This window comes from Telopea speciosissima, chromosome 1, assembly GCF_018873765.1.
Source record: "Telopea speciosissima isolate NSW1024214 ecotype Mountain lineage chromosome 1, Tspe_v1, whole genome shotgun sequence".
Taxonomy (NCBI): Eukaryota; Viridiplantae; Streptophyta; class Magnoliopsida; order Proteales; family Proteaceae; genus Telopea; species Telopea speciosissima.
Genome location: NC_057916.1, coordinates 10,024,999 through 10,153,368, shown reverse-complemented (window position 1 = coordinate 10,153,368; position 128,370 = coordinate 10,024,999). Strand labels below are relative to the sequence as shown.

Genomic DNA, 128,370 nt, shown 5'->3' with positions numbered 1-128,370 from the left:
CCCAGTTTTTGAATATCTAGAGAATGGATTGGCTTGGCTATATATCAAATTTCAAACTCAAAATCGATCTTACACAATCTCATGTATGTCCATGGATAGCTTTCTTAGTAGTCCTTAATATTTTATCATTTGCTCAACTGCGAACAACTTGAAACATTACATGCGAGTAAGGGGTCTTGTTCCCACCCAAAAAAAAAGAAGAGTAAAGGGTCTTATGATCCAACTAGGGGTGTCAATCGATAAATTCGGTCCAATTTTGATCGGGCTAAATTTGAATCCAAAATCATACTAATAAGGGACTGTTCAGTATCAATAGATTTTGGGTTTGGTCCGATTTGGATTCAGTTTATTTCGATTTCTCTTATCAGTTCATTTTGATACGAGGTTTGATCCGGTATTCCAATTTAATCTTGATTTGTCAATTTTTTTTTTTAATGGTTTTGGGTTGGTTTCGTGTTAATCTGATCCTTGATTCCCAAATCTCAACTGAAATGAAATCGAAATTGGTTTAGAATTGGGATTTGGGAATCAAGCATCAGATTGGTCTATGCCAATTTCGATCCCATTTTAGTTGAGAATAAACCAAAATGATCAAGACCTTTTTGGACTGGGTCTAACTCAATCAAAACATGTATCTAGATTGCTGACGTAGACACTCTCATGTGTCTATCTCTCTCCTCCTCAAAAACATGGGAGCATAGGTGTTTTCATATTAGGAGGGCAGAGATAGACTCATGGGAGTGCTGGTGCAAGCCCCAAACAGAGTTCTTTTTCCCTTTTAAGAATTAGAGTCGATTAGAATCAGGATCTAAACAATGCTTTGATGTTCATATGTATAAAGATATTGTCTTGAAAATTTCTTCTTTGCTACAGAGATATTTAGATGATCCACTTGGCTAAAAGGGCCTCAGGCTTTGATATTAACTGTACTTGGTTGTAAGAATTGCCACCTCCTATTCTTTCCTATCCAACCCCCTCTTCAGCTTGAAGAGGAATTGGTCTTTGTATTTGTTTGCTATTAGGTTATCTGTTTTAAAATTAAATAGGAGAGCTAGAAGGTGATAGATTTCGTAATATATATTATTTACTGGGTTGTTTCACATGGAAGCCTGGTGTGTCAATTCTTACCATTGGATATTTAGGCATTGATGTGGATTGACCATGCGTCAAATTTCAACCTCAAATTCAATCATATACTATCCCATATATGTCCATACTTTATTTTGCTACTTGGAGAACTCCATAGGAGTTGAAACTTGACATGTCAGTGAGGGACCTCAATCTACCCATCCAAAAAATTTCAGCATCATTCAACCTGCCACATGGCAAACATTGCAACCGAAACAGAAAAATTAATCATGTTTTAACAATCAGGAAAACCCAGCCTAAAAGTAAAATGAATGACAAATTCTCCAAGACACTTTCAAAATACCCCTCCTGCAAAGAATATTCCTCTGTTCATTTATAAGAGTTAAATTGTCTATAAAATTCTTGAACTTTTATTCTCTTTTTTTTTTGGGGGGGGGGGGAGAGGGTGGGAAAGGATCTGCACATCGTTTGTGTGCGGATTCTTTAACACAGCAAGACAAATAAATGGGTACCCTACAACACACTCTCTCCTCTAAAATCCCCCCTATTATACAATTCTAAATGGGGTCTCTACATTCGCCAAAATTAGTATTTTGATGTCAGAGGGAAATCGCTCCCTTTTTTTAATGAAAAATACAGGGAAGATTTACAAGTGTTTGGGAGGTACTACTTTTACATTTGGGGAAAAAACACTTTCAACTGTCCCTTTCTCATTACAAATCTCTCTCTATTCACATGGGCAAAGGATCACCACACTGTCCTTGTGGAATGGAATCACCCCATACTAAGCCAATGGGAGCACAAAAAGGGGCATCACACGGTTCATATACAGGGGAACCCATATGCCAGGGTGGGGGGAGAGAGGTGTGAGACAACACATGACACTGACAGCATGGCTATCATTTTCCCTATTTATTTTTGGTCGAATTATCATTTTCCCTATTCACATATAGTCTTTTTGTATATAGTTTGTCTTGTCGTAGCACCCAACAGGGCTTAAAATCGACAAGAGCCATCGGATACACATTTAACCCCACATGGAGCTTACTAAAGATGAAATAAATGGTTTATATGCTGTTGGGATAAAAACAAGATCATATGCAACAATGGCTTAAGAAAGGTGGTGGATAAGAAATAGTAAGACACTTACAAAAGGATATCTGAAATCATATGAATAAATAATGCAAGAACAAAAAAAAAATCCTTACAACTGTTATGAAATCGATTTGAAAGTCAAAATCCAGCAGACTCAAAAAGAGTATCAATGTACATACACCTAATAATAATACAAAGTTGATTTAAAATTTTTTAGGAAATAATCTGTATAAGCTCTGGTGAGTTTCTAGAGATTTGTGAATCAACATCAGCAACAAGACCTTTCTAATTGTATTTCGAGTCCATGATCATATGCTTCAATGAGAAGCAGATCTGATGAGGAGATGGTACTAGTTTGGTTCTTTCACATCAATGGTAGCAGAGTTCTGTGGAGCTTCAAAATCAAGGACTCCAGTGGCTGGCCATCGACGAGGATGATATGAAAAAATTAATTGGCACAAAAGAAATTCAATGAATAAGAAGGCTAAAAAATGACCAAAGGTCAATTTTTGAAACATGTTGCCACCCCCCCCCCCCAAAAAATCCATACGCTGACGGTGTGCAATAGAATCTACATGAATTGCAGATTTTCTCTTTTGATGTGGGTCCCACATCTTACCGGGCCAAAAGAACAGGTATAGCACCACTCCTCTTACCACCTGTTACAGCTGAACTAGTATGCTACCTCAACATGAACTTTGCCAAACACCACTAGGAAGACCAAGAGAGAGCAACTTGAAAGGATTTTTTTACTAGATTTGAGCTCTATAAAAATTAGACCATGTGCTCTTGGTATGGTACAGCAACTCTCCACAGTCCTGGCCTTAACTTGGCCGAGCCCGAAATATCTTCGTTAACTACAAACTTTTAGACATTGAAATAACACAAACTACGTTTACGACTAGATATTTACATATATATAACATGATTCAGTTCAAAGGTAGTTAATTAGTGAAACCTAAAGCTCGATACTTTTACCAAATGGACAATAGTCTTCCTAACACAGACATGAGCTTTGTAAGTGAGGAGGTACTTAAGTTCTATGTTGCATAAATACCTGGGTGATGAGCATAGCAGACCTCCAAGGATAGACCTTTTGAGAAATCATCATAGTCCCAAAAGTTCTCAAATACTTGCATCCTTCAATTCTGGGTAAGAACATAGAAATACTATTTATTAAAATGAAAATTTCTAAAACATATATTCATCAGTACATTCAACTTAGATTCATCTATCAAGAAGTTCTTTTTCCCCCAGTTCAAAAACAATTCAATCTGTAAATAAGCTACACAAAAATTTATTATCAATCTCTACATGTCTTTACAAGATCGAATATAATGTGAATTGAAACCTTAGAGCTTCAGACAAACAAATTATCAGCCTCTGGAACTTATAATAAAGCTGCCATTGTAATAATAGCACTATTGGCTTCTACCTGAACTTGACTTAGCAGACTGAAACTAAGCAAATCAGAAGTTGGATTTAATACACAGAATCAATGACTGATCAACTGATGAGGGTTGGATTTAGAAGATGAGAGACAGTATTGATATTTTCATGTGCTTACTACTTTTTCTGAGATCAAATTCCTAATTTTTTACAAAAAAGAAGTTAAAACCATAGAAAACTGTTGATCACTTCAATGTCACTAGTCACTGGTGAACAATTAATTCCCTCCTGCTGCTACAATCCCTTCTAAGAAACATCTGATTGAGCGGGGACAATGTTGGAGTATGAAAGAGCAGGGGTTAATGCACCATGACCAGAACGGTAGGACAAAATCTCAACGTCTACCGATATTGGTGACCTTTTCCCCTATCTCTACAAGAATAATCACCAATAACACATCAGCAAGAAAGGGGAAGAAAGAGAGTTGGACAGTAAAACAAACCCATACTGGAAAGTGAAGGTTAAAGATCATGAAAAACTGCCAGTGTTTCTCATGAAAAATCTGCAACATTAATGGATAAGTGGTGATCTATGCCACCATGTCTCCAAGAAAAATCACTGGCAAATAGAGGGGGAGAACGGAATTGAAAAGGTGGCGTCGGTTTTCGGTGCATCAGAGGGGAGATGGAAACCACCCAATGCCTTCCGAATTTCAAATTGTGTTCTTTATCAACCTTTTCAGGTTTTTACCTTATCAAAAGGGGCTTTTATTCTTCCAGCCTTCTTATTTTTAGAGTTATTCTCATCTGCAACCTGCTTCCACTTTGACATGTCACATGGTGTGTAACCTCTACCTGATTAAGGGGTGAGTAGGACAATCAGTCCTCTCATTACAAAAGAACCCACCCCCAGTGGATGACACATCAACAACGAAAGAAGACGTAACAGTAACCACCATTGCCACTAACATAAGAACCTATAATAAAATATGATCTTACAACCATGAAAACAAAGCAAATGCAGAACATGAATGAATATATCCGAACGTGTGTCAAACTAAAACAGTTGTCTGCCTCCAAATTTAACCTTGATTTTTGAGAAAAAAAAAAAAGGACCCCCAAAAAAAATTAGAAAACTTAAATGTAAACTGACATAAAATAACCTATACTAACAGGAAAAGATCCTCTCTTCTTTTTTTTTTTAATTCAAGACCATTGTCAATATTGAGCCTTGATTCACTGCAGTAGAGAATTTAGCCTCAAGTACAAATGAATGATTGTAGAAGAGCTAGAACACCAGATGGATTCAGAAAGAAGGAACCACTTAAGATGAAGCTTCTTGAAGACTCCACCTAAATCAGTCAGGTGCTTCTGTCTTGATTAGAGGACCCTTTACAAAGAGGTTGACTAAGTTGAGTGTAAGCTAAGGTTTATTGGATTAAAATATATCTGCCGCTGGTCTGCTTGATCCTAAAAGTTGGTTCTCAAAAAGATGATATGGTTCTTTTAAGCAACAAGAAAAGAAAAGAATAGATCCTTTTGTGCAATAAAACAGAGGTTCCATATTTTTTTCTTTCTAAAAAAGTATCAAAATTGATGGCGTGCATGACAGTGATGTCACATACTCCTTTTCTATCAGGTGGGTGTGGAGCCAATTATTTCTTGGTTAAAGATTTCCCCTTGCCCCAAAAAGAGGCCACTCTTTGGCTGTTGTAGAGCCATCACATACTCCTGACAATAACAAAGCAACATCCATTGAGGTGTAACAAGATAAATAAATGGTTTCTTTCTAGATAAAGTCTATAAGATTACAGTTATACAGCAATTCACCAAACAATTAATACAGTGTCTCAAATGGATGCTTCAGTGATGTTTCAGTTTTGGTTGGAGTAAAAGTAACCACCGATGATCCACATTTAAAATAAGTTAAATACGAACTTCCTTGTCTAACCATCACAAAACAACCACAGCTAAGCCATCTACAGATTATTCAGAACGAACTTTTAACATCATAAATACATAGCATACCACAGAGAAACAAATGTCACGTGAAATAATGAATATACGGAAAAAAGATAATTAGAAAATAAAGCGTCATTCTAGTCCTCACACAACAAAGAGGAGGAATCTGCACACCTAAAGCAAAATCATGGCTGATGGAGCATTTTATGTTTCCAGTTTTCAACAATTGGATGAGAAGAACAAAATGGGGATGATGAAAACCTCAAAACATAATCCCTGGTACAATATTATGTGAAAATCATTGGAATATCAAGTATGAATGTGAGGATAGCGGAATTAAGGTAAGAATCCACCAGTAAATCTTTACCATATGATGTGATCCGATTAGAATGTTCAGGAAAGACCTTGAGTGAATCTGGAAAACAAAGAACTAATTCAGTCTCCAGATCTAAAACATGAGGATTAATCTGGGGTATTTTCACTTCTCACCTTTGAAGAAGAGGAAGAGAGGCAGTGAAGATCTTGTTTAGAGTCTGACCGTTGGAGGACCTCAACTCAAGAGTTGAGAACAATACAAGTTACAGGAGTAAATGAGTTTTGGGTCTAAATGATTTCCTATAATCCTGAATGGAATGCATTGATGCCCTTTGAACATAAAATAGTAGGCCCCATTGTAATTGAGTCCAAACACCCCCTCCCCAACAAGTTCCTTTCAAACAAGCTTTTGGAAGTAAAACATTTTGTCTCATTTATTTTACTTCCACTCATACGACGTTAAAATAAATGGAGCATCAATGAAATTCAAGTTTATCCTTTAATCAAAAGCCATATCCTCTTGAAAGTACAAAAGAAACATGGGAGACTCCAAATTCTAATAGGCAAAATTTGTTTTCTCAGCATTATACACTTTCTGAACTAGTTGAAGATTCTTGGTATGAACAAAAAGTATACTGTCAATCATCAATGAACTGACTGCATTTTTGTTTTGCTACTGTTTAATTTTTTATGTTGAACTAGCCAGAGATCGAATATGAAAGGTGAATTATTATCAATCTCCTTCATTTCCATTCCAGTTTGAAATACCATTTCTAAAAGGCAAAATAAGAATCCTTGGCATTCCCCCCCCCCCCCCCACACACACACACATACCTTTTTTTTGGTAAAACACGAATTCATCTTTAAGAAATATATATTGTTTGGTAGATTTCGACAATTTCCAGTCAAGGGATAACAGCTGCTAAAATGTGCTCTAAAGTCTTTGATGATTTCCAGTCAATTTAACAGCTATTTATCAAATTAAATGTACTTCTCAAAAATTGCATCCACGACTGTATTGTACAAAACAACAAGGGAAATTGTCTAATGTTAGTAACCAAATAAGAACAAATGACACAATACATTGGAGCTGCTAATTCTTGGGTATGTTCCTCCCCACAATCTTCGCCGGCGTAATCCGCAGAAGATTCCCCGGCTTCCCAGGAACCGCTCCCTTAATCATCACAATCCTCAATTCATTATCAATCTTCACAATCTTAAGCTTCCTGATCTTTGTCTTCGTGCCTCCCATCCTCCCAGGCATCTTCTTCCCTTTATAAACATGCCCAGGCGTCGTTCCAGCTCCAATGGACCCCAATGCTCTGTGACTCTTCGAACCGTGAGTCATCGGACCTCGCCGGAAATTGTGTCTTTTGATCCCACCTGCAACAACATGGACCAAAATGGTTTAAGGGTCCTTACTGTGAGAGCTTAAGCAGTGAGAAATTTAAAGAAGTTCAGACCTTGGAAGCCCTTGCCGATGGATGTGCCGGTGACATCAACAAGATCACCTTCTTTGAAAAAATCATCAAAGATAAGTCTCTGATTGGGCTCGAAGCCCTCGATAGAAACGAGACGGAACTCCTGAAGATGCCTCATAGGGATTGCTCCAGCCTTACTGAGATGACCCAGTTCAGGCTTCGTGAGCTTCTTGTCTCTCACGCGTCGGTACCCAACTTGGACTGCATCGTAGCCATCAGTGGCCTCTGTTTTCACTTGAGTCACAATGTTTCCTTCTCTGAAACCAATCACTGTCACTGGAACCACAGTACCTTCTGGTTCGAAGTAGGTCATCATTCCGAGCTTTGTTCCCATGACTCCAATCCCAGCTTCATAGCTCATCATTGTAGTGAAGGATTTATGGCTATGGAGCTGTTTGGATTGTCTCTGTTTGGGGATTGAGGAGAACAGAGAGTGGAGAGAGGGGTAAGAGATTGGTTTTGCTAGGGTTATTCTAAAGACAGGGCTGCTTGTGTGAGTAGTAGTAGTTCCAGTAGAGATGGAGATGGGGCAACGGGCAGTGAAGGAGAGAGCCATTGAAGCTAAAGGAGGTAGTAGCTTTGCAAGCCTGACTGTGCTGCTACAATATCCCTTATCCTTATGCCCAGGGACTCGAGAAGATGGGGTTGGGGAAATAAATAAATAAAGGGAAAATTGCATACCCCTCCCCTGTACTTTGGCCTAATTGTATATTCCTCCCTTATACTTTCCTTAATTATATTTTGACCTCTTCTAGTTGACTCTGCTAACTGTTAACCTGCCGTTAATTAATGGTTGGAAAATACAATATTACCCTTTATTAAAATATTAAAAATACAATGCCAATTCTACCATTTTCATCATCTAGAATGATTAGGGCTTGTTCTTGGTTCATTTCCAGCGACCTTCAAGTAACTCCTCCAACAAACTCAGGCCGGTCGAAACGAAGCAAGCGGAGAAAGATCAACGGAGATGTACTTGCATTTTCCTTTGCATTTTCATATCTCCATCGGCAATGATACCATCCAACCTAATCAATTGGTTCATCAACAACCCAATCAGATTCAAAACATCGGTTTGATGCTCAAACATTGTGGGGTTTTGCGGGATGATGCTCAATCTTGACCGCAAGTCATGAAGGCCAATCTTAAAGATGTTGATACCATCTATCCAACTCTGACCAGCCGCAGGTTCAAGCATACAAAAGAGAGCTCGTACAAGTGTTGATTTACCACTTCCCGTTCACCCAACGATGCCAATCTTCATCCATCCAAGGAAAGTACATGTGAGACCTCGCAAGGCAAGAGGAAGGTGTGGGGCATACCAAACCTGCATACATGTTAAATAATCATGTAAAACCCTAAATTTTGCTTAAAGGGTATTTTTGTCTTTTCACATATTTTAGGGTTAGGGCAAGTTGGAGAATGAGAAATTTGGGCTGATTGGGAGTTGAACATACATAATCTTGGTAAGTCGTGAACCCTAGTGTGCCTCTTTATTTTGAATTATGTTATTATTTTGCCTAGTATGTAATTAAGACTGATTAGGATAAATATTTGATTTTGTATGTTTATACTATAACTTTTAGTTTAGCCTAGTAGTTAGACATTTAATTTAAGTGGTTAGAAGTCTAAGTTTCAATTCTTTAGAGGTGGCGTTTATGAATTTTTTTTAATAATTTTATTGGGCTTAAAAGGGGGCTTCCACGTTCTAGCTTGAGAGGTCTTTGAATTTATAAGAATTTAGTTAGGGAGGTATTATGGATTGATAAGGAAAGGTGAGGTGGCAATCTCCAATTGGTTGGAAACTCAATCTTAAAGAGAAAAAATCCTCATAAAATAAAATCCCCCCCCCCCAAAAAAAGGAATTTAACTAAAATTAAGCTACTTTTTAATTTAAGAATCTTAAGTCAAGATTTATTTTAAAATATTTTCATTAGAGGGCAATTAAAGAGATCTAGTTAGAGACTAAATCAGATTCTTCTCACTTCTTTCTTTCTTGTTAGGATTAAATCCCCAAAACCAAAACCCAAACCCCATTCCCTTTATAAAAAACGTGAGAGAGAGAGAAAAATCATGGAAGAAGAAGGAAGGAGAAGAGGGGGGATTCGAATTGTGCAAGATCAGTCACTTGACGGTCAATTTCGACCCCTTTTTTAGTTGAATTAAGAAAATTCTATTTCCAATAAAACGTATCATCGTCTCTTAACTTCACAGTCCAACTGGAATCACCCTAATCGGATATCGGAGCAGAGAAATATAGCGGATTTACTGAAGGTAGTTTTTTTTGTCAAAAATCTGTGTTTCCCAAATCCGAATTTAAACAATACCTTGAAGTTTATTTCATCATTACCTTACTCCTTGAACTCCATTAAAGCTTATCAATCCTAGAACAGAAAGATCATCACCATTAGAGCACTTAGAAAGCTTGGGATTCCAACAACTTTTGGTATTTTTGTTTAATCGAATTTTATTGAAGAAGTGAGCATTGTACATGATTTTACTTGATATTTTTATATATGTCAAAGCATAATTTTATTTCCGTGCCATTTGTTTAGTTACTTATTTCATGCTCATATCGAATTTTTAAATTGTTTAATAGATGTATGCACTTGAGTGTTTGAGAAGAGTATTTTATTCTTCACTATTTAATGCAAGATAAGTATTGCTGAAATTTTGTTTAAAAGTATGCATGTTCTTAAGATAAAATTTACACATGATTGTGATAGTATGACGAAGTGCTTTGAACGGTGCTTCCTAATTGATAAATTCATACATTTTGTTGTGCATAAAAAAATTATATTTTGTTATTTTGATTTAAAGCTGGTAGTTACGTTCCAAGAGAATTGGATAATTTACTTACCATTTGATTGGAGATTATTGTTTGATCTTCACGATTATAAGTATATGTCTTGGATACTTATTGGTGCTTGAAAAATTCTGTTTTCATATAAAAATTATATTTTCATATATTTAGTTTGTTTTACCGTTCGAACATCGTAGGGTGGTGTTGAGGTGTAGCTTACCTTTATTCCGAAAATTGTTTGTTGGGTATAGGATATTTTATTGATTTACTTTGCCTTACCTGCATGGGCTTAAGTGTGAGGATAAGGTAAGACGACTTTCCTTGTTGGAACATTGTGCTCCGTACCATAGTATTTGAGTTTGAGAAGCGTGCTTGTAAAACCTTCGTTTCTATTTGATTGAGTGGGACGGTAGGATGATGTAGTTCATGATTGTTACATGTGCTGCTATCACAAGGGCCATGATCAATGTATGATTGCAATTGCTCTACTAGTCGATTTTACATGAGAGATAGTAATTATCTTCTGCCATTACTTTCAACATTTTATTATTTACTGTTTTTATTGCTATTTCGATAAGCATTACCATATTAGCTTATTTGTTTGATGGTACGCTATGATTATGGTAATGTACATTTTTCCTGATAGGATACTAGATATCTTACATTATATGTATGTCTTTCGAACTTGTTTGCATGATTGTTTTTAAACATGTGGAATTATGTATTGTACTTGTTAAGCTTTTCCCGAAGCTTAGCCCCGCCACATTTCAGATATGACGGAGTTTGGGGATGACTATGCATATGAGGGCGTTGAGGACTTTGCTCATGATGAGGAGGATGAACCTTTATATTAGCTATCTTTGGCTGCTTTAGACTTTGGATTTAAGATTTTTTATGTTTTAAGACTTGTGTTAATATGAGGTCTTATGTAATTTGGAATTAAATTTGTAATTATGGTTTGAGGACTCAAGGATGTAATTTTCATTTCAGTAACTTTAAAACATTTAATATTAATGGAACATCTTTAGTTTAACCATTGGTTATGCTCCGGTTCATAATGTTTAACTTGAGATCCTGTGGACAGTAAATGTCCCTAAACCGCTAGGGTGGTCTTTGGAAGCGTTACAAATCAAATCATTAAAGCTTAACAGAATTCCATAAGAGCTGGAAGAACTGCCAATAAACATTTAGCTTCAGAGAATGAGAAAATATGTAAGAAGATAAAAACTTAAGAAATATATATTGGACATTACTTGCAGATCAACAATATCAACTTTCCCTTGCGATGACCATTCATAACATAGCCTATTTTCTTCTACCAATAGAGGGGGTTCACTGGGCATGCAAGCGTACTGTAGTATTCTCTCAACAGCTATGATTTTATTCTCAAGATAGTTCAAATTGGGTGCTAAAGTGGTGCTGGAACCAAAATCACATATATTAGATGAATGCAAAGAATTTGAAACATATGGTTGTTCCATAAAATTCGAGGAATGTCCCATACTCCTGTAGTATTACAAAAATATTGATGAACAATGTGGCCAGCAGTTACTATTCCATCACAACATTGATTTTGGTTTAGTATGAACAATGAATAAAGGCCACAAAGAAAGCAGTCATAAACTAAAAATAAAACTCCAAAACATCAAAATATAGAAAACACAATTAGCTTGGAAGTGGACGACCACCTTTAGTTTAGGCTTGACCATGAGGTACAACCTGCTTTTGTGACTCGTGTTGTTGTTGTTTATATTTTTCTAGTATGGCTTGCCTTCTTTTCCTGCTTTCCTCCTTAATTCTGTCAGCATCTTCCTCTTCTTGTTCTGCTAGTTGTAATGAAACCCTATCTTCATAATCTTCTTCTACCTCTTCATCTCTAAAAGCAGAGAGCAGCATATAAGATAAATTTGAAGTAAGTGAGGATACATCCAATAATTAAATGACATTGTATACTTTAGTGGTTTCTTTACACGCCTTTCTAGATCATCATCCATGATGCTGGTCACCTTTATTGGATCTTTTTTTCCTTTCCTGTAGTGGTAATCCTATTCTTCTTTTAAATGCCTGGAATCTTTTGACCTATCTCGACCACCATATGCATCATTCTGACCATCATATAGATGTCTGTCCACCCAACCACTCTCAGTCTCCCTACCTCTATCTTTACCCCGCACTCTTTCCCTCTCCCTTTCCCTCTCCCCCCACCCCTCCCTATGCCTATACCTATCTCTCTCCCTGTCCTTGTCCCTGTCCCTGTCCCGATCCTTCTCCTTCTCCCTCTCTTTTAAAAATAATTATGAAAAATTCAGACTAAGAACTGGACTAAGATTTAAAACCCAAAATCCAAAGCCAAACAAGAAGATTGAGCCCAACATACTAAAATTACATTTTCTGTCACCAAATACAATAATGATAAAAAATAAATAAATGAAAACCTAAACTTATTCACCTTCCATATTTTTCTGTAACCTTCTATTCCATGGAGGTTTCATGCTCTGAAGAAACATTTATTTAGGCCTCAAAAGAAATTGATTCAATCTTATTTTTCTTGCTCCACACAACCTTTTTTAAACAAATCAATCACCTAGTATGCTTCAAAATAGTATGCTAGAGCAAAAAAGTATGTCTTGTAAGGTCAGCTTGTAAAATAATTTTTTTAATTCTCTCTTTAAGATCCCTATGATATTTATGATTACTTCGAAGACAATGGTGTGCTAGCATTTAGGGTGGAAGAAGGAGAAGACAAGAAAGAGATAGAGAGCAGCCACAGTTTTGGTTTTGTGTGTTATGTCTCAAAACAAGAGACTAATATGCTTATATTGAAAAGAATATGAAATTACACACAGGCCTTTGGCCTTATACAAATGACATAAAGAATACACAAAAGAGGGGTTATGTACATATATATCCATGATACAACTATTCTTAACACTCCCCCTCAAGCTGGGTGGTATATGTCATACATACCCAGCTTGTCTAACATAAAACTAAAGTGACGAGAGCTAAGTCCTTTGGTGAAGATATCTGCCACTTGTTCATTGGTCTTCACAAAAGGAGTACAAATAGTCTTAGAGTCTATCTTCTCCTTGATAAAGTATCTGTCAACCTCAACATGCTTTGTCCTGTCATGTTGAACTGGGTTGTGAGCAATACTGATGGCTGCCTTGTTATCGCAATATAGACTCCTTTGGCCTTATACAAATGACATAAAGAATACACAAAAGAGGGGTTATGTACATATATACCCCTGATACAACTATTCTTAACACTCCCCCTCAAGCTGGGTGGTATATGTCATACATACCCAGCTTGTCTAATATAAAACTAAAGTGATGAGAGCTAAGTCCTTTGGTGAAGATATCTGCCACTTGTTTATTGGTCTTCACAAAAGGAGTACAAATAGTCTTAGAGTCTATCTTCTCCTTGATAAAGTGTCTGCCAAGCTCAACATGCTTTGTCCTGTCATGTTGAACTGGGTTGTGAGCAATACTGATGGTTGCCTTGTTATCGCAATATAGACTCATAGGTTCAGTCGTCTCAAATCCCAATTCTTGAACAAGTTTCTTCAACCACAAGATTTCACACACACCATGAGCCATGGCTCGAATTGCCTAAGACTTGACCTAGCTACCACAGTCGCTTCTTACTTCTCCAGGTAACTAAATTTCCCCCAACAAAGGTACAGTATCCAGAGGTGGATCTTCTATCAGAAATAGACCCGGCCCAATCAGCATCTGTATATACTTCAATTCTCAAGTGACCATTCCTAGAGAAGAGAAGACCTTTTCCGGGATATGACTTCAAATACCTGAGGATCCTGTAAACTGCATCAAGATGTCCCATCTTGGGTGCATGCATAAACTGACTCACCACTCCAACAGCATAGGTGATGTCAGGCCGGGTGAGGGAGAGATAGATTAGCTTACCTACTAATCTTTGATACTTTTCAGCATCCACAAGAGGTTCACCACAATCTTCCCCTAGTTTGTGGTTCTGCTCAATAGGGGAGGAGATTGGTTTGCATCCTAAGTAGCCTGTCTTTATAAGTAGATCAATAACAAACTTCCTTTGACAAACATTGATCCCTTGCTTGGATCTTGACACTTCAATCCCCAGAAAATACTTCAATAGACCGAGATCTTTGATCTCAAACTGCCGAGCCAAATAAAGCTTAAGCTTTGAGATTTCAGCTTTACTGTTTCCCGTGACCACAATGTCATCAACATAAACAATGAGAGCTGTAATAGTGCTGCCCTTCCTTTGTATAAACAATGTGTGATCAGCTTGACTTTGAGTATATCCATTTTGTAGGAGGGCTTGTCTGAACCTCTCAAACTAAGCCTTAGGAGACTGTTTGAGTCCATAGAGGGCCTTCCTAAGTCGACACACTTTCCCATTGTCACCTGGATGCTTGAACCCAGGAGGAGAGTGCATATATACTTCTTCTAGGTCACCATGAAAGAATGCATTCTTCATATCAAGTTGGTACAGTGGCCAATCAAGATTTGTAGCCATTGAGAGAAGTACACGAATGGAGTTATGCTTGGCCACCGGAGCAAAGGTTTCCTAATAGTCAATGCCATACACCTGTGTATAACCCTTGGCGACAAGTCTTGCCTTATACCTCTCCACAGTACCATCAAACTTGAACTTGACTGTGAATACCCATCTGCATCCAACATGGATTCTCCCTTTAGGGAGTTCAACAAGGTCCCAAGTGTGATTCTTCTCAAGAGCTAACATCTCTGTGTTCATTGCTTCTCTCCATTTTGGATCTGTCATAGCCTCTGCTACATTCTTGGGAATAGAGATGGATGAGATAGCCACAGTGAAGGCTATGCCTGTAAGGGAGATAGAATCATAGGAAACAAACTTGGCAATGGGATTAGTACATGCTCGAGTTCCCTTGCGGTGAGCAATAGGAAGATCTAAGTCTGGGGATGTAGAAGTAGAGGAAGGAATACTTGTCTCAATGAGTGGAGGCTCAGGATGAGGAGACAAAGAAGGATTTTGGCTGGTCTTCTTTATAGGAAGCCATGAAGAAGGATTTCTCCTATCCTTTGTATACACTAGTAGCTCCTCCTATTCTCTGTTCTCCTGTGCACTAGGAGGCTCCCCCTCAACAACAGTATCTACAGAAGGTTCCCCATCAACAACAGTATCCACAAAATTTTTCTTTTCCTTGTCAATCTGAAAAGGGGAAATAGGGACAAGGGAGGAGAAAGGAAATGAAACAAACTTGGGAACCTCTTCACCCTTAACACCACCACCAACAGAAGAACACTCCCCTTGAAGAGGTGACTGAAAATACGGAATGGTTTCAAAGAAATGAACATCTTTGGAGAGAAGCCACCGACGAATAGGAGGATGATAGCATTTATACCCTTTGGAGGTAGAGGAATACCCAAGAAAGATGCATTTTAGGGCCTTAGGATCCAATTTAGTGCGGACAGATTTACTAATATGTACATAGCAAATCCAACCAAACACCCTTGGAGGAAGAGAAAAGGACGAAGACCATGAGGGTAGGACATAAAGAGGAACCCTGAAGTTTAGGACACTAAATGGCATGTGATTAATAAGAAAGACAACAGTGAGTAGGGCATCAGACCAAAAAGTTTTTGGAACATGTATGGTAAACCAAAGGGATCTAGACACTTCAAGGAGATGGCGATTTTTTCTTTCGGCCACTCCATTTTGTTGGGGGGTATCAACACAGGCCACCTGATGAATAATGTCATGATCAGAAGAAAAAAAGTTTCCAAACCACTATACATATACTCCCCACCTTTGTCAGAGCGGACAATTTGGATCCTAGTGTGAAATTGGGTATACACTAACTCATAAAAATGTTTAAATGCAACATAGACATCACTCTTATGTTCCAAAAGGTAAACCCAAGTAACCCGAGAAAAGTCATCAATAAAAGAAACAAAGTAGCGGAAGCCATGCAAAGAGGTAACAGGGGAAGGCCCCCAAACATCAGTATGGATAAGGTGAAAAGGTGAAGTAGATCTATTACCATTAGATGGATAAACTGTTTTACAACTTTTGGCAAATAGACAAGGTTCACAATAAAAAACATGAGTGACAGGAAAAGAAGTAAATAAACGTGGCAACAGTTTCCTCATAACAGAAAAGGAAGGGTGTCCCAAACGCCGATGCCAGAGCAAAATATCCTCTTGAGTACGGCCACCTTCTTGCCTACAAATATAGGACTGAGCTTGCACAACAGGGGAAGCACCAGTCTCCAAAACATACAAGCCGTTAGCTTCACGACCACTGCCAATCACCTTCCTCATCACCAAATCCTGAAAAAGACAATGGGTAGGAAAGAAGGTGACAAAGCAGTTCAAAGATTTAGTCAATTGACTAACTGAAAGGAGGTTAGTGGCAAAGTTGGGAACATGAAAAATAGACTTCAAGGGTAAAAATGGTGCAACTTAGATATCTCCCTTACCAAAAGTAGAAGAGAAGGAACCATCAGCAGTTTTTACCTTATCTTTCCCAGAATAAACAGAATAGGAATTATACAGCTGAGACCTACCAGTCATATGATCCGTGGCACCTGAGTCAATGACCCAAGGTGTGGTACCGGAGGAGGAAGATGCCTACAATGCGGTGGAAGGAGGGGTAGCAGAGGAATCATCCATATGGGCCACAATCCGGCGAAATGCAGCAATGTCTTCTTTGGATAGAGAGAATGGATCAGATTCAATGACTCCAACATGAGCCTTGGGCCCCTTTTTCCGCTGCCCTTTTAGTCCTCCAGATGAACCAGCAGAGGGCTTCCCATGGAGATCCCAACAAAAGTCCTTCGTATGCCCAGATTTGCCACAATGGCTACATAAGAATCGACCCTTTGCAGCTCCCTTAATAGCCCCCTTATCAGCTCCCTTAGTAGAGTCCTGAGGGGTGGAAGAAACAAGAGCAGAGTGCTCAACAGTGGGAGCAGTCCCCATGGTACCCCTACGGGTCTCCTCACTCTGTAGATATCCACACACCTCCTCCAGTGAGGGAAGACTTGGGCGGCCAAGGATTTGTACCCTAAGAGGCTCAAAGTCAGAATTAAGGCTTCCAAGGAGAAATAAGACCCTCTCTTTCTCAAACAACCAGTACACTTTGACCTCATCATCAGGACACAACTGAAGATCTTTATAGTGATCATACTCCTCCCACAGGCCCACAACAAGACTGTAGTAGTCAGAGATGCTTCTATCACCCTGGCGAAGGCTAACAATCTGTTGGAGAAGTTGGTACACCTTTGTAGAGTCCCCAATTCGATAAAAAATATGGGACACACTGTCCCAAATGTCTTTGGCAGTCTCCTTGCCCATAAATCTTCTTCCAATCTCAAGCTTCATGGAGAAAAGAAGCCAGACCATCACAAGAGAATTCTCAGTGTCCCATTTAGAGTACCCTTGTTCGGTAGGAAGGGGGGCCTTGATGCTACCATTGATGTATCCCATCTTCCCCCTACACCGAAGAATCAATTTCATGGAGCGGGACCAATCCAAATAGTTGTGGTTCTCAAGTTTGGCAATAGGAAGCTGGATATTGGGGCTCTCAAAGGGAGAAGGAAGAGATGGAGCTGTTTCTACAAGGGGCAGGGGTGTTTCAACATTTTTCTCACCCATATTGAAGCTTTAATCAACCACTTAGAATAGGGAAACAGTATTACTTCAAGCAAACAGATATCTCCCAAAAACAGTAGGCACAAAAAAGTGCAAACAATAGCCAAAAAGGCTTAAAAACACTTGCAGATCTTCATAAATTGCTCAAACAGCAGCGGAGTAAGGATGAGTACTGTTCCTTACCAAAAAATGATGCAAATGGACCATAAACAATGGTCAAACAAGGCCCTATTGAAGACCAAGGTGCCAATCTAGACCCTAACTGGCGAAAATTCTGGGCAGAACAGCCACCACGAGATCCCTTGTGGATGAATGGATGCTTGGAAAAAGCTTGAGAGAAGTCAAGGAGATCAAAGAGGATCCCCAAACGAAACTAGAGCACTAAGAAGCACTCCATTTGGATTCCAAATCAAAGAGAAACAACTTGGAGAAGATAACCTAACTAGACCTTCAAACAGCAGGAGCAACCAAGTGAAATAAAACCTTCTTCACACTCCAAACTTCCTTCAAACACTTGCAACCAGTAGAATCAGTTCTGATACCATGTTAGCATTTAGGGTGGAAGAAGGAGAAGAGAAGAAAGAGATAGAGAGCAGACACGGTTTTGGTTTTGTGTGTTATGTCTCAAAACAAGAGACTAACATGCTTAGATTGAAAAGAATATGAAATTACACACAGACCCTTGGTCTTATACAAATGACATAAAGAAAACACAAAAGAGGGGTTATGTATATATATACCCCTGATACAACTATTCTTAATATGGTGTGCCCCCAACACCCCCTCCCCCCCCCCCCCCCTAAAAAAAAAGAAAGAAGAATAATCTAGTCAATAAAGGAATGGGGGAAAATGCTAACCCAATCAATTGCTGAAAGCCATTATCTATATTTCATGTTAGCATTCATTGAAGACACAGAGAGAGGGAAAAGTGAACAATTCAGTCAAAACAAAGGGGGTGTGCCCCCAACACCCCCTCTCTATTCCTGTACCTATCTCTCTCCTTGTCCCAGACCTTCTCCCTATCCCTGTCCCGATCCTTCTTCTTCTCCTTCTCCTTCTCTCTTTCCCTCTCTTCTAAAAATAATTATGAAAAACTCAGACTAAGAACTGGACTAAGATTTAAAACCCAAAATCCAAAGCCAAACAAGAAGATTGAGCCCGACATACTAAAATTACATTTTATACCACCAAATACAATAATAATAAAATATAAATAAATGAAAACCTAAACATATCCACCTTCCATATTTTTCTGTAACCTTTTATCCCATGCAGGTTTCATGCTTTGAAGAAACATTTATTTTGGCCTCAAAAGAAATTGATTCATTCTTATTTTTCCTGCTCCACACAACCTTCTTAAAACAAAACAATCACCTAGTATGCTTTAAAATAGTATGCTAGAGCCAAAATGTATGCCTTGTAAGATCAGCTTGTAAAATAATATTCTTAATTCTCTCTCTAAGAGTCCTCTGATATTTATGATTTCTTCCAAAACAATAGTGTGCCCCCCAACACCCCCTTCCCCCCCCCCCCCCAACCCAAAAAAAAAAGAAAAAAAAGAAAAATCTAGTCAATAAAGGAATGGGGAAAAATGTTAACCCAATCAACTGCTGAAAACCATTATCTATATTTCATGTTAGCGTTCATTGAAGACACAGAGAGAGGGAAAAGTGAATAATTCAGTCAAAACAAAGGGGGAAGTTTATCATCCTCATCTCATTCAAACAAAAAGAAGGCTGCATGGAGTTTGGATTTTGACTTAGAATCTCTTCCAAGGATTTTTTATACTTCGATAAGGCAAAGACGATGTTGTCCTCCTTTCATATACAAGGCTTTAGATGCATGGGGCAACAATTGTTTTCAAGTAATTCCTTCTCATCCTGCATTTTTTACCAGAGCAAAATACAGGAAATTTTATGTTTAGAAAATGTAAACATGACTCTTCATCAAATTATCCAAGGCAATATTTAAAAGAATTAAGTCTTTAAAAGGTAGTAATGTCATATTCCAGCAAATGCCGAATGTGGTTATTCTTTATACTCAATTCAATTACACAATCAATGCCAATAGAAAAGACATACAGTGGACACAATATTCAACCCCCTTGAGGTCTAGGAATGAAATAAAAGAACATAAATAACAGTATATGCAAATAGAAATAATAGTTAATTAGACAATGAGGACAGCCTATACATAAAAGCATATCAATACATATGGTACAAATGCAAGGGAAATGACCAATAATTGATTGGCTTCCACCAGGGAACGATCCTCCAACAAAAATATGATTATAGCCTCCCCATCCATTATTTTCTTAATGATGGCCATAAACCTATACGTCACAATATGTACTCAAAAGAAATCAATTCTATGACAGACATTTGTGTCCGTCATATCTACAAAAATAATTGTGTGATCAACATTACACATTCTATAGGGTCAAATTTTTTGTTCTTTGAAAGAATTGTTGGTTGGTTGAATGGTGAATCTCATCTCTACAAGTGCTTGGGCACAGCTGGTAGAGCCTCTGCATGTGTCTACCTAGGAGTTTTTACACTTCATACATGGCAGATATTGGTAAAAGAGTTGATAAAGCAACAAAGATTTCCTAAAATCAAAGACGGGCACCACCTTATATTACTCACACTTGATACAATAAAGGCCTTCATAATCGGCCCGGTAAATGTTACCATTTGCAAGAACTCAAGTAAAATTCCTTATCGTTTTTTCTTTAAGTCAGTACACATGGCTTTTCCATAGGTCCAATAGACTATGTCAGGTCAAAGAGGTTTTCTTATAGGGTAGCTGAACTAGATACATTGAGTTTACTTTTGATCTACAAAATCACCATACTATAATACCCAACTTTTTTTATTTAAATAAGTTGCAATACCAAGCAACTTTTTAGAAGTTCAGCATAAGTATGCAATTCCCTTTAAAATTAGCATAGTATGTTCATTTGCAATCAAATTTAAGGTTCATCAAGTTGAATTTGCTCGATATGATAGTGCCGGATTATTTAATGGTTTAGATGTTAATTTGGAATCAGATTTAAGTTTCATCCACTTTAATTTGTTATTCATATTAAAGTGCTAAGTTGTCTAAGTGTTAACTGTTGTATTTGACTCCTAAATCCAAAGTTGCACTCAATTTTAACACGATAAAACTCCCAAACTAGACAACTCCCTAAGAGGTCCTTACCTATTTTCTTTCGCTAGTTACTAAAAAATACTATTGCTTTATTGATGGATTTTGTGTACTATCAATATCTTTATGAAGATGTGATCATATTCAACCAACTATAGATAAAGTCCTAGAAGTCTCTAGATATGGTTCACCAGTGAAACCTTTTTAAATCTCACAAAGTCGCAATAAATAACAAATTTATAAGAAAAATAGAGGATAACATTTAAAAGAAATATTCTGTCAATCGTTGGATTACAATACATCGCTATGGAAAGCATCCATGAAGGCCAAAACACATTCTAACCGCAATCGCAGGCCATCACTAAAAACCCATAACGTACTGCTCATGTGGTGCATATACAAATTATAATAAAAAGGAGAGAACATGCAGCAGGTCCAAAGTGGCCTCAGTTGAACATGCTACCTCAGGCAAGACAAACCATATACTTCATTTGGTTATTCAAATCAGTTTTCTATTATACACGATTTTTCAGAAACCCAGTTCAGCTTTCTATTATCTACATTAAATGTTCAACAAACAAAGAATAAAACCAACATTGTGAATGTGAGACTGCAAGAGCTTAATGCAATTAGAGGGGAGAAGAAATAGAACGACATCTACAGTTTTACGAACTCCAGCAGGTCTCTCTCCAAAAATATCATCACAAAACATATCTGCTGATCTCTCTCTCTACACAAATTGGTGAAACTGTGACTATGGAGCAGTGGAAATTAACATCTTAAAGCAATCGCAGTTATTATACCCAGGCTCAAAAAATTAAAAAATAAACCATCCAAGGTCACATAAGTAATCAAAAGAACCATGGTAGACAAGCTTGGAGTTGATTCATGCAAATCATGCCTACCCACGTATGCAAGAAATTTAAAAAAATATCTAATTGTTAATTGGTCATCTACAAACCTTTGGAGACCCATCCCCTAAGCCCCTAATACCAGAATTGCTCTCATGTGCCAAAATTCCATTATGTGAAGGTGATTTCCATACAGAAAATGTAGGCTCGAGGACATTAGCCTCGGGACTATCATTCCTACCCTTAGAAGCCACAGATGTAGAATTAACCGCTTTTGGAGGAAGTATCTGTTTTGCCGCCTTGTTGACATTGAGAGAACCATTCTCTGATCCAAAGCATTTATGGTTTAGTATGAACAATGAATAAAGGCCACAAAGAAAGCAGTCATAAACTAAAAATAAAACTCCGAAACATCAAAATATAGAAAACACAATTAGCTTGGAAGTGGACGACACCTTTACTTGAGGCTTGGCTTGACCATGAGGTACTACCTACTCTTGTGACAGCTGTTGCTGTTGTTTATATTTTCCTAGCATGGCTTGCCTTCTTTTCCTGCTCTCCTCCTTAATTCTGTCAAGATCCTCCTCTTCTTGTTCCGCTAGTTGTAATGAAACCCTATCTTCATAATCTTCTTCTACCTCTTCATCTCTAAAAGCAGAGAGCAGCATATAAGATAAATTTGAAGTAAGCTAGGATACATCCAATGACTAAATGACATTGAATACCTTAGTGGTTTCTTTTCACGCCTTTCCAGATCATCAGCCATGATGCTGGGCACCTTTACTGGATCTTTGTTTCCTTTCCTATAGTGGTAATCTCGTTCATCTTTCAAATGCCTGGAATTTTTCGACCTATCTCGACCACCATATGCATCATTATGACCATCATATAGATGTCTACCCATCCAACCGCTCTAAGTCTCCCTACCTCTATCTTTATCCCGAACTCTTTCTCTCCCTTTCCCTCTCCCGCTCCCCTTCCCTATTCGTGTACCTATCTCTCTCCCTGTCCCAGACCTTCTCCCTGTACCCGTCTCGATCCTTCTCCTTCTCCTTCTTTCTCTCCCTCTCTTCTAAAAATAATTATGAAAAACTCAGACTAAGAACTGGACTATGACTGAAAACCCAAAATCTAAAGCCAAACAAGAAGATTGAGCCCGACATACTAAAATTACATTTCATACCACCAAATACAATAATTATAAAAAATAAAAAAAATGAAAACCTAAACTTATCCACCTTCCATATTTTTCTGTAACCTTCTATTCCATGGAGGTTTCATGCTTTGAAGAAACATTTATTTTGGCCTCAAAAGAAATTGATTCATTCTTATTTTTCCTGCTCCACACAACCTTCTTAAAACAAAACAATCACCTAGTATGCTAGAGCCAAAATGTATGCCTTATAAGATCAGCTTGTAAAATAATATTCTTAATTCTCTCTCTAAGATTCCTCTGATATTTATGATTTCTTCCAAAACAATGGTGTGCCCCCAAACACCCCCTCCCCCCCCCCCCCCCAAAAGAAAAGAAAAGAAAAGAAAAGAAAAGAATAATCTAGTCAATAAAGGAATGGGGAAAAATGTTAACCCAATCAACTGCTGAAAACCGTTATCTATATTTCATGTTAGCATTCATTGAAGACACAGAGAGGGAAAAGTGAACAATTCATCCAAAACAAAGGGGGAAGTTTATCATCCTCACCTCATTCAAACGAAAAGAAGGCTGCACAGAGTTTGGATTTTGACTTAGAATCTCTTCCAACGATTTTTGATACTTCGATAAGGCAAAGAAGAAGTTGTCCTCCTTTCGTATGTAAGGCTTTAGGTGCATGGGGCAACAATTGTTTTCAAGTAATTCCTTCTCATCCAACATTTTTTCCCAGAACAAAATACAAGAAATTTTGTGTTTAGAAAATGTAAACATGACTCTTCATTAAATTATCCAAGGCAATATTTAGAAGAATTAAGTCTTTAAAAGGTAGTAATGTCATATTCCAGCAAATGCCAAAAGTGGTTATTCTTTATACTCAATTCAATCACATAATCAAAGCGAATAGAAAAGACATACAGTGGACACAATATTCAACCCCCCTGAGGTCTAGGAATGAAATAAAAGAACATAAATAACAGTATATGCAAATAGAAATAATAGTTAACAGTTAGACAGCGAGGACAACCTATACATAAAAGCATATCAATACATATGGTACAAATGCAGGGAAAAGGACCAATAATTGATTGGCTTCCACCAGGGAAATTCCTCCACCGAAAATATGATTATAGCCTCCCCTTCCATTATATTCTTAATGATGGCCATAAACCTATACGGCACAATATTTACTCAAAAGAAATCAATTCTATGACAGACACATGTCTGTGATATCTGCAAAAATAATTGTGTGATCAACATTATTCATTTTATAGGGTCAAATTTTTTGTTCTTTGAAAGAATTGCTGGTTGGTTGAATGGTGAATCTCATCTCTACATGTGCTTGGCCACAGCTAGCGGAGCCTCGGCATGTGTCTACCTAGGAGTTTTTACACTTCATACATGCCACATATTGGTAAAAGAGTTGAAAAAGAAACAAAGATTTCCTAAAATCAAAGACGGGTACCATAAAGGCCTTCATAGTCAGCCCGGTAAATGTTACCATATGCAAGAATTCAAGTAAAATTCCTGATCATTTTTTCTTTAATTCAGTACATATGGCTTTTCCATAGGTCCAACAGACTACGTCAGGTCAAAGAGGTTTTCTTATAGGGCAGCTGAACTAGATACATTGAGTTTACTTTTGATCTACAAAATCACCGTACTATAATACCCAACTTTTTTTTTTAAAAATAAGTTGCAATACCAAGCAACTTTTTAGAAGTTCAGCATAAGTATGCAATTCCCTTTAAAATTAGCATAGTATGTTCATTTGCAATCAAATTTAAGTTTCATCAAGTTTAATTTGCTCGATGTGATAGTGTCGGATTGTTTAATGGTTCAGATGTTAATTTGGAATCAGATTTAAGTTTCATCCACTTTAATTTGTTATTCATATTAAAGTGTTGGGTTGTCTAAGTGTTAATTGTTGTATTTGACTCCTACATCCATAGTTGCACTCAAATTTTTAACACGATAAAATTCCCAAACTGGGCAACTCCCTAAGAGGTCTTTACCTATTTTCTTTTGCTAGTTATTAAAAAGTACTAATGCATTATTGATGGATGTTATGTTCTATCAATATCTCCATGAAGATGTGATCACATTCAACCAACTATAGATAAAGTCCTAGAAGTCTCTAGATGTGGTTCACCAGTGAAACCTTTTTCAATCTCACAAAGTCACAATAAATAGCAAATTTATAAGAAAAATAGAGGATAACATATAAAAGAAATATTCGGACAATCGCTGGATTACAATACATTGGTATGGAAAGCATCCATGAATGCCAAAACACATTTCTCTAATCGCAGCCCATCACTAAAAACCCATAACATACTGCACATGTGGTACATGTACAAATTACAGTTCAATTACAACAATCATTAGACTGAGAGCGAAGTATGCCCTATAGAACATGTTAAGTTATGTAACTCGGTTAGGGTACTTTGGGCATTTTCCTTTGTTATTTTGCTTCTTTATTTCTCTCCTTAGCTCACATAGTCGGCTATGGAGGGTATATTTGTAATTCTGTCCTAATTAATGAATTCTATATAGAGGGACTGAGGAGAGACTCAACTCAATCAAGTCATTCTCTCATTCTCTTATTCTCTGTTAGTTAACATGGTATCAGAGCTAAACCTATTCTGATCCAATCTTCCAAACCCACCATCTCTTCTCTTCTCTCCTCCCTTTCTTCTACCTTCGATCCCTTCTCTGCTTCTCTTGGTTCCCATCCTTCACCTTAGGGCAGCACTAATGAGTTGATCTTATGATCTAGTTGCTGCCCTCAATCCCACCTCTTTTCTTTCATATGTTTTGAATCCTTTTCTGTTCGATAGATGCTGCCTCCTTCCCTGCGATATTGAAGCATCCAAGTTCTTGAAGATTTGGCCCTTTTTTTTCTCTTCTAGGCTCTTCTTCTCACTATTGGAGCTTCACCTGCACCTTTTTGCAGCATCTATCCCTCTTTACAACTTCTGTTTTCTGCTCCTTAATCCAATCGATCATTCTTTCAGGTTTTTCCTGAAAACTTGAGACTTATCGACATCTGGTTTTTGGCTGTTTTTTGCTGCTGGTTTGTTTTGGAGGAGGTCACCTTGCATCATCCAGCCTAATTGATCCTTTTTTTCAGGTTTTTCTCAAAACCTCAACTCCAATCGACTTTTCTTGGTTAGGGCTGTTGGGCTACTTGTTGGAGCTGATACTTTCGGGGTTACTTACTACTATCAAGAGCTATCTTCAACCTTAATTTCAGCCTCAGATTCTGGCATTTTCAAGAGTGCCTACCAGGTGTTTGATAAATTGTCTACTCTAGCTCTCCCTGTTTGGCTGCCCCAATGACAGGCTCGGATGCCTCCTCCGCAGCCTTTGGGCAAGATGGCCAGCCCCGGAAAGATGTGCTACCTCTTTCTGCTCCTATCAAGCTTGATAGTTGCAACTATCTCAAGTGGTCTCGGACCACCTATTTGGCCATTGCCGGTCGTGGGCTGATTGGACACATACTTGGGAATGACCCCATGCCTACTACAGCAGGGCCTTCGTAAATGAAGTGGATGTCTAATGATGCCATGTTGATGTCCTACTTGTTGCAATCTATGCAACCCGATCTGTCTGACAATTTCATGCTCTTCTACCAGTTCCTACTCAGGGGGAGCCTCCTTCTCCTGAAGCTCCAGTTTCTGTTTCTAGTGTGCCTCTTATTTAGGGGAAACGAAAACCTATGAGTGAAATTCCTATGGATCAAGTCTTCGGCTGGAAACATAAAAAGCAAGTTGAGATCACCACTCTTGTATCACTTCTCCAACCGTCAGAACCTGATCCAGATCTAGATTCCGCTGCGTTGCTTGGTAAGGATCCCTTTCTTGATTTACCTATTGCTACCCGTAAGGGCGTTAGATCTTGCACCCAACATCCTATCACCAACTTTGTTTCCTATGATGTTTTGTCCCCTTCCTATTATGCATTTGTGTCCTCTCTTTCCTCGGTTTCTATTCCTAAAAAAATGGCAGGAGGCAATAACAGATCCAAAGTGGAAGACAGCCATGTTGGAAGAGATGATGGCCTTATAAAAAAATGAGACATGGGAGCTGGTGACTCTTCCTTCGGGCAAGAAAACAGTGGGTTACAAATGGGTGTTTGTTGTCAAGCAGAAGATTGATGGAACAGTAGATATAAGGCCAGGCTGGTGGCCAAGGGCTTTACCCAGACCTATGGCATCGATTATCAGGAGACATTTGCCCCAGTGGCAAAGTTGAACACCGTTTGAGTTTTGCTATCATATGCTGCCAATCTCGGCTGGGATTTGCAGCAATTGGATGTGAAAAATGCATTTCTTCATGGAGAACTGGAGGAGGAAGTCTATATGGAGGTCCCTCCAGGTTTTTCTTGTGACAAGACTCATGGGAAGGTTTGCAGACTGAAGAGGGCATTATATGGGCTGAAACAATATCCTCGGGCTTGGTTTGGTAGGTTCCATAAAGCAATGATCTCTGTAGGATACAAACAGAGCAATGCTGATCACACCTTGTTCATCAAGCGGAATGGAGATAAGGTTACTCTTCTCATAGTCTATGTTGATGACATAGTGGTGACTAGAAATGATACTGAGGAAGTCTCTCACCTAAAGACATTCTTGGGTTGAGAATTTGAAATCAAGGACCTAAGACAGCTCAAGTACTTTCTTGGGATTGAAGTTGCCCGTTCTCCCAAAGGCATCTTCCTCTCCTAAAGGAAATATGTTCTAGACTTACTTTCAGAGATTGGTTTGTTAGGATGTTACCTATGTGACCCTCCTTTGGAGCCTACTATTCGACTACAACAGAAGGATGGTGATCCAGTTGATAAGGGGCGCTATCAAAGGTTGGTGGGAAAACTGATATATCTTTCCCACACGAGACTAGACATTGCATTTGTTGTTAGTTTGGTCAGTTAGTTTATGCATGATCCCTATGTTACCCATATGGCTGTTGTTCTTCATATTCTCCACTACTTGAAGTCAGCTCCAGGGAAAGGGATTCTCTTATCTCCACATGATCATCTCCGCATTGAGGCCTACACAGATGCTGACTGGGGTGGTAACCCTGACAAGAAATCCACTTCGGGCTATTGTACCTTTGTTGGAGGTAACCTTGTCACATGGCGAAGTAAAAGCAAAATGTGGTGGCTAGGTCCAGTCTTGAAGCAGAATTCCGTGCCATGGCCTAGGGCATATGCGAACTATTATGGCTTCAGAGTTTGCTCCAGGATATTGGTGGTTCTGTTCATCATCCAATGATGTTGTACTGTGACAACAAAGCGGAAATCAACATTGCTCATAATCCAGTGCAACATGATCATACTAAGCATGTAGATATCGATCGACACTTCATCAAGGAAAAGTTAGAAAGTGGGCAGATCTGTATACCCTTTGTGAAGTCAAGAGATCAACTTGCAGATGTCTTCACCAAAGGGCTAAGTAGAAAGTTGTTTCATCATAGTTTAGTCAAGTTGGGCATGCATGATATATATGCACCAACTTGAGTGGGGAGTGTTAAGTTATGTAACCCGATAAGGGTACTTTGGGCATTATCCTTCGTTATTTTGCTTCTTTATTTCTCTCCTTAGCTCTCATAGTCGGCTATGGAGGGTATATTTGTAATTCTGTCCTAATTAATGAAATCTATATAGAGAGACTGAGGAGAGACTCAACTCACTCAAGTCATTCTCTTATTCTCTCATTCTCTGTTTAGCTAACAGAACAAAATGCATACAAGAGAAATATATTTGAGATAATGCTAAAGAACTACCACCTACGGTCTAGCAGCAAAAGAATGAAAACAGACCCCCCCTTCCGGCTACAAAAATAGATACAGTATCAAGAATTTATGGACAAAATCTTTCCCTAAATAAAGTAGTAAGAACAAAAAGGAAAGATAAAAAAAAAATCTTGAAAACTACTCCATAAGTCCAAATGAGGGGAATATTTAAATGACACCAAATCCGGGTCAAGCTAATGAGACTGAATTCACTTCTTGAGTTGCCTTGAGCCAGAAATGGAACTAACAGTAGTTGGAAGTTCTAAGAAAATAGGAAATGAGACTAGTTTCATTAGAACATTAAGTCTTATATAAACTTATTTTCTTTTTCTTTTTTTAATTAAAAAAAAAAGACTGTATTCCACAACTAAAATTAAAGTAAAAAATCAAGAAAGATAAGAGGGGAAAAGAAAACCATTACACTTACATCTGCTCCTTGCATATGCAAAGCAGTTTATGGTATTCCTCTGTGATAATACTGATATATTTGATATGCTCAGACCTCAATTCTTTTGAGCACCTTTGTTCAAGATACTTGGCAATCTACAACCAAGAAAAGGAGACCAAAATAACCTCCAAGTAGAAGCCATTGATACGCAAATAACAAAAGAAGGTTAAATTATGTTGAAAGAAGGGAGTACCTTTGGAATTCGGAGGGGATTCTTGGCAGCATATTCACATAATTTAACAATTTTCCGTTCATTTGGAGCACCCTTCTACGAAATTACACAGCAAGACATCATTATCCTGGATGTTAAAAAGATAAGTAGGATTACTCTGTTTTTATAGCACCATCTAACAAGAAGATAGATGCGTCTATCTCAAACAAGGATACAAGATATCCAACTTGACAACCCTACTAACTAGATAGGAAAACACATCTGTATATGTACTCTCTCTCTCTTTTATCTTGGAAAGTCAGTGTAGTTAGATTTTAGGTTTAGGAGGTAAGAAGAGAGAAGGAAGAAGTTAGAGGAGGAAGAAGACAACAAGAGAAGAGAGAGAAGAGAGAAGAGAACATTTGGGTTGTAATCGATTGTGTTGGAGAGGCTTCTCCATACACCTATATTAATTCAATCATAACAAATAGGAAATTACATCCACCTGCCTAGGGAGGTACAAGGGAAATAAAGAAGAAAAACATAATTACATAATAAGGCAACTAGTAATGGGACTAGTTCCTAAACTACCCCTATTACATGACTTCTAACACTCCCCCTCAAGCTGGAGAATATATATCATGCATTCCCAGGTTGCTTAGGAAAGAACTAAACTGAGGAGAGCCAAGAGCCTTGGTGACGATATCTGCCAACTGATCACAAGTCTTCACAAAAGGAGTACAAATACAGCCAGAGTCTATCGTCTCCTTGATGAAATGCCTATCAACCTCAATGTGCTTAGTCCGGTCATGTTGAACAGGGTTGTGAGCAATACTGATGGCAGCCATGTTGTTACAGTACAGTCTCATAGGTCCTTCAGTGTCGAATCCCAGTTCCTGAACAAGTTTTTTTAGCCAGATGAGCTCACACACTCCATGTGCCATAGCTCTAAATTCTACCTCGGCACTAGATATAGCCACAACATGCTGTTTCTTACTCCTCCAGGTGACTAAGTTACCTCCCACAAAGGTACAATACCCGGAGGTAGATCTCCTGTTTATAATGGAACCAGCCCAATCGGCATCTGTGAAACCTTCCACTCTCAAGTGGTTGTGCCTTGCATACAACAGTCCTTTCCCTAGAGAGGACTTAAAATACCTTAGAATGCGATACACAACATCCAAATGGCCACTCTTGGGAGCATGCATGAATTGGCTGACAACTCCCACTGCATAAGAGATATCTGGCCGAGTCATAGCGAGATAGATAAGCTTCCCTACTAGCCTTTGATACTTCCCCGCATCAATAAGAGAAGGACCACAGTCCTCTCCTAGTTTGTGATTCTGCTCAATAGGAGAGTTTGCTGGTTTGCAGCCTAACATCCCTGTCTCTGTCAACAAGTCAAGGATAAACCTCCTCTGACATATGCTGATTCCTTTCTTGGTCCTTGATACTTCTATTCCTAAGAAGTACTTCAAGGGACCCAGATCTTTGATCTCAAATTGCTGTGCCAAGTAGCTCTTTAATTTACCTATCTCAGCTGTATCATCTCCTGTGACCACGATATCGTCAACATAGACAATGAGAGCTGTGATAGTACCATTACTCTGCTTGGTAAAGAGAGTGTGATCAGCTTGGCTTTGGGAATATCCATCTTTCAGAATAGCCTGTCGGAAGCGCTCAAACCATGCCTTTAGTGACTGTTTGAGACCATATAGAGCCTTCTTAAGGAGGCACACTTTCCCTTCAGCTGAAGGCATCTTGAAGCTTGGAGGAGTTTGCATGTACACTTCCTCTTCCAAATCACCATGAAGGAAGGCATTCTTCACATCCAACTGATATAAAAGCCAATCTTTATTGGCAGCTAAAGATAAAAAAAATTCTTATTGAGTTATGCTTGGCCACAGGGGCAAATGTCTCCTGGTAGTCAATCCCATAGACTTGACTGTACCCCTTGGCCACCAACCTTGTTTGGTATCTCTCAATACTGCCATCAGATTTGTACTTGATTATGTAGACCCATCTGCATCCAACTGGGACACGTCCCTTGGGAAGGTCTACAAGTTGCCAAGTACCATTCTTCTCAAGTGCCATCATCTCCTTAGACATGGCTTGTCTCCACTTTGGGTCAGACATAGCATCAATGACATTCTTGGGAATGGAAACAGTAGAGAGAGCAGTAATAAAGGCAAGGCTTGTAGGAGAAATTGCATCATAGGAAACAAACTGGGATATAGATTAGTATAAATTCTTTTCCCTTTCCTAATAACAATAGGAAGGTCCAAATCAGATGGAGGAGAAGAAATGTCACCTTATTGAGAAGAATGAATCTCAGGATGTGGATCTGGATCTGAAGAGGACTCTTGGTAGGTCTTCTTTCTTGTATTATGCAAACCTTCACCTTTTTTGGATGTAATATGGTAATCCTTCTCCTTACCAGAACCACTTTCAACAACCAAATCTGTATTCCCCCTGGTGGTTGGTCATCAACCTCAACCACATCTACAGTCCTATGTTTCCCAATGTCAAGCATAAAAGGAGATGTAGGTAGAGGAGAAAGAAAGAAATCATCAGTAGCCTATTCACTCCCACAATTCTCCCCCTGAAGAGGATGCTGAGAAGGGACAAAGAAAGGGACTGACTCAAGAAAGGTAACATCTTTGAAAATGATACATCGGTGGGAATAAGGATGATAACACTTGTACCCCTTGGTAGTAGAAGAGTACCCAAGGAAGAGACACTTGAGAGCTTTGGGGTCAAGTTTAGTGCGGGCAGATTTGTTAACATGCACATAACAAACACAACCAAAGACTCTAGGAGGAAGCGAAAAAGCAGAGGCCTTGGGAGATAAGATGTCCAAGGGAGATTTGAAATTAAGAAGCTAGGTAGGCATACGATTGATGAGAAAGGAGGCAGTGAGAAGAGCTGCGGACCAGAAGGTCTTGGGGACATGCATGCCAAACAATAGACTACGGGTGACCTCCAGTAGATGACGATTTTTCCTCTCAGCAACCCCATTTTGTTGGGGCGTGTCAACACACTCTAGCTGATGGATAATGCCATAAGTAGTAAAGAAGGCTTGAAGGTCACCAAACATGTACTCTCCCCCTTTATTAGATCGCACAATTTTGATGCGGGTCTCAAATTGAGTAAGGATCATTTGGTAAAAATTCTGAAAGGCATCACAAACAGCACTCTTATGCTTCAAAAGTACAGTCCATGTGGCATGGGAAAAATCATCAACATATGACACAAAGTAACAAAAGCCAAATAAAGAAGTAGTAGGGGAAGGACCCCAAACATCAGTATGCACAATATGAAAAGGAGTAACAGTTCTATTACCATGATAAGGATATGAAGACCGACAATGTTTGACAAGCATACATCGTTCACATTGAAAAACATGAGAAGAGGCAATAGAAGAAAATAAGTGAGGCAATTGTTTCCTCATTACAACAAAAGATGGATGGCCAAGACGACGATGCCATAACATAACAGAATCCACAGAATTACTATCATTACGGCCACATACATCGGAATGAGCTGTGGGCACAAACGGATAAAAAAAGTAGAGGCCTTGCTCCTCACGTCCACTACCAATAATCCTCTTTGTCACCAAATCCTGAAAAAGACAGTGAGAAGGAAAAAATGTGACACAACAGTTGAGAGATTTAGTCAGATGACTCACAGATAAAAGATTCAGTGTAAGGTTGGGGACATGAAGAACAAAAGAGAGGGAAATAGATGATGTCACAGGGATATTACCCTTACCAGATATGGAGGAAAGGGAGCCATCAGCTACCTTAACCTTGTCCTTACCAGAGCAAATGGTATAGGAATCATAATAATGAGACGTACCAGTCATGTGGTCTGTGGCAACAGAGTCAATGACCCAAGACTGGGCGGCAGTAGAAGCTGAGGTGGGACCTGCAAAGCTGAGGATGATGAGGATCAGCCATACTAGATGTAGAAGATGTGCTTAACTGTTACAAAACTGTCAGAAACCCGGTCAAATTTCCGAATAAATTTGAACTTTTGAAATCTGTGATGTCGGGTTACAGTTCAATATTTGGCCATGCTAACCTCAAGTTGAGGGCCATCTTGACTAAGAAATTCAGACCTATCTCATGACTCGTCTGTAAAGGCATTCCGATCGAGCCAACTACGTGGCCTTAAATGAGTCGGAGGTGTCTAGCGGAAGACAACACATAAGCTTGGCATGCTTGATTGATGGCCTGCGGCCTCTCTCGTCTTAGGCCGAATCCCGTAAGAATCCCATTTTATATGTATGTATGTTGTATTTTTAATTAATTAGTGTATTAGGGCGAATAGTAATTTTGACCTTATGGGACCCCGCACTGAGCTACGTATGCAGTCGCTAGCTGGACAGTGCAGAACCTCCCCTTAATTAAACTCAATGTAAGTATAATTTAAAATATATTTATATAACGTTTTGTACGACCAAATAGGGTTAGAAGGGTACTTTAGTAAAATTATCTTGTGGGACCCGGTTCCCAGTGGGGAATGCTTGTTCGGACAATTACCCGTATTCGGATAACCTTTAATGTCGCCGGCATCAAGTTATGGATAGAATAGACCAACAAATACGAATTCAAGTTTATAAACTATTTTAGAAATTAGTTTACATCTAATTTCTGTCCAAAAGACAGATTTACCCCTTAGTGCTTAAGTTTCTATAAATATAACCCTCTTTACACTATTCATTATTCACCAACAAAGAGAAGAGGAACCAGAATCGTTCCACCCTTGGAGAATAAGAAAGAAAGAAGAAAAAGAGAAGAAGAAGAAGAAGGAAATAAGAAGCATACCTTGGAAATTCATCCCGGACTTGAGTTGGAAGCTTAGAGACCTCCATTAGAGACCTTGGAGCATAAAGGCAAGGCTGCCATCGTCCCTTCTTGCTGCTGATTTCGGGTAAGCTACGAGAATCCTCTGTTTCCATCTCCTCCTCTAAATTTGATCTAATTTCAGCCTAGACTATGCCTAAATAGATTTCTGCCATTAAAGCTTTTAATCCAAGCTTAAACGGTGGAAGTTCCACCTAATTTCTTCTTGTTTAGTGTCTTGTTTAGGTTCAACTATGCCTGAATCTTCATGGCTGTACCTCTCATCACCGATTCTTTGTTTTCTAATGGCAAACCATAAACCCTAAGTCAACTAATTTGGGTTTAAATTATGAAATCCCTAAATTAGGAAGCCAAATATGAAATTAGAAACCCAATTCTCTGTTGATTTACTCAATTAACAAACCCTTGATAATCAATTTGGGTTAATTTGTTAAACCCCTCAAATTGATTTTTCAATTTTGGAATTAATCATGAAATTGGACCCTCAATTAAATGGACCCACCTTAGAATTAGGTAAAACCATGAAATTAAGCCCATGCATGTCAAGATCGACCATTAGGAACAAGATCCCAATTCGCCCTCGAATCCGGTTCAATATTTTTGGACAAATGCCCCTAGACCCTTGGTTAGACCTTAGGTGCCTTCGACCCTAACACTTGATCTTTTCTAATGTTTTAGAATGTGTTGGGTGTATACTCTATTCTTGCTGTATTGTTGGGATCTTTGAAGGGTAAGCTGAATTAGTCTAGTCTCAACTTCGGTAAGGGAATTCCGACTTTAATTTTGGAGTGTTTACCATTTTAATTTGTTATTGTTCGATTGCCATGTCATGCATCATCAAAATTATCCTGTTCATATAGTTTATTAGCTTTTATTTACTTGCATTAGAATCGCATGTGAATTAGGTTGCATTGGCATCTTGCATTTGCACTGATATTTACTTATTCTTGATGATTATTCTTGGAGAAATCTTGTTCTATTTAAATTCAGCTATTCATACATGTGCTATCATGCATAGTTTGCCTTGGGCTAGGTGTTATATCATAACCCAGATTACGCCCCTTACCAACAGGGGGTAAGGTGTTGGACAACCGTGGTACAGCCGAAGGGTATGCTGGGTACCATTCATGTCCCATGTTAGCGTGTGTACTCATTGTGGGAATAAACATGTAGGGTTGGTCATTGAGGTCTCATTGGGTTAGGTGCTGGTGATATGCTTTCTGGCGGGTCCTCACCGTGGTAGAATGGTTTCGCTCGGGTGACCGACGTCCGAGCTGCTGGTGTCATGCTTTCCGATTGGTCATTGGGAGTCATTGGGTTAGGCCTTGTGTCATGCTTTCTGGCGGGTTCTCTTCGAGGTTAGCATCTACCACAGTAGTACTTATACCACATAAGACTTAGTATCCATGTTAGGAGCATGCTAGATTAACACATTCATCATGAATTATTGTGTTGTGTTTTGCATGCATTTCCTTACTGGGCTCAGTTGAGAGCTCACCCCTGTGGATATCCCTATTTTTCAGGTGATTTAATTACTTTTAATGATGGATTTGCGGCGCTGGAGTTGGAAGTGCACGATACTTCGTGCGCATGTGATGATTGCGCAATCTTCCGATCTTGGCCTAACAGTCCAGGCTATCTCCCCACTATTTTATGCTTATAAATATTTCTATATTGATATAATATAGTTTTTGTATAGTTTTACCCTGTAGTACCTTTGAGAACTGTATAGTAGTATCACAAGCTTTGTCCTTTATATAAATGAAATATCACATGAGACTTCTCTTACTACGATGTTACCTTTATTATTTAATTGTTTCCGCGCCCTCGATTCTTGTATTTGTGAGCAATGATTGTAAATAGGGTCTGCACTTGTGATCCTTGGGGATTGGTTGGATGTCGAGATATCCCACCACACTTGGCCCTTATTTACTGGGCCGGGGTGTGACATTTAAGTGGTATCGAGCCTTTGTGCTCTACTCCTATTTACAATCAAGTTCACAGATCTGACTCTTAGACTCATTGATCTGAAGGTGAGTCTACTTAGGATGAATAAAAGCTTCAACTAAAAGCTACAACTAAAGTAACATTTTTTTTTTATTATTTTATTTGATTGTATAACACAAGAGAAAAAAAAAAAAAAAAAAAAAAAACTTTATAAGTAAGCTGTGTCATTAGTACAATGGTTACAACTTTTTACAGACTTTAAGGAAGTACAAATTCCTACAAGGAACAACTGAAGGAAGTAAAGTAAAAGCTAGACTAGGATGCATAAGTCATCACTACTGTGGTGGTGGTGGGCCCATAACCCACCGGTCCCAGGATCTCCACTGCCTGAATACAGCTGTTAACCTGAGTGAAGTCCCTCCTCATGCCAGCAGACCTTGTCTCATGGATCTCTCTAAGCTCTCAAACCGGCTAAAGAGCTGTCCCCAGGGAGTACCATCTGCAGGAACAGCCGCAACAGACGAGGAAGAAGCATACGCATGACCATGTGAAGGGTGTCGAGGAGGAGGAAGTAGATCTCTGCGTGCCTCTGTATGTCCTCTCTCTGTAGCATCCTCAACATCAGTAGTCTGTCCCATGTCGGTGCAGTCAGGATGACCAAGTTCTGGAGAAAAAAGGTTGAAGTTCTATACCCATCTTCACTAGGGTAATCCGGTTGATCTTCGAAGACTTCACCCCCGAAGCCTCCTCATTCAATAGGTTTACACCAAATCAGGGAAATACCTTGGTGAGTAGCCTCCCGATGTGATTTCCACGCCAAGGTTATCATGCGGTGTGCCATGGTACGCATGATGGCATCAAGAAGGCAGATCTGGTATCCTGTATAGAGACAGTATGTGGCAAGGATCTGTATTGTGGACAACTTAGTCCGGTGAGCACTCTTCTGGACTACATTGTATCCACAAATTCTAGATAAGACACGGGCTGATGGAAGCAAGTCCAACTCAGATTTCATCCTCTCATAGAACTTGCCATTAGTGGATATACCCATTCCTGTTCTTCAACATCCAGGAACTCAGATGCATCAGCACTTGGAGGGCAGTACCTCCACTCCCCTTCATAAGATATCTTCTGAATATTAGCTAATCGGGCTGTGCTGAAAGAGATGGGCATGTCTTTCACATAAGAGTTGATGATGAACTCTTTTCCTTCATACCGGTAAGATTGATTGCTCAAAAGAGTCGCACCAGTCGAGGGTAGCAATGTCTCTCCGGTTATAGCATAGATAACCACCCTAGTTTCTCAAATCTTTCCTCAATCTTGAATGGGATATGGTCAACCAAGACTACATTCCTTTCTTCTTCCACTTTCAGGAAGATCCTTGGATTGAATTCAGCTGGAACTGTAGCTGCACCTCTACCTCTCCCTCCACGGCCTTGAGTTGCAGTCATTTATGGTAAATGCTGCAAATTTAAGAAGAAAATTATTTAGGTAAAGTCTAGGACAATAACAAAATTTGAGGTAAGATTGTCAAATATATTAGGTACTAAGGTAAGAAGCCTATCAATATGTCTAGGTAAACTAATTTTGTAGGAATACATTTAGAATATATAAAATCTGTTTAGATTCCAATATAAGTATAAATAGATGCAACCACAAAAAAAAAAAATATAGGGTAGTCTAAGGAGAGAAGGTAATTATATAAGAATCATAGTATATTAATATAGCATTAGATAGAACACGTGCAAAACATAGAGTAAACTTTAAAAACTTAATAAGAAAATATTAAGAACTAGGTAATCTTATGATTAACACTGTACTATGTTTAAAATGAACAAAAATAATACCTAATATTAAGACCTAACACATTCACGATGATAGATAAGAATCAACAATGTACCTTAGCTAAAACCTAAGATGAAAGGAAGAAAATATAAGAAATGCATAAAGTTCAACAAAGAATAAAAGAAATACATGTTAATGGAGTAAAAGAGTAAATACTTACCTAAAATCTAGGAAAAATGCTGAGCCATAGTTAGGTTTTGAGAAGAAGAACAAAAAAATGTATAAAAGTTCTAAGTTTAGAACACTTACTTTAGATGTGGAGGAGTGGATCTTATAATTTAAGCTCTTATTAGTGTTATAGGAACCCTAGAATAACCTTAGGAGAAGTTAGAAAGTGTTAGTGAAGAGAAAGAAATGAAGTTTGATGTGTTTTGAGTGGGTTTTACAAAGCCTGTTTTGCCTGGCGGACGATCCGGCTGGATTGGTGTCTGAATCCGGGATAGTATAGGTCTGAATCCGGGACACCCAAATTCCTTATTGAGCTGCTGACTCCACTCCCGGATGCATCCGACTCATTTTCCTGCGCATCCGCCCCAATTAGACTTTGCATCCGGCCCACCCAAATGGTTTTAAAAATAAAATAAATAAATAGAACCTGTGTTACATCAAAATAATGAAATATATAGAAAATAAAATAAGATTAAACATGCATATTGTATATACATTTGTATATATATATATGTATTAAAAGTATATATATTAATGTACTAAGTGTGAATAGAGAAAGAAACTAAATACATTATGACACTAAGATGTGCATTCTTGTGTTATCATAATTATTAATAATGAATATAGTGTATGATTTGGTTTCTTATGTAATTGTAATATATGTAAAGTACTATATGATGCTAATGTTTCTTTTTAGGAACTCGCCATGATAGCTTGTCATGCCTTTGCATCTCAATAACGAGTTATATATTGAGTATCTAGGGTAAGTAAGCAAAAATAAAAGACCTAGGAATGCTAGTTTAGGCATCCAGTCAAACGCCTTATAGGCATTAAAATAACAAGCCCTTCTTAAAATTTTTGAATTCCTTCACTTTTAAACATAATGCAATAAAAGCCAAGAATAATTGAAAACAAAAAAAAAAAAGTTGGAATTGAAGGATGTGGCAAAACTTTGCTCAACAATAGGTATGAGTGGAGTAATGGGTCCCCGAATGTCCCCTCCGTTATTGGGAGTGAGCAATAGGGATTCCATCAATATTCCAATTCATCCTACAATTGAGTTAGGTATTGCATAACCAGAAGAGAAAGTCTTCATAATGGAAAACCCTATAAGCAAGAATTATATATACCTATACACTACAACCTAAAAATAAAAAAAATAAAAAAATATTGATAAAATATAATAATCGAATTATATGAAAATATAATGAACATTATAGAATTTAGATAAAAGAAGAACAGAAATGAACACTAAAGAATAAGAAGAACAAAAATAATGACGATAATAATAATAATAATAATGAGAATATTTTCCTTGTACTTTTAGGTTTAGGTACTTTGTCGATATGGTGACTGAGCCTTGTGATGAATTGTTCCCAAGTTACCTTAGATACTCTAGGACCCCTCCTCTTGTATATTCTTGTGTGTTTAGGAAAAAATAGGAGAGTTTTGGAAAAGAGGATAATGTCTTTGGTCGGTTTAGAATACTGTCTGACCCGAAACAGGTCAACAAAAGCCATCGACCTGTAGATTGTACGATACCCAAAACAGGAAACGACTTAAGGATGTAAGTCATGATGCTGTTGAAGTAACCTCAACTGTTCGGATTGCTAGGTGCATCAATTTCGAGGACGAAATTCTTATAAGGTTGGGAGAATGTGAAACCCGGTCAAATTTCCGAATAAATTTGAACTTTTGAAATCTGTGATGTCAGGTTCTGGTTCAATATTTGGCCATGCTAACCTCAAGTTGAGGGCCATCTTGACTAAGAAATTCAGACCTATCTCATGACTCGTCTGTAAAGGCATTCCGATCGGCCAACTACGTGGCCTTAAATGAGTCGGAGGTGTCTAGCGGAAGACAACACATAAGCTTGGCATCTTTGGATTGATGGCTGCGAAGCCTCTCTCTGTCTTAGGCGAATCCCGGTAAGAATCCCATTTTATATGTATGTATGTTGTATTTTTAATTAATTAGTGTATTAGGGGCGAATAGTAATTTTGACCTTATGGGACCCGCACTGAGCTACTATGCAGTGCGCTGGCCGGACAGTGCAGAACCTCCCCTTAATTAAACTCAATGTAAGTATAATTTAAAATATATTTATATAACGTTTTGTACGACCAAATAGGGTTAGAAGGGTACTTTAGTAAAATTATCATTGTGGACCCGGTTCCCGATGGGGAATGTTGTTCAGACAATTACCCGTATTCGGATAACCTTTAATGTCGCCGCATCAAGTTATGGATAGAATAGACCAACAAATACGAATTCAAGTTTATAAACTATTTTAGAAATTAGTTTACATCTAATTTCGTCCAAAAGACAGATTTACCCCTTAGTGCTTAAGTTTCTATAAATATAACCCTCTTTACACTATTCATTATTCACCAACAAAGAGAAGAGGAACCAGAATCGTTCCAGCCTTGGAGAATAAGAAAGAAAGAAGAAAAAGAGAAGAAGAAGAAGGGAAATAAGAAGCATACCTTGGAAATTCATCCCAGACTTGAGTTGGAAGCTTAGAGACCTCCATTAGAGACCTTGGAGCATAAAGGCAAGGCTGCCATCGTCCCTTCTTGCTGCTGATTTCGGGTAAGCTCGAGAATCCTCTTGTTTCCATCTCCTCCTCTAAATTTGATCTAATTTCAGCCTAGACTATGCCTAAATAGATTTCGCCATTAAAGCTTTTAATCCAAGCTTAAACAAGGAAGTTCCACCTAATTTCTTCTTGTTTAGTCTTGTTTAGGTTCAGCTATGCACGAATCTTCATGGTTACCCTCTCATCAGCCCGATTCTTTGTTTCTAATGGCAAACCATAAACCCTAAGTCAACTAATTTGGGTTTAAATTATGAAATCCCTAAATTAGGAAGCCAAATATGAAATTAGAAACCCAATTCTCTTGATTTACTCAATTAACAAACCCTTGATAATCAATTTGGGTTAATTTGTTAAACCCCTCAAATTGATTTTTCAATTTTGGAATTAATCATGAAATTGGACCCTCAATTAAATGGACCCACCTTAGAATTAGGTAAAACCATGAAATTAAGCCCATGCATGTCAAGATCGACCATTAGGAACAAGATCCCAATTCCCCCTCTGAATCCGGTTCAATATTTTTGGACAGAAATGCCCCTAGACCCTTGGTTAGACCTTAGGCGCCTTGACCCTAACACTTGATCTTTTCTAATGTTTTAGGACTGTGTTGGGCTGTATACTCTATTCTTGCATATTGCTTGGATCTTTGAAGGGTAGCTCGAATTAGTCCATCTGCAACTTGAGTAAGGGAATTCGACTTTAATTTTGGAGTGTTTACCATTTTAATTTGTTATTGTTCGATTGCCATGTCATGCATCATCAAAATTATCCTGTTCATATAGTTTATTAGCTTTTATTTCTTGCATTAGAATCGCATGTGAATTAGGTTGCATTGGCATCTTGCATTTGCACCGATATTTACTTATTCTGATGATTATTCTTGGAGAAATCTTGTTCTATTTAAATTCAGCTATTCATACATGTGCTATCATGCATAGTTTGCCTTTGAGCTGGGCTGTTATATCATAACCGATTCTACGCCCCTTACCAACAGGGTAAGGTGTTGGACAACCCGTGGTACAGCCGAAGGGTATGCGGGTACCATTCACATCCCATGTTAGCGTGTGTACTCATTGTGGGAATAAGCAGTAGGGTTGGTCATTGAGGGTCTTTGGGTTAGCTGCCGGTGATATGCTTTCTGGCGGGTCCTCACCGTGGTAGAATGGTTTCGCTCGGGTGACCGACGTGCTGGAGCTACTGGTGTCATGCTTTCCGAGTTGGTCATTGGGGGTCTGTTGGGTTAGTTGCCTTGTGTCATGCTTTCTGGCGGGTTCTCTTCGAGGTTAGCATCTACCACGTAGTACTTATACCACATAAGACTTAGTATCCATGTTAGGAGCATGCTAGATTAACACATTCATCATGAATTATTGTGTTGTGTTTTGCATGCATTTCCTTACTGGCTCGATTGAGAGCTCACCCTGTGGATATCCCTATTTTTAGGTGATTTAATTACTTTTAATGATGGATTTGCGGCGGCGTTGGAAGTGCACGATACTTCGTGCGCATGTGATGATTGCGCAATCTTCCGATCTTGGCCTAACGATCCGGGCTATCTCCCCACTATTTTATGCTTATAAATATTTCTATATTGATATAATATAGTTTTTGTATAGTTTTACCTGTAGTACCTTTGAGAAGCGTATAGTAGTATCACAAGCTTTGTCCTTTATATAAATGAAATATCACATAGACTTCTCTTACTACAGATGTTACCTTTATTATTTAATTGTTTCCGCTGCCTCTGATTACTGTATTTGTGAGCAATGATTGTAAATAGGGTACTGCACTTGTGATCCTTGGGGATTGGTTGGATGTCAGAGATATCCCGCCACACTTGGCCCTTATTTACCGGGCCGGGGTGTGACAAAAACCCTGCGAACCATTGCATCCATGAAGGTGGAGTCATCCTGTGGGGCCTCAGCATCAGTCGCCGCCGCGGAATGAGCTCAAGCTCACCCTCTACGACCACCACGACCACGCATACCAGGAGGATGACCATGGAGAGACCAACACCTATCCTTGGTGTGTCCAATGCGTCCACAATGATCACATTTAAATCTGTCTCGCCCAACTCCACTGGCACCAACTGTCTCCACAGTATTGGCTTCCTCACGGTTAGGCCTTGGGCCTCTACCACCTCCACGGGTGTCTCGAATAGAACTAGAGTTGAGGGCTGACCTCTCATATGATCTGATGGTGGGGCCATAGTAAGCCGCTTGGTCTCTTCACTCTGTAAGTAACTATAGACTTCACTAAGAGAGGGAAGGGGAGACCGGCCTAACAACTGGAGTCTAACTGGCTCATAGTCAGGGTTTAGACCACCAAGTAAAGAGAAGACACGCTCCTTTTCAAGAATCAGATACACTTTTGCTTCATCCTCTGGGTTAGTCAAATGAAGGTCCCTGTAGTGATCATACTCCTCCACAAGATTAAGGAACGCACTAAAGTACTCAGAAATAGTGCTGTTACCTTGTTTGAATGAGTGAATTTTTTGATGGAGCTGATAGACCTTGGCAGTGTCACCTACTCTGTTGAAGGCCACAGAGATACTATCCCAAATAGCTTTGGCTGTTTCCTTCCTTATAAACCTTCTCCCAATCTCAGGCTTCATGGAGAAGATCAACCATGTCATAACTGTAGAATTTTGAGTCTCTCATTTATCAAAAGTAGGTGAACCAGCTGTGGGAGCCTTGATAGCACCTGTGATATATCCAAGTTTTCCCTTACTCCTAAGAGAAAGTCTCATAGAATGTGACCAATCTAGGTAATTAGTACCATCAAGCTTCACAAAAGAAATATGTTGGTGAGTACTCTCATAAGCCAACTAAGGGACAACAGCAGGGGGCTGTGAATCAGCAGTACCAAGCACAGATGTATCTGAATCAGGCATGATGGAAGGGATTTGACAATAAACAAGAACACCAAAGACAAGTGGGGAGTACACACTCAACCCAAATAAGCAAAAAATCCAATAAGTAGCCTAGGATAGCACACTGCCGAAGCAGTCCTAGCAGCAAATCTCTAAGAGGACTTAAATTAAGCACTTCTAGTGCATTCCAAATTCAATCCAACAAGCAGTCCCTTATAATACTGTACCACAAAGCTTGCAAGGAGTAGTATCAACTCCAAACAAGAGGAAAGGCCTCACAAAGGCTGTGCATACACATCCCTCAACCAAGAGAGCATCAAACTGTAGCTCAAAGCAAGAAAAAAGGATAAACACTCTCGGGTTTACTTGAGCAGAACAGAGGATCCCACACAAGAAGTAAATCTGCTCATATGGCTTCTTCAATCAGCAAGGAAGATCATAGCCATCCTCATAAGTGTCCTAGGGCGATGCAAATGAGCCTGACCAAGACACAAAAGCAATCCGAGAAACGCAATGAACTGAACTCGAACACAGGCGGAACTTGTAGCGGCACTGTGTGAGATCTAAACCTTCAAGAGAGCTTCAAAACAGCTCAGGTAAATCCTTCGATCATCAAAACAGGCTAGAATGAGCCTATTCCATATTCTTTAAGCAAAGCTGTACACAGGAATCTCCTCTTTGGAATCCTTAGACACAAAGGATTTCAAAGAGAAGAGAAAGAATGAAAACAGGGACTGAACACAACTCTCAAACCTTGAGCCTACTCTGATACCAAGTTAGATTTTAGGTTTAGGAGGTAAGAAGAGAGAAGGAAGAAGTTGGAGGAAGAAGAAGATAGCAAGAGAAGAGAGAGAAGAGAGAAGAGAATATTTGGGTTGTAATTGATTGTGTTGGAGAGGCTTCTCCATACACCTATATTAATTCAATCATAAGTTCATAACAAATAAGAAATTACATCCACCTCCCCAGGGAGGTACAAGGGAAATAAAGAAGAAAACATAATTACATAATAAGGCAACTAGTAAGGGGACTTGTTCCTAAACTACCCCTATTACATGGCTTTTAACAAGTGTTTCTATCACAAAATCAAGTGGTACCTTTCAATTCAGAAGAGCTCAGAAGGAACCTTCTTCAGCCACTTACCTGCAGATATTTCAACCTTGCCTCAGCTACCCCATCAGTTGGATTAATCATCCTACATCAAAGGAAAAGGAAAGTAAAAATATAAGAGGAAACAGAGATTCCTTTTTCTTTTGTAAAAGGATGTCAGAATCACTTTTATATCATGAATTAATTCAGATTCTTGGTCCATTTGGCCTAGCAAACACGAAGTCCTACAGAAGGTTCAACCCAGTTACTTGATTCACAATATGATCTACCTGGCTTCAAGCTCTGAAATTTTCACAAGCAATAATTGCTCCCTTTCAGACGCAGTTGTTTCAACTTGTCAATTGAGAAAATATAGAACAATTTGCACTTAACTTGCCCTCAAATGAGACATACATAAAGAGAACTATAACACAGAATTAATATTAGAAAGAAAGAATTGAACAGTTCCATCATGCTTCAGAGCTTATAGGGAGCATTGGAAAATAAAATTTCATATAGAGCTGCTAATGAGACCTAATATAATAAGCAAACATATGGCATATAATTATTTTAATAAGAAAAAGAATACTGAGTAAACCAGTGATCGGCTGTTGTTTTAAAGTATTAGCGAGTATATTAAAGAAGAGGAAACAGGCTGATAACAGCAGTTTTTCTGATAGGAATAACGATGAAAACTCGAATCATAACAATAATAACAAAAAAAAACCATCCTTGCCTAGGGAGTCCACCGAATCATTAGTGGAAGTTGGGAAACCAAAGAACGATGCACTTGATGCAGCCGTCTACCCCCCTAGTTTCTCTAACATGTCACATATTGTCAAGGAAACTCTTACCCATGACCTCCAGCCTAAAACATTATTAGAATCACACTAGCTTACCAGATGAATAGAATTAAGCTTCTTCATTATTCTAGCTAAATAGATGTTAATCATTGTTATACGGAAACAACTCTAGCCTTAGTTTAGTCACATTTGCCTTGGAAAAGAGTAATGGCCATAAAGAACTCTCATCTTCTTTCAGCCCTTTCTACACCTTCAAAAATGATATTTCAAAAATCTGATCCTTGCTATATCACTTCTGATGAACAAAGAAAGAGAGGGAGAAGAGAAAAAAGAGTTGATTGGAAAGGGAGCAAACCAAAAACGGTCAAAGGAAAATATTTATATAGAGGAGGTGACATCAAAGATACATGCCAACTGTAGTTTCGTACGACTTGTGTACGTAAGCTGCATCATCACCACGCCTAATTTTACATACATCTTGCCAGGCCAACTAAGGATTTTAATCTCAAATTGGTTCTAAACACCCTATCAAGTTTCACACATATAACGAAATGCGTAAAGATTAGATTACGATCTTCACTTCAAACTAGCGCAAATTAGAATGTGCACTGCGAGGGAATGTTTAAAAAATAAAGAAGAGAAAAGAGGAAGACGGAAGAAATTCAATTGTGGAGGCGATCAAAAAACCTGGTTGTACTAGCCAACAAAGTGGGGGAACAAAACTGCAAACCCAATTGGAAGTGGTGCCAATACTTGTAAATCCAAACCAAAAGTTCACAATTAGAACGTTTTCCATGTGGGTTAACAAGAGAATTGAGAATGATTTCTATATCACTTCTAATAATACACCATTTTCCAAGTAAAACAGGTGAACTTACAGGGGCATGGGAGGCTCTGGCACTTCTCTTGGGATCAGTAGCAGAGAAAACAGTGTAGACAAGGACGAAGGTGCCAATAATTTGAGCTGCCAAACCCAAACCTTTTCTGTAGCCATCGGCGATCTCGTTCGCCCCACCACTATACTGCACATAGTAAGACTTTTGGAAGGCCTTTTCTAGCCCTACACCACACATTGCACCCAAGCATTCTGTCACGATGTACATCACAACACGGATTAGTGACACTTTACGGGCCAAGAAAAGCCCAAACGTCGCTGCTGGGTTAATATGTCCTCCTGTAAACACAAACACACACAACTGTTTATAATCAAATTCAGAAAACAGAGAAAGAAGCAAAAAATGGATTACCCACTAGAGATGGCGGTACAAAAAACAACGATGAAGATCATGAAACAAAACCGGATATCATAGTTATGTGCTGATAATAAGAGAAAATTTGAGCAGCGGTCATGAGGTGCCAAGGGTCGAGAAGGAAATAAAAAGAATACCAAAAAATTAAAAACAAATAAGAATATAGTGATGAGTTCAAGTTACAATGAAGCAGTCTTGAATGAAATGAAAATGGTGGTGGCTAGAGATGCATGTCTGAATGAAGTAGAGAACCTCAACGAGAAAACCTCAAAGTTTCACAACGACGATGATGGCTTCTCCGTCAGAAATTTTTTTTTGCAGTGCAGAGCTGCAGGTTTGAGCTTTGATTGGTTGAAATGTTGAATAAGGTGAAGTGCACCAGGTGGAGCCAGACCTTTAGGGTTGGGCTTGGGCCTGTTAAAAATTCAACAAAAAAAAAAAAAAAAACACCAGAAAACAACCTAAACGAGTAAGCAACGAAGAGAAAAGAGGAAGAAGGAAAAAATTCAATTGAGGCGGCAATCAGAAAACCTGGTTATCCGAAGAAGTAGCGATGAAGTAATTGCCCTCGGGATTGAAACAAGAACTTTGAACTTTGCGCCATAGGAAAGAACAGAGATTATTAAATTGCAAGCACTTAAACATAGAAGAAGACATTGTGATGGCTGCTATAGTAAGGGAGGGATTGAGGGTAGAAGAAGATGCGCAGGACAAGCCTGTTTTTCTGAATCAATTTCTTCTACCTTCGGTTCTAATGTTTTTGAAATTGAGTGGAACTTCTTTCTTCTTCTGTGGTTGGGTTAACCTGGTCTTGAAAACAGAAGCAGGGCTTTCATTGGTGGATGAGAAGAACCACCTCCTCAGCTTCGAAGGAGTTAAAGTGACATTGATGAAGGAAACAAAAAAAGGGTTTAGTCTTCTGCAATTCTGAGGGGAGAGCAGGTTGCGGCAAGTATAGAGAGGGAAGTGAATCTTAACAGAGTTTGTCTCATGAGTCTAGGATTTTTTCCGGTTAGGGTTTTAGCAGTTTAGAATTTGTACAGGCGCGGAGTGCTTACCTGCAAGTGAGAGAGGGAAAATAGAAAGTATTTAAAGTTGATTTGAAAGAGTGAAACAAAATAACGGTAGAGGCTGGCGCGTATCTTTGACGCCACACCTTCTCTATTTAATAATAAATATCTCCCCTCGAGACATGCGTGCCTTCGTGTCAATTAGGGTAAGCAGTAAGGCGGTTAATAGTATGCTGCTAATCAAGGATAAGGTTAAAATAGCTGATGGGTCCCTCTCATCTATTTCCAGGAAAGGATCCATTAGTTGTTCCCCTTCTCTTACCTTGTCTTCTATGTTGCATATTCCCAATTTCACTACTAACCTTCTATCTATTAGTAGTATTACAAAAAATATGAATTGTAATGTGACCTTTTTTCCATCTCATTGTGTCTTTCAGGATCTGGACTTGGGGAAGACGATTGGATCGGATAAAGTACATGGTGGATTATAACTGCTTGATGGTGACCCTCTTGTTACATAGGCTTTACCTTCTCAACTATGTCAGCTTGCATCCTTCTCCTCTGAAGTACAACAATGGCATTCTAGACTAGGACACCACCTCTTAGGAACTTTATCACATTTATTTCCAGCATTAATAAAAAATTGTAACAAGGAAGATTTTTTTTGTGAGCCTTGTGTCTTGGCCAAATAGACACGTTCAAACTATCCTATTTCTAATAAAATGTCTTCTTCCTTATTTCAATTTGTTCATACTGATGTGTGGGGTCCTAGTCGAAAAGCTTCTCTTTCTGGTCATAGGTGGTATGTCACTTTTATAGATTGTTATTCCCGATTCACTTGGGTCTACTTGATGCATACAAAAAATGAAGTTTTTTCCTGTTTTCAGCATTTTCACAAGATGGTCCAGACCCAATTTAATGACACTCTCAAAGTCTTGAGAAGTGACAATAGGGCAGAGTATATGGAAGGTCAGTTCCAAAGATACCTTGCTGCCCATGGGATTTTACATCAGATCAGCTGTGTTGATACTCCAGCCCAGAATGGTGTGGCTGAAAGGAAAAACCGTCATCTCTTGGAGGTGGCTAGAGCACTTATGTTTGCTCGACATGTTCCTTCTTTTTATTGGGGAGATGCTGTTCTTACTGCGGCCTATTTGATTAATAAGCTGTCCAGTCGGGTTCTTGACTCCAAGTGCCCTGTCGAGCTATTACTTGGCTCTTCTTCTTTTATTGTTCCCCCTAGGGTGTTTGGCTGCGTTTGCTATGCCAGGGATACTAAGTCCCCTGGTAAACTTGAACCCCGTAGTCTCCGCTGCATTTTTTTAGGGTACTTTGCTACCCAGAGGGGGTATAAGTACTATTATCCTCCTGCCAGACGTACATTGGTTAGTATGAATGTTGTTTTTCATGAGATAATGTCTTATTATTTGTCCCCACCACTTCAGGAGGAGAGTGTTAGTGAAAATGTGCTGACCATAGAACCTCCCCTACAGTCTGTTTACAATGAGTATGTTCCTGTTCCTCCTACTCCTAGTCCTCCCTCTGCCTTAGGGGGAGAGGTTCCTATACAGGAGGAGACCATCCCTGATGATGTTGTTGACATTCCTATTCAAAGAGAGCAAACTCCTGTTCAGACTCCAATCCAGAAAACCATTAGTGAACTTCAGAGGAGGATTAATGAATTATATAGGGAAACATAAGCAACTTCAACCAACTATAGCACCAGTACCCATCCAATTGCCAAACCTAGTTCCAGAACCTGCCTCTCCACCTGGTAAAACTTCTTCTCCTGATTTACCTATTGCTATTCGCAAGGGTGTCAGGGCTTGGACTAAGCATCCTATATCCAATATTGTTTCTTATCACTCCCTTTCTCCATCTTTTTGTGCTTTTGTTTCTTCTCTTTCTTCTGTTCGTATTCCTAACAATTGGCAGGAAGCTCTATCAGATGGAAAGTGGAAGACAGCAATGATGGAAGAAATGGAAGCCTTGAAAAAAAATAGCACATGGGAGCTTGTGGTTCTTCCACTTGGGAAGAGAGATGTTGGATGCAAGTGGGTGTTTGTAGTAAAACAGAAGGTGGATGGCACTGTGGATAGGTATAAGGCACGACTCATGGCAAAGGGGTTCACCCAGACATACGACATTGATTACTAGGAGACCTTTGCCCCTGTTGCAAAGTTGAATACTGTTCGGGTTTTGCTATCCTATGCAGTCAATCTTGGGTGGGAATTGCAACAGTTGGATGTGAAGAATGCTTTCCTCAATGGAGAACTAGATGAGGAGGTGTATATGGACATTCCACCAGGGTTTTCTTGTGACAAAAACCAAGGTAAGGTTTGTAAATTGAAGCGTGCACTTTATGGGCTGAAGCAGTCACCTCGAGCATGGTTTGGCAGGTTTCACAAGGCCATGATTTCTGTGGGCTATAAGCAGAGTAATGTTGATCACACTCTCTTTATAAAGAGGGTTGGTGGAAAACTCACTATTCTTATAGTCTACGTTGATGACATAGTGGCCACTGGTACTGATGGTGATGAGATCAGTCGGTTGAAGTCCTTTCTTGGGCAGGAGTTTGAGATTAAAGAATTAGGAAAGCTACTGTACTTTCTTAGGATTGAGGTTGCCAGATCTTCTAAAGGCATTTTTCTCTCCCAAAGGAAGTATGTCCTAGATTTATTGGCTGAAATTGGTTTGTTAGGATGTCACCCTTCAGATGCTCCTATGGATGCCACTGTTCGTCTCAAGGAAAAAGAGGGTGAACCTATTGATAAAGGCCGGTACCAAAGACTAGTGGAGAAGTTGATTTATCTCTCACACACGTCCTGATATTGCTGTTGTTGTGAGTACTGTGAGTCAGTTTATGCATGATCCCTACTCTTCTCATATGGAGGTTATTCTTCGTATCCTTCACTACCTGAAGTCAGCTCCTGGAAAGGGCATTCTCCTGTCTTCTCATGGTCAGCTACGGATAGAGGCATACACTGATGCTGATTGGGCTAGTTCTATAGATCGAAAATCTATCTCTGGGTATTGTTCTTTTGTAGGTGGCAATCTTGTCACTTGGCGTAGCAAGAAGCAGAATGTGGTTGCTCATTCTAGTGCCGAAGCAGAATTTCGTGCTATGGCACAAGGCATTTGTGAGTTACTTTGGCTCAAAGGCTTGCTACAAGACCTTGGTATTCCTATGATGTTGTACTGTGACAACAAGGCTGCAATCAGCATTGCACATAACCCGGTACATCATGATCGCACTAAGCATGTTGAAGTAAATAGGCATTTGATCAAGGGGAAATTGGAAGAAGGGCTGATTTTTGTTCCCTTTGTGAAGTCTACTGATCAGCTTGCTGATATTTTCACTAAGGGATTATCTGAAAAGCTATTTCATCCTAATTTAGTCAAGTTGGGCATGATTGACATATTTGCTCCAACTTGAGGGGGAGTGTTGAATAATGTACACCAGAATACCCATGGTATTCTGGTCTTTTTACTGCTTTAATTTTTTGTGTTTGTGCTGCCTAGTTAAGTCGGCTATAGCTAGGGGTATTTTTGTCTCTATGATGTAATCTTCCATATTATAAATATATGGCTTGGTTGATCAGTTAGGTCATTCAAGCATTCTCCTAATTCCTGTTTTGTTAACAGGTTCCACAAAATATCATTAGATCTAAGAGATAATTTGCTTATAAAATATTGTTCATAAGGACTCTTGTATGTAGCAAAATTCTATCCCTTCTTAATTGACCAGGACTGCAAACTACCAGAACAAAATGGTCCAGCACCCAGTTCAGTTTCAAAAAATATTGTTATCAAAGAGAGATTCATTTTGAGTCAGCAGAAATGAAGCACACCAAATTAAGATGAAGATCAAAAGGTGATCAAATTAATACCTGCTGTGAATGAAAGGTCACAGATGCTAAAGAAATTACATGAGCCAGAATAAACAATGACCCAACAGTTGCCTTCACAACAGAACCCATAGATGGAAGCTTCTCCAGTGTCATTGCCATCAAATCAAACAGTGGTCGAGCATCACCAATCTTGAAGAAGCCAACTCAAAAATAGATTATTTGGCACAACAAAAACCCTAGAGAGAAAAATTAAGAGTACCCATAAAAACAACATGCAATGAATATGCATATCACTTACTCCTTTAGCAATTTCCAATAAGCAGTCTTCAATGAAGGTCTGGAGTGAAATGTTCCAGTTTGACTCTTGCTGTCCTACCAATTCAACTGTTGCCTGAAGAGACTTCCTCAAATGCCTGCTTAGATCACTGATAATCCCAATTTCAGAGACTACGGTTCGTGTTCTGAGTTGTCGAGGCAAAGCGTTAGAAATCTGAACAATATCAGATTTAATTTGCGGATCATGTGCAACATTTTTGTGATCCAGATGTCGAATGACAGTAGCTAGAATCAACTGCTCATTTTCTGTATGTAAGCAATGGAGAGACAACCAAAATTGTTTGGAGTAAAAAATAAACAAATATTATAAGATTCAAATAGGAAAGAAATATTTGGAGGGGGAATAAGTCGGATGCAGAGATGTATAAACATGAAATGTTAGAATTTCAAATGAGAATAAAGATGTGGTTAAACCTAAAAATCAATGCTTAGAAATTAAAATATAAGACTCACAAGTAACCAGACCAAATAGAACCAGGAAGCCTAATGCTCAACTCTACTGTATGATCACCGAGCAACAATAAAGATAAAAATAAAGAAATAAATAAATGAGGAAAAAAAATACATGAGAAATGAATAGTAGGTAGATAATTATATATTTGGGCCATATTATTTGTAAATAATTATAACTAATGAATAAAAGAGATGGTACAGAAGTTTGGATAGGACTTAAAACTGTCTCACATGAGCTTCTGAAACAGTAACTCAAATAAATGGAATGCCTCGGTGTGGCCAAAAGAAAAAGTTGTGGAAGTGATGAGGTCCAAAAAATATCTACATAGTGGTTAACGACTTAAAGAAAATTTTTCCATAGCAATTAAAGAGAAGATTCAAAGTTACTTTATGTCTACATAGCTTGTCTCTCTTCTAATAATATTTTTTTTAAATTTTATTAAAAAGAAAGGGAATGCATGGGAGAGAAAGAGAGAAATAAAACATGAAATTGAAGGTTAATATTGTCAATAAGCAGCTTCTTGCAGATCGTGAAGAGTTTCATATCAGAAGCCTAATTACAAATCTGTATAATTCCTACATCATCCAACTGACAGAAAAACATCAATATCTCACATCAAGTATAATAAAAAAGAAGTTTTAGCTTGAGAGACTAGAAAAGGCACCAAAATACCTGCAGTGTCCATAAAGTAGCACATATCAGACAGAACAATCGTAGCTAACCCCTGCCAAGGAACCCAGTGCTTCCCATTATCAAAGTAAGCGAACACCAAACAACTGAAAAAGAAGATTCCAATTACAGATTTTTAGCTTTTGTAATTCAGCTTAACAGATCCAACATTTGCTCGTCGATGGCCACATCGGAATCACCATGAACCCTCTCCCCCCACCCACCCACCCACCCTTGCTCCGCCACCATCCCTCTCTCCGTCAGCCCTCCCTGCAGCCTCCGACGCCACCTCACCTTCCCCTCCTGCATCTCCACCGATCTCCACCTTGTCGCCTTTCCCTTCCCCCTCTGAACCTCCAACCATCGCTCTCCCCCCTTTAGCTTCCTCCCACCCTGCTTCTACCATTGGCCTGAATCAGTGGTCATCCCTGTTCTACCAAGCCCCTACCGCCTCTCTCGATACCTCCCTTCACCACATCAAACCTTCCTCTGAAAATGGAGTGCCTTTTGCCCTCTGTCCTAACTCCATCCTATCCCCTGAAATCCCGAAATGGACTTTCTGCTTGGTTGGACTTTTCTTGGGAGCCCGACCTTTCTTCAGCATTGTCAAAGCCTCTCTAACAAAGCAATGGAAAGTCGATGGCTTGCCTGACGTTTAGCTTCTCGACTCTGGAGTGTTCATCTTCAAGTTCTTCTCTGACGAAGCCAAGTCTCGTGCCCTTAATGGAGCCCCTTGGATGGTAGGAACCAAACTTATCTTCCTCCGTCAATGGCAGCCCCATCTCCTTCTCCACAAGGTCGACCTCAACACCATTCCCTTGTGGATCAATCTTCCTGGTCTGCCTCTGCACTACTGGACCTAAGAATGTTTAGGCCGTATAGGCTCTGTAATTGGACTACCGCTGCGCACTGACCTTCGCACCCTCAAAATGAAGCACCTCTCCTTCGCTGGGTTATGCGTGGACGTCTCTGCTGATTCTCCTCCTCCATCATTCATCTCCATCAAGGAAGAAGACGGATTCTGGTTCGAACAGCTTGTGAAATATGAATGGATCCCCCCTCATTGTCAGCAGTGTAAAATCTTTGGCCATTCTACCACCCATTGCTCTGCCTCAGTGTCCCTTGCCATGGCAGCCCTTGCTTTTGCCCTGAATCCTCTCAACGATTCACCGCTTTCTACAGCAGCCACGCAGTCGCCATCCCAAGCAGCTCACCCTGAAACTATTTTCCACAACTCTGCAACGACTTCCTTGGAGATGCCTGCTCCTGCTTTTCCCCTTGGAGAACTACCCTCTTCTCTGCCTCGACTTCTTCTAGATTTTCCAGACCTAACAGTCGTGGACGAGAGTCCAAGAGACAAAATGGCTGTCGTCGTCGCCATAGTCGCCGTCGTCGCCACCAAGACTCCATAAGGACTGAACACCTTCATATTACCGCTGGTGCTCCTCCATGCATGACGGAGCTGACAGCTCCTGATACCGAGGCCCCTCAGGCTCCTGCTACGAAGACTCCTTTCGTGACTGCCTCCTCAATACCTGAGCATGTCTCCTCCCTTGATGAACCAGTTGAGGCGAACCATGCCATTGGAGCTCCCTCTGGCACAGATCCGATGACATCTCTGCATCTGCTTATTGCCATACCCTCTGAGTTTAGAAGAAACACCTTTACCTTACCTACCACCGATGTAACGCTCAACAGATCTCCTGGCCAGCAAGATCCTCCTGCGGTTGCTTCTGTCGAGACCCTAACGAAGGACAACCCTTTCCTTTCTCTCGCTTCGCCTTTCTTCGTCGGTAAGGCCATTCCCTAACCCGATCCTTCTCTTCCCCCTCCCTCTCGGCCATTTCCCCCCTTGTCCCCCCTCCTCAGTCTGACCTGCCCCCCTCTTCCGCTTTGACTCACATGACCTTGTCTGTTGGATCCCCCTTACGCCCCTCCTTGATACTTGAGCATGTCTCCTCCCTCGATTAACCAGTTGAAGTGAACCACGCCATTAGAGCTCCCTCTGGCACAGATCCGATGACATCTCTGCATCTGCTCACTGCCATACCCTCTGAGTTTGGAAGAAACACCTTTACCTTACTTACCTCCGATGTGACGCTCAGCAGATCTCATGGCCAGCAAGATCCTCCTGCGGTTGCTTCTGTCGAGACCCTGACAAAGGACAACCCTTGCCTTTCTCTCGCTTCACCCCTTTCTCCGTCGGTAAGGCCATCTTTAAACTTTTCTAATTTTGATCACCCCCCCTTTTGCTCTCCACTTTACCTATTTTACCCCCTGCTACCTACCCCCTGGCCTTTGACTTTGCCCTCCACGTGCCCTTCCTTTAGACCTAAACCCTTTTCCCCTTTCAACCTTACTGGTCCTTCCCCCCAGGCCTATGACATCTCGGCTCTGTCCTCTTTTAATCCCCGGCCCAGCATTACGGCCCAACCCTCTCTCCCCCTCTTAACCCACTCCCTCCCAGCCCAAGCTCAGTCCTTGTTTACTTACAATCTCCTCATCTTTCAACCCCCAGCCCATCTCTACCACAAGCATTTCCTCAACCCCCCCATCCCATTCCCTGACCCGATCCATCTCTTCCCCCTCCCTCTCAGCCATTCCCCCCTTGTGCCCCCTCCTCAGTCTAACCTGCCCCCCTCTTCCGCTTTGACTTGCATGACCTTATCCATTGGACCCCCCTCCCCCCGCAGGCCTCTTGTCCGCAGCCCTGGTATTGTCTTCTACCATCGTCGCTATAGAAGCACCCCTCCGATGTGCTCATTGTTATTCCCCCTTTAGTTGTCATGTCTGCAGGTTTTATTTGGAATGTCAGGGGTCTCAACTCCCTAGCGAAGCATCAGGACATTAGATCCCTCATCAAATCCACCCATTCTTCTCTTTGTGTCCTTTTGGAAACCTGTGTTCTGCAAGAAAATACCTCCTGCATTGCTGCCTCTATTGCCCCCTTCCTGGTCCCTTCTCTCCAATTACAACCATTCCCCTAACGATCGGATTTGGTTCCTCTAGGACCCCTCCAAAATCAACATCTCCCTTTCCCACTCCTCTTCTCAGTTCCTCCATCTCAGCCTTTCCATTCCTAATTCCCATTCCACTTCCCACCTGACGGTTGTCTATGCCTACAACTAAGCTGCTGGCCGTCTTTCTCTATGGTCTGATCTTTCCTTCCTCAAGGCCTCCATGGACTCCATTCCTTGGGGATTAGGCAGTGACTTTAATGTGGTGCGATCTCAACATGAGAAATTGAGAGGCAGACCAATTGACACTTCCTCTGTCCTTGCTTTCAACGAGTGCTTAGAAGATCTAGGCATCGAGGACCTTCGCTGGACTGGCTCTTTCATTACTTGGAACAACCGTTGAGTTGGTCTTGATCGCAGCGCTTGTAAGCTTAACCGCTTCCTCTCTAATGAAGCTTGGCTCACCTCCTTCCTGCACTCCCTTGCCAACTTCCTCCATCAGGGCCTCTGATCATTGTCCCTGTTACATCCTTATCCAACCCTATTCCTCCTTCTGTCCCAAGCCTTTCAAATTCTTTGACATGTGGACCTCCCACCATCTCTTCCTCCCCACTGTTCTGAAGGCTTCGCGCACTCCGGTCTCCTCCCCCTCCCTCCCCCCTCGTTGCCCTGGCCAGAAAGCTCCGCAACACCAATGCTGCCCTCAAAAGCTGGAATCTCTCCACCTTTGGTAACATCAATTCCATGCTTTCCTCCTACAAATCCAACCTTTCCTCTGTTCAGTCCAGACTCCGTTTTGACCCTCTCAACTTTGACATTGCCTCTGAGGAGAAACTCCTCTCGAAGGAGTTGCATTCTCTCTCCTCCCTGGAGGAAAGCTTTTTGCGCAAAAAGTCTCGCATCAAGTGGTTAGAGCTGGGAGACTTAAACTCAGCTTACTTTCACAGGTCCCTGAAAGCTAGACTCAACTCTAATTCCATCACCCTCTTGCATTCCCCTGATGGCTCCCCCCTTACCTCAGTCCATGATATCAAATCTTCCTCCATCTCTTTCTTCTCCGAACTTTTCAATCTCCCCCCTTTCCCCTCCTCCTCTCCCTTCTGACCTCATCAACAAGTTTATCCCTCCCCAGATTGCGGATTCTCACATTGCCATTCCCTCTCATGATGAGATCTTCAAGGCCATTCACTCCCACAAATCCAATAAAGCTCCCGGCCCTGATGGGTTCAGTATAGGATTCTTCCTGAGCTGCTGGGATTCCATTAAAGGAGATCTCTTCAAGTCCATTGGCGGCTTCTTTTTCAGACCCAGCCAGCTGCCAGCTGGCTCAGGTCAACCAGACCTTCATCTGCCTCATCCCTTAAGATGGAGCCACTTCTCTCTCCGACTTTAGGCCTATCTCCCTCTGCAATCTCATCTACAAGTTCATTGCCAAAATCCTTGCCAACAGAATTAAGGCTGTGATCCCCTCCCAGGTTAGCCCCAACCAGTCCGCCTTCATTTCTGGGAGAAGCATTGCAGACAAAATTATCCTTTGTTTTGAAATTGTGCGTGGAGTTGATCGTAAATTCCACTCTCTGGCAGCCCTTTTGAAAATTGATCTTCACAAAGCTTTTGACTCCCTTCGCTGGGACTTCATTTGTGGAGTGCTCTCTCAAATGGGCTTCCCCCCAGCCTTCGTTCGCTAGATTTATGCTTGCATTTCCTCCCCCTCCTTCTTTGTTCTAGTCAATGGCTCTCCCGCCGGGTTCTTCCACTCTAAAGTGGGCATTCGCCAAGGCTGCCCCCTCTCCCCCTTCCTGTTCGCCCTCGCTCTGGAAGTCCTCTCTCGGAGTCTTCAATCCAAGACTGATCTCCACCTCATCTCTCCCATTCCTAAATGTAAGCACATCAACCTTACCCATCTGGCTTTTGTAGATGATCTAATGATCTTCTCCAAGGCCTCTCACTCTTCCATCTCCGCTATCATGGGATTCCCTCCATCTTTTTGAGACTCTCTTGGGCCTTCGCATTAATCTCATTAAATCCAAAATCTTCCTTTCTAGTATTTCCGATTCTGATAGAGACTCCCTTCTGCATCTGATTAGATTCTCCATCGGTTCCCTCCCGGTTAAATACCTTGGTCTTCCTCTCATCCCGGCCAGGCTTTCCAATCACCACTGTGCTCCTATGTTGGATAACATCTGTAAGCTCCAGTAAGCTCCTTTCGTACGCTGGCCGCCTTGTTTGTATCCGCTCTGTCCTCCAAGCTACCTACATTTACTGGAGTGGGATTTTCGGCTTACCCAAAGCCACCATCCAGTCCATGGAATGCCTATTATGTGCTTTCCTCTGGAAAGGGACTGACAGTTTAAGATTCCTCCATCCTGTTAGCTGGAAGTCTATCTGCCTTCCCAAATCCGAGGGTGGTCTTGGGATAGGCGTATCTGGGATTCCAACACTGCAGGCATTCTTAAACTGATCAGGAAAGTCTCCTCCCATCATAATTCCATCTGGGTCAATTGGGTCTACTCTCATCTTCTCAAGTCTGACTCCATCTGGACTATTCCACCCCCTCTGACTCCTCCTGGATCTGGCGCAAGATCCTTGCCCTTTGCCCCCTTACCCTTCGAGGCATCTCTTCCTCTATCGTAAATGGATTCTCCACTTCCCTCTGGCTTGACCCTTGGCACCCCCTTGGAGTCTTCTACTGTGTCCTTGGCCCTAGGATGATCTACTCTTCTGGTCTCCCCAAAAATGCCTCCCTCTCCTGTCTCATTTCTTCTGGATCCTGGTCCCCCCCCTCACCTCAATCCCTCCATTGTCTCTTAGATTTGGCCTACAATCCCTCCCCTCCCCCCTCCCCCCCCCCCCACATGCGAACATAACCCTTTGGCTGCCCTCCCTCAATGGCCTCTTTAGCACCAATTCGGCTTAGAATTTTGTTCAAGATACTACCCCCGCCGTCCCCTGGCACAACCTAGTCTGGTTCAAAGGCCATATCCCTCGCCACAGTATCACAGCCTGGAGATCCCTTTGCCTTTGCCTTCCAACCCAAGCCTTCCGGATACACCGTCACATCCATGTTTCCCCTGCCTGCTCCCTTTGCTGGAATGGTCTTGAGGACATCCCCCACCTCTTCTTTGCTTGCCCTTTTACCTTTACCATCTGGAAAAAAGCCCTTTCCTCGATCTGGCCCCGCAACAGGAGACCGCTTCACTTTGAGAGAGAATGGCTTTGGATGGTTAAGTCCTTCTCTAGGTCCTCGATATGCGACACCATTGGAAAGTTGGTTTTTGGAGCTGCTATTTACCACATTTGGATGGAGCGGAACCTTAGGAGATGGACTTCCAACTCTCGATCTTATGATCTGATTTGGAAAGCCATCTCCTTTGAAGTCTCTTCCAAACTCAGCCGTACCTGTCTTTGTGCGGTTCGGGACTCCCCTAGGAACAGGCATATTGCCGTCTCCTGGGGCCTTGATCTGTACAGTTTATTTCCTTCCACCTCTGCATAGGTAGGCTTGTTGTTTCTCCACCCCCCTCTTTCCCTTGTATATCACTTCCACTTTTCCTGCCCCCTCCTGGGGTTTGGTAATATATATTTACTCACCCAAAAAAAAAAAGTAAGCAAACATTGGATCTCAAACCTGGTGCATTGTCGTACTCTCCTTGGCCAATTCTACCACTTTCTGGATACAAATTTCAGCCCATATTTTTGGATTTTCAATCTCTTCTCTGTTGTGCAAGTAAACCAATGTATTAACCACAGTCCCCTACATTATTTTTTTTAACCTTTAGAGGAATGGAAAGAAAAAAGTTCCATCAGAAAAATACGTAATGAATCAAGAATATGATACTGAAGGACCTCATTTTTGGAGTTAAACATGTATGGTTGCTCATTATTACCGAGTCAATAGAGTGCAATCTTTTTTTTCTCGTCTTGGCCTAAGGTAGCTCAGGCTGAGATCACTGCCAACACCCACACCACCCCTTGCTTCACTTCTAACTACTCCATCAACCCAATTGTGATCTGGCTCCCCCCTTTCGACATCATCTACAAGATTTATATCTGGTTTGTAGTTATCCAGTGTGGCATGCACAATCTGCACAAAGTATAAATCCTGAAATGAAAAGAAATTCATGATTGAAGAACCCAATTAAACTTAATATAGCCAAGATTTCAAGATGTACAAATAGAAGCTTAAATTGGAAGTATATTCACAAGTAGAGAGACTTGATTATCAGACTCGCATATATACATGAATGCGCATGCTTTAATCATAACTTGCTACAGGTTTACAAACCGTTGAACCTATGTAACTATCATTACATGTGTTAGCGTCAGACGTAGATAATGTTAGATGGATACATATCAAACTCATTGATCTCCTAGAACTAAAAGCAGTCTGCAGACACATCCAGACTATGTCAAACATGCATCAATATGAGTAAACATGTCAAAAATCTAACAAGGGTGTGAAGTCTTGGAATGCCAGCCCTAGACACAAGATATGAGCTACACCTAAAGTTATTTCAGAAGAAACTACTCTCATTGTGTAAAGTACCTATCACAGCCCCTAATCATTCCTCTATTAAAACATTTCCACATTGTTGCTTCTAACTTTAACCTGTTTTCCTTGTGCAGCTACTAGCTCCAAAGCTCAATTTATTCACACTGTGCCAGGAAACAAGTCATAAAAATTAAACACTGGGTCTAATTGCCAACACATACTAAAGCATTAGAAAACCAGTCACCTCATCAAAACCATCAAGAACATGTGAAAATCTGCCATAAACCACACCTGAAATGTGAAAAATCAATTTGACTCAATGAGGAATTAGATGGAGGTAAATTTAAAAAATGATTGTGCTCATGTTGCGCTAACAAGAAAACATCACAACCAACAAAAAAAAAATCCACCAACTACCATAGCTGAAAGGCATTGCAAACTTGATACCCTGAAAAAGCACTTCCTATATTCCTTCCCAGGCTCACGTGCAAGCAAGCATGCATACTCTAGGAACCAATTTCTCAATATTGGGAGCATAACTTCCATCTGCCCGTTCATGCACAAAGGCAAGAACAGAACCAGCATAAAACATATGGAGAAGTAACCGTAAAAGTAAAGATGAGAGTAAAATCATAAAAGAAGCCTGTTCATTGTTCATTTATTTGAAAAACGTAAGCATGAAAGGTGGAAGTAAAACAAAATTCAGAAACTTTGTTAAGGACAAAACCAAATCCATAACATGATGGCATCTCGTCCAAGTAAGCAAGCACTTCACAAATCACAAATCCACAATCCAAGCATCATCCCAAATCTAATCAGATGCTCAAATGAATGCTCCACTTTCAGATCAAGTGATTGAAGAGGATCCCTTTATAACAATTGTAAAACCAATCCAACCCCCCCTCCAAATATATATATATAGGGATCAAGAGCCTCCTTTTCCATTCAGGTTCGTTGCCCATGACTAGGAAAAACCTATCACTAGTTCCAATATTTTGGAGGATAAGCTCAATAACCTTTCAACCTTTATGCTTTTGCCTTAAATTTCTGATTAACTTTCCAGTTACAAAAATTCAAAATAGCTGAAAGGCATTGCAAACTTGATACCCTGAAAAAGCACTTCCTATATTCCTTCCCAGGCTCACGTGCAAGCAAGCATGCATACTCTAGGAACCAATTTCTCAATATTGGGAGCATAACTTCCATCTGCCCGTTCATGCACAAAGGCAAGAACAGAACCAGCATAAAACATATGGAGAAGTAACCGTAAAAGTAAAGATGAGAGTAAAATCATAAAAGAAGCCTGTTCATTGTTCATTTATTTGAAAAACGTAAGCATGAAAGGTGGAAGTAAAACAAAATTCAGAAACTTTGTTAAGGACAAAAACCAAATCCATAACATGATGGCATCTGGTCCAAGTAAGCAAGCACTTCACAAACTGTTGGCACAAATCCACAATCCAAGCATCATCCCAAATCTAATCAGATGCTCAAATGAATGCTCCACTTTCAGATCAAGTGATTGAAGAGGATCCCTTTATAACAATTGTAAAACCAATCCAACCCCCCCTCCAAATATATATATATAGGGATCAAGAGCCTCCTTTTCCATTCAGGTTCGTTGCCCATGACTAGGAAAAACCTATCACTAGTTCCAATATTTTGGAGGATAAGCTCAATAACCTTTCAACCTTTATGCTTTTGCCTTAAATTTCTGATTAACTTTCCAGTTACAAAAATTCAAAGAACGGAAGAAAAAGAAAAATAAATGTGTGCATCTATAAGTGCAGAATGCCTATCAAGCTGTTAAATTTTCAAAGTTTATATCTTTTTCTTCCAATTGCTTGATCTTTGCACTTCCCTTCAATACGAGGAAAATCTATGTTTTCCACCACAACCAATAAGAAGAAGGAAAAAGTCAACAGTCTACCAACAATGGGGGAAATATGTAATTTAAGATCAGTTTCTCCACTGAATGGATGTTTCACCAAGCAGAAAAATCTACTGATTTCGCAACAACAGATTGTTAACAGCAAACACAACACTTATATTGAAGTCTTGAAGGGATTAACCAGTTTGTATGATGCAAAGAAAAAGTAGCAAGATATATAAGTAACTTACTAGATAACGATGCTAATTACATCCTAAAATCATCTGACAATGAATGAATCCGGTCAAGGTTTTGCATCCTAGAATACGAACACGGTCTTGCTTTGTGGAGTCCCAAAGTCCAAGAGTTCAATTACAACAATCAGTAGACTGAGAGTGACGTATGCCCTATAGAACAAAATGCATACATGAGAAATATATTTGAGATAACGCCAAAGAACTACCACATATGGCCTAGTAGCAAAAGAATGCAAACAGACCCACCTTCCGACTACTAAAATAGATACAGTATCAAGAATTTATGGACAAAATCTTCCCTAAATAAAGTAGTAAGAACAAAAAGGAAAGAAAAAAAAATTTGAAAACTTCTCTATAAGTCAAAATGAGGGGAATATTTAAATGACACCAAATCCAGGTCAACATAATGAGTCTGAATTTACTTCTTGAGTTGCCTTGAGCCCAGAAACGGAACTAACAGTAGTTGGAAGTTCTAAGAAAATAGGAAATGAGACTAGTTTCATTAGAACATTAAGTCCTAAATAAACTTTTTTTTTTTTTTTTAATTAAAAAAAAACTGTATTCCACAACAAAAATTAAAATAAAAAATAAAGAAAGATAAGAGGGGAAAAGAAAACCATTACACTTACATCTGCTCCTTGCATATGCAAAGCAGTTTATGGTATGCCTCTGTGATAATACTGATATATTTGATATGCTCAGACCTCAATTCTTTTGAGCACCTTTGTTCAAGATACTTGGCAATCTACAACAAAGAAAAGGAAACCAAAATAACCTCCAAGTAGAAGCCATTGATACGCAAATAACGAAAGGAGGTTAAATTATGTTGAAAGAAGGGAGTACCTTTGGAATTCGGAGGGGGTTCTTGGCAGCATATTCACACAATTTAACAATTTTCCGTTCATTTGGAGCACCCTTCTACAAAATTACACAGCTAGACATCATTATCCTGGATGTTAAAAAGATAAGTAGGACTACTCTGTTTTTATAACACCATGTAACAAGAAGATAGATGCGTCTATCTCAAACAAGGTTACAGGACATCCAACATGACAACCCTACAAACTAGATAGGAAAACACATCTGTATATGTACTTTCTCTCTCTCTCTCTCTTATCTGGGAAAGTCAGTGTTTCTATCACAAAATCATGTGGTACATTTCAAATCAGAAGAGCTAAGAAGGAACTTTCCTCAGCCACTTACCTGCAGATATTTCAACCTTGACTCAGCTACCTCATCAGTTGGATTAATCATCCTACATCAAAGGAAAAGGAAAGTAAAAATATAAGAGGAAACAGAGATTCCTTTTTCTTTTGTAAAAGGATGTCAAAATCACTTTTATGTCTTGTATTAATTCAGATTCTTGGTCCATTTGGCCAAGTAAACATGAAGTCCTACAGAAGGTTCACCCCAGTTACTTGATTCACAATACGATCTACCTGGCTTCAAGCTCTGAAATTTTCACAAGCAATAACTGCTCCCTTTCAGACGCAGCTGTTTCAACCTGTCAATTGAGATAACATACAACAATTTGCACTTAACTTGCCCTCAAATGAGACATACATAAAGAGAACTATCACACATATTTAATATTAGAAAGAAAGAATTGAACAGTTCCATCATGCTTCAGAGCTAATAGAGAGCGTTGGAAAATAAAATTTCAAGTAGAGCTGCTATTGAGACCTAATATAATAGGCAAACATAAGGCATATAATTATTTTAATAAGAAAAAGAATACTGAGTAAACCAGTGATCGGCTGTTGCATTAAAGTACTAGTGAGTTTATTAAAGAAGAGGAAACAGGCTGATAACAGCAGTTTTTCCGATAGGAATAACGATGAAAACTCGGATCATAACAATAATAATAATATAAAAAATCCATCCTTGCCTAGGGAGTCCACCGAAACATCAGTGGAAGTTGCAAAACCCAAGAACGATGCACTTGATGCAGCCGTCTACCCCCCTTGTTTCTCTAACATGTCACATATTGTCAAGGAATCTCTTACCCATGACTTCGAGCCTAAAACATTGTTAGAATCACCCTAGCTTACCATATGAATAGAATTAAGCTTCTTCATTATTCTAGCTAAATAGAAGTTAATCATTGTTATACAGACACAACTCCAACCTTATTTTGGTCACATTTGCCTTGGAAAAGAGTAATGACTATAAAGAACTCTCATTTTTTTCAGCCCTTTCTACACCTTCAAAAATGATATTTCAAAAATCTGATCCTTCCTATATTGCTTCTGATGAACAAAGAAAGAGAGGGAGAAGAGAAAATAGAGTTGATTTGTAAGGGAGCAAACCAAAAACGGTCAATGGAAAATATTTATATAGAGGAGGTGCATCAAAGATACAAGCCAACTGTAGTTTAGTATGACTCATGCACGTAAGCTGCATAATCACCATGCACAATTTTTCATACATCTTGCCAGGCCAACTAAGGACTTTAATCTTGAATTGGTTCTAAAAACCCCATCAAGTTTCACACATATAACGAAATGCATAAAGATTAGGTTATGATCTTCACTTCAAAATAGCACAAATTAGAATGTGCACTGCGAGGGAATGACTAAAAAATAAAGAAGAGAAAAGAGGAAGAAGGAAGAAATTCAATTGTAGAGGCGATCAAAAAACCTGGTTGTCCCACCCACCAAAAGGGGGGAGCAAAACTACAAACCCAATTGGAAGTGGTGCCAATACCTGTAAATCCAAAGCAAAAGTTCTCAATTAGAATGTTTTCCATGTGGGTTAACAAGAGAATTGAGAATGATTTCTATATCTCTTCTAATAACACTCTGTTTTCCAAGTAAAACAGGTGAACTTATAGGGACATGGGAGTCTCTGATACTTTTCTTGGGATCAGTAGCAGAGAAAACAGTGTAGACAAGGACGAAGATGCCAATAATTTGAGCTGCCAAACCCAGATATCATAGTTATGTCCTGGAAGATAAGAGAAAATTTGAGTAGCGGTATAAGGTGCCAAGCGTCGAGCAGGAAATAAAAAGTACAAAAAAATTAAAAACAAATAAGAAAATAGTGATGAGTTCGAGTTATAGCGAAGCAGTCTGAATGAAATGAAAATGGCGGTCGCTAGAGATGCAGGTCCAAGTGAAGTAGAGAATCTCAACGAGAAAACCTCAGCATTTTGACAACGACGATGATGGCTTCTCCGTCTGAAATTTTTTTTGCAGTGCAGGGCTGCACGTTTGAGCTTTGATTGGTTGAATAAGGTGAAGTGCACCTGTTAAATATTCAACAAAAAAGCATCAGAAAACAACCTAAACAAGTAAGCAACGAAGAGAACAGAGGAAGAAGGAAAAAATTCAACCAAGGATCGAGAACTCGGTGCCGACACTGGTTTCGACCAGCCAAAAAGCAAGATTGTCTCGGTTTCGACCATATCTCGGTCGAAACCAGGTACTTTCTCCAGGCCAACTCAAACCTTGGTTTCGAGGCCCAGAAGTTATTTTTGTGCCCTGATTCTTGTTGTGCTATCTATTTTTAACATTTTGAACCTAATCCATGCATTAGCTTCACATAGAAAACATTCAAAATAATACTTTTGGTTTTGACCCAAGTTTGATAGTGCATATTGTTCTTGGACATGGTATCGAATAAGGTTTGACCGGAACAAAACTCCTTCAATATAAATCAGATTTCCAACAAATCCAAGATTGTTTATTCATAACTGTTCAATAACTGTCTCATGGAACATCTTAAGGAAGTCTAACGCCTAGGCAAAATCTCATGTGGATGATTTAGCCAAACAAAGTTATCCATAGACAGCCCTGTAGAGTGGTCCTCACCCCTTGATTTAGTGGTAGGTACACTTGCATGGTTTTACTGTGGCCAACATGCCCCCCATCACATCTTTTAAATTTTGCTATGCTAGTACTTTTTTGGCTTCAATTAATAAAATCCTTCTATTCCCAATGAGAAAATTTTACTTTAGGTGTATAAGGAATGTGTCACATCATGCTCCCTGTTGAATTACATTCATAGTAAAGCCAACCAGGACAAGAAAACTTACATGATTAGAAACCACCAGCATAAGCAAATCATTAGGATCCGGAACATTATACATCTTTGCTGCAAACATCAACATTGCCGTTGCTAACACAAAAAGTGACCTCGAGCATGAAGTAGCAACGTTCCTGTCAATTAGATCACAGAAAGAAGTCAAAGAACATGTAAATCCAACTCTTTCAAGTTCAAGAGGTCATTCTTTCGTGTTTTACGAATTTTTCAATTACAATACCATTAAAAGGATCCAGAGATATATTTCAGAGAGAAATTGGAAGCTGAAAGAATCCAACAATGTTTTGATTGGTGTTCTGCAACACCACAAGTTTAAGTAAGAAAACCTGGTATAGAGGAAAGTGCTCGGTTGTAGATACTTAGAAAACATTAGAATGCAATGCAATGGTTTTCATTACAGTAATGAGTACTGAAAAAATGAATTAATCTTGTTAAATACTTCAAGACAAATTTCAGCATACATGTCACACTTCTACATTCTATTGAGCTCTCACCAGCAATAAGAGTTAAGCTGAAAGAATGAGCTATAGCTTCAAAATTTGAAGGCATATCAAGAATATTGGCTTGTATCCATAAAGCAGAAAGCAACAAGTGCGCTACATCCCAATTATCACCATGCACTCCTTGAAATTATAATTAGAAAATGCATGAATTCCAGCACTTACTGCCTCTGTTAAGCAGGCTGGTCCAGTTGTCCTGTCAATTATAGAACAACTTATTTTGTAAAAGTTTGGTGAGTTTTTACGGGCCCAGCCCTGTTTCTCATCACCAGATTCTCTATCCTTAGGATCATCTTCAGTATTATTCCCATGCTTTTCTACTATTGCATTGCTCTTCTCCTTGCGAAGCTTTTCAAGTAGAGCAGCACTGGAGGGAAACGCCGATGCAGTTTTGGACTTCAACTTCCTTGGTTCATACAGACTCCCAGATCCTGAAGATGCAAGTCATGTTGGGGATTATTAGATGATGGAACAAGGATCATAGCAAATATCTGGTGTGCTCCAATACAAGCTTCAACATCTGGATGCATCATTGTTTTCAAAAGTTGGACGAAAAGTAGTTCTGGGAAGATCTACAGAAACAAAAAAGAAAACTTAGGAAGAGTAGATAAGTACAGTAACCTAAATATTAATTTACTGAATCAAGCAATGTTTTCACAGACTACGGGGCTGGACTGTTGATGCCAAACCAAGACGGGTCTGTACTAGTCCAAGGGAAATAGTACTTGAAAAACAGTTGCCTACTCAATTGATTATCAAGCCCAAAAGATCAGATCACGCAAACTGTTAGGAACAGTCAGAGGACCAGTCATAAGACTTTTACTGTCATAATCATTCCCATTAAGATATTTATAATAGTTGCTAAAGGAAAAACTTGACACAGAACCACGCAGTTTGCAAGCCAGCATCAAAATTACCATGTAAAATGCTGCTGCAGTTTTGATAGAACCTTCCATTATAGGACCTCCTTATATGTTATAACTAATAATCATGGTGGAAAGAAAACCAATAATGGAGTATTTTTTATAAGTTATGGCTACAAAATATTTCATACCATAAATTTCTTCCATGGAATATCCATTTTCTCAACTATTTTGGGTCACCCATTCAAGAAAAAGAAGGTTAAGGCGATGCAATGAAAAAAAGCATGCGAAATTAACATACTAAAAAAGATACTTGATATGCCCTTCTCAACAACGATAGAGAAAGGGATAAGGGATGATGCAAGCATGCCCCCCCCCCCCCCCACACATGCAGAAATTCTCTCTTATAGCATATATTACAGAAGAAAATCCCCAAAATTTGATGAGTCATAGAATATAATAATTTATTGGTTACATAAGATGCAACCAACTTGGTTCCTCAAAATATCATTAGATCTAAGAGATAATTTGCTTATAAAATATTGTTCAAAAGGACTCTTGTATGTAGCAAAATTCTATCCCTTCTTAATTGACCAGGCCTGCAAACTACCAGAATAAAATGGTCCAGCACCCAGTTCAGTTTAAAAAAATATTGTTATCAAAGAGAAATTCTTTTTGAGTCAGCAGAAATGAAGCACACCAAATTAAGATGAAAATAAAAAAGGTGATCAAATTCACCTTCTGTGAATGCATGGTCACAGATGCTAAAGAAATTACATGAGCCAGAAATTACCGAGTCAGTAGAGCGCAATCTTTTTTTTCTCGTCTTGGCCTAAAGTAGCTCAGGCTGAGATCACTACCAACACCCACACCATCCCTTGCTTCACATCTAACTACTTCATCAACCCAATTGTGATCTGGCTCCCCCCTTTCACCATCATCTACAAGATTTACATCTGGTTCGTGGTTATCCAGTGTGGCATGCACAATCTGCGCAAAGTATAAATCTTTAAATCAAAAGAAATTCATGATTGAGGAACCCAATTAAACTTAATATAGCAAAAATTTTGAGATGTACAAACAGAAGCTTAAATTGTAAGTATATTCACAAGTAGAGAGACTTGATTATCAGACTCGCATATATACATGAATACGCATGCTTTAATCATAACTTGCTACTGGTTTACAAACTGTTGATCCTATGTAACAACCATTACATGTGTTAGCGTCAGATGTAGATAATGTCAGATGGATACATATCAAACTCAATGTTCTCCTAGAACTAATGCAGTCTGCAGACACACCCATACTATGTCAAGCGTGCATCAATATGAGTAAACATGTAAAATAACTAACAAGAGTGTGAAATCTTGGAATGCCAGCCCTAGACACAAGATATGAGCTACACCTACAGTTATTTCAGAAGAAACTACTCTCTTTGTGGAAAGTACCTACCACAGCCCCTAATCATTCGTCTATTAAAACATTTCCACATTATTGCTTCTGACTTTAACCTGTTTTCCTTGTGCAGCTACTAGCTCCAAAGCTCAATTTCTTCATATTGTGCCAGGAAACAAGTCATAAAACACACTGGGTCCAATTGCCAACACATACTAAAGCATTAGAAAACCACTCACCTCATCAAAACCATCAAGAACATGTGAAAAATCAATTTGACTCAATGAGGAATTAGATGGAAGTAAATTTCAAAAATGATTGTGCTCATGTTGCGCTAACCAGAAAACATTACAACCAAAAAAAAAAAACCCACCAACCACCATGGCTGAAAGGCATTGCAAACTTGATGCCCTCAAACAGCACTTGCTATATTCCTCCCCAGGCTCACTTGCAAGCATGCATACTCTAGGAACCAATTTCTCAATATTTGGAGTATAACTTCCATCTACCTGGTCATGCACAAAGGTAAGAACAGAACCAGCATAAAACATATGGAGAAGTAACCGTCAAAGTAAAGATGAGAGTAAAATCATAAAAGAAGCCTGTTTATTGTTCATTTATTAGAAAAAAGTAAGCATGAAAGGTGGAATCAACACTCAAAAAATGAGACATAAAATACTAAAATAAAGTTTATTGTTGGGGAAAAAAAGAGGAAAGCAATGCCAAATACACATCAAATGAGAGATGTAAAACAAAATTCAGAAACTTTGTTAAGGACAAAAACCAAATCCATAACTTGATGGCATCTGGTCCAAGTAAGCAAGCACTTCACAAACTGTTGGCACAAATCCACAATCCAAGCAACATCCCAAATCTAATCAGATGCTCAACTGAATGCTCCACTTTCAGATCAAGTGATTGAAGAGGATCCCTTTATAACAATTGTAAACCAATCCAACCCCCCCCCCCAATATATATATCTATATATATATATAGGGATCAAGAGCCTCCTTTTCCATTCAGGTTACGTTGTCCATGACAAGGAAAAACCTATCATTAGTTCCAATATTTTGGAGGATAAGCTCAATAACCTTTCAACCTTTACACTTTTGCCTTAAATTTCTGATTTAAATTTCCAGTTACAAAAATTCAAAGACTGGAAGAAAAAGAAAAAATAAATATGTGCTTCTATAAGTGCAGAATGCCTATCAAGCTGTTAAATGTTCAAAGTTTATATCTTTTTCTTCCAATTGCTTGATCTTTGTACTTCCCTTCAATATGAGGAAACTCTATGTTTTCCACCACAACCAATAAGAACAAGAAAAAAGTCAACACAGTCTACCAACAATGGAGGAAATATGTAATTTAAGATCAGTTTCTCCACTGAATGGATGTTTCACCAAGCAGAAAAATCTCCTGATTTCTCAACAACAGATTTTTAAGAGGAAACACAACACTTACATTGAAGTCTTGAAGGGATTAACCAGTTTGTATAATGCAAAGAAAAAGTAGCAAGATATATAAGTAACTTATTAGAAAACGATGCCAATTACATCCCAAAATAACCTGACTATGAATGATTCTGGTCAAGGTTTTGCATCCTAGAATACAAACACTGTCTTGCTTTGTGGAGTCCCAAAGTCCAAGAGTTCAATTACAACAATCAGTAGATTGAGAGCGAAGTATGCCCTATAGAACAAAATGCATACATGAGAAATATATTTGAGATAATGCCAAAGAACTACCACAGATGGCCTAGCAGCAAAAGAATGCAAACAGACCCACCTTTCGGCTACTAAAATAGATACAGTATCAAGAATTATGGACAAAATCTTCCCTAAATAAAGTAGTAAGAACAAAAAGGAAAGAAAAAAAAAATCTTGAAAACTACTCCATAAGTCCAAATGAGGGGAATATTTAAATGACACCAAATCCAGGTCAAGCAAATGAGACTGAATTCACTTCTTGAGTTGCCTTGAGCCAGAAACGGAACTAACAATAGTTGGAAATTCTAAGAAAAAAGGAAATGAGAATAGTTTCATAAGAACATTAAGTCCTAAATAAACTTATTTTCTTTTTCTTTTTTAATTAAGAAAAAAATAGTATTCCACAACTGAACTTAAAGTAAACAAGAAAGATAAGGGGGGAAAAGAAAAGCATTACACTTACATCTGCTCCTTTCATATGCAAAGCAGTTTATGGTATGCCTCTGTGATAATACTGATATATTTGATATGCTCAGACCTCAATTCTTTTGAGCACCTTTGTTCAAGATACTTGGCAATCTACATCTACATCAAAGAAAATGAGAACAAAATAACCTCCAAGTACAAGCCATTGATATGCAAATAACGAAAGGAGGTTAAATTATGTTGAAAGAAGGGAGTACCTTTGGAATTCGGTGGGGGTTCTTGGCAGCATATTCACACAATTTAATAATTTTCCATTCATTTGGAGCACCCTTCTACAAAATTACACAGCAAGACATCATTATCCTGGATGTCAAAAAGATAAAGACTACTCTGTGTTTATAACACCATGAAACAAGAAAATAGATGCGTCTATCTCAAACAAGGATACAAGACATCCAACATGAAAACCTTAAAAACTAGATAGGAAAGCACATCTGTATATGTACTCTCTCTCTCTCTCTCTCTTATCTGGGAAAGCCAGTGTTTCTATCACAAAATCATGTGGTACCGTTCAATTCAGAAGAGCTCAGAAGGAACCTTCCTCAGCCACTTACCTGCAAATATTTCAACCTTGTCTCAGCTACCTCATCAGTTGGATTAATCATCCTACATCAAAGGAAAAGGAAAGTAAAAATATAAGAGGAAACTGAGATTCCTTTTTCTTTTGTAAAAGGATGTCAGATACTTGGCAATCTAAAGCAAAGAAAAGGAGAACAAAATAACCTCCAAGTAGAAGCCATTGATATGCAAATAACGAAAGGAGGTAAAATTATGTCGAAAGAAAGGAGTGCCTTTGGAATTCAGAGGGGGTTCTTGGCAGCATATTCACACAATTTAACAACTTTCCAATCATTTGGAGCACCCTTCTACAGAATTACACAACAAGACATCATTATCCTGGATGTTAAAAAGATAAGTAGGAGTACTCTGTTTTTATAACACCATGTAACAAGAAGATAGATGCATCTATCTCAAACAAGGTTACAAGACATCCAACATGACAACCGCACAAACTAGATAGGAAAACACATCTGTATATGTACTCTCTCTCTCTCTCTCTCTGAAACTCAGTGTTTCTACAGTTCTACCACAAAATCATGTGGTACCTTTCAATTTGGAAGAGCTCAGAAGGAACTTTCCTCAACCACTTACCTGCAGATATTTCAACCTTGCCTCAGTTACCTCATCAGTTGGATTAATCAACCTACATCAAAGGAAAAGGAAAGTAAAAATACAAGAGGAGACAGAGATTCATTTTTCTTTTGTAAAAGGATGTCAGAATCACTTTTATGTCTTGTATTAATTCAGATTCTTGGTCCATTTGGCCAAGAAAACACGAAGTCGTACAGAAGGTTCAACACAGTTACTTGATTCACAATATGATCTACCTGGCTTCAACCTCTGAAATTTTCACAAGCAATAACTGCACCCTTTTAGACGCAGCTGTTTTAACCTGTTAATTGAGAAAATATAGAACAATTTGCACTTAACTTGCCCTCAAATGAGACATACATAAAGAGAACTATAACACAGAATTAATATTAGAAAGAAAGAATTGAACAGTTCCATCATGCTTCAGAGCTTATAGAGAGCATTGGAGAATAAAATTTCACATAGAGCTGCTGTTAAGACCGAATATAATAGGCAAACATATGGCATATAATTCTTTTAATAAGAAAAAGAATACTGAGTAAACCAGTGATCAGCTGTTGCTTTAAAGTACTAGTGAGTTTGTTAAAGAAGAGAAAACAAGCGGTGATAACAGCAGTTTTTCTGATAGGAATAACGATGAAAACTTGGATCATAACAATAATAATAATAATAATAAAATCCATCCTTACCTAGGGAGTCCACTGAATCATTAGTGGAAGTTGGGAAACCCAAGAATGATGCACTTGATGCGGCCATCTACCCCCCTGATTTCTCTAAAATGTCACATATTGTCAAGGAATCTCTTACCCATGACCTCCAGCCTAAAACATTGTTAGAATCACCCTAGCTTACCACATGAATAGAATTAAGCTTCTTCATTATTCTAGCTAAATAGATGTTAATCATTGTTACACGGACACAACTCTAGCCTTATTTTGGTCACATTTGCCTTGGAAAAGAGTAATGGCTATAAAGAACTCTCAATCTTTTTCCAGCTTTGCACTATCCCTCGCTTTCTTTGCTTCTATTGAACAAAGAAAGAAAGGGAGAAGATAAAATAGAGTTGATTTGAAAGGGAGCAAACCAAAAACAGTCAATGGAAAACATTTATATAGAGGAGGTGACATCAGAGATACATGCCAACTGTAGTTTCGTACGACTCGTGTACGTAAGCTGCATAATCACCATGCACAATTTTACATACATCATGCCAGACCAACTAAGGATTTTAATCTCGAATTGGTTCTAAAAACCCTATCAAGTTTCACATATATAAAGAAATGCGTGAAGATTAGATTACGATCTTCACTTCAAAATAACGTAAATTAGAATGTGCACTGCGAGGGAATGACTAAAAAATAATGAAGAGAAAAGAGGAAGAGGGAAGAAATTCAATTGTGGAGGCGATCAAAAAACCTGGCTGTCCCAACCACTAAAGGGGGAGAACAAAACTGCAAACCCAATTGGAAGTGGTGCCAATACCTGTAAACCCAAAGCAAAAGTTCTCAATTAGAACGTTTTCTATGTGGATTAACAAGAGAATTGAGAATGATTTCTATATCGCTTCTAATAATACTCTGTTTTCCAAGTAAAACAGGTGAACTTACAGGGACATGGGAGTCTCTGGCACTTCTCTTGGGATCAGTAGCAGAGAAAACAATGTAGACAAGGCCGAATGTTGCACATAGTAAGACTTTTGGAAGGCCTTTACCAGCCCTACACCACACATTGCACCCAAGCGTTCTGCCACGATGTACATCACAACACGGATTAGTGACACTTTACGGGCTAAGAACAGCCCAAACGTCACTGCTAAGTTAATATGCTCTCCTGTCAATACAAACACACACAACTGTTTATAATCAAATTGTAAACAACAGAAAATAGAGAAAGAAGCCAAAAAAGGGATTACTCACCAGAGATGGGGGTGCAGTAAACGAGGATGAAGATCATGAAACAAAACCAGATACATAGTTATGTCCTGTATGATAAGAGAAAATTTTAGCAGCGGTCATGAATGGCCAAGCGTCGAGAAGGGAATAAAAAGAATACCAAAAAATTAAAAACAAATAAGAAAATATTGATGAGTTTGAGTTACAGTGTAGCAGTCTTGAATGAAATGAAAATGGCGGTGGCTAGTGATGCAGGTCCGAGTGAAGTAGAAAACCTCAACGAGAAAACCTCAGCGTTTCGACGACGACGGTGATGGCTTCTCCGGCTCAAATTTTTTTTGCAGTACAGGGCTGCAGGCTTGAGCTTGGTTGAATAAGGTGAAGTGCACCAGCTGGAGCCGGACCTTTAGGGTTGGGCTTGGGCCTGTTAAAAATTCAAAAAAAAAAACAAAAACACCATAAAACAACCTAAATGAGTAAGCAACGAAGAGAAAAGAGGAAGAAGGAAGAAATTCAATTGAGGCGGCGATAAAAAAACCCGGTTGTCCCAAGAAGCAGCGACGAAGAGATTTCCCTCGGGACTGAAACAAGAGCTTTGAACTCTGCGCCATAGGAAAGAACAAAGACTATTAAATTGCCAGCAGTTAAAGATAGAAGAAACCACTGTGATGGCGGCTATACTAAGAGAGGGAATGGGGGTATAAGAAGATGCGCAGGAGAGGCCTGTTTTCCTGAATCAATTTCTTCTACCTTCGGTTCTGATGTTTTCGAAATTGAGTGGAACTTCTTTCTTTTTCTGTGGTTGGGTTAACCTGGTCTCGGAAACAGGAGGAGGGCTTTAGTTGGTGGATGAGAAGAACCACCTCCTCAACTTTGAAGGAGGAGTTGAAGTGACATTGATGATTGAAGCAGAAAAAGGGTTTGGTCTTCTGCAATTCGGAGAGGAGAGCAGGTTGCGGTGAGTATAGAGGGAAGCGAATCTTAATAGAGTTTGTTTCATGACTCAAGGATTTTATTCCGGTCAAGGTTTTAGCAGTTCAGAATTTGTACAGGCACGGAGTGCTTACCTGCGAGTGAGAGAGGGAAAATAGAAAGTATTTAGAGTTGATTCGAAAGATAGGGAATGAAACACTGGTAGAGACTGGCGCATATCTTTGACCCCACACCTTCTCTATTTAATAATAAATATCTCCCATAAATTTCTTCACTGGAATATCCATTTTCTCCACTATTTTGTGCCGCCCATTCAAGAAAACGAAGGTTAGGCCGATGCAATGAACGAAAAGCATGCCAAATTAACATACTAAAAAACATACTTGCTATGCCCTTCTAACCAGTACAAGACAATCGAGAAAGGGATAAGGGATGATGCAAGCATGCCCCCCCCCCCAACACACGCAGAAATTCTCTCGTATAGCGTATATTTCAGAAGAAAATCCCCAAAATTTGATGAGTTATAGAATATAATAATTTATTGGTTGCAAAAGATGCAACCAATTTGGTTCCTCAAAATATCATTAGATCTAAGAGATAATTTGCTTATAAAATATTGTTCATAAGGACTCTTGTATGTACCAAAATTCTATCCCTTCTTAAATGACCAGGACTGCAAACAACCAGAACAAAATGATCCAGCACCCAGTTCAGTTTAAAAAAATATTGTTATCAAAGAGAAATTCATTTTGAATCAGCAGAAATGAAGCTCACAAAATTAAGCTGAAAATAAAAAAGGTGATCAAATATATACCTGCTGTGAATGTAAGGTGACAGATGCTAAAGAAATTACATGAGCCAGAATCAACAATGACCCAACAGTTGCCTTCGTAATAGAACCCATAGATGGAAGCTTCTCCAGTGTCATTGCCATCAAATCAAACAGTGGTCGAGCATCACTAATCTAGAAGAAGCCAACTCAAAAATAGATTATTTGGCACAACAAAAACCCCAGAGAGAAAAATTAGGAGTACCCACAAAAACAACATGCAATGAATATGCATAGCACTTACTCCTTTAGCAATTTTCAATAAGCAGTCTTCAATGAAGATCGGGACTGAAATGTTCAAGTTTGACTCTTGCTGTCCTACCAATTCAACTGAAGAGACTTCCTCAAATGCCTGCATAGACCACTGATAATCCCAATTTCAGGGACTACGATTCATGTTCTGATTTGTCGAGCCAAAGCGTTAGCAATCTGAACAATATCAGATTTAATTTGCGGATCATGTGTAACATTTTTGTGATCCAGAAGTCGAATGACAGCAGCTAGAATCAACTGTTCATTTCCTGTATGTAAGCAATGGAGAGACAACCAAAATTGTTTGGAGTAAAAATAAACAAATATTATAAGATTCAGATAAAAGATATATTTGGAGGGGGAATAAGTTGGATAAACATGAAATGTGAGAATAAAATTAGAATAAAGAAATGGTTAAACCTAAAATTCAATGCTTAGAAATTAAAATATAAGACTCACAAGTAACCAGACCAAATAGAACCAGGAAGCCTAATGCTCAACCCTACTATATGATCACCGAGCAACAATAAAGATAAAAATAAATAAATAAATGAGGTAAAAAATACATAAGAAATGAACAGTAGGTAGACAATTATATATTTGGGCCACATTATTTGTAAGTAATTATAACTAATGAATAAAAGAGATGGTATAGAAGTTTGGATAGGACTGTTAAAACTGTCTCACATGAGCTTCTGAAACAGTAACTCAAATAAATGGAATGCCTCGGTGTGGCCAAAAGAAAAAGTTGTGGAAGTGATGAGGTCCAAAAAATATCTTCATAGTGGTTAACGACTTAAAGAAAAATTTTCCATAGCAATTAAAGAGAAGATTCAAAGTTACTTTATGTCTGCATAGCTTGTCTCTCTTCTAATAAATTTTTTTTATTTATAAAAAAAAGGGAATGTATGGGAGAGAAAGAGAGAAATAAAACATGAAATTGAAGGTTAATATTGCCAATAAGAAGCTTCTTGCAGATAGTGAAGAGTTTCATATCAGAAGCCTAATTACAAATCTGTATAATTCCTACATCATCCAACCGGAAAAAAAAACATCAGTATCTCACATCAAGTATAATGAAAAAGAAATTTTAGTGAGAGAGAGAATAGAAAAGGCACAAAAATACCTGCAGTGTCCACAAAGTAGCACATATCAGACAGAACAACCATAGCTAACCCCTACCGAGGAACGCAGTGCTTCCCATTATCAAAGTAAGCGAACAATAGATCTCAAACCTGGTGCATTGTCGTACTCTCCTCGGCCAATTCTACTATTTTTTGGAGAAAATTTGAGCCCATATTTTTGGATTTTCAATCTCTTCTCTGTTGTGCAAGTAAACCAGTGTATTAACCACAGTCCACTACATTAATTTTTTTTACCTTTGGAGGAATGGAAAGAAAAAAGTTCCATCAGAAAAATGCATAATGAATCAAGAATATGATACTGAAGGACCTCATTTTTGGAGTTAAACATGTATGGTTGCTCATTATTACCGAGTCAATAGAGTGCAATCTTTTTTTTCTCTTCTTGGCCTAAGGTAGCTCAGCTGAGATCACTGCCAACACCCACACCACCCCTTGCTTCACTTCTAAATACTTCATCAACCCAATTGTGATCTGGCTCCCCCCTTTTGACATTATCTACAAGATTTATATCTGGTTCGCAGTTATCCTGTGTGGCATGCACAATCTGTGCAAAGTATAAATCCTTAAATCAAAAGAAATTCGTGATTGAGGAACCCAATTAAATTTAATATAGTCAAAATTTTGACATGTACAAACAGAAGCTTAAATTGGAAGTATATTCACAAGTAGAGAGACTTGATTATCAGACTTGCATTTATAAATGAATGCGCATGCTTTAATCATAACTTGCTAAGGGTTTACTAACTGTTGATCCTATGTAACTACCATTACATGTGTTAGCGTTAGACGCAGATAATGTTAGATGGATACATATCAAACTCAATGATCTCCTAGTACTAAATGCAGTCTGCAGACACACCCACACTATGTCAAATGTGCATCAATATGAGTGAACATGTCAAAAATCTAACAAGAGTGTGAAGTCTTGGAATGCCAGCCCTAGACACAAGATATGAGCAACCATGCCCCCCCTCAACACACGCAGAAATTCTCTCTTATAGCATATATTTCAGAAGAAAATCCCCAAATTTTGATGAGTTATAGAATATAATAATTTATTGGTTGCAAAAGATGCAACCAACTTGGTTCCTCAAAATATCATTAGATCTAAGAGATAATTTGCTTATAAAATATTGTTCATAAAGACTCTGATATGTAGCAAAATCCTATCCCTTCTTAATTGACCAGGACTGCAAACTACCAGAACAAAATGGTCCAGCACCCAATTCAGTTTTAAAAAATATTGTTATCAAAGAGAGATTCATTTTGAGTCAGCAGAAATGAAGCACACCAAATTAAGATGAAAATTTAAAAGGTGATCAAATTCATACCTGTTGTGAATGCTAGGTCACAAATGCTAAAGAAATTACATGAGCCAGAATCATCAATGACCCAACAGTTGCCTTCGCAACAGAACCCATAGATGGAAGCTTCTCCAGTGTCATTGCCATCAAATCAAACAGTGGTCGAGCATCACCAATTTAGAAGATGCCAACTCTTTTGAGCACCTTTGTTCAAGATACTTGGCAATCTACAGCAAAGAAAAGGAAACCAAAATAACCTCCAAATAGAAGCCATTGATACGCAAATAACGAAAGAAGGTTAAATTATGTTGATTGAAGGGAGTACCTTCGGAATTCGGAGGGGGTTCTTGGCAGCATATTCACACAATTTAACAATTTTCTATTCATATGGAGCACCCTTCTACAAAATTACACAGCAAGACATTGTTATCCTGGATGTTAAAAAGATAAGTAGGACAACTCTGATTTTATAACATCACGTAACAAGAAGATAGATGCGTCTATCTCAAACAAGGATACAAGACATCCAACATGACAACCCAACAAACTAGATAGGAAAACACATCTGTATATGTACTCTCTCTCTCTCTCTCTCTCTCTCTCTATTATCTGGTAAAGTCAATGTTTCTATCACAAAATCATGTGGTACCTTTCAATTCAGAAGAGCTCAGAAGGAACCTTCCTCAGCTACTTACCTGCAGATATTTCAACCTTACCTTAGCTATCTCATCAGTTGGATTAATCATCCTACATCAAAGGAAAATGAAAGTAAAAATATAAGAGGAAACCGAGATTCCTTTTTCTTTTGTAAAAGGATGTCAGAATCACTTATATGTCTGGTATTAATTCAGATTCTTGGTCCATTTGGCCAAGCAAACATGAAGTCCTATAGAAGGTTCAACCCAATTACTTGATTCACAATATGATCTACCTGGCTTCAAGCTCTGAACTTTTCAAAAGCAATAACTGCTCCCTTTCAAACGCAGCTGTTTCAACTTGTTAATTGAGAAAATATAGAACAATTTGCATTTAACTTGCCCTCAAATAAGACATACATTTTTATTATTCACCAAAAAAAAAAATATGAGACATACATAAAGAGAACAATAACACAGAATTAATATTAGAAAGAAAGAATTGAACAGTTCCATCAGGCTTCAGAGCTTATAGAGAGCATTGGAAAATAAAATTTTACATAAAGCTGCTATTGAGACCTAATATAATAGGCAAACATATGGCATATAATTCTTTTAATAAGAAAAAGAATACTGAGTAAACCAATGATCGGCTGTTGCTTTAAAGTACTAGTGAGTTTATTAAAGAAGAGGAAACAGACTGATAACAGCAGTTTTTCTGATATGAACAACGATGAAAACTCAGATCATAATAATAATAATAATAATAATAATAATAATAAAATCCATCCTTGCTTAGGGAGTCCACCGAATCATTAGTGGAAGTTGGGAAACCCAAGAATGATGCACTTGATGCAGCCGTATACCCCCCTGGTTTCTCTAAAATGTCACATATTGCCAAGGAATCTCTTACGCATGACCTCCAGCCTAAATCATTGTTAGAAGCACCCTAGCTTACCACATTAATAGAATTAAGCTTCTTCATTATTCTAGCTAAATAGATGTTAATCATTGTTATACGGACACAGCTCCAGCCTTATTTTGGTCACATTTGCCTTGGAAAAGAGTAATGGCTATGAAGAATGGCTATAAAGAACTCTCAATCTTTTTTCAGCCCTTTCTACATCTTCAAAAATGATATTTAAAAAATCTGATCCTTCCTAGATTGCTTCTAATGAACAAGGAAAGAGAGGGAGAAGATAAAATAGAGTTGATTTGGAACAGAGAAAACCAAAAACGGTCAATGGAAAACATTTATATAGAGGAGGTGACATCAGAGATACATGTCAACTGTAGTTTCGTACGACTCGTGTACGTAAGCTGCATAATCACCACGCACAATTTTACATACAACTTTCCAGGCCAACCAAGGATTTTAATCTCAAATTGCTTCAAAAAACCCTATCAAGTTTCACATAAATAATGAAATGCATAAAGATTAGATTACGATCTTCACTTCAAATTAGTGCAAATTAGAATGTGCACTGCAAGGGAATGACTAAAAAAATAAAGAAGAGAAAAGAGGAAGAAGGAGGAAATTCAATTAGGGAGGCGATCAGAAAACCTGGTTGTCCCACCCACCAAAGGGGGGGGGGGGACAAAACTGCAAACCCAATTGAAAGTGGAGCCAATACTTGTAAATCCAAAGCAAAAGTTCTCAATTAGAGCGTTTTCCATGTGGGTTAACAAGATAATTGAGAATGATTTCTATATCGCTTCTAATAATACTCTATTTTCCAAGTAAAAAACAGGTAAACTTAAACGGACATGGGAGTCTCTGGCACTTCTCTTGGGATTAGTAGCAGAGAAAACAGTGTAGACAAGGATGAAGGTGCCAATAATTTGAGCTGCAAAACCCACACCATTTCTGTAGCCATCAGCGATCTCGTTCGCCCCACCACCATACTGCACATAGTAAAACTTTTGGAAGGCCTTTACTAGCCCTACACCACACATTGCACCCAAGAATTCTGCCACGATGTACATCACAACACGGATATGTGACACTTTACGGGCTAAGAAAAACCCAAACGTCACTGCTGGGTTAATATGCCCTACTGTAAACACAAACACACAACTGTTTATAACCAAATTGTAAACAACAGAAAACAGAGAAAGAAGCAAAAAAATGTATTACCCACCAGAGATGGCGGTGCAATAAACGAGGATGAAGATCATGAAACAAAACCAGATATCATAGTTATGTCTTGTATGATAAGAGAAAATTTGAGCAGTGGTCATAAGCTGCCAAGCGTCGAGAACGGAATAAAAAGAATACCAAAAAATTAAAAACAAATAAGAAAATAGAGATGAGTTCGATTTACAGCAGTCTTGAATGAAATGAAAATGGCGGTGGCTAGTGATGCAGGTCCGAGTGAAGTAGAGAACCTCAACGAGAAAACCTCAGCGTTTCGACGACGACGATGATGGCTTCTCCATCTCAAAATTTTTTTGCAGTGCAGGGCTGCAGGTTTGAGCTTTGATTGGTTGAATAAGGTGAAGTGCAGCAGCTGGAGCCGGACCTTTAGGGTTGGGCTTGGGCCTGTTAAAAATTCAAAAAAAAAAAAAAAAAAAAAAACACCTGAAAACAACCTAAACGAGTAAGCAACGAAGAGAAAAGAGAAAGAAGGAAGAAATTCAATTGAGGCGGTGATTAAAAACACCTTTTGTCCCAAGAAGTAGCGACGAAGTAATTTCCCTCAGAACTGAAACAAGAGCTTTGAACTCTGCGCCATAGGAAAGAACAAAGACTATTAAATTGCAAGCAGTTAAACATAAAAGAAACCACTGTGATGGCTGCTATAGTAAGGGAGGGAATGGGGGTAGAAGAAGATGCGCAGGACAGGCCTGTTTTCCTGAATCAATTTCTTCTACCTTCGGTTCTGATGTTTTCGAAATTGAGCGGAACTTCTTTCTTCTTCTGTGGTTGGGTTAACCTGGTCTTGGAAGCAGGAGGAGGGCTTTTGTTGGTGGATGAGAAGAACCACCTCCTCAGCTTCGAAGAAGGAGTTTAAGTGACATTGATGATTGAAACAGAAAAAGGGTTTGGTCTTCTGCAATTCAGAGGGGAGAGCAAGTTGCGGCGAGTATAGAGGGAAGCGAATCTTAACAGAGTTTGTCTCATGACACTAGGATTTTTTCCGGTCAAGGTTTTAGCAGTTCAGAATTTGTACAGGCGCGGAGTGCTTACCTGCGAGTGAGAGAGGGAAAATAAAAAGCATTTAGAATTGATTTGAAAGAGAGGGAATGAAATAACGGTAGAGACTGGTGCATAACTTTGGCGCCACACCTTCTCTATTTAATAATAAATATCTCCCATAAATTTCTTCCTTGGAATATCCATTTTCTCCACTATTTTGTGTTACCCATTCAAGAAAATGAAGGTTAGGCCGATGCAATGAACAAAGCATGCCAAATTAACATACTAAAAAAGATACTTGTTATACCCTTCTAACCAGTACAAGACAATCAAGAAAGGGATAAGGGATGAAGCAAGCATGCCCCCCCCCCCCAACACACGCAGAAATTCTCTCCTATAGCATATATTTCAAAAGAAAATCCCCAAAATTAGATGAGTTATAGAATATAATAATTTATTGGTTGCAAAAGATGCAACCAACTTGGTTCCTCAAAATATCATTAGATCTAAGAGATAATTTGCTTATAAAATATTGTTCATAAGGACTCTTGTATGTAGCAAAATTCTATCCCTTCTTAAATGACCAGCTGCAAACTACCAGAACAAAATGGTCCAGCACCCAGTTAGGTCTCAAAAAAATATTGTTATCAAAGAGAAATTCATTTTGAATCAGCAGAAATGAAGCTCACCAAATTAAGATGAAAATAAAAAAGGAGATCAAATTATACCTGCTGTGAATGCAAGGTGACAGATGCTAAAGAAATTACATGAGCCAGAATCAACAATAACCCAACAGTTGCCTTCGCAACAGAACCCATAGATGGAAGATTCTCCAGTGTCATTGCCATCGAATCAAATAGTGGACGAGCATCACTCATCTAGAAGAAGCCAACTCAAAAATAGATTATTTGGCACAACAAAAACCCCAGAGAGAAAAATTAGGAGTACCCACAAAAACAACATGCAATGAATATGCATAGCACTTACTCCTTTAGCAATTTCCAATAAGAAGTCTTCAATGAAGATCGGGACTGAAATGTTCAAGTTTGACTCTTGCTGTCCTACCAATTCAACTGTTGCCTGAAGAGACTTCCTCAAATGCCTGCATAGACCACTGATAATCCCAATTTCAGAGACTACGACTCGTGTTTTGAGTTGTCGAGCCAAAGCGTTAGCAATCTGAACAATATCAGAATTAATTTGCGGATCATGTGTAACATTTTTGTGATCCAGATGTCGAATGACAACAGCTAGAATCAACTGTTCATTTCCTGTATGTAAGCAATGGAGGGACAACCAAAATTGTTTGGAGTAAAAATAAACATAAGATTCAGATAAGAAAGAAATATTTGGAGGGGGAATAAGTTGGATACAGAGATGTATAAACATGAAATGTGAGAGTTTTAAATGAGAATAAAGATGTGGTTAAACCTAAAAATCAATGCTTAAAAATTAAAATACAAGACTCACAAGTAACCAGACCAAATAGAACCAGGAAGCCTAATGCTCAACCCTACTGTATGATCACCGGGCAACAATAAAGATAAAAGTAAATAAATATACGAGGTAAAAAATACATAAGAAATGAACAGTAGGTATATAATTATTTATTTAGGCCAAATTATTTGTAAGTAATTATTTGGATAGGATTGTTAAAACTGTCTCACATGAGCTTCTGAAACAATAACTCAAATAAATGGAATGCCTCTGTGGCCAAAAGAAAAAGTTGTGGCAATGATGAGGTCCAAAAAATATCTACATAGTGGTTAATGACTTAAAGAAAAATTTTCCATAGCAATTAAAGAGAAGATTCAGAGTTACTTTATGTCTGCATAGCTTGTCTCTCTTCTAATAAAAGTTTTTTTATTCATAAAAAAAAAAAGAGAATGCATGGGAGAGAAAGAGAGAAATAAAACATGAAATTGAAGGTTAATATTGTCAATAACCAGCTTCCTGCATATCGTAAAGAGTTTCATATCATAAGCCTAATTACAAATCTGTATAATTCCTACATCATCCAACTGGCAAAAAAACATCAATATCTTACATCAAGTATAATGAAAAAGAAGTTTTAGCGAGAGAGTGAAAAGAAATGGCAACAAAATACCTGCAGTGTCCACAAAGTAGCACATATCAGACAGAACAACCATGGTTAACCCCTGCCGAGGAACCCAATGCTTCCCATTATCAAAGTAAGCGACCATTGGATCTCAAACCTGGTGCATTGTCGTGCTCTCCTTAGGCAATTCTACTATTTTCTGGACACAAATTTGAGCCCATATTTTTCGATTTTCAATCTCTTCTCTGTTGTGCAAGTAAACCAGTGTATTAACCACAGTCCACTACAATTTTTTTTTATTTTTTTTTTAAATCTTTGGAGGAATGGAAAGAAAAAAGTTCCATAAAAAAAATGCATAATGAATCAAGAATATGATAATGAAGGGCCTCATTTTTGGAGTTAAAACATGTAAGGTTGCTCATTATTACTGAGTTAATAGAGTGCAATCTTTTTTTTCTTGTCTTGGCCTAAGGTAGCTCAAGCTGAGATCAATGCCAACACCCACACCACCTCTTGCTTCACATCTAAATACTTCATTAACCCAATTGTGATTTGGCTCCCCCCTTTCACCATCATCTACAAGATTTATATCTGGTTCGCAGTTATCCAGTGTGGCATGCACAATCTGCGCAAAGTATAAATCCTTCATTCCAAAGAAATTCATGATTGAGGAACCCAATTAAATTTAATATAGCCAAAATTTTGACATGTACAAACAGAAGCTTAAATTGGAAGTATATTCACCAGTAGAGAGACTTGATTATCAGACTCGCATATATAAATGAACGTGCATGCTTTAATCATAACTTGCTTATAAAATATTGATCATAAGGACTCTTGTATGTAGCAAAATTCTATCCCTTCTTAATTGACCAGGACTGCAAACTACCAGAACAAAATGGTCCAGCACCCAGTTCAGTTTTAAAAAATATTGTTATCAAAGAGATTCATTTTCAGTCAGCAGAAATGAAGCACACCAAATTAAGATGAAAATAAAAAAGGTGATCAAATTCCTACCTGTTGTAAATGCAAGGTCACAGATGCTAAAGAAATTACATGAGCCAGAATCAACAATGACCTAACAGTTGCCTTCGCAACAGAACCCATAGATGGAAGCTTCTTCAGTATCATTGCCATCAAATCAAACAGTGGTCGAGCATCACCAATTTAGAAGAAGCCAACTCTATTGAGCACCTTTGTTCAAGATACTTGGCAATCTATAGCAAAGAAAAGGAAACCAAAATAACCTCCAAGTAGAAGCCATTGATACGCAAATAACGAAAGAAGGTTAAATTACGTTGAAAGAAGGGAGTACCTTCGGAATTCGAAGGGGGTTCTTGGCAGCATATTCACACAATTTAACTCTCAATCTTCAGAGCTACTAGAGAGTATTGGAAAATAACATTTCACATGGAGATGCTATTGAGACCTAATAGAATAGGCAAACATATGTCATACAATTCTTTTAATAAGAAAAAGAATACTGAGTAAACCAGTGATCGACTGTTGCTTTAAAGTACTAGTGAGTTTATTAAAGAAGAGAAACAGGCTGATAACAGCAATTTTTCTTATGGGAATAACGATGAAAACTCGGATCATAACAAAGGGGATCGTATTGTATTTAGGGCAAACGTCAGGGGGTCGCCTTGTAATTTACCCTAATATAAAAACCAATCCTTGTCAAGGAATCTCTTACAGTCTTATCCATGACCTCCAGCCTAAAACATTGTTACAATCAACCTAGCTTACCACATGAATAGAATTAAGCTTCTTCATTATATTAGCTAAATAGATGTTAACCATTGTTATACGGACACAGCTCCAGCCTTATATTGGTCACATGTGCAAACCAAAAACGGTCAATGGAAAATATTTATATAGAAGAGGTGGCATCAGAGATACGTGCCAGCTGTAGTTTCGTACGACTCATGTGCTTAAGCTGAATAATCACCACGCGCAATTTTATATACATCTTCCAGGCCAACTAACGATTTTAAACTCAAATCGGCTCTAAAAACCCTATCAAGTTTCACACATAAAAAGAAATGCATAAAGATTAGATTTAATGCTTCACTTCAAAATAGCGCAAATTAGAATGTGCACGGCGAGGGAATGACTAAAAAATAAAGAAGAGAAACGAGGAAGAAGGAAGAAATTCGATTGTGGTAGCGATAAAAAAACCTGGTTGTCTTTGGCACTTCTCTTGGGATCAGTAGCAAAGAAAACAGTGTAGACAAGAATGAAAGTATCAATAAATTCAGCCGCCAAACCCACACCTTCGCTGCAGCCATCGGTGATCTCGTCGCTCCACCACCATACTGCACTTTTTAAAGGCCTTTACTAGCCCTACACCACACATTGCACCCAAGAATTGTGCCACCATGTACATCACAGCACGGATTAGTAACACTTTATGGGCTAAGAAAAGCCCAAACGTCACTGCTGGGTTATTATGCCCTCCTGTACACACATACAACTGTTTAAAGGGATAAAAGAGAGAGACGAGAGTTATTAATCATTATTTGAAAAAATTCCTTTCTCTTCAATGACTATCATTCTTTTTTAAATATAAGAAGGAAAATAAAATGAACCCAGTAGAACAAAGTGAAGCAAGGCATTGAAATTGAACAACAATCATCCATGAAAATGCCAACAGATAATAGTGGGCCACGTTGTATTGGACTAGGACTTTTTTGGAGGTTTTTCCTGATGGAGCTTCTTGCCCCTCTGTTGTTGTTGTATCATAATTTTCTTCTCTTTCCTAAAGGAACAAGGTTATCATTCAACCACGGTGAATTGAGAGGAGCAAAAGTTCTCTATTAGAACGTTTTTCCATGGGGGTTAACAAGAGAATTGAAAATGCTTTCTATTTCGCTTCTAATAATGCTCTGTTTTCCAAGTAAAACAGGTGAACTTGCGGGGACATGGGAATCTCTAGCACTTTTCTTGGGATCAGTAGCAGAGAAAACATTGTAGACAAGGACGAAGGTACCAATGATTTCAGCTGCCAAACCCACACCATTTCTGAAGCCATCGGAAATCTCGTTCGCCCCACCAGCATACTGCACATAGTAAGACTTTTGGAAGGCCTTTACAAGCCCTACACTACACCTGGCACCCAAGCATTGTGCCACCATGTACATCACAGCACGGATTAGTGACACTTTAAGGGTTAAGAAAAGACCAAACGTCACTACTGGGTCAATATGCCCTCCTATACACACACACGCACACACACACACAATTGTTTATAATCAAATTGTAAACACCAGAAAACAGTGAAAGAAGCAAAAAGAATGGAATACCCACCAGAGGTACCCGCGGTGCAGTAAACCAGGATGAAAATCATGAAACAAAACTAGAGGTGGATTGTTCTTGGCGGCGGCAATGGTAGTATAGGCGCCTTCCATGTGGGAAGGGGTATTTAGGTAACAAAAGGCGTTGTGAGAACCAAAGGCTCCGCAAAGGTGGATTGTTCTTGGTGGCTCTGGAGTTCGCTTCTACAACTGTAAAGCATAGATGATTTCAACAACAGCATAGAAAACGGATTCTGATGAATATGGAACCGGTCCTTAATATGCTTGCTTCTGGAACTCAATGAAGATAAAAGAGAGAAAAGAGGAAGAAGGAAATGCGAACAGAGTAGATTATGATCTTCACTTCAAAATAGCACTAATTAGAATGACTAAAAAATATGGAAGAGAAAAAGAGGAAGAACGAAGAAATTCCATTGAGGCGGCGATAAAAAACCTGGTTGTCCCAAGAAGTAGCAACGAAGTAATTTCCCTCGGGAATGTAACAAGAATTTTGAACTCAGCGCCATAGAAAAGAACAGAGATTATACAAGCAATTGCACATAAAAGAAGCCATTGTGATGGCTGCTATAGTAAGGGAGGGATTGGGGGTAGAAGAAGATGCATAGAACAGGCCTATTTTCCTAAATCAATTTCTTCTACCTTCGGTTCTGATGTTTTCGAAATTGAGCGGAACTTCTTTCTTCTTCTATGGTTGGGTTAACCTGGTCTCGGGAACGGGAGGAGGGATTTCATTGATAGATGAGAAGAACAACCCCTCAGCTTTGAAGATGGAGTTGAAGTGACATTGATGATGGAAGCAGAAAAAGGGTTTGGTCTTCTGCAATTCGGAGGGGAGAGCAGATTGCGGCGAGTATAGAGGGGAGCGAATCTTAACTGATTTCATCTCATGACACTAAGGATTTTTTCCGGTCAGGGTTTTAGCAGTTCAGAATTTGAAGACAAGGCTTCTTCTTCTTCCACGTCCGCTACCTCCCTAATGTTTTTTTTTCATCTCCTAACATTGAGATCTGAAAAACAGTGCTGATCTTAAATCCATAAAAGTTCACCTTCAGCTTGAATGGAATACAGCCATCAAATAATACTCCCAAAGTTCCTCCTCTGCTCCTGCCCAGTTCAAATTCCAATTGAAAACACCATCACCCATCTCTCTCTCTCCCTCTGTCACCCATGTTGTTTATGACTGATGAACCACTACGGAAAAATGGGTATTAAGTCCAGCAATACACCTTATCCGGGGAAGTCAGTGTTTCTCCCTCCCCCCTTCTCATGTTATTTGTTTATGACTGAATCAATATAGCAAAATGGGTATTCAATCAAATTCTTTCAACTTAAAATACACTTTATCTGGGAAATTCAGGGTTTCTATCATAAAATCTTGCGGTACCTTTCAATTCAGAAGAGCTCAATAGGAACCTTCCTCAGCCACTTGCTTGCAGATGTTTCAACCTTGCCTCAACTACCTCATCAGTTAGATTAATTATCTTGCATCAAACGAAAAGGAAAATAAATATATAAGAGGAGAGAGAGATTCCTTTTTCTTTTGTGAAAGGATGTCAGAATCACTTTTATGTCTTGTTTGTAATTCAGATTCTTGTTCCATTTGGCCAAGCAAACACGAAGTCCAACAGAAAGAGATAATGTGCACATATGAAGGTTCAACCCAGTTACTTGATTCACAATATGATCTACCTGACTTCAAGCTCGGAGATTTTCACAAGCAATAACAGCTCCCTTTCAGACACAGTTGTGTCGACCTGTCAATTGAAAAAATATAGAACAATTTACACTTAACTTGCCATCAAATGAGACATACATATAGAGAACTATAACACATAATTAATATCAGAAAGAAAGAACCGAACAGTTACATCATGCTTCAGAGCTTATAGAGAGCATTGGAAAATAACATTTCACATAGAGATGCTATTGAGACCTAGTAGAATAGGCAAACATATGGAAAAGAAAACCCAAGAATGATGCAATTGATGCAGCCATCTACCCCCCTGGTTTCCCCAAAATGTCAAATATTGTCAAGGAATCTCTTACCCATGACCTCCAGCCTAAAACATTGTTAGAATCAACCTAGCTTACCACATGAATTGAATTAAGCTTCTTCATTATATCAGCTAAATAGATGTTAATCATTGTTATACGGACACAGCTCCAGCCTTATATTGGTCACATGTGCAAACAAAAAACGGTCAATGGAAAATATTTACATAGAGGAGGTGGCATCAGAGATACGTGCCAGCTGTAGTTTCGTACGACTCATGTGCGTAAGTTGAATAATCAACACGTGCAATTTTACATACATCTTGCCAAGCCAACTAAGGATTTTAAACTCAAATCGGTTCTTAAAACCTTATCAAGTTTCACACATAAATAGAAATGCATAAAGATTAAATTACAAGCTTCACTTCAAAATATTGCATATTAGAATGTGCACTGCGACAGAATGACTAAAAAATCAAGAAGAGAAAAGAGGCAGAAGGAAGAAATTCAATTGTGGCGGCGATAAAAAAAACCTGGTTGTCCCACCCACTAAGGTGAACTTACAGGGACATGGGAGTCTCTGGCACTTCTCTTGGGATCAATAGCAGAGAAAACATTGTAGACAAGGATGAAAGTATCAATAAATTCAGCTGCCATACCCACACTTTTTCTGTAGCCATCGGCGATCTCGTTCACCCCACCACCATACTGCACATAGTAAGACTTTTGGAAGGCCTTTACTAGCCCTACACCACACATTGCACCCAAGCATTGTGCCACCATGTACATCACAGCACGGATTAGTGACACTTATGGGCTAAGAAAAGCCCAAACTTCACTTCTGGGTTATTATGCCCTCCTGTACACACACACAACTGTTTAGAAGGAAAAAAGAGAGCGACGAGAGTTATTAATCATTATTGAAAAAATTCCTTTTCTCTTCAATGACTATCTTTCTTTTTTAAATATAAGAAAGAAGGGATACAGAGAATAACCTAAGCATAGCAATTGAAACAAAAACAAAATAAGGAAAATAAAATGAACCCAATAGAACAAAGAGAAGCGAGGCATTGAAATTGAACAAAAATTACCAATGAAAATGCCAACAGATAATAGTGGGCCTCGCTGTATTGGACTAGGACTTTTATCGAGGTTTTGCCTGATGGAGCACCTAAGTCCTAGAAAAACCAAAAAGCATTGCTATACACCACAGAATGAAGAGACAACACTAAACCTATGTTTCCTATCAGGAAAAACATGAAAAATGTTATCAAAACCAGAATTTGGTGAATGCTTGAATGATCGATTGTGATCAGCCAAGCCCTTTATTTATAACTTTAAAATTATAATTACATGACAAAACTAACCCTGCCATAGCCAACATAGCTAGGCAGTACATAAAACAACTTAAAACATAAAATAAACTGTAGAAAGACCAGAATACCCCCCAAGGTATTCTGGTTTACATTATTCAACAAAAAAGTTAAAACTACTAACCAATTCAAACATCAACTGCAACACTGCAACCTCTCATCACCAGTGCAAAAGCCTCTAGAACCACCAAACCATAGATCATATGTAATGCAGTTTCACAAAAAGTAATGAGGGCAAACAGAACAAAGGTTTCTAATCATAATTAAGCCCCCCTCATTCTCTATTGATTCTGATCTTCTAACACTACTTTAACACCTGCTGTTACCACTTTCCACACCCCTGCTCTGTTTCTGTTAGTTCCCATATCAGTCCCGATCACACCCTGTATTATTAGCCAGAGATATCTGTCCTGTTTTAACCACTGATAGGTTTGATCGAAACGGTTACTCAACCCAAGTTTCAAGCTCAACAGCTCTGTAGTTTTGAGTAACAAAATATCCCCCATTCTGTAAATGAGCTTTCGATTTCCTTCATTTCTGTTTTAATCTTCTAATCATCTATGCTGTTTCTGTGGCCTACCCAGTTCCTGCAGTCACTGTTTTTTGTTTCCTAATTAGCCTATTCTGTCCTTTTAGAGCCTTTGCAAATTCTGCCCTAATCTCAATTTAGGGTTGGGTTTCAGACCATACACCAGGAGAATTATCCAAAGTGAGCATTTTTCTTAGGTTCCAACTCATATTCCACAGATTTTGGTAAATCTTCTCTACATCATCTTCTCATTAAGAATTTGCTTATCCTCCACAAACAGGCTGGTAATTAGTAGTGAAATATCATACAAAAATAATTGCCATTCAATGAAACCAACAACAACCATTGGGGTTAGATAAGAATTAAACAGAAAGAAGGTAACCAAACCTTAAGTCTCTGTTTACGGTCCTTTTCCCAAAAATTGAAAGCACCATCAGAACCTGAAGTTGCAAAAATATGGTGTACATGAATAAGGGATACCCACACAAGCTCTGAAAGTATATCAAGCAACAGATAAATCAAACCTACTCATGAGTCAAAAGTTCAGAAGATATCTATGAGGGAAATGATTAGAAGGGAAAAAAGAATATCTGAAACATATGGAACACTTTTATTGGTAACACTAACAATATATTTTTTTTAATTAACATAAATTTTATAAAATGAAAGGTAATATGGTATAACAGGCCTCCAAGGAGGCAAGAGCACAGATAATATACAACAACAAAGATCTACAGCCCCGCCCCCTATAAAAGCCCACACCTCATAATGGAATGGTATTCCCATAACCATGGTACTAAATCTCGTTTCGTTTCGGTGTTTCGGTCTGACTGAAATTTCCGAGATACCGAAATTTCGTCGAAATATGGTATTTTTCTGTGGGTGTAAAATGCCAAAAATGACCGAGATTTCCGAAAATTTTGAAACGAGATGACCTAAATTACCGAGATTTCCGAAATTTCCAAAACGAGATGATCGAAATTTCCGAAATTTCACCGAAATTTCCGAAATATTCGATATATTGCATTTTTTCATATCGGACTTGCGTTTCGTTTCGGACAGGTCGAGATACTCGATATATTCGATATCTCGACCGAAATTTCGCGAGTTTTAGTACTATGCCCATAACAGAATCTCAAGAGTAAAACGCCTTGCTTGGCCAACTCATCAGCCATCTCATTGACCACTCTAGGCTGTCATTGAAAAGAGCAATGCAGGCTAGAGGCAAGATGAGGAATGCATCCAACTAAATGTGCAAATCTCCAAGGTTTCCTGAGTATGATCAACCATACAAGTAACAACATTTACATGATCTCCTTATAAATATGCATGAAACGAAATACCTGAAACAACCAGAACCATAACAAAATGGAGTAATAGGATTAGAGATGAAGAACTTACTGAAATTCCACGAACTTAGCACCTATGTCCTAGAAAAACCAAAAACCATTGTTATACACCACAGAATGAAGAGACAACACTAAACCTATGTTTCCTATCAGGAAAAACATAAAAAGCTTAAAACTCTCGGATCATGTTAAAGAAAAGAAAATTAAAATCGGATGCAACTACTAACCAATTTGAACATTAACTGCAGCACTGCAACCTCTCATCGCCAGTGCAAAAGCCTCCAGAACCACCAAACCAAGATCAGATGTAATGTAGTTTAAAGGTTTCTAATCATAATTTAGCCACTACCAGAATATAAACTATGATTATTCACCTTAAGAATCTATTTTTTTCTTTTTTTTTGGTTACTTGTAGGAGGGTGTACCAATAAAAATTAAAATATTCCATATTACAGAAATTGAACCTCTATTTCTACACATACACGCACGCACACAATGCAGGAACATGTACATGCAAACAGGCATGAGAGCTCTAATAGGCAAGGAAGAAATGGACCATTCAACTTCAGGTTGTAAAATTCTTCTGGTTAATTCCTCCAAGTCTGAAAACAGTTCAGGAGCCCAATTTTATAGTTAAGAACATGCAAAGTAGTTTCAAGGGTTTCACAATAAGCTGCCTAAAAAACAAACCAGGGTACCTTCTTTTGGTTGCCTTCTAAGCATGTAAAGCACTGATTGGTTGCATCATTGCCCTGGATGAAACATTGAATGAAAAATAGAATTAGACTCCAGGACCCAAGTGATTTGGATAAATGAAAAAAATGTGGACAACCAAAAAAATTTATATCCAAGTATCCACAAAATATTGGAAAGATGAAATCCAAGGTAAGATGGACGCTTTCTGAAAGGAAAAGATTATGTCGAGTCTATCTTTTCCAAAAGCCATAGGAACACTTTTCACAACCTCATTGAGTTTAATTTAGTAACTAGCATTGGTGTGAATTTTCTAATGCACTAAAGCCTGCAAAAGGTTGCTGCACACTGTTTTCAAACTTCAAACAAAAATTTCAAGGGGGGGATAAATGTGATAAATCTTCTCAAAGCCCATCATTAAGAATGATCACAAAAGATGTAAACGCCTTTGGCGAGTTGTCTTACAATAGAAACAGAAGCCATCCCACTGAAAGAACCGCCATGTAGGAAGGTCTTCAGACCAAACATCATCTTCTCCGCATTTCATCCACGCCAATTACACTATGTCAATCCTCTTAGGCAATCACAGGGAGATAAAGACAAAGAAATGCCCAATGATTAGAGAGCTAAAAATAAATTGAGATCATAATGTACATGTATCTAGCTCAACAGCATTTCTGGGGTCATAAAATCAGCATCTTTGGTCACTTGCCTGTGATGAATGAATGCCTCAATGCTTGAGATACTATCATTCTCTTCTCTGGATCTAAGACAAATATTTTTTCTAGAAGATCTTAGAAATTCACCAACATCTTCGGATCCTCACCAGGGGAGCTTGTAATTAAGGAACCAATGTCTTTTTGCTTAATATTGAGAAGCATCCTCTTCACAGTCTGCAGACATAGTTTACAAAGCTAAATTAAAATGAGGGCAATGATGCTTCCCCCTTCTTTTTTTTTTTTTTTTTTTTTTGGGGGGGGGAAGAGGGTGGTTGCAGTAGTAGGAAAAACAATAGAAACAGTCACTGAAACATAATCACTACAGATTTCATTGACAAGTAACTTCTAACCTTCTTTGTAACAGGATCTTCTTCGGTAGCAAGAAATTAAAATCCTGGTCAAAATGCTAATTGGTAAATCCACCCTGTAGAAAAAGCAAGAGATATTGAAATCAGCACAAGCAATAAAAATAAGAATCATAACACAGTATTTCCATTCAATAACCTAAAATAATAAGCTAAAGATATTGATGACCATGGCAACAAAGATGCAAAAAATAAAGGGTTTAAACACCCCTCGTGAGGGTTGCAGGGAATCTGAAGAAAACAGATAAATGAAGTATAATACAAGTGGGAGTAAAAAAACTCCACTATTTCTGATAAATGAAGTATAATACAAGTGGGAGTAAAATAACTCCACTACCACATTATTATGCATTTTATAGCAAAAACAAAAAAAATGACAACCCACTCAGGGATAAATAACAAGAAATTTTATAAAGACCCAACAAGAACAAAGCAGAATAACCCTAAAAAATTAAAAGAAAAAAGATAAAACAACAAAGGAATAGCAATTCCATCGACATCTCAGTCCTAGATATTCCATTTTCTGTTCAGTAAATCATTGCAGCTTCACCAACCCACACCCTTGTAAGGATCAGAAGATGAAATTTTGCAAGAGTCAAGAGGGAAAAAAAGGGCAGAGTGGTCAATTTCCGGACATTCCAGATCATTTTTTCTTTAAGGCAGTACACATGGCTTTTCCATAGGTCCAACAGACTACGTCAGGTCAAAGAGGTTTTCTTATAGGGCAACTGGAGTAGATACCTGATTGAGTTTACTTTTGATCAACAAAACCACCATACTATAATACCCAGCTTTTTTTATTTAAATAAGTTGCAATACCAAGCAACTTTTTAGAAGTTTAGCACAAGTACGCAATTCCTTTTAAAATTAGCATAGTATGTTCATTTGCAATCAAATTTAAGTTTCATCAAGTTTAATTTGCTCGATGCGATAGTGTCGGGTTGTTTAATGGTTCAGATGTTAATTTGGAATCAGATTTAAGTTTCAGCCACTTTAATTTGTTATTCACATTAAAGTGCTTGGTTGTCTAAGTGTTAACTGTTGTATTTGACTCCTAAATCCAGAGTTGCACTCATTTTTTTAACACGATAAAACTCCCAAACTAGGCAACTCCCTAAGAGGTCTTTACCTATTTTCTTTCGCTAGTTACTAAAAAATACTATTGCTTTATTGATGGATTCTGTGTTCTATCAATATCTTCGTGAAGATGTGATCACAATGAACCAACTATAGATAAAGTACTAGAAGTCTCTAGATATGTTCACCAGTGAAACCTTTTTCAATCTCACAAAGTCAATAAATAACAATTTTTTAAGAAAAATAGAGGATAACATCTAAAAGAAATATTCTGTCAATCGCTGGATTACAATACATCGCCATGGAAAGCATCCATGAATGCCAAAACACATTTCTCTAACCGCAATTGCAGGCCATCACTAAAAACCCATAACATACTGCTCATGTGGTGCATGTACAAATTACAAGAAAAAGGAGAGAACATGGGATTATCAGCAGGTCCAAAGTGGCCTCAGTTGAACATGCTATCTCAGGCAGGACAAACCATATACTTCATTTGGTTATTCAAATCAGTTTTCGATTATACACGATTTTCCAGAAACCTAGTTCAGCTTTCTATTATCTACATTCAATGTTCAGAAAACAAAGAAGAAAACCAACACTTGTGAGAATGCAAATGCTTAATACAATTAGAGGGGAGAGGAAATAGAACGACATCTACAGTTTTACGAACTCCAGCAGGTCTCTCTCCGAAAATATCATCACAGAACATATCTGCTGATCTCTCACTCTACACAAATTGGTGAAATTGTGACTATGAACTTATGAAGCAGTAGAAATTAACATCTTAAAGTAATCGCAGTTATTATATCCAGGCTCAAAATATTAAAAACAAACCACCCAAGGTCACATAAGGAATCAAAAGAACCATTGTAGACAAGCTTGGGGTTGATTCATGCAAATCATGCTTACCCACGTATGCAAGAAATTTAAAAAATATCTAATTGTTAATTGGTCATCTACAAACCTTTGGAGTCCCATCCCCGAAACCCCCAGCACCAGAAGTACTCTCATGTGCCAATGTTCTATTACGTGAAGGTGATTTCCATACAGAAAATGTAGGCTCGGGGACATCAGCCTCGGGATTATCATTCCTACCCTTAGAAGTGACAGATGTAGAATTAACTGCTTTTGGAGGAAGTATCTGTTCTGCTGCCTTGTCGACATTGAGAGAACCAATCTCTGATCCGAAGCATTTATGGTTTAGTATGAACAGTGAATAAAAGCCACAAAGAAAGCAGTCATAAACTATAAATAAAACTCCAAAACATCAAAATATAGAAAACACAATTAGCTTGGAAGTGGACGACACCTTTAGTTGAGGCTTGACCATAAGGTACAACCTGCTTTTGTGACTGCTGTTGCTGTTGTTTATATTTTTCTAGTATGGCTTGCCTTCGTTCCCTGCTCTCCTCCTTAATTCTGTCAACATCCTCCTCTTCTTGTCCCGCTAGTTGATCTTCATAATCTTCTTCTACCTCTTCATCTCTAAAAGCAGGGAGTAGCATATAAGATAAATTTGAAGTGAGCTAGGATACATCCAATGATTAAATGACATTGTATACCTCAGTGGTTTCTTTTCACGCCTTTCCGGATCATCATCCATGATGTTGGGCACCTTTACTGGATCTTTTTTTTCTTTCCTGTAATGGTAATTCGGTTCATCTTTCAAATGTCTGGAATCTTTCGACCTATCTCGACCACCATATACATCATTATGACCATTATATAGATGTCTGCCCACCCAACCACTCTCAGTCTCCCTACCTCTATCTTTATCCCGAACTCTTCCCTCTCCCTTTCCCTCTCCCCCTCCCTATTCCTGTACCTATCTCTCTCCCTGTCCCAGTCCCGATCCTTCTCCTTCTCCTTCTCCTTCTCTCTCTCCCTCTCTTCTAAAAATTATTATGAAAAACTCAGACTAAGAACTGGACTAAGATTTAAAACCCAAAATCCAAAGCCAAACAAGAACATTGAGCCCGACATACTAAATTACATTTTCTGCCACCAAATACAATAATGATAAAAAATAAATAAATGAAAACCTAAACTTATCCACCTTCAATATTTTTCTGTAACCTTTTATCCCATGGAGGTTTCATGCTCTGAAGAAACATTTATTTTGGCCTCAAAAGAAATTGATTCATTCTTATTTTTCCTGGTCCACATAACCCTCTTAAAACAAAACAATCACCTAGTATGCTTTAAAATAGTATGCTAGAGCAAAAAAGTATGTCTTGTAATGTCAGCTTGTAAAATAATATTCTTAATTCTCTCTCTAAGATTCCTGTGATATTTATGATTACTTCCAAAACAATGGTGTGCCCCCAACACCACCCTCCCCCTCCCCCCCCCCAAAAAAAAAGAAGAAGAAGAAGAATAATCTAGTCAATAAAAGAATGGGGGAAAATGTTAACCCAATCAACAGCTGAAAACCGTTACCTATATTTCATGTTAGCATTTATTGAAGACACAGAGAGAGGCAAAAGTGAACAATTCAGTCAAACCAAAGGGGGACGTTTATCATCCTCACCTCATCCAAACGAAAAGAAGGCTGCACGGAGTTTGGATTTTGACTTAGAATCTCTTCCAAGGATTTTTGATACTTCGATAAGGCAAAGAAGAAGTTGTCCTCCTCTCATTTTCAAGGCTTTAGGTGCCTGAGGCAACAGTTGTTTTCAAGTAGTTCCCTCTCATCCTGCATTTTTAACCAGAGCAAAATACAGGAAATTTTGTGTTTAGAAAATGTAAACATGACTCTTCATCAAATTATCCAAGGGAATATTTAGAAGAATTAACTCTTTAAAAGGTAGTAATGTCATGTTCCAGCAAATGCAGAAAGTGGTTATTCTTTATACTCAATTCAATCACACAATCAATGCCAATAGAAAAGACATACAGTGGACACAATATTCAACCTCCCTGAGGTCTAGGAATGAAAGAAAAGAACATAAATAACAATATATGCAAATAGAAATAATAGTTAACAGTTAGACAATGAGGACAGCCTATGCATAACAGCATATTAAAACATATGGTACAAATGCAGGGGAAATGGCCAATAATTGATTGGCTTCCACCAGGGAACGATCCGCCACCGAAAATATGATTATAGCCTCCCCATCCATTATATTCTTAATAATGGCCATATACCTATACGGCACAATATGTATTCAAAAGAAATCAATTCTATGATAGACATTTGTGTCTGTCATATCTACAAAAATAATTGTGTGATCAACATTACACATTCTATCGGGTCAAATTTTTTGTTCTTTGAAATAATTTCTGGTTGGTTGAATGGTGAATCTCATCTCTACATGTGCTTGGGCACAGCTGGCAGAACCTCTGCATGTGTCTACCTAGGAGTTTTTACACTTCATACATGGCACATATTGGTAAAAGAGTTGATAAAGCAACAAAGATTTCCGAAAATCAAAGACGGGTACCACCTTATACTCCTCACAGTTGATACAATAAAGGCCTTCATAATCAGCTCGGTAAATGTTACCATTTGCAAGAACTCAAGTAAAATTCCTGATCATTTTTTCTTAAGTCAGTACACATGGCTTTTCCTTAGGTCCAACAGACTACGTCAGGTCAAAGAGGTTTTCTTATAGGGCAGCTGAACTAGATACATTGAGTTTACTTTTGACCTACAGAATCACTGTACTATAATACCGAGCTTTTTTTTATTTAAATAAGTTGCAATACCAAGCAACATTTTAGAAGTTTAGCATAAGTATGCAATTCCCTTTAAAATTAGCATAGTATGTTCATTTGCAATTAAATTTAAGTTTCAGCAAGTTTAATTTGCTCGATGTGATAGTGTCGGATTGTTTAATGGTTCAAATATTAATTTGGAATCAGATTTAAATTTCAACCACTTTAATTTGTTATTTATATTAAAGTGCTGGGTTGTCTAAGTGTTAACTGTTGTATTTGACTCCTAAATCCAGAGTTGCACCCAAATTTTTTAACACGTTAAAACTCCCAAACTAGGCAACTCCTTAAGAGGTCTTTACCGATTTTCTTTAGCTAGTTATTAAAAAATACTATTGCTTTATTGATGGATTTTATGTTCTATCAATATCTTCATGAAGATGTGATCACATTCAACCAACTATAGACAAAGTCCTAGAAGTCTCTAGATATGGTTCACCAGTGAAACCTTTTTCAATCTCGTAAAGTCACAATAATTAACAAATTTATAAGAAAAATAGATGACAACATATAAAAGAAATATTCTATCAATCGCTGGATTATAATACATCGCTATGGAAAGCATCCATGAATGCCAAAACACATTTCTCCAACCGCAATAGTAGGCCATCACTAAAAACCCATAACATACTGCTCATGTGGTGAATGTACAAATTACAAGAAAAAGGAGAGACCATTGGATTACCAGCAGGTCTAAAGTGGCTTCAGTTGAACATGCTATCTCAGGCAGGACAAACCATATACTTCATTTAGTTATTCAAATCAGTTTTCTATTATACACGATTTTCCAGAAACCTAGTTCAGCTTTCTATTATCTACATTAAATGTTCAGCAAACAAAGAAGAAAGCCAACACTTTGAATGTGAGAATGCAAGAGCTTAATGCAATTAGAGGGGAGAGGAAATAGAACGACATCTACAGTTTTACGAACTCCAGCAGGTCTCTCTCCGAAAATTTTATCACATAACATATTTGTTGATCTCTCACTCTGCACAAATTGGTGAAATTAACATCTTAAAGTAATCGCAGTTATTATATCCAGGCTCAAAAAATAAAAAATAAACCACCCAAGGTCACATAAGGAATCAAAAGAACCACGGTAGACAAGCTTGGGGTTGATTCATGCAAATCATGCTTACCCACGTATGCAAGAAATTTAAAAAACATCTAATTGTTAATTGGTCATCTACAAACCTTTGGAGTCCCATCCCCTAAACCCCCAACACCAGAAGTACTCTCATGTGACAAAGTTCCATTACATGAAGGTGATTTCCATACAGAAATGACAGATGTAGAATTAACCGCTTTTGGAGGAAGTTACTGTTCTGCTGCCTTGTCGACATTGAGAGAACCATTCTCTGATCCAAAGCATTTATGGTTTAGTATGAACAATGAATAAAAGCCACAAAGAAAGCAGTCATAAACTAAAAATAAAACTCCAAAACATCAAAATATAGAGAACACAATTAGCTTGGAAGTGGATGACACCTTTAGTTGAGGCTTGACCATGAGGTACAACCTGCTTGCGATTCTTGTTGTTTATATTTTTCTAGTATGGCCTGCCTTCTTTTCCTGCTCTCCTCCTTAATTCAGTCAAGATCCTCCTCTTCTTGTTCCACTAGTTGTAATTAAACCCTATCTTCACAATCTTCTTCTACCTCTTCATCTCTAAAAGCAGAGAGCAGCATATAAGATACATCCAATGATTAAATGACATCGTATACCTCAATGGTTTCTTTTCACGCCTTTCCAGATCATCATCCATGATGCTGGGCACCTTTACTGGATCTTTTTTTCCTTTCCTGTAGTGGTAATCCGGTTCATCTTTCAAATGCCTGGAATCTTTCGACTTATCTCGACCACCATATGCATCATTATGACCATCATATAGATGTCTGACCACCCAATCACTCTCAGTCTCCCTACCTCTATCTTTATCCCGAACTCTTTCCCTCTCCCTTTCTCTCTCCTCCCTCCCCCTCCCCCTCCCTCTCCCTATTCCTGTACCTATCTCTCTCCCTGTCCCTGTCCCTGTCCCGATCCTTCTCCTTCTCTCTCCCCTCTCTTCCAAAAATAATTATGAAAAACTCAGACTATGAACAGGACTAAGATTTAAAACCCAAAATCCAAAGCCAAAGAGGAAGAAGGAAATAAGAACAGAGTAGATTACGATCCTCACATCAAAATAGCACAAATTACAATGACTAAAAAATAAGGAAGAGAAAAGTGGAAGAAGGAAGAAATTCAATTGAGGCGGCGATCAAAAAACCCGGTTGTCCCAAGAAGTAGCGACAAGGTAATTTCCCTCGGGACTAAAACAAGAACTTGAACTCTGCGCCATAGAAAAGAACAGAGATTATAAAATTGCAAGCAATTAAATATAGAAGAATCCACTGTGATGGCTGCTATAGTAAAGGGAGGGATTGGGAGTAGAAGAAGATGCATAGGACAGGCCTGTTTTCCTTAATCAATTTCTTCTACGTTGGTTCTGATGTTTTCGAAATTGACCGTAACTGCTTTCTTCTTCTATGGTTGGGTTAACCTGGTCTCAGGAACAGGAGGAGGGTTGTCGTTGATGGATGAGAAGAACTAGCTCCTCAGCTTCGAAGAAGGAGTTGAAGTGACATTGATGATGGAAGCAGAAAAAGGGTTTGGTCTTCCGCAATTCGGAGGGGAGAGCAGATTGCGGCGAGTATAGAGGGGAGCGAATCTTAACAGAGTTTGTCTCATGACTCTAAAGGTTTTTTCCGGTCAGGGTTTTAGCAGTACAGAATTTGAAGACGAGGCTTCTTCCTCCTCCCCCTCCTCAATAGCTTCTTCTTCCACGTCCGCTTCCTCCCTTATGTTTTTTTTTTCATCTCCTAACATTGAGCTCCGAAAAGCAGTGCTGGTCTTAAATCCATAAAAGTTCACCTTCAGCTTGAACGGAATACAGCCATCAAATAATACTCCCAAAGTTCCTCCTCTGCTCCTGCCCAGTTCAAATTCCAATTGAAAATACCATCACCCATCTCTCTCTCTCTCCCTCTCTCACTCATGTTGTTTATGATTGATGAACCATTACAGAAAAATGGGTATTAAGTCCAGCAATACACTTTATCTGGGGAAGTCTGTTTCTCCCTCCCTCCTTCTCACGTTATTTGTTTATGACTGAATCAATAATGCAAAATGGGTATTTAATCAAATTATTTCAACTTAAAATGCACTTTATCTAGGAAAGTCAGTGTTTCTATTACAAAATCATGCGGTACCTTTCAATTCAGAAGAGCTCAAAAGGAACCTTCCTCAGCCACTTACCTGTAGATGTTTCAACCTTGCCTCAGCTACCTCATCAATTAGATTAATCATCCTACATCAAAGGAAAAGGAAAGTTAATATATAAGAGGAAAGAGAGATTCCTTTTTCTTTTGTAAAAGGATGTCAGAATCACTTTTATGTCTTGTTTGTAATTCAGATTCTTGTTCCATTTGGCCAAGCAAACACGAAGTCCAACAGAAAGAGATAATGTTCACATATGAAGGTTCAACCCAGTTGCTTGATTCACAATATGATCTACCTGGTTTCAAGCTCGGAGATTTTCACAAGCAATAACTACTCCCTTTCAGACGCAGTTGTGTCGACCTGTCAATTGAGAAAATAAAGAACAATTTACACTTAACTTGCCGTCAAATGAGACATACATAAAAACAACTATAACACAGAATTAATATCAGAAAGAAAGAATTGAACAATAACATCATGCTTCAGAGCTAATAGAGAGCATTGGAAAATAACATTTCACATAGAGATGCTATTGAGACCTAATAGAATAGGCAAACATATGGCATACAATTCTTTTAATAAGAAAAAGAATACTGAGTAAACCAGTGATCGGCTGTTGCTTTAAAGTACTAGTGAGTTTATCAAAGAAGAGAAACAGGCTGATAACAGCAATTTTTCTGATAGGAATAACGATGAAAACTCGGATCACAATAAAAATAATAATAATAAAAAGGGTAAATTATGCGGCGACCCCTGAGGTTTGCCCTAAATACAGTACGACCCCCTGTGTTTTTAAAATATACACTCAGCACCTTTAAGTGGATGGTGTTAAGAATAAAATTCAAATGCCAATTTTTCCCTTCAATTAAACAGCTCCAAATCCCCCTCTTGGAGACCTTAACAGCCACAAGGACGTTATGGGATCCGCAGTGGAGGCCTCAAGGTCTGACTCCGTCCTATACCAGCACTGGTGAGTGCTTCGCAAACTCCAGCGACAGTCTAATGAGGATCCCATAGGCCGGGAAAGAGAAGGGCCAAGACGCAGCTCCTTTGCTTCCTACAATTGTGGTTCATCAAGAACAGAAACAATGAAACGGAACTTTCCTTCCTACAATTTACAGATACCCACCTTCCCTTTTCCCTTCACATTTGTTCCTCATCTCTTATCTCTTTCTCTACATCTTTGTTCTTCTCATTAGATTCATAAGAGTGAGGAGACTCAGAGATTCAGAGATGAGTGATGGGCATGTTGGGATTGTGGAGAGAGCACTGAGCAGCTTAGGGAAGGGGTTTCATATAACCTCTGATTTCAGATTGAAGTTCTGTAAAGGATAAGAAAGGTTAGTTTTGATCAATGAAGAAGAGAAGAAAGACCTCACTATCCCCGGATTTGGAGTCCTTAAAGATGTTTCTGTCGATATCAAATGCGATAAAGGCGATTGGAGGTGGTGTCAATATGATGTTCTTGGATTCAACCAGCCACCAGGTAATGGGTCTTCTCTGATTTCTCCCCTATTTCTCACTTAGAGCTGAAAGATTTAAGCTTTCTTCCTTATAGTTCCTGAATCAATTTCCCCAATGATTCATAGATGAATGGAGATTCTGCATTCCCATGAGAACGATTATATAATTTTGATTGGCCCTTTGAGCTTGCAACCAGGTTTTTCTACCCATCCGGTCAATGTCAATCCTTCCACCCCTCCAAACTCGATCCAATCATCCGAAGAACCATACCTGTTCAGATCTGTGGTTGCCTTCAAGAAACCCTGCAGAGAGAATTAAATGACACATTAATGGACAAATTCAATCTGTATGAGAAGAAAGGAAAGTAAAGAAATGAAGAAACAAGATGATAACCTGCATCAGAACTGTAATGGAATCAATGGTCTTGCAGGGACCAACGAATTTAATGGGACCGAGTAAGAAAGTCCCTTTTGGTATGAAAAGCTTCACAGAACCTGAAGATCCACATGCTGCTTTCCATGCCGCTGTAAAGGCCTGCGTAAGTTAGAACGAAATTTAGGGTTAAAGATCTCTAAAACTTATCAAGATAAAAAAGAAGAAGAATAAATTATTTATAGAGGAAAAAAGAATGGGAATTAAGCATAATTACTTTGCTATCGTTGTTTCGTCCATCGCCTTTAGCACCGAAGCTCTTGACGTTGAAAGTGCCAAAGCCCTGCTTCGTCACTGCAACTCCTTTTTGTCCACCAGTTTTTCTTCCTCCTCCTGCGCCCGCTCTTCATCCGCTAACAATCCAGGTAAAGGAAGTGAAGCAAAGCAAGAAGATGGGGTTGCAACGTGTGGGGGCAGATGAGTTTGCAGGAGGAGGAAGAAGATAAAGAAGAAGTAGAGAAGAAGAAAAAGAAGCAGAGACGATCGTGTGAAGTTCAGGCTGCCCTATGGGCAGAATGGTAAGCACACACCCCATTAGGGGTATATTTGTCATTTTACGGCATCAATCACCAACACGTCAGCAACTAACGGGAATGATCTAACGGACTGGGGTTGAGTGTAACAAGTAACCTAATCTCAGGGGGTCACAGTGTATATTTCAGAAACACAGGGGATCGTACTGTATTTAGGGCAAACCTCAGGGGGTCACCGTGTAATTTACCCTAATAAAAAAACCAATCCTTGTCGAGGAATCTCTTACCCATGACCTCCAGCCTAAAACATTGTTAGAATCAACCTAGCTTACCACATGAATAGAATTAAGCTTCTTCATTATATTAGCTAAATAGATGTTAATCATTGTTATACAGACACAGCTCCAGCCTTATATTGGTCACATGTGCAAACCAAAAACGGTCAATGGAAAATATTTATATAGAGGAGGTGGCATCAGAGATACGTGCCAGCTGTAGTTTCATACGACTCATGTGCTTAAGCTGAATAATCACCACGCACAATTTTTTTTGGGTGAATAAGAAATTCATTACCAAGAAGAAAGGAAAATTACAGGGCCCTCAAGGGGGAGCAACCAAACAAAAAATAAGAAACCCCGGCATCAGCCAATTTGCTGGCTAGGGGAAGAAAAGGAAACAAAGGATAGACCCCAGGAGACAACAATAAGTCTGTTCCTAGGGGTGTCATTACAAAAAGAGGGAGGAGCTGCCGAAAGCTTCGCTCTAATATCAAGGGAGATGGAATCCCAAATCTGCTGGTAAGATCAGAGTTGGAGGTCCATACATCTTCCAAGCCAACTAAGGATTTTAAACTCAAATCGGCTCTAAAAACCCTATCAAGTTTCACACATAAAAAGAAATGCATAAAGATTAGATAAAATGCTTCACTTCAAGCGCAAAATAGAATGTGCACTGCGAGGGAATGACTAAAAAATAAAGAAGAGAAAAGAGGAAGAAGGAAGAAATTCAGTTGTGGCGGCGATAAAAAAACCTGGTTGTCCCACCCACCAAGATGAACTTACAGGGACATGGGAGTCTCTGGCACTTCTCTTGGGATCAGTAGCAAAGAAAATAGTGTAGACAAGGATGAAAGTATCAATAAATTCAGCTGCCAAACCCACACCTTCGCTGTAGCCATCGGCGATCTCGTTCGCCCCACCACCATACTGCACATAGTAAGACTTTTGGAAGGCCATTACTAGCCCTACACCACACATTGCACCCAAGAATTGTGCTACCATGTACATCACAGCATGGATTAGTGACAGTTTATGGGCTAAGAAAAGCCCAAACGTCACTGCTGGGTTATTATGCCCTCCTGTACACACACACAACTGTTTAAAGGGAAAAAAGAGAGAGACGAGAGTTATTAATCATTACTTGAAAAAATTCCTTTCTCTTCAATGACTATCATTCTTTTTTAAATATAAGAAGGAAAATAAAATGAACCCAGCAGAACAAAGTGAAGCAAGGCATTGAAATTGAACAACAATCATCAATGAAAATGCCAACAGATAATAGTGGGCCACGCTGTATTGGACTGGGGTCTTTTATCGAGGTTTTGCCTGATGGAGCATCTTACCCCTCTTTTGTTGTTGTATCATAATTTTCTTCTCTTTCCTAAAGGAACAAGGTTATCATTCACCCACGGTGAATTGAGTGGAGCAAAAGTTCTCTATTAGAACATTTTTCCATGGGGATTAACAAGAGAATTGAGAATGCTTTCTATATCGCTTCTAATAATACTCTATTTTACAACTAAAACAGGTGAACTTACGGGGACATGGGAGTCTCTAGCACTTTTCTTGGGATCAGTAGCAGAGAAAACATTGTAGACAAGGACGAAGGTACCAATAATTTCAGCTGCCAAACCCACACCTTTGCTGTAGCAATCGCAGATCTCATTTGCCCCACCACCATACTGCACATAGTAAGACTTTTGGAAGGCCTTTACAAGCCCTACACCACACCTTGCACCCAAGCATTGTGCCACCATGTACATCACAGCACAGATTAGTGACACTTTAAGGGCTAAGAAAACCCCAAGCGTCACTGCTGGGTCAATATGCTCTCCTGTACACACACACACACACACACACATTGTTTATAATCAAATTGTAAACACCAGAAAACAGAGAAAGAAGCAAAAAAAATGGAATACCCACCAGAGACACCCGCGGTGCAGTAAACGAGGATGAAGATCATGAAACAAAACCAGAGGTGGATTGTTCTTGGCGGCAGCAATGGTAGTATAGGCGCCTTCCATGTGGGGAGGGGTATTTAGGTAATAAAAAGGCGTTGTGAGAACAAAAGGCTCTGCAGAGGTGGATTGTTCTTGGCGGCTTTGGAGTTGGCTTCTGCAACTGCAAAGCATACATGATTTAAACAACGGCATAGAAAATGGATTCTGATGAATATGGAACCGGTTCTTTATATGCTTGCTTTTGGAGATCAATGAAGATAAAGGAGAGAAAAGAGGAAGAAGGAAATGCGAACAGAGTAGGTTACGATCTTCAATTCGAAATAGCAAAAATTAGAATGACTAAAAAATATGGAAGAGAAAAAGAGGAAGAAGGAAGAAATTCAATTGAGGCGGTGATCAAAAAACGCAGTTGTCCCAAGAAGTAGCGACGAGGTAATTTCCATCGGGAATGAAACAAGAATTTTGAACTCTGCGCCATAGAAAAGAACAGAGATTATAAAATTGCAAGCAATTACACATAGAAGAAGCCACTGTGATGGCTGCTATAGTAAGGGAGGGATTGGGGGTACAAGAAGATGCATAGGACAGGCCTATTTTCCTGAATCAATTTCTTCTACCTTCGGTTCTGATGTTTTCGAAATTGAGCGGAACTTCTTTCTTCTTTTGTGGTTGGGTTAACCTGGTCTCGGGAACAGGAGAAGGGATTTCGTTGATGGATGAGAAGAACCACCCCCTCAGCTTCGAAGAAGGAGTTGAAGTGACATTGATAATGGAAGCAGAAAAAGGGTTTGGTCTTCTGCAATTCGGAGGGGAGAGCAGATTGCAGCGAGTATAGAGGGGAGCGAATCTTAACTGATTTCATCTCATGACTCTAAGGATTTTTTCCGGTCAGGGTTTTAGCAGTTCAGAATTTGAGGACGAGGCTTCTTCCTCCTCCTCATCCTCAACGGCTTCTTCTTCTTCCACGTCCACTACCTCCCTTATGTTTTTTTTTTCATCTCCTAACATTGAGATCCTAAAAACAGTGCTGATCTTAAATCCATAAAAGTTCACTTTCAGCTTGAACGGAATACAACCATCAAATAATACTCCCAAAGTTCCTCCTCTGCTCCTGCCCAATTCAAATTCCAATTGAAAACACCATCACCCATCTCTCTCTCTCTCCCTCTCTCACTCATGTTGTTTATGATTGATGAACCATTACAGAAAAATGGGTATTAAGTCCAGCAATACACTTTATCTGGGGAAGTCTGTTTCTCCCTCCCTCCTTCTCACATTATTTGTTTATGACTGAATCAATATAGCAACATGGGTATTTAATCAAATTATTTCAATTTAAAATGCACTTTATCTAGGAAAGTCAGTGTTTCTATCACAAAATCATGCGGTACCTTTCAATTCAGAAGAGCTCAGAAGGAACCTTCCTCAGCCACTTACCTGCAGATGTTTCAACCTTGCCTCAGCTACCTCATCAATTAGATTAATCATCCTACATCAAAGGAAAAGGAAAGTAAATATATAAGAGGAAAGAGAGATTCCTTTTTCTTTTGTAAAAGGATGTCAGAATCACTTTTATGTCTTGTTTGTAATTCAGATTCTTGTTCCATTTGGCCAAGCAAACACGAAGTCCAACAGAAAGAGATAATGTGCACATATGAAGGTTTAACCTAGTTGCTTGATTCACAATATGATCTACCTGGTTTCAAGCTCGGAGATTTTCACAAGCAATAACTGCTCCCTTTCAGACGCAGTTGTGTCGACCTGTCAATTGAGAAAATAAAGAACAATTTACACTTAACTTGCTGTCAAATGAGACATACATAAAGACAACTATAACACAGAATTAATATCAGAAAGAAAGAATTAAACAGTAACATCATGCTTCAGAGCTTATAGAGAGCATTGGAAAATAACATTTCACATAGAGATGCTATTGAGACCTAGTAGAATAGGCAAACATATGGCATACAATTCTTTTAATAAGAAAAAGAATACTGAGTAAAACAGTGATTGGCTGTTTCTTTAAAGTACTAGTGAGCTTATTAAAGAAGAGAAACAGGCTGATAACAACAATTTTTCTGATAGGAATAACGATGAAAACTCGGATCATAACAAAAATAATAATAATAATAAAACCCATCCTTGCCTAGGGAGTCCACCGAATCATTAGTGGAAGTTGGGGACCCCAAGAATGATGCAGTTGATGCAGCCGTCTACCCCCCTAGTTTCTCTAAAATGTCAAATATTGTCAAGGAATCTCTTACTCATGACCTCCAGCCTAAAACATTGTTAGAATCAACCTAGCTTACCACATGAATAGAATTAAGCCTCTTCATTATATCAGCTAAATAGATGTTAATCATTGTTATATGGACACAGCTCCAGCCTTATATTGGTCACATGTGCAAACCAAAAAGGGTCAATGGAAGATATTTATATAGAGGAGGTGGCATCAGAGATACGTGCCAGCTGTAGTTTCGTACGACTCATGTGCGTAAGCTGAATAATCACCACGTGCAATTTTACATACATCTTGCAAGGCCAACTAAGGATTTTAAACTCAAATCGGTTCTTAAAACCCTATCAAGTTTCACACATAAAAGGAAATGAATAAAGATTAGATTATAAGCTTCAATTCAAAATAGCGCATATTAGAATGTGCACTACGAGGGAATGACTAAAAAAGCAAGAAGAGAAAAGAGGAAGAAGGAAGAAATTCAATTGTGGCAGCGATAAAAAAACCTGGTTGTCCCACCCACCAAGATGAACTTACAGGGACATGGGATTCTCTGGCACTTCTCTTGGGATCAGTAACAAAGAAAACAGTGTAGACAAGGATGAAAGTATCAATAAATACTGCTGCCAAACCCACACCTTTGCTGTAGTCATCGGCAATGTCGTTCACCCTACCATCATGCTGCACATAGTAAGACTTTAGGAAGGCTTTTACCAGCCCTACACCACACATTGCACCCAAGCATTGTGCCACCATGTACATCACAGCACGGATTAGTGACACTTTATGGGCTAAGAAAAGCCCAAACGTCACTTCTGGGTTATTATGCCCTCCTGTACACACACACAACTGTTTAGAGGGAAAAAAGAGAGAGACGAGAGTTATTAATCATTATTGAAAAAATTCCTTTCTCTTCGATTACTATCTTTCTTTTTTAAATATAAGAAAGAAGGGATACAGAGAATAACCTAAGCATAGCAATTGAAACAAAAACAAAATAAGGAAAATAAAATGAACCCAATACAACAAAGTGAAGCGAGGCATTGAAATTGAAAAAAATTACCAATGAAAATGCCAACAGATAATAGTGGGCCTCACTGTATTGGACTAGGACTTTTATTGAGGTTTTGCATGATGGAGTACCTATGTCCTAGAAAAACCAAAAAGCATTGTTATACACCACAGAATGAAGAGACAACACTAAACCTATGTTTCCTATCTGGAAAAACATGAAAAAGTTAAAACTACTAACCAATTCGAACATTAACTGCAACACTGCAACCTCTCATAGGCAGTGCAAAGCCTCCAGAACCACCAAACCATAGATCATATGTAATGCAGTTTCACAAAAAATAATGAGGGCAAACTGAGCAAAGATTTCTAATCATAATTAAGCCCCCCTCATTCTCTATTGATTCTGATCTTCTAACATTACTTTAACACCTGCTGTTACCACTTTCCACACCCCTGCTCTGTTTCTGTTCTTCCCATATCAGCCCCGATCACACCCTGCTATTATTAGCGAGAGATATCCGTCCTATTTTAACCACTGATAAGTTTGATCTAAAGGGTTACTCAAACCAAGTTTCAGGCTCAAAAGCTCTGTAGTTTTGAGTAACAAAATATCCCCCATTCTGTTAATGAGCTTTCGATTTCCTTCATTTCTGTTTTAATCTTCTAATCATATATGCTGTTTCTGTGGCCTACCCAGTTCCTGTAGTCAGTGTTTCTTGTTTCCTAATTAGCCTATTCTGTCCTTTTAGAGCCACTGCAAATTCTGCCTTAATCTCAATTTAGGGTTGGGTTTCAGACCATGCAGCAGGAGAATTATCCAAAGTGAGCATTTTTCTTAGGTTCCAACTCATATTCCACAGATTTTGGTGAATCTTCTCTACAACATTTTCTCATTAAGAATTTGCTTATCCTCCATAAACAGGCTGGCAATTAGTAGTGAAATTTCATATAAAAATAATTGCCATTCAATGAAACCAATAACAACCATTGGGCTTAGATAAGAATAAAACAGAAAGAAGGTAACCAAACCTTAAGTCTCTGTTTACTGTCCTTGTCCCAAAAATTGAAAGCACCATCAGAACCTGAAGTTGCAAAAGTATGGTGTACATGAATAAGGGATACCCACACAAGCTCTGAAAGTATATCAAGCAACAGATAAATCAAACCTCCTCATGAGTCAAAAGTTCAGAAGATATGTATGAGGGATATAATTTGAAGGGAAAAAAGAATATCTGAAACATATGGAACACTTTAATTGGTAACACTAACAATATATTTTTTTTAATTAACATAAATTTTACTAAAAGAAAGATAATATGGTATAACAGGCCTCCAAGGAGGCAAGAGCACAGATAATATACAACAACAAAGAACTACACCCCCACCTCCTACAAAAGCCCACACCTCATAATGGAATGGTATTCCCATAACAGAATCTCAAAAGTAAAACGCCTTGCTTTTTCAACTCATCAGCCATCTCATTGACCACTCAAGGCTGTCATTGAAAAGAGCAATGCAGGCTAGAGGCAAGATGAGGAATGCATCCAACTAAATGTGCAAATCTAAAAGGTTTCCTGAGTATGATCAACCATACAAGTAACAACATTTACATGATCTCCTTATAAATATGCATGAAACGAAATACCTGAAACAACCAGAACCATGACAAAATGGAGTAATAGGATTAGAAATGAAGAACTTACTGGAATTCCATGAACTTAGCACCTATGTCCTAGAAAAACCAAAAAGCATTGTTATACACCACAGAATGAAGAGACAACACTAAACCTATGTTTCCTATCAGGAAAAACATGAAAAAGTTAAAACTCATGGACCATGTTAAAGAAAAGAAAATTAAAATCGGATGCAACTACTAACCAATTTGAATATTAACTGCAACACTGCAACCTCTCATCGCCAGTGCAAAAGCCTCCAGAACCACCAAACCATAGATCAGATGTAATGCAGTTTCACAAAAAATAATGAGGGCGAACAGAACAAAGGTTTCTAATCATAATTCAGACACTACCAGAATATAAACTATGATTATTCACCTTAAGAATCTTTTTTTTTTTTCTTTTCTTTTTTTTTTTGTTACTTGTAGGAGGGTGTACCAATAAAAATTAAAACATTCCATATTACAGAAATTGAACCTCTATTTCTACACATACATGCACGCACACAATGCAGGAACATGTACACGCAAATAGGCATGAGAGCTCTGATAGGCAAGGAAGAAATGGACTATTCAACTTCAGGTTGTAAAATTCTTCTGGTTAATTCCTCCAAGTCTGAAAACAGTTCAGGAGCCCAATTTTATAGTTAAGAACATGCAAAGTAGTTTCAAGGGTTTCACAATAAGCTGCCTAAAAAACAAACCAGGGTACCTTCTTTTGGTTGCCTTCTAAGCATGTAAAGCACTGATTGGTTGCGTCATTGCCCTGGATGAAACCCTGAATGAAAAATAGAATTAGACTCCAGGACCCAAGTGATTTGGATAAATGAAAAAAAATGTAGACAACCAAAAAAATTTAATATCCAAGTATCCACTAAATATTGGAAAGATGAAATCCAATGTAAGATGGACGCTATCTGAAAGGAAAAGATTCTGTCGAGTCTATCTTTTCCAAAAGCCATAGGAACACTTTTCACAACCTCATTGAGTTTAATTTAGTAACTAGCACTGGTGTGAATTTTCTAATGCACTAAAGCCTGCAAAAGGTTGCAGCACACTGTTTTCAAACAAAAAGAAAAACTTCAAGGGGGGGATAAATGTTATAAATCTTCTCAAAGCCCATCATTAAGAATGATTACAAGAGATCTAAACTTCTTTGGCTAGTTGTCTTACAATAGAAACAGAAGCCATCCCACTGAAAGAACCGCCATGTAGGAAGGTCTTCAGACCAAACATCATCTTCTTCGCATTTCATCCACACCAATAACACTGTGTCAATCCTCTTAGGCAATCACAGAGAGATAAAGACAGAGAAATGCCCAATGATTAGAGAGCTAAAAATAAATTGAGATCATAATGTACATGTATCTAGCTCAACAGCATTTCTGGGGTCATAAAATCAGCATCTTTGGCCACTTGCCTGTGATGAATGAATGCCTCAATGCTTGAGATACCGTCATTCTCTTCTCTGGATCTAAGACGAATATTTTTTCTAGAAGATCTTAGAAATTCGCCAACATCTTCGGATCCTCACCAGGGGAGCTTGTAATTAAGGAACCAATGACTTTTTGCTAAATATTGAGAAGCAGCCTCTTCACAGTCTGCAGACATAGTTTGCAAGGCTAAATTAAAATGTGGGCAATGATGCTTCCCCTCTTCTTTTTTTTCGTAGCTTGCCAGGCCAACCAAGGATTTTAAACTCAAGTCGGTTCTTAAAACCCTATCAAGTTTCACACATAAAAAGAAATGCATAAAGATTAGATTACAAGCTTCACTTCAAAATAATGCATATTAGAATGTGCACTGCGAGGGAATGACTAAAAAATCAAGAAGAGAAAAGAGGAAGAAGGAAGAAATTCAATTGTGGCGGTGATAAAAAACCTGGTTGTCCCACCCACCAAGGTGAATTTATAGGGACATGGGAGTCTCTGGCACTTCTCTTGGGATCAGTAGCAGAGAAAACAGTGTAGGCAAGGATGAAAGTATCAATAAATTCTGCTGCCAAACCCATACCTTGGCTGTAGCCATCAGCAATCTCGTTCACCCCACCACCATACTGCACATAGTAAGACTTTTGGAAGGCCTTTACTAGCCCTACACCACACATTGCACTCAAGCATTGTGCCACCATGTACATCACAGCACGGATTAGTGACACTTTATGGGCTAAGAAAAGCCCAAACATCACTTCTAGGTTATTATGCCCTCCTGTACACGCACACAACTGTTTAGAGGGAAAAAAGAGAGAGACGAGAGTTATTAATCATTATTGAAAAAATTCCTTTCTTTTCAATGACTATCTTTCTTTTTTAAATATAAGAAAGAAGGGATACAGAGAATAACCTAAGCATAGCAATTGAAACAAAAACAAAATAAGGAAAATAAAATGAACTCAATAGAACAAAGTCAAGCAAGGCATTGAAATTGAACAAAAATTACCAATGAAAATGCCAACAGATAATAGTGGGCCTCGCTGTATTGGACTAGGACTTTTATCGACGTTTTGCCTGATGGAGCACCTATGTCCTAGAAAAACCAAAAAGCATTGTTATACACCACAAAATGAAGAGACAAAACTAAACCTATGTTTCCTATCCGGAAAAACATGAAAAAGTTAAAACTCATGGCTCACGTTAAAGAAAAGAAAATTAAAATCAGATGCAACTACTAACCAATTCGAACATTAACTGCAACACTGCAACCTCTCATCGTCAGTGCAAAAGCCTCCAGAACCACCAAACCATAGATCAGATGTAATGCAGTTTCACAAAAAATAATGAGGGCAAACAGAACAAAGGTTTCTAATCATAATTAATCCCCCTTCATTCTCTATTGATTCTGATCTTCTAACAGTACTTTAACACCTGCTGTTACCACTTTCCACACCCCTGCTCTGTTTCTGTTAGATCCCATATCAGCCCCAATCACACCCTGCTATTATTAGCCAGAGATATCTGTCCTCGTTTAACCACTGATAGGTTTGACCTAAAGAGTTACTCAACCCAAGTTTCAGGCTCAACAGCTCTGTAGTTTTGAATAACAAAATATCCCCCATTCTGTTAATGAGCTTTCGATTTCCTTCATTTCTGTTTTAATCTTCTAATCAAACATGCTGTTTTGGTGGCCTACCCAGTTCCTGTAGTCAGTGTTTCTTGTTTCCTAACTAGCCTATTCTGTCCTTTTAGTCTTAGAGCCTTTGCAAAGTCTGCCCTAATCTCAATTTAGGGTTGGGTTTCAGACCATGCACCAGGAGAATTATCCAAAGTCAGCATTTTTCTTAGATTCCAACTCATATTCCACAGATTTTGGTGAATCTTCTCTACATCATCTTCTCATTAAGAATTTGCTTATCCTCCACAAACAGGCTGGTAATTAGTAGTGAAATATCATATAAAAATAATTGCCATTCAATGAAACCAATAACAACCATTGGGGTTAGATAAGAATAAAACAGAAAGAAGGCAACCAAACCTTAAGTCTCTGTTTACTGTCCTTGTCCCAAAAATTGAAAGCACCATCAGAACCTGATGTTGCAAAAGTATGGTGTACATGAATAAGGGATACCCACACAAGCTCTGAAAGTATATCAAGCAACAGATAAATCAAACCCCCTCATGAGTCAAAACTTCAGAAGATATGTATGAGGGATATAATTTGAAGGGAAAAAAGAATATCTGAAACATATGGAACACTTTAATTGGTAACACTAACAATATATATTTTTGTAATGAACATAAATTTTATTAAAAGAAAGATAATATGGTATAACAGGCCTCCAAGGAGGCAAGAGCACAGATAATATACAACAACAAAGAACTACACCCCCACCCCCTACAAAAGCCCACACCTCATAATGGAATGGTATTCCCATAACAGAATCTCAAAAGCAAAACGCCTTGCCTGGCCAACTCATCAGCCATCTCATTGACCACTCTAGGCTGTAGGCAAGATGAGGAATGCATCCAACTAAATGTGCAAATCTAAAAGGTTTCCTGAGTATGATCAACCATACAAGTAACAACATTTACATGATCTCCTTATAAATATGCATGAAACGAAATACCTAAAACAACCAGAACCATGACAAAATGGAGTAATAGGATTAGAGATGAAGAAGTTACTGGAATTCCATGAACTTAGCACCTATGTCCTAGAAAAACCAAAAAGCATTGTTATACACCACAGAATGAAGAGACAACACTAAACCTATGTTTCCTATCAGGAAAAACATGAAAAAGTTAAAACTCATGGATCATGTTAAAGAAAAGAAAATTAAAATCGGACGCAACTACTAACCAATTTGAACATTAACTGCAACACTGCAACCTCTCATCGCCAGTGCAAAAGCCTCCAGAACCACCAAACCATAGATCAGATGTAATGCAGTTTCACAAAAAATAATGAGGGCGAACAGAACAAAGGTTTCTAATTATAATTCAGCCACTACCAGAATATAAACTATGATTATTCACCTTAAGAATCTTTTTTTTTTGTTACTTGTAGGAGGGTGTACCAGTAAAAATTAAAACATTCCATATTACAGAAATTGAACCTCTATTTCTACACATACATGCACGCACACAATGCAGGAACATGTACATGCAAACAGGCATGAGAGCTCTGATAGGCAAGGAAGAAATGGACCATTCAACTTCAGGTTGTAAAATTCTTCTGGTTAATTCCTCCAAGTCTGAAAACTGTTCAGGAGCCCAATTTTATAGTTAAGAACATGCAAAGAAGTTTCAAGGGTTTCACAATAAGCTGCCTAAAAAACAATCCAGGGTACCTTCTTTTGGTTGCCTTCTAAGCATGTAAAGCACTGATTGGTTGCGTCATTGCCCTGGATGAAACCCTGAATGAAAAATAGAACTAGACTCCAGGACCCAAGTGAATTGGACAAATGAAAAAAATGTAGACAACCAAAAAAATTTAATATCCAAGTATCCACTAAATATTGGAAAGATGAAATCCAATGTAAGATGGACGCTATCTGAAAGGAAAAGATTCTGTTGAGTCTATCTTTTCCAAAAGCCATAGGAACACTTTTCACAACCTCATTGAGTTTAATTTAGTAACTAGCATTGGTTTGAATTTTCTAATGCACTAAAGCCTGCAAAAGGTTGCTGCACACTGTTTTCAAACTTCAAACAAAAATTTCAAGGGGAGATAAATATGATAAATCTTCTCAAAGCTCATCATTAAGAATGATTACAAGAGATGTAAACGCCTTTGGCAAATTGTCTTACTATCGAAACAGAACCCATCCCACTGAAAGAACCGTCATGTAGGAAGGTCTTTAGACCAAACATCATCTTCTTCGCATTTCATCCACGCCAATAACTCTGTGTCGATCCTCTTAGGCAATCACAGAGAGATAAAGACAGAGAAATGCCCAATGATTAGAGAGATAAAAATAAATTGAGATCATAATGTACATGTATCTAGCTCAACAGCATTTCTGGGGTCATAAAATCAGCATCTTTGGTCACTTGCCTGTGATGAATGAATGCCTCAATGCTTGAGATACCGTCATTCTCTTCTCTGGATCTAAGACAAATATTTTTTCTAGAAGATCTTTGAAATTCACCAACATCTTCGGATCCTCACCAAGGGAGCTTGTAATTAAGGAACCAATGTCTTTTTGCTTAATATTGAGAAGCAGCATCGTCACAGTCTGCAGACATAGTTTACAAGGCTAAATTAAAATGAGGGCAATGGTGCTTCCCCTTTTCTTTTTCTTTTTTTTTGGGGGTGGGAGGGGGGGGGGGGGAGGAATAGGGTGGTTGCAGTAGTAGGAATAACAATAGAAACAGTCACTGAAACATAATCACAACAGATTTCATAGACAAGTAACTTCTCACCTTCTTTGTAACAGGATCTTCTTCAGTAGCTTGAAAATTCACATCCTGGTCAAAATGCTGACTGGTAAATCCACCTTGTAGAAAAAGCAAGAGATGTTGAAATCAGCACAAACAATAAAAATAAGAATCATAACATAGTATTTCCATTCAATAACCTAAAATAATAAGCTAAAGATATTGATGACCATGGAAACAAAGCTGCAAAAAATAAAGGGTTTAAACAGCCCTCGTGAGGGTTGCAAGGAATCTGAAGAAAACAAAAATCAAATTTCAACCTTGCGGAGCATCTTCTTTGGAAAAGATCCTTTCAACTCCATGTGGAGACGCAACATGTCATTGTTTGATGGGCCTGGAAAAAGGACTTTCCCCAAATAAAGCTCATATAAACAGCAACCAACAGACCATATATCCATGCGATGATCATATGGCAAGCCAAGAACTGCAACAGGAAAAGAAAATTTACATTTTTTACTGACAGAAACCAATAAAAAAAAAACAATATCTCAACAAACACATAACCCCGCCCCCCCCCCCCCAAAAAAAAAAAATTCAAAAAAAAAAAATCAAGGGATATGAAACAAAGAACTTACTTATTTCAGGAGCTCGGTAAAAGCGGCTCACAAGATATGGCGTGATCTCATTTTTTCCGGCAAAGATGGCATTACCTAAATCACAAAGCTTCAACACATTTTTTGTCTCATTTACCTGAACGGGACAACATACCTATGTTAGAAAGTCATAAAAGAAACCACCCCAGTAATGGAAGAATAATTTAAACTCACCAGCATATTATCTGGCTTTATGTCACAATGCAGGACTCCACAGTTCCGCAGATGCTTTAATGCAATAAAAAGCTGTTTGGCATATTCTCTTATAGTTCCCAGATTAAGGCCAATATTACAACCAAACTTCTTTAGTACCTCACAAGGATTCATATGAGGAGATTCAAAAACCAAACAAAGATGATTTCGGTACTTGAAACTTGAGAAAAATCGAACAGAATGGCATCTATTCTCAGGATCTGCACTAGCTAATTTCTTCAATATTATCAGCTCTTCTAAACCTGCCTTGTACCTGTGCATTGAAATCAGTCAACAGTAACTTGCACTATCCAGTTAAAATCAATATTTAGCTAGAACTAAAGCAATCTGAGGGCAAAAAGGGTAACATCAAGTTACATAGTGTCATTATTGCGTATGATTTTTATAGCCACCTCTTCAGGATCACCCTTCCCAGCCTTGAGGTCCTTTGCACGAACTACTGTCGAAAAAACACCTTTCCCATGGGCTGCAGTAACTTCATACCTACTGTAAAATATTTCTCCAAATCGATAGCCTGCACAGAGATTATGTGAATACCATGAAGAGAAAATAACAAAGTACAGTTCCTGCAAAAGATAGGTCAACCCGAAATCCAGTTGATACCAAAGACACGTAATAGTTCTTTTGCTTGCATATGACAAAAGAAAACAAAGAAAGGTTTGATGAAGGACTTACTGTCATAACCCTCTGCATCGTCCCAGTTGTCAGGAAGACCACTTCTTTCAAGATGCAAACCATCTCCTTTTCCCTGCAAAAATTACTAAGCATGAGGATAACTGTTCAAGACAAAATTAGTAAAGAATAGAAGTCATTTCGGAGGGGTGGGGGAAGAGAGAGAGAGAGAGAGAGAGAGAGCAACCACTGTATCTGGTAAATGAAGTATAATACAAGTGGGAGTAAAATAACTCCACTACCACATTATTATGCATTTATAGCAAAAACCAAAAACACGACAACCCACCCAGGGGAAAATAACAAGAAATTTTATAAAGAGCCAACAAGAGCAAAGCAGAATAACACTAAAAAATTAAAATAAAAAAGATAAAACAACAAAAGAATAACAATTCCATAGACATCTCAGTCCTAGATATTCCATTTTCTGTTCAGTAAATCATTGCAGCTTCACCAACCCACACCCTTGTAAGGATCAGAAGATGTAATTTTGCAAGAGCCAAGAGGGAAAAAAGGGCAGAGTGGTCAATTTCCGGACATTCCAGATCATTTTTTCTTTAACGCAGTACACATGGCTTTTCCATAGGTCCAACAGACTACGTCAGGTCAAATAGGTTTTGTTATAGGAAACTGAACTAGTTACCTGATAGAGTTTACTTTTGATCTACAAAATCACCGTACTATAATATCCAGCTTTTTTTTTATTTAAATAAGTTGCAATACCAAGCAACTTTTTAGAAGTTCAGCACAAGTATGCAATTCTCTTTAAAAGTAGCATAGTATGTTCATTTGCAATCAAATTTAAGTTTCATCAAGTTTAATTTGCTCGATGTGATAGTGTCGGATTGTTTAATGGTTCACATGTTAATTTGGAATCAGATTTAAGTTTAATTTCCCTCTCTCCCTCCCCCTCCCTATTCCTGTACCTATCTCTCTCCCTGTCCCAGACCTTCTCCCTGTCCCTGTCCCTGTCCCGATCCTTCTTCTTCTCTCTCTTCCTCTCTTCTAAAAATAATGATGAAAAACTCAGACTAAGAACTGGGCTAAGATTTAAAACCCAAAATCTAAAGCCAAAGAGGAAGAAGGAAATGCGAACTTAAGATCTTCACTTCAAAATAGCACAAATTAGAATGACTAAAAAATAAGGAAGAGAAAAGAGGAAGAAGGAAAAAATTCAAGGCTTTGATCAGCCAAGATGCTGGGGGAGTAAAGACAGCTAAGTAGCCTAAATGAAGTATAGTTTCTGGTTAAGTCTCTAAAAAAACAAAATCCCCCAAATAAAAAAAAATTGATCTCCTTCAAAAACGCCAGAGGAAACATGCTGCATGGAACTGCCAATAAGAAAGCAGGATCTTTCCTACTTATCCCACAAATAGAGAGAGAGATCCTTCTTTCCATATCTGCACGACCAATACGAAATCCTATCTGTTTGGCCTGACAGTTTGTCAAACATGTGTCTGGTAGTGAAACTGACAATTAGTCCATAAGCATGAGTTCCAACTTCAGAAACAGCCTCAAACGTGCTTCAGAAATACAATCAAGTATCAAGTTTACTTTCTCAGAAGAGATTTCTTATTCTGAGAAGGGTCGAAGGAAGGATAGTTATGTCTACTTTCACCTCATCTTGTAGATTTTGATGTGAAGTGATGGGCATCTAATGTTGGAGTTGCATATTTATGGGATTTGGGTCTAAATTGACTCAAGATATGGAGGGCTGTGGACTTTGTGAGAAGAGTCCAGTGATGGAAATTTTCTCAGAATTTATAGATAGTTTTGTTTGCAGATTTTGTTTTCGTAGTGTACGGCTTGAGTTGTTTGTGTTATTGGTGGCTCTTCGTTGTAAAATTTCATTCTTCCTTTTTCTTATAAATAAAATTCTTCATTAGGCTTCATTGATCCCCAAAAAAATTTAGTTGCTGAAGTTTTCAAACGCAGATCAAGATCTAGTTAGGACTTAGGAAATAGATAGCATTTGTATAAATTTCTATAGGGTTAATAGAATCCAGAAATTTAGCATTTACAGAATTATGGATTGGAGTTAACTTATTCTAGAGAAAATAGAGAGATAAACCTCAAAATGCATACCAGAAAGGAAGACCTACTGATTAGGGGGGGGGGGGGGGAAGCACAAATTCTATTTACAGAAAGGATGTGAAACAATATATATCCAACTGAAACTTAAGAATTTAAGAAATATCATACACAAGGACCATAACTTAGTAACTAGTTACCATAGGGTTGATGGACCAGCAGATGACTCTGAAATTACTGTCGAACAGCAGGGCTGGGGTGTTGATTTGAACCTCAAAAGTTGGCCAGCAACCGATGGGTGGATTGGAAGATCTTGGGGCTCAAATTTTTTTATTGTAGGAGAGAACTCAGTCCAGTGAGCCGCAAGGTATGTTCAGTCTTCTCCAACCAGCAACTATAATCCCAAGCACTCCTGTAACATTCAACATAGAATTCCAGCAACTCAGTCCAGTGAGCCGCCAGGTATGTTCAGTCTTCTCCAACCAGCAACTATAAGCCCAAGCACTCCTGTAACATTCAACATAGAATTCCAGCAGTAACACAACACTCACGATGGAATCTCAGTTGAACAAAAGATCTCAGAACAGTAACCACAACACAGGGTATCGAATGGAAAGAAAAAGAAGATAGAAAAGGTAGAAGGGGTTAGGGTTGATCGAGCCTCTCACTCTCTCCTAGGTATCTCACCTATAAGGTCTCTCACCTCAGTGTATCACACAACCATTAGCACAAACCCAAATTCAATCTCATTTATAAATTGTGGAGGAAAGACAATGGTCTCGAATACATATAGCTGCAGCTGCTTACTTCGAAAATAGAAAGTAAACAAAATAGAAAGTCTCTTGCAAGGTAATATTGAGACTTGTACACGAAACTAATCAAATCTTGAGCTATGAAACAAAATGGAAAGTATTTGGAGTTGATTTGAAAGCGAAGAAACAGAATAACGGTCGACGAGAGATATTTATGAAGGTGGCGTCAAAGATACGCGCCAGCTGTAGAGACATGCGTGCAATCGTGTCAATGATATCGATCGAGTCTGTTACCAAAAAAACAGATATCGATCTCGAGTCAGTTATTAATTGACAGCTATTGATAGGTCCCCACCAAATGTAATAATAATATTGTAATAAAATATTCTCGCAAATCTGTTCCTGAGTCCCGCCATAACTATCAAAATTCAAAATCATCTGCTAATCAGCCTTCTACGAAGAAAAAAAATCTGCTAATCAGCCTAATCACCGCGTGGATTTTAAACTGGAAATCGGTTTCTTTGAAATATTGAATGGGTCCTTAATTTTACTTTAAAAAAAGAATGGGTCCTAAAAGCCCTAGACTTGATAGGCATCTGCTTTTCAGCTAATGGATCCTAAACACCCTAGGAACAAAAAGCATTTGTTTAATACGTATAATTTAATCGTATTTTTTGCGAGACGGATCAATGATTTTAAATTCAAAATCAAATATCGAACCTCTGGATCAGTACATCCAAAATCAAGATCAATCACAATCAATACATATCTATTTTTAAATTCAAAATCAAATATCGAACCTCTGGATCAGTACATCCAAAATCAAGATCAATCACAATCAATACATATCTAAATTGGTCAATTCGATCAATCCAATTCCAATTTTTGAAACAATGTCTGTTGATCGGTGGGTTTCATGGACGATGACAACTAGTTTGTGTGGAACCCAAAATTTGTAGACAAATATAACTCAATATCCCAACTTTGTATAAATTTCAACCCAAACACAGGTCCTTAAGTATAGGGAAAAATATCACCTCAATTTGCCTGTACGTCAATTTTCTCAATTCCCTCTAATAGAGGGAGGTGGACCCCACTCCGAACAATGTATTCGGGCAGGGGGTAGGGTGGTCATTTTTCCCCCCTATTAGTTGGAAATGAAGAAATTGAGGGGATAAAGATCCATCGGACAGTGTCGATGAGAGGAATCTCTCTTGTACGAGTCCTATGACTCCTGTCTCCAATTTTAAAATTTGATATACTTTTTTAGGTGGTCAAAATACACTCAAAGGTATTACCAATCAAATAATCTTCTCCTTGTCCATAGTATTCGACTCTCCTCCAGCCGTTGCGGGAGCTGAGGATCCAGGCCAGCAACAATAGGGGTGTTTGGGTAATTTCACAAGTGGGCCCCCCTGTTTTTGCTGGGCTGGATCCTCCAGCTCCCGCCACAGTTGGAGGAGAGCAAGGTCCTTGTCCGCAACCCCTCTATACCTGCAACTAGACGCCTGCAACACCCCCATCCCCATCCTCTGGCAACTCCGTGGCCCACCCTTGAACCCTACTCTCACTCCAGCCCTTGACCTTTGCCCCTGCCCCCACCCCTGCAACACTTAGCCTTCTTGCCTTGCGAGAGTGCATGCTTGGGGTCATTCATTGGAAGCTAATTAGAAAATTATGTTGCGATAATCTACACCCGTTTAGTAGATTATTTGAATTTTGGCTGCAGAATCTATAGGACTAAGATCAGAATTTTGTTAGGCATCGAATCTTTGTGATTTACTCGATTCCTTTGCAATGGACCCTAGGGCTGTAAACGGATTGGATTCGGTTCGGATAGTGCTATATCTGCATCCGCATCCGATTAGGTATCGGACGGATTCGGATAGTGCTAAACGGATACGGACACAGATACGGATCAGATATTTTATTCGTTTACATGTAAATATAGCTTTTCGGATAGCTATAGCCTATCGATCCGCTCCGTTAGCTGCATAAGTAGATATGACAGAACATTCGTGATAGTGCTATATCGCATCCGCATCCGATTAGCTTTCGGACGGATTCGGATAGTGCTAAACGGATACGGACACAGATACGAATCGGATATTTTATCCGTTTACATGTAAATATAGCTTTTCAGATAGCTATAGCCTATCTGTATCCGCATCCGTTTAGCTTTCGGACGGATTCAGATAGTGCTAAACAGATATGGACACAGATACGGAAACGGATTTTGGCTATTCATTTACACCCCTACTAGACCCTAGTCAATCCAAATTTGATAAGATGTTTATCATATTCGTGCTTGTTATTTCCTTCTATTTCGTTTGGACATGCCGGAATTATGTTGTCTTCAAGAAGCAAAAAACCTAATTCATCCCTCTAACTCCTCTTTCCAAATGGGTTTATGATTTGGGCATTCACCCTTCTACTACTGACCAGTCTCTCAGGTTCTCAGATTAATGATGCTTGAGACAAAGATGCTTAATCGGCTATCGAATGGGTCCTGTCTTATTATTTGTCATGATAATTATGGGAGATCTAACGAAGATGCAGGATGGTCTAGTATATTTTTATCTCTCACATTTTACTACAAAGTATTTAAATAACGGTTTTGTAAGGAGTTTGAAAGAAGGGAAGCTGCGAGAATTTAGTCAGGGACAGTAAGGAGCAAAGGAACAAGGGTGTGTGTGTGTGTGGTACTCTGGATCGACTGAAGTGAAGCAGTTTTTGAAGTGTTTAAAATTGGAATTATTGTTAAGAAAACTAGGAATGATGTTTTGATTGCTCTTAAATGGACATCACGCTAAAATACGGATGTATAATTTTTTTTTTATCTTCTCAAGTATTTGCCCTATTTCCCATTAAAAACGTGTAGTTTTAATTCTTACCATTACAGGAAAGTTTTCCGTCACTCATTGAATCTCTTCAGCCACCACAGTGATGCTGGGGACGATGATGCCCACATCTTAACCCGAGTAAGTGATGACTCATATGATAGGGCAGCCAGAGAGGAGACCTGATCACCTGAGTAGAATCTTGACAATCTGTCACCAAAAATAGACAGATGGAAAAACTATGCATTACCATGCTAGTGCACAGTTTCTAGAGAACTTCACATGAAGGATCTCGCACAAATCATTCCCATTGATGCAAATTGATAAAGGGGTGACAAAGAATCAGAACTCTTCCACTTCAATGTTCAAAAGCCCTGCCTGTCCAAACTGAACCGCAATTACAATTTCCAATTATCACTGTTCAAGACTAACTCTAACCTATAAATACACTGTTGTATTAACACCTCTAAGTTAGCTCGCTGACTAACAAATTACAAGCTGAGGGTCTTCAAAGGATCCAGTTGAGACAGTACAAAGGATAATTGATATTATGTTCTACTTTGTGGCAGCCCCCAAAATTCGCAAAAGCCAATCAGGGCTTTTCATGACTGAAAATTTAAGGGTTTTCATGACTGAAAATTTAAGGGTGAACTGCTGATTTGAGCTTATTTAACATCAGCTGGGTTGGTCACAGCTCGGAATACTGGCTGTTTGAAGGGTTGATTTATGGGGCTGATTTGCACCAATTTTTGGGTACTTGTGTTTTTCTTTTCTTACTTGTGAAAATTTTTCTGGGTGTAAATGTACTTCCCCCAACTCCGATTCAGGCTTCCTCTTTATTTTTTTCTTCACCAATGCACCATCTGCTCTCCTCATGTCATCCATGAAGGTGGTACCCTTTACCTTCTCTTGTTTTGGCCTATCCATGCTGAGACCATTGGTAGATGAAGTGGGCATTCTTACAGATGTGGCAAGATGCTGGCCAGATGTTGCCATACTGGAAATCATCCGGTTAGGTGACATCAAACCATGGCCACTTGAATCAGAACCCAGCCTTTCTTGCACAATTCGTGGCTGAGCAACTGAACTAGCTTCACCACGGATGATCTCTTCTGTTTTTGGGACAGATAGTTTCTTCTTCTTGATCTTCCCCTGAACCTGAGCATCAACAAAATTCAATGTCAACCTATGTAATTTCTCTCTCCCAGAAAACAAAAAAAAAAAGAACCAATCCAAACTACATCTATGAAACTTAAGTGTGTGTGTGCGTGTGCGTGTGTTGAACTTGGATAGTCTCCAAAGAAAATAAAAATAGGGGCAATTACAATCACTATCCTACACTTAGCCTATATTTACTAAAACTACCCTACCTTAAACTTCTTTACTGAAACCACCCTGCTTTTAAACTTTTACATCTCCTTCTACCTTCATGTTTTTAAACACCCAGATTGGCCTTCCTTTTCACCTAGTAACCTGCTAATCTATTTAACCTACCATTCTTCTTCTATTTTTTACTATTTTTGTCATTAAAATAATAAAAAATCAAAGCACCCACCCGCTTCTTCTCTCCCGTTTTTTACTCCATTCGTTTATTTTTTTGTTTTTTCTTCAATTTTTCTATTTAATTAATTTTTTATTCAACATTTCATCCTCATCGTTCTTCTTCGAACAGATCATGGTTTTAAGTATTGGTATCGTATAGCCCATATCGGGCGATATGTACCGGTTTTGCTAGTCACCAATACCGATACCGATACCGTGCTGATACCGTATCAGTAGCACGGTACAGACAAGGATGAAATGTTGAATAAAAATTAATTTAATAGAAAAATTGAAGAAATTTTTTTTTTTAAAAAAAAAACGAAAGGAGCAAAAACAGGGAGAGAAGAAGCGCGCGGGTGCTTTCATTTTTTACTATTTTAATGACAAAAATAGTAAAAAATAGAAGAAGAATGGTAAGTTAAATAGATTAGTAGGTTACCAGGTGAAAAGGAAGAGTAATCTGGGTATTTAAAAACATAAGGGTAGAAGGAGATGTAAAAATTTAAAAGCAAGGTAGTTTCAGTAAAGAAGTTTAAGGTAAGGTAGTTTTAGTAAATATAGGCTAAGTGTAGGGTAGTGATAGTAATTGCCCCATAAAAATATTCTGTGTTTCAAGTTCTTGGAAAAGCCATATTGCAAGAAGATTCATAACCAAGGAAATTTAACAAGAGTTATTTTAGATTTTAGGTGAGTGGGTGGTTGATTTCGTCAAAGTATGCTACTTTAGAAAGTCTCCAAGACTTACAACTCTTTTTCTTTGATAGAGAGGAAAAAAGCACAAAGATGTGATTTGAGATGATCCGGTTAGGAATTCCATTTATTATAAGAAATTTACTCAAGGACATTTATTAGTTCTAGAGCGCCTAGAGGACATACCCCGAATAACAACAATGTTATCCTGCATAACAACAATGTTAGGGGTCCTCAAAAGAAA

General features: G+C 38.6%; 6 protein-coding genes, 5 long non-coding RNA genes and 2 pseudogenes across 13 annotated transcripts in view; all 13 read right to left on the bottom strand.

Annotated features, from left to right (window-relative positions):
- Positions 1–797: 797 nt before the first annotated feature.
- Positions 798–21,806, bottom strand: LOC122666796. Its single transcript, XR_006333719.1, has 3 exons — positions 21,786–21,806; positions 17,228–17,236; positions 798–963 (listed from the first exon to the last, which is right to left on the bottom strand). It is a non-coding gene; the product is annotated as an uncharacterized LOC122666796 (long non-coding RNA).
- LOC122666761 (50S ribosomal protein L3-1, chloroplastic-like) lies at positions 6,805–7,942 on the bottom strand. The gene is made up of 2 exons (XM_043862828.1): positions 7,313–7,942; positions 6,805–7,232 (listed from the first exon to the last, which is right to left on the bottom strand). The coding sequence occupies exons 1-2, from the start codon at positions 7,884–7,886 to the stop codon at positions 6,943–6,945; spliced, it is 864 nt and encodes a 287-aa protein (XP_043718763.1). The 5' UTR covers positions 7,887–7,942; the 3' UTR covers positions 6,805–6,942.
- Positions 21,807–22,317: 511 nt separating the features above from the next.
- Positions 22,318–22,568, bottom strand: LOC122666790. The gene is made up of 2 exons (XR_006333718.1): positions 22,491–22,568; positions 22,318–22,413 (listed from the first exon to the last, which is right to left on the bottom strand). It is a non-coding gene; the product is annotated as an uncharacterized LOC122666790 (long non-coding RNA).
- A 20,824-nt stretch (positions 22,569–43,392) lies between these two features.
- LOC122658251 (aquaporin PIP2-4-like) lies at positions 43,393–46,788 on the bottom strand. The gene is made up of 6 exons (XM_043853204.1): positions 46,752–46,788; positions 46,375–46,674; positions 46,202–46,252; positions 44,988–45,051; positions 44,752–44,803; positions 43,393–43,521 (listed from the first exon to the last, which is right to left on the bottom strand). The coding sequence occupies exons 1-6, from the start codon at positions 46,786–46,788 to the stop codon at positions 43,393–43,395; spliced, it is 633 nt and encodes a 210-aa protein (XP_043709139.1).
- A 4,708-nt stretch (positions 46,789–51,496) lies between these two features.
- Positions 51,497–63,690, bottom strand: LOC122658158 (annotated as a pseudogene).
- Positions 63,691–65,277: 1,587 nt separating this feature from the next.
- LOC122658076 lies at positions 65,278–86,120 on the bottom strand (annotated as a pseudogene).
- Positions 71,103–71,896, bottom strand: LOC122666783. The gene is made up of 3 exons (XR_006333717.1): positions 71,841–71,896; positions 71,621–71,736; positions 71,103–71,140 (listed from the first exon to the last, which is right to left on the bottom strand). It is a non-coding gene; the product is annotated as an uncharacterized LOC122666783 (long non-coding RNA).
- A 1,682-nt stretch (positions 86,121–87,802) lies between the features above and the next one.
- On the bottom strand, positions 87,803–88,332 carry LOC122658002 (aquaporin PIP2-4-like). The gene is made up of 2 exons (XM_043852879.1): positions 88,293–88,332; positions 87,803–88,197 (listed from the first exon to the last, which is right to left on the bottom strand). Exons 1-2 carry the CDS (start codon positions 88,330–88,332, stop codon positions 87,803–87,805), a joined length of 435 nt encoding a protein of 144 aa, XP_043708814.1.
- An 8,725-nt stretch (positions 88,333–97,057) lies between these two features.
- LOC122666770 lies at positions 97,058–97,531 on the bottom strand. The gene is made up of 2 exons (XR_006333715.1): positions 97,365–97,531; positions 97,058–97,127 (listed from the first exon to the last, which is right to left on the bottom strand). It is a non-coding gene; the product is annotated as an uncharacterized LOC122666770 (long non-coding RNA).
- A 4,217-nt stretch (positions 97,532–101,748) lies between these two features.
- LOC122657828 (RNA-binding protein 25-like) lies at positions 101,749–104,541 on the bottom strand. Its single transcript, XM_043852653.1, has 6 exons — positions 104,511–104,541; positions 104,344–104,438; positions 103,716–103,741; positions 103,418–103,469; positions 101,845–102,086; positions 101,749–101,788 (listed from the first exon to the last, which is right to left on the bottom strand). The coding sequence occupies exons 1-6, from the start codon at positions 104,539–104,541 to the stop codon at positions 101,749–101,751; spliced, it is 486 nt and encodes a 161-aa protein (XP_043708588.1).
- A 12,424-nt stretch (positions 104,542–116,965) lies between these two features.
- LOC122666776 lies at positions 116,966–117,769 on the bottom strand. Its single transcript, XR_006333716.1, has 3 exons — positions 117,704–117,769; positions 117,214–117,265; positions 116,966–117,067 (listed from the first exon to the last, which is right to left on the bottom strand). It is a non-coding gene; the product is annotated as an uncharacterized LOC122666776 (long non-coding RNA).
- A 401-nt stretch (positions 117,770–118,170) lies between these two features.
- Positions 118,171–120,353, bottom strand: LOC122657727 (serine/threonine-protein kinase PRP4 homolog; the record flags this gene model as incomplete). The annotated part of the gene is made up of 7 exons (XM_043852555.1): positions 118,171–118,591; positions 118,779–118,855; positions 119,056–119,217; positions 119,369–119,483; positions 119,561–119,852; positions 119,957–120,113; positions 120,275–120,353. Coding segments are annotated over 7 exons (1,071 nt in total), but the record flags the coding sequence as incomplete, so codon positions are not given.
- A 6,214-nt stretch (positions 120,354–126,567) lies between these two features.
- Positions 126,568–128,370, bottom strand: part of LOC122671604 (ubinuclein-1-like) — a 50,109-nt gene continuing 48,306 nt past the window's right edge. For all 3 annotated transcript variants that reach the window (XM_043868932.1, XM_043868924.1, XM_043868941.1), the window contains exon 13: positions 126,568–127,052. In XM_043868932.1, the coding sequence (XP_043724867.1) occupies positions 126,570–127,052 (483 nt within the window). In that variant the 3' untranslated portion in view covers positions 126,568–126,569. The remainder of the gene's footprint in view (positions 127,053–128,370) is intronic.

Excerpts from the sequence above, each read along its gene's own strand:
- LOC122666761 (XM_043862828.1), bottom strand. The coding sequence starts at position 7,886 with ATGGCTCTCTCCTTCACTGCCCGTTGCCCCATCTCCATCTCTACTGGA. Across the intron at positions 7,233-7,312 it reads CATCGGCAAGGGCTTCCAAG|GTGGGATCAAAAGACACAAT; the intron begins GTCTGAACTTCT and ends ATGTTGTTGCAG.
- LOC122658251 (XM_043853204.1), bottom strand. The coding sequence starts at position 46,788 with ATGATCTTCATCGTTGTTTTTTGTACCGCCATCTCTA. Across the intron at positions 46,675-46,751 it reads TTTTTGTACCGCCATCTCTA|GAGGACATATTAACCCAGCA; the intron begins GTGGGTAATCCA and ends TTGTGTTTACAG. Across the intron at positions 44,804-44,987 it reads ATTTCAGAGCTTGAAGCCAG|GATGATTAATCCAACTGATG; the intron begins GTAGATCATATT and ends CCTTTGATGTAG.
- LOC122658002 (XM_043852879.1), bottom strand. The coding sequence starts at position 88,332 with ATGATTTTCATCCTGGTTTACTGCACCGCGGGTACCTCTG. Across the intron at positions 88,198-88,292 it reads CTGCACCGCGGGTACCTCTG|GAGGGCATATTGACCCAGTA; the intron begins GTGGGTATTCCA and ends GTGTGTGTATAG.
- LOC122657828 (XM_043852653.1), bottom strand. The coding sequence starts at position 104,541 with ATGAGGAACAAATGTGAAGGGAAAAGGGAAG. Across the intron at positions 104,439-104,510 it reads ATGTGAAGGGAAAAGGGAAG|GAAGCAAAGGAGCTGCGTCT; the intron begins GTGGGTATCTGT and ends CCACAATTGTAG. Across the intron at positions 101,789-101,844 it reads CGTGAAAAGAAACCATTGAG|AGATGAAGAGGTAGAAGAAG; the intron begins GTATACGATGTC and ends CTCTGCTTTTAG.